The sequence below is a fragment of the Tympanuchus pallidicinctus genome, unplaced genomic scaffold, assembly GCF_026119805.1.
Source record: "Tympanuchus pallidicinctus isolate F22 unplaced genomic scaffold, pur_lepc_1.0 scaffold1, whole genome shotgun sequence".
NCBI lineage: Eukaryota > Metazoa > Chordata > Aves > Galliformes > Phasianidae > Tympanuchus > Tympanuchus pallidicinctus.
The window spans coordinates 107967259-108111437 of NW_026294618.1; the positions used below are offsets into that span (position 1 = coordinate 107967259).

General features: G+C 43.4%; 1 long non-coding RNA gene across 1 annotated transcript; it reads right to left on the minus strand.

The window, feature by feature from the left end:
• Positions 1-37981: 37981 nt before the first annotated feature.
• LOC128083703 (uncharacterized) lies at positions 37982-113393 on the minus strand. The gene is made up of 6 exons (XR_008208161.1): positions 113312-113393; positions 80186-80396; positions 51313-51385; positions 49158-49379; positions 46002-46156; positions 37982-41767 (listed from the first exon to the last, which is right to left on the minus strand). It is a non-coding gene; the product is annotated as an uncharacterized LOC128083703 (long non-coding RNA).
• Between the last annotated feature and the right edge of the window lie 30786 nt (positions 113394-144179).

Genomic DNA, 144179 nt, shown 5'->3' on the forward strand with positions numbered 1-144179 from the left:
AATAAAAGCCTCAAAGAAAGGAAACTTCCTGCCTAGAGATGAGGCATCAGGAGCCCAAGTTGGAGCCCCAGAGAATTGCTGAGTACTCAGTGACAGTTGACTTCAGCTCCAGTATAGCATGTTCATTCTCGACTGTAAATCTCCTCTGTAATGCTCTGCAGGGGTGCTGCTTTTCTGTAAGCAGTTACTGGGAGGGAACGTGGGCTGTCTCGAGAAATTCCAGTACTTCAGTGGCAAATACTGCAATGTTTCAAGTGGCCAACTTAAGCAAACTAGATGGGCAGAACTTGGTCCTGTCTACATTCATCTAGGGCTTTGAGTTTATCAAAATAAAACTTGATTTCATAAAATAATAATAATAATAATAATAATTTTCCCATTGGCTTCAGAGCACCAGTTCCATCAAAGCACCAACTATTGAAAGTTCAACTGCTAATGGCAAGCTATTTTGAGAAGGGAAAAGTCTGGAGGCAAATTACGAGGGAAAGAATAGATATTAATCATTTTTAAAGTCATTCTGTCTCAGGTATTATTTTCCTTTTCTTTCATTATTCATGATGAGTTTTTTGCTCCAAGGCCAAGTGAATTCGTAGGCCCTGACCAATCCAAACACAACCATGACTGTCTGAACAATGCAGCCTGGCTGAGTCTATAGATAAATAAGAGTTGAAATGAGGGGGAAAAAAAAAAGATGATTTTAAACCATGAATCTAAACACATTCATGAAAGTATAATTCTCATTCTAATCAATTAATTTCACAGTAGGTGGTCCACTTGTGTTCCCTGGTGTATTTGTAGGACAGGAGTCCCAAAAAGCCTCTCCCCTTCATCTTGCCTTTTCTCTGCTTCTGCCTCTCCTGCCTCTAAAGCCAGCTTAGCCATGTTAAGCCTTTGGACCCCAAGAAATCGCAGTAGTATCTATTTCCTTTTCTTTTTTTAGTTTAATTCTGGAGATAATGGACCTTCAGTAGTTTCATTCATTACTTGGGTTATCTGCATCACATTTTGCTGCAGGGCACAACTGGAAACAATGAAGAAACGTGCCTAGAGATGTTAGCAGCTCTATGCCATGAAATTAAAGGTTTTGGAAGACAATTCTCTCCCACGAGAGGAGTATGATTGTTTTCTTCTCCGCAAAACAGCCTTTTAAAGGTCTTTTCCATTTTGGATATGGAGAGCACCAGGATTGCTCCTGCTTTAGGACATGCATAGGCACTGTTTGCAGCAACTTCTTGCCCCAGAGCGAGGGAAACTGGGAAGAAACTCTGGAGCAGAAGCAGTGACAATTTGTGGACCTGTTTTCTGCTTCTCCTCTGGTAATTTTCAGCTCCTCTGAGCAGCCCCTCTTTGTACTTTGCTAAAGGAAAATTGGAGCTCAGAGATCCGTTCGCTGCAGGGAAAACAAACCAAAAGAAAAGCATTTCCTGGGTATATTTGTAGATGTAACTGTGTTTCCTGGAAGACAGGAGTTTGCAAGAGAGTATCTTAGGCAGCCTTGAAGATAACTGCTGTGGTTTGGGCACTCTGAATAAACTCAGCAACATGTACCCTCGCTCAGACTCTGCAGATGCAAGCATCTGCAGAACGTGCTGTTGATAATTAATGTAATTGTATAAACCCCTAGGTATGTGAATACATGGATCCTCACATTTTGCCAGTTTCTCCGTATCAAATACCCAAACTGAAACAAATTCAACAAGATACAAATCTGTAGCTGTATCAAAATTTTAACTATATTCACCAATAAAGCGTTTCTATTTCCAGTAATGCTGGCAGCATGTACTGTAGCTAGGCAGCAGCTTTTATTTTCAATTATCATTTTTTGCCTTTTTATACGGCATAATGAAATGCCTGCTAAATTATACATTTTTGTAAAACACAAACTTCTCCCTTTATTTGTGGCTCAAGTCTCGCAGTATCATTTTGTCTGCATTAGTTCTAGCTCTTTATGAGAGGCCAATTACTTTTCTTAGCTGTGATATGCAGGATGTGATATCCTACTTGCCAGTTCTCACTGGGAGGCAGTCATATGCAAAGTGACCCCAACTAAGGCTCTGATCTTCGGAGAAAGGCCAGAGATCCCGTCACTCCATTGTCTATGAGAGCATCCACACTTATTTGTCTCCATGTTTGATACCTAAGATTTGCAACCCATTCCTTGCCAAACAAGAATAGATTTTCGGAAAGAGAATAAAAATGTTTATAGCTGCTCCTCCTAGCCCCCCTGTAGAAAGATGCTCTCTCAAAGAACTCAATATGCTGTCTCCCAGAACCTAAGAAGCTCTGGAAATGTAAAGTTCACTTACACCAATGGGCCGTATAGATATATGCCAGTACTTCTCAATTCCCTGTCTCTTTAACTGGCACTTTGAACTAGAGAACACCTCCTTAATCTTGCCCCATTATCACCCTAATAGTACCTCCTGATATTCATAAATGTCTAGCAAGACTTTCAGCTATTTTGTATGAAGAAGAAATATCCAGCTAAATTGAGAAGATTACCACATCACCACATAAATCAGTGACAGGCTGCATGTTATTACAGTTGATTTTTGTTGACAGTTGGCTGTAGGCAGTTGTGTTTCAAATGCCTTTTTTCACTGGGAAATTAAACAAAATTCCATGCAAAATGCAGCCCTCCAGTTCAAAAACTGTAAATCCAAAATTAGCATTTCATACTTTAAAAGGTAGCACAGCACAATTTTCCATTGAAAGGGCTATGCAGTTGTCACAAATGGGTGCTTCACACATGACACTAATGCTACTGATGCCTTTTAAGAAAGCCACCTTTCTCTGATATTATTTTCTTCCCCTAATAATCTGCATACACTTTTCCCTATGGAAAAGAAAGAGAGCTCACTTACTTATCTCTCATATGGGAGCATTATGCTTTCAGCAATTCAGACAGATAGGCTGGATTGGAGGGGGCTGGGTTGCCAAATCCTCCTCAGTAAGAGGCTAGGCATTGTGGCCAGTGAAAGGTTAATCTTCCCTCTTCCAGTTCCTCCTTCCATCTCGGTGTAACCTGGATAGTGAAGAAATTGCAAGACTTATGAAGTGAAAAGACACATTGGCACTAAACTCCATTCATACTGGATCGTGTAGCACTTCATATACAATGGCCGCACTTGACCTAATTAATGAAAACCCATTACAAAAAGTCAAAAAAGCAGCTCAGGCAATACAAGAGAGGACTAAAACTTGAAAAGGATTTTCTGCTTCCAGCCACTGCTGATCTACTGTTTTTCACTTCAGGTATCGTTCACTACTAAAACTACTAAAAAATTTATAAGGACTCAAGTGAAAGAAAGCAGCCCAAGCAGCAGGTGTTGATATGGAGCACCTTCCTCATCTTTAAATGGATTCCAGCTTGGATGCCAGCTTGGAAAACACCACAACCTCCTCAAGAAGATTATGATTTTACCTGTATATGACACAGATACTATGGCAAAGAATTGTGATATTTACTGCTGGTCACAAGGACAGATGTATAATGGGGTTTGTCAAACGGAAGATGTTAAACTAGTCTTTACACAAATACTTTGAAAGCAGCTAACTGGCTTCTGGAAACGGGGATTTAAATAACTTCTGGTCATTGCTAGTAGGTCTGAAAAGTGCATTGCCAGCCACTTGCACCACGTTTGCTCTTTCCCAGAGTAGGAGCAGTAAGGCCAGAGGAAAGACAACCTGCATGCTGGATCATTCTCTCTTCTCCTCTGCCCTCGGTGGAGAGCGAAAGATGGAGAATTTAACTGGCAGTGTCTGAGCCATGTAACTCCACCGCTGACCAGTGAAAAGGAAACATATACACAGCAATCAGCACCAGTAAAATTTGGCATTTCAATCAATATTGAGATGCCTTCATCTGACTTTATAATTGGGCCAGGGTTTAGTTTTACAGCACGTGCCTAATCTTCCCCTGGTGTCACCCTACTGGCAGAACCAGGCAAGCCATCCATGAGATTCTGGCCCCACCAACCCATGACATCCCAAGCAGCATCACACTTTGTGCTGTTGATTAATTAATTGTGCAACTGACTGCCTTTTGCTGTTGCTGGCATTTTGCATGAAAATAGTCCCACTTCTTGGTCATAAGTAACAGGAGATGGGAGAGGCAGAAAATTTCAAGTTGGAAAAAAAATTACAAAGCTGTTAGTTTTCACTTCCTCAGAGTTAAACAGCAACAGAAGATACCCATTATAAAAAGCTCAACTTAACACTGTACTAATTATTAGATTTGCAAATACTAAATGAATTGAGACAAACCATCAAAGCGAGGTATTGATTGCTAACCAGTGCTGGGGAAAGAGGGCTCAGCCAAGAAGGGTGGAAAATTTCAGCAAAAGACAAAATGGTGACTACAAATGAGTGATTCTGAGCCGTCTGTTGAGGAGAGGAAGGGAACAGGCCAAATCTTTGCCCTTGAGTGACCTGCAGCCTTGAATGACTTCAAGTAGCAACGTCCAGCAACAGAATGATTTATATTCGAGCTCTGCGAGAAATATTACACTATCCATAAAAAGCATTATGTCATTAATATGTTCTCTTGCAACTCTGTCGGCACATATTATCTTAACATCTGATTTCCTGTGAATACTGTAATTTTCCAAAGCACATGAAAGGCATTCTACTATTTCTGCTCGGCACATGCTGTGAGATCCAAGATGACAGCAGGCATGGTTAGCAAGGTCATTGATGCTATGACACCAGGCACTTTTCTTGCTTCTCTCCTTGGGGTCCTGATGTAGTGGTGAAAAGCCCAGTGTGAGGCTTACCAGGAGGCTCCTTGAGAAGGCAAGGCAGCAAGACGCAGATCAAACTGGCAGTGTGAGGGAGCAATATCTGGAAGGAAAACACAGTTTGAGGAGGAGCGTGGAGATGAATCTCAGAACCGGCACAGCAAAGCTGATGTTGTGCTAAGGCAACGTCAAATGGTCCTGTAAAACAGGTCAGCAACTTGCACAAAGAACATCACAGAAGCTGAAGTGACTTCATAGAGAGGAAACAGGGCAGTCTGGGGCAGGGGAAGCACGTGGGACAAGGGGATGAAGATTCATTGGTTTTGTTGTTTCAGCAGATGTAAGGGTAAATGCCATCCATCTGGTGGCATTTTCTGCAGGGCTCAGGTGGATTACCTCCCAGCAGTCATGTTCATGCCGAACCCAGCAAGATGTGATGGAATCACAGCACTCATTTCACAGAGATATCTGGTCTTGACTGAAAGATCTCAGTCAGCTTTGGATCGTAAGCCCAGGGTTGTCATAAGAATAAGTCAATTATTCTGCAAATGAAGGGAAATGCTCTACAGTTTTTAGTTGCACTAAGTAAAGAAGAGAATAAATCCTAAATCATCAGGCAGTGTGTCTGTTTATAATTATTATCATGCAAGAAATATGATGTTAGTTGAGAAACATAATTCTTTTTGTGTTTTGGGATTTCCTAGTTTGCATCTTTTTTGCCTTCAGATTTAGATCTCCAGGGCAGATAAATTTGTTTTCCTGGTGCCGCATATAAATGCTTCTCGACAGGAAATTTCTCCTTTCAAAGTATTGTTCACACGGCTGTATTTAGATGACTCAGTCAAATACTGCTCCTCACTTTTTTCTTATGAGTTGCAAGTAATGCCCAGCCTGGTTCATAAAGTGAGCTGCACTCACGACAGCATTCCTGAAATAACATCAGCCAGCCATTGCTCACGTGGCTCAAGCCTTGCAGTCCCTCCTGACCCCATGCTCATCAGTATTAGCAGTTGGAGCTGGATCTAATTGCTGGCCAAGTAACAAAGACATGTTGGCATCGTGCACTGTCTGGAGTTGGTGTGCCCAGGAAAAAATAAATTTGTAAAACATCCTAAAGGATATGAGAATCAGAGCTCAAGTGTAGTATTTTCAAACAATTCTCACCCTTACTCCGTGGACTGCAGTTGATCTTTGATCTCCCTCATTTACAAACGCTGTCATCACACCATTCTCTTCCTACTCTGTATCATTAATACAAATCTGGAAACAATGGCTTTCTCACTGCTGAAATATTGCAACATTCAACTATTTGTTCCCTCGTCTAAAATGGATCATTCGTTATAGTCAATATCCCCAAAAGAATTTTATCATTTGAAACCTGTTTGCAGAGAATCTAAAGTAGCTGGAATGACATCTCAGAAATTCCAGTGTGCGCTGGAGCCGACTTCTCCGGGAAGCCCAATAAGGTGTCGAGTCTCTCTGTAGGCAATATCCTTTTTTTTTTTTTTTCCTTCTGATATATTTGTGATCCATTTTTTGCTGCTGAAATTCACCGCTGGGCTACGTTAGCTCTTGCATCCACTTCATCACAGAGAGCTGTGATAATTGCCTCCTGGCTCCACTGCTCCCACCACCTCCGTGCTTATCACAGAGGTCAGTTTGGTTTCCTCTCTTCTACAGCACACTCCTGGATTGCTGGTGTCCCTTGCAGCGGATGGGATGCAGCTCCCTGGCTTTGGCTCTAGTCCAGTTTTTGTGGTGTTTGTGGCACTCGAATATCTGAATGAATATTTCCACCAAAGGAGACATCTTAACCTTTCACCACTTGAACACAGTATTTTTCTTTAATTTCTATGGTCCCCATCGGGAGAAGATTTGAGGTCCAAGTCAGACTGTGACCAAAATACCTCAGTGTGAGCAGTGTGAGCAGGGCTTTATCCTGCTGTGAATAACAGTGCAGCCCGGCCAGGTGAGATGGAGTAACACGAGCTGCAAAGCCTCACTTGCCAAAATCAAACTTGTGGTGCAACTCACAAATTGTCGCCAAAGTGCTGTGAGAGGAGTGAGGACAGGGCAGCTTTTTCAGAGATAGCAATGCAATCTTACATCCAGAGGCTCTCAGCAGACACTGTGCACCCTCTTCTCTATTTGAAAATCTGTCTCTCTTTGTATAAAAAAGAGGCCATGTTTTTACATGCTGCTTTCACTTACATAAGATATGAGCAGCTTAGGTGAACTGGCCCTTGAGCAGGAAGGTGCTGTCTGGAAATAAAGTCCTTGTCTGGAAACACAGGTGTCTGCAACCTTTCAATCTATGTCAGTGTAATGCAGTTACACTTCCTAATCAACTGCAACCAATTATAATATCGATGACAACACCGGCCACATGCACACAAAGAGGCCATACTTTGCTGTTACTCAGTGCCAGGCTGCTTCCTCATGCCCTGTGTCTGTCACTAGTCAACTCCAGAGTCACACAACTTGCCTTCCTTCTTACTCCCATCTATTTGGATCTGAATGTCTGTGAGGCAGCAAATGTTCTTTTGCACAGAATGTGCAATAGGTCCTGTGGTGACAGGGCTTTTGTCTCAACAAGCCTTGAGCACATGGTGAGAAATAAAGCAAAAAGAGCTGGCAGGGGAGCAGCAGCACCTCTAGGCCCCAGGCAAGGTCTCCTGATGTCAGAGGTGGCGTGTTTAATCCAGGAGAACAGAATGCATGTAGGTGCCACCAACACCTGAGCACCTCTTCTGAGATCCATGAGTGAGCAGGCAGCTCACGCTGCACGGCACGCAGCTCGGGCATCCCAGGTGACCTTACGCTTTATCCCAGAGAGCAAGCTGGGTCCAACTCTTGAAGGAAGGTCTGTGAGCTGCCTCTCACTTCTCCTTTTGATAGTACTGCTAGTAACCAAGTCGCCATGTCCGCACCGGGCAGACACTGCAGAGACTGGGGAGCCAGCGGGCCGTGCAGCTGTCCTGTACCCACAGGTGTACCTGCGGTGGGGCTGGTGGAAATCCCCGGCCTCTGCTGTCCCCAACACGGGGACATCCAGCTCATGGGAACAAGGCCATTGGAGCATGACGGCTGCATGCAGGGCAGCACGTGGTGAATGTGAGACAAGGGCATGAGGAGGCCTCATCACCCGTGTGGTTATCTGTGTCTGCATCTGCCCCCAAACTACAGCAGAATGTTGGTGAGAGTGGCCCGGTAGATGTGAGCAGGGGATGTTTGCAGCTTCTCATCTGAAATATTTGCATGAGCGGTGGCTTCCTCTCTCCCCTGCAGGGCAGCAGGTCTGGTCGTTCTCACTTCCCCATTTCATGAGCTACAGAAGTGAGTTTATAAACGCAGTGACAAGGACCAACGTGCTGATGCTCTGAATCATCCCAATAACCAATTACTGATGCCAGCAGAGCTACAGCCACTCACCACCACAGCATCTTCCATTTCTGTCCCTCCACCATACTCAGCAATATCATATAGTGAGTGTGCATTCCTTGGCCATCAACTTTACATCTTGCAAGCACAAAAAAGCACATGCACACACACATAACCAAGTTACCAACTTCTGGAACAAAAAATATACATGCAACACGTAGGTTCAACTTAGAAGGCCTTCAACCACTCAGACTTTTAAGAAAGCCTGAATTGATAGGTATTATAGCAATAGCTTCTACTCGATTAACATAAAAACTTTTGTTCCAAAGAAGTTTTTCTTTCTTGTTTTGTGCCAGTGACCTGGTCTGCATTCCACATTTGTTATCACAACAACTGTGTTATGTGCAGTAACTTAGAGATTCGCATGCAGCGATCTGTCCCTATGCATTGCACTCCAGACTCCAGGTCTGAGCACATCTAGGGAGATGGCCAAGCACAACACTGTGAGTGCTGCTGTCTATTCTTACCCTAAAACTTTGTTGGATATGCCAGTTTTACACCTATCACAGTACAAACGAGCAAACACTCCCCTCCAGGGCTGTGGAAGATGCAGGAGCAACAGAGGAGACTCTTCAGACCAACTCACCACTCTCTTTCATGCAGCTGCTGAACAAAAGTGTTAAGGTCTCAACACTGTGTTTTTCCATTTGTTTGGTTTTGTTATCATGGGTGCCACAACTCAGAAGGCTTTGTCTGAATATCATCAGCCTCAGTGATGCTGGTAATACAGATTTCCAGGCAGGATACTCAGCATGAGCCTTCTGCGTGATGCTGTTCTATCACGCCAAGAGCACAGACAATTGTAATCTAGCAATTGACTTAGTTCCCTCCTTTGAGTTTTCATTTTCCCCAAGTGGCAGGGGAAAAAAAAAAAAAAAAAGAAAAAAAGAAAAAAAAAGGAAAAAAAAAAAAGGAAACAATTTTTATTGCATGGAAAATGCCTGAGGGGAATGAACTAAATTCAGCACTAACTTGCAAAGGCAGATTTTAAAGTTGCAAAATCAGAGTACAATTTGGTCCAATATTTTGTTTCAGTGTTTGGCTCAGTAAAAGGAAAAAAAAAAAAAAAGAAAGAAAAAAAAAAAAAAAGGACATGTTTTTTCCTGCTTATGAATTGCTGTTAAAATGAAGTACAAGTTCTCACAGACAGAAAAATACTGTTGCTGTGAGCAAGTACGAACAATGCTAAGCCTCAGCCACATGTGCCCGGAGCGGCTCAGAAGCTGGGGAGCCTGCATCACCCCACACCAGCTCCGCTTAGCAGCGCCACAGGTGGAAATTGTTCTCCTTGAAACAACTTCTGTCCAATTTGTAGCGGTTAATAACTAATGACACATAATTTCTAAATCTCAGCAACACTTTGCTCGCTCCTGCTTTTAATTAAGCCTGACGGTAGCAGCGGCGAGCCGCAGCCTGTGCTGCACAGGGCGGCAGTGCGCTGGCACAGGCCATGTCCTCTCTTCCCTGCTCCTCAATGTGTTCCGGCCTTTTGTGCCACAGCACAGTCATGGAATGGCTCCTGGGCACCCCTGAGGCACTGTGGCAGAGTTGTGAGGGCTGGAGGAGATTCCTGCACCTTGCTGCCATTCAGCAGCCCCCAGAGCGGCTCTGGCTGCTGCCCCACAGCCTCCACATCTCTCGCAGGAGGAGGCTGACGTCGAGACGCAGAGTCTTGAGGCAATTTCCTATCTGCTCCTGGATTTGTTTTGCCACTGCAGTATGTCTCTCTCCACGTGCCATTAAGAGTTCAAATCTTTATTCTCCCCCTCCACCCCCCTGCCGCCCATTCCCTGCCTTTTTAAAGCATCATGTTTATGCAAGTGGACAGGAGGCTCTCATATCTGGGTCACACGTTTGCTGGAGGTCATTGAAAGGCTACAAAATGGAGCATGCCTAATTCCGCTATTTCAGAAGTTTTCTCACATGTACTCAAGACAATTATGCCTATTAAATGAGTTCATTAAATTGCAGAAATCCTTTGAAAATTCTGGCATGCCAAAAATTACGCTGAACTTCTTTTAGTTCTTTAATGCCTCCCAAAAATGCTCAAATTCTCAGAGGTGTTGAGAGTGGGGCTCGGCTGCCTGCAACGCAGCAGAGACATTGCTTGTGCCCTGTCTCCATTACAAGCAGAGCTCACCGCAGCTGAGCAAAGTGAACAAAACAGCACCAAGGTCCTCCAGGTGACACTTAGCAGTGCTGCTGTCATTGGCCCAAGTGCCGCTCTGCTGAGAGCTGTTCAGGCTGAGGAGAGAAAAGTCATCGATACTGCTTGGGACAGGACAGGACTCGTGGGGCATTTCCACAGCTGCAAGCTTGTGCTGGGCTGCTCCACAGTTCTCTTGTAAGGACAGTGGTAGAATGTTAACCTGGAGGTCAGCACCGGCTTACACTGCTCTTCCAGCCCTCAGACATGGCCATGTAGGTTCAAGAAAGCCACATAAAAGAAAGATGCATTGCTGTTTCTTCGAAAGTCACTGCAGGGAGAAGGATCCCCCCAGTCCTGATTTTAGGCAGTATGACACAGGGCGATGACCTTTCTTCTGCAAGCACCTTTCTCTGTCCACAGAACCAGAGGCCAAATGTCACTGACGCTTACATCCTGCTACCTTCCAGCCCATTGAGGGTCTGTCTTAAGGAGAGTGGAAAAGCTTTTGGAATGGGAGAAACTGGAGCAATCACTTCTTTGCGTTCTGCAGGGCTGTACTTTCCAGCACACCAGATACCCCAAGGTCCAGTACTATTGTGGATCACAGGATTAACCACTCTGGTAGGAAGCAGCTATCCCTACAAAGAAATGTCCCACTTTTCAGAACGTGCTGTGCATCGATAGCTACCTCTGAAACAAAGAGTGCTCAACCATTATGATTACAATCCACTGATCCTGAGGTGCCTCACACTAATCAGATATGAATACTTTCTTGTAAGTTGTACTATAATATATACAAACAAAAGTTAATAATTTATTGGTGCAATGCTAATTGTTATGCAGATCTCATGTAATGGAAGTGGTTTGGCATCAAAAAGTTCTGGGAACCTGCAAAGTAAATACTCTAAAATATTGCACAGGGCAGCATGCCTCTGAGCAGTGCTGTCACTTCAGGGGAACTATGCATATCCACTGCAGCAATTTGGAAATTAAAATGTACACAAGATGATGGCTCATTAAGAAGCGTTTCTTTTTCATGGGTAGAGGAACATTTATCACAGCTGGCCCACACCAACAATCAGCTTTGGACAGAAGCCACCTTTACTAATGAATGGGAGGAAACAGTTTTTAATTTCTCTGAGATCTCTTATCAATTGATTTCAGATGATGTATGGTAGGTTTTATTCTCCAAGAATTAAAATACTCTTCAAGTGCCAACAGAGACCTGATATTTTTATTGTATGACTTTGTCTTCTGACACTATGTCATTTTGCCCTGACACCGCAGCTGCCTCCCCACAGACTCATTGCTGCTACCTCCCATTATCCTTGTCTTCCTGCTTTCCCTGTGATCACACTAACTCAGGTTTAGACAAGCAGGAGGAGGGGGAAAAAAAAGCCAACAAGGCAAACACCACATCAGCTGAAACCTTTCACTAATTTTACACACAAATATCAAAGAAGATGGTTTGCTACTCCGCACTCACTGATATGGTGAGAATTAATTGACCTCAGTTGTTTATGTTTACCTTATGAGTCACGTAAAGCCCTCGAGTGCTACCTGCAGAGTCAGAAGGCATTATGTTGGCATTGAAGAGAGCCTTTGATCAGGTCCTCGGGAAATACTTCCTATGTACTCCTGAAGTGTAACTTCAGACCAGGCTCTACCAAGGCCACTTCACTCTTTTGTGCATCCCCTTGAGTTCACTAGTGAATGAGCTGAAATCCGCTGTTTTCTTTACTAGATGGCATATGTCAAGGATCCCTGTGATCACTTTTATTACCTGCTTTATCTAAAGAGCTCCTTGCTGGAGCCTAGGGTGTCAGCAGTCATGAAAAGAGCATAGCTGAGATATGATTGTATTTTATAACCCTCTAGGACAGACGATTAGCTAAGGCCCATTAGCATCTCCATCTCAAATCTTAGGCCAAGATCCCAAGCAATGGCAAAGATGGGCAATTCTCACTAAGGAAAGGGGAAAGCCCCATTTCTTCATGGCATTGGCTGGCACACCAGAGAAGGACAGAAAGAAGAACTTGAATATAGCAAGGTGTTTCACTGTTTGTCACTCTTCTGAGTCTTGCATTCAGTGGAAAGCTGCTGAAGTCTGGTAACTCCACTGGGGCATGTGTCTGAAAGGACAGCAGTGGTCCTACTTAGGGGACGGCTGGGAGCTCTTCTGTACCCCCACAGAGCTTGCATTGCTCCAAGGACTCACCCTATCTCCTCCAGACGTCAAAGAAGAACATTGAGGCTGGTGTCACTGAGCACATCCTTAGGCCTGAGCCTGCCCTATCAGCTCTAACAGGATCTCATCCTGGTCCTACTCAACTACTAAGGATTTGGTCCCAAGTGAAAGTGAGGAACAAGTGGAAAGCAGAAAAGCAGCACAAGAAGAGAAATGGAATGCTGTGCTTTGGTCAGTTGCTACAGATTTCACTATCCAAACCTGGTGTAGGAAAAGGGAGCATAGTGACCCTCCACAAGAGCAACCTCCTCAAAGCCTCGTCAGCACACACATGCAGCAAAGTGCCTGCTCCAGTGCGTGAATTCTTATTATAATGGTCTCTAGGAGAATGATGTCATAAGAGATGTCAAAAACAAGAAGCGACCTGTTAGAAGAGTGCCAGTTGGAAATAAAGCCCTGCTTTTACTGGATAGCTGATCTGCTAAAAGCAGTTATTTGAAATATCTGCAGATCTCTGGGATCCATGAATAATTGCTATCTGCACATCTCAAAATCTTTACAGTTCTGCTGTTAGACATAGCTGTGCATGCCTATAAATAGTAGAGCAATGTTGCTCACTGCATAATACAGTCTCTGTGCTTTTACAACTCATCATGAACTTCTATGTAATTTATTTTTTATTGAAGAATTCCAATTAATGGCTTCCTGGTGATTTTAAAGCCTCAAATTATCAGTCTCTGAAAACAAAGCAGAGAACATAATTATCATAAACGAAGAATTTTTCATTTTGAAGCTTATCTGTTTGTGCTAAGTATCTTGTCTGTAAGTAATTAGTGTCTTTATTTTTTTTTTCAGTAAAAATAATGACCATTCTGTGCTGCACATCCAAATTTTGTTAACTGCTGGATGTACTGTATACATTACATTTGAAAACGCACCACCTTGGACCAGCTTTAAAGTATTTCATCAAATGATGATGGAAACAACAAAATACATCTGTTTGTCAGAATAAATTACGTGACATTTTTTTTAAAAAAAAAAGCTATTACATCTTTTTCTCTTCCTTCAAAGATGTAAAAGCCTTTCAAAAATACGTACTTCTTACTTATTACTATGGTGACAAAGCACGAGGAGACCAGTTGGCTGCTTTGTGGCTATTTGTACCTCCGAGCAGCTGATCACAACTGATCAGCTAATTGTACGTACAGACATGGCACCCTTTCTGCAGGTATCTCAAAACTCTTTGTCCAAGATAAGGCTAAACAAAGTTACACAGAGTAACATAGCGCCCATAGGCATGCCTAGGCTAAGTTCTTCACTGACTTCTGGCCTACTTTGCAATTTTTTCCTTTAAATTCTGTGGGGTCATACCCTTGTATCTCATTGAAACCCTGCAAACCCAGTGCAGCTGTACTGCAGAGCTATCAGAGAAGAGCATTATCTAACATTTTGTGCGCTATCCTGCAAACAGCCAGGAACCTCAGCCATGAGCATAAAAGGAAAGGTCTGATCCTACAGACAGTGTTCCTTGCCTGGATTTCATAATGACGGAGGCAAGAGGACCCCTGCTGTGACAGTACCTGTTGAACAGTTCCATCTGGTCTAGCGCCTGGAATCTGTTAGCAGAAAATGCAAGATTTCTGGGAAGATGAAGAGAATCCTTCCCAAAGAACCAGTACAATTCTGCCCACCATTGGGCCCATTCTGGCTGTCCACCAAGGCGGTCACACAATAAAACATGAGGATTATTGAGTCTTCTAACAGAACCATTTCCAGACATCAGTACATCACCAAATTATCATGTTTCAAACATTTCACCCAGCACAAGAGATGGATATTCAGTTTAGATTATATAGTTAATAATGAAAAAAAAAAAAGAAAAAAAAAAGGACCAGAGTTTGAGAGGGCATTTAGAAATGCATAGGAAGGGCAGAGCTTTTTAAAAACGGCCTCAAAATAATACAGCCATACCTTACATAGCCTTCCGTGTTAGCAAAACCATTCTTCAGCTGATTGACTTTGTTGAAGGCCAGGCAAGGTCTCTCAATATGGAATTAACGGACCTGTTAGGTAAAATGCTGTGAATCAATCCAGCTGCAGAGTCCTAAGTAAAGCTGCAAGCACCTGAAGCAATACTAGAGAGCCCTACGAAGGACGGGTCACAGTGATAACAGAGATAGTAGAAGGCCACTTACAGGATCCCAGAGAGGCAGCTACAATTTGGTAGGAGAAAATCTTGCAGCCCTGAGACGTCTTTGCCTTGTTCTTAGCACACATGGAAGTTCAGAGCAGGGAGTATGCTGAACCAAGAATGGAAGCAGCCAAGGTAGTTGTCATGGTTTGATGTTGTTTGTTTTTTTTTTTTGTGCAGTATTCCACATCCTACCATCATGTGGTGCACTGGGAGTTAAAGAGTTAATGCTCCTGTTTCATGGATTGTTTATACTTCCAGGTACCTGTTTCTCAGAAGAGAAGAACTACATCATCCCAGAAGATGGATTCTTCTGGGACCTCTTCACTGCTCCGTTTCTGTTTTCTGTTTAAAGGGAAAGGTAAAACTGCTTGGGAGTTGTGAGATTGCCCCTTTATTCTCACTGCTCATCTCTGCAGTGTGTGCTCTCTAGCTGTCTCACCTTCTGCATTAGAGTAAGACCTTTCATTTGGACACTGGCTCTCTTATTGTACATGATTTATTAGCTTCAATTCCATTTATGTTGTATTATATTGTGTTATCTTGCATTCTGCTATCATATTTAGTAAATTAGTTTTCTCCCTGAGCCCATTGCCACTGTTTTGTTTTTAGGCCCATCTCCCACCTTTTACCTTTTCCTCCTTCCTCTTCTTCCAGGGCGTGGGTCCTTGGGTCCACCCCTGCCCCATTCAGTCACAGAACCAGGCTGAACCAGGAATTTTGGACATTAGGAAACGGGAGAAACCTGCAGTATCTTCTCAAAAGCGCTCATTGGAATGTGAACCTGACGCATGATATGGTGAAATCCTGCTCCTGACTGGCAGCTGGGGAGCTGCAGTGGAAGGAAACACATCTATTTACAGTCACCCTAGTGCTGTGAGCAGGAGACGTGTCACTGATGTTTCAGTTGTGCACAGACCTTTGCAGGCACTTCCTGCACAGTCTCCTTTGAGTGTAGGTGGGATGACTTTTCCAGGCAAATCAGCTCAAACTGAAGCCCAGGAGCCTGTCACATCTTTTAGGTTGTAGTGATGAGTTACACCCTCGCCCCCACCAACCCTGGGTGACTTCTGTATCACAGAGCCCCATAGCAAAGAGCCATGAAGACAGAGGGAGAACCTGGCAGATGTATCTGGTTCTGCATTTGCTCAACACAACAAGAGCATCATCCAAGCCACAGAGGAAGGTGGAGATCAGGTCCAAAATAGGAATGAGTATGCCATGTATCAGCCACTCTCTATATTACCATCAGTAACAGAGCTATGCTTTATTTCCCTGTCTTGTATAACATTATTGTTTACACTGTGGATTCCATCAATAAAAGAAATCACAGAGTCAGTAATTCCATAGCTACGTACATTGGATAATGAAGGAAGGAATTAATTAGGAAGGCAATGACAATGCTGCTCTACAACAATAAGCTCCTGGTGATCTACAGATGTGAAGCAATTCCCTGCTTCTGTAAGAGATCTTGGAGAATGTGGTGGAAACGTCCTAAGGAAATATGCTGACACCATAACTTTATCTAATAAATAAACATGCATTAAAGCCCTTAAGTCAAATTAGAGTAACGTCTCCTATCAGTTCCTCTGCTCCTTGCCAGCCCACTCCCTGTTCTGCAACCCCTGCACATCACCTCCACTTCTTGCATCATCTGGGGCACAAACATCCCTTTGAAATATGAATGGGACCTGACCACAGCACACATTGGAGCTAGTGATTGTTCAGCCTTAGTTTCTGTCTTCTGAATCCTTGAACCAAATCTGCAGCTTCACTTCAGAATCCCCTCCCCCTTTCACAGACACCCAAGCCAGCTACTAAAATAAATCTTTCTTTTCCCTGTGAACTCGGATGTTCTCCTACAGGTGAAAGGTAGCAGTGGTGATGGCATTCCTTGGCTTTTCTCCTGAATGCATGGCCCCATCACCTCACCTCATGCACACCCCCTGACTGCACACACAGGCTATGGGATGGCAGAGAGAAGCTCTGCCATTTGCCACCCGCCATGGAGTCTCTTTACTTCCAGGCTCTAAGTAAATGTCAGCTTTTTTACTGTGCTACATACATTGTGAATTTTAAAAAGAAATCCAATACCATTGTTTTTCATGCAAGCTGAGGTGATCCTGAAATTTAATAAAAACAGTGGAATTTTCCATTTATGGCAACCATAGTTTAAGTTAGAGTTTGCTACTAATTTTCTCTAGCGGCAAGACAGGAGGACAGATAAAAAGAGGTCAACCTCATCTTGTTACACTGCAACAGTCTTCAGTCGCAGCCTCAAAAGCAAAGAATTCAAAATACTGCTATAACTTTACTGAATTGATGTAAAAAACTTGCACCAGTGTTGTATTAGGAGCGCCTACAAATATTTGTCAGGTAGAGATCATACAAGAATCTAAAAACTTAAGGACTAATAATTGCCTTTATAAGGCAAAAATACAAGCACAAGGAAATTATGTGAACCACTGTTCCTTGATCTGGTCCTTCTGTTGCTCCATATCTACAGAGAGGGATAAATCACAGGTTATCAAGATAGGAACATGATCAAAGCGTCCTGCATCCTGATTCAGTGGTGGGACATCCTTGTGTGGACCCAGCTGTCAAGAGGAGGCGTCTTGCTCACTGGAATATGGCTTCTCTGAAAGACTGGCATTGTAGCTCAGGTAGTTACTGCACCATAACCTTTAATATCTGCATAGCCATAGAGCAGATACTGCTACAGATTTTTGCCTCCATCGTTACGAAATCTAGGCAAGGAACTCTGTAGGGTCAGACCTTTTCTTTTATGCTCATGGCTGAGGTTCCTTGCTGATTGCAGGTTGCCTCACAAAAATGTTAGATAATGCTCTTCTCTGATAGCTCCTCGGACTTTGCCCATCTCTGAAACCTGCCACCACCACTGCATTAAGGAAGAAAATTAAGAGGAAGAATGTGAAAAAAATATTTTGCTTCCAAAGTACATTTCCCCGGTTGTCATGGGAAAAATAATAAATAAATAAAATAAAAAATTCTATGTGAAAACCAAGTTGTGTGGTATTTGTTCTTTTGACTTTGTTTTTGCAGAAGGGCTCCCCAGGATTCACCCATAGCTGAGGCCAAAGTAAGGTCCTTCTTCTCCTCAGACTCTTGCAAAATGAGCAGTTTCTCATCACTTCTCCAAACACCACCATTGAGTGGTCACCTCACAGCACAGTCATGGTCAGCAGAACAAGGGGAAAGCCAGCCTGCAGCCATGCAGGCAGCATGCTGCACCTGGAGGAGTACCAGCACAGTGCTGAATGCACTCAGCCAGGTCACCCAGCAGACAGCCACATGCCTGTTTCCAGCTAACCAAACACATGCAAACAGAACGAAACACCCAGTTATTCTACGGCAGTTCACTCCACGAACTCCAGTCCCTTCTACATGTTTACATGCTCCTGAGGTTGTACTGGGGTTTAGTGTATAAAGCAGAGGGCAGGCATGGCTACAATGTGGGCTCTCCCTAGAAGCCTGCCCAGCTCCAATGTCACACACGCTTATTTTGGAAACCACATCTCCACCTCAACAAGGTCTTAGCTCAACAAGGAAAACAGGCTTGCTTTCCACCCCTCTGCTTCCTTGTTCAGTCTCTTGACACTCAAAAGCCTGAGATAGAATCACAGAAACAAGGGATTGTTTGAGTTACAAGGGACCCCTAAAGGCCATCTAGTCCAACTCCCCTGTAGTGAACAAGGACACCCAAAGCTCCAGCAGTGCTCAGAGCCCTGTCCAGCCTGACCTTGAATATCTCCAGAGACAAAGCCATCCACCACCTTTCTGGGCAACCTGTTCCAGTGCTTCACCACCCTTTGTGTAATGAATTTTTTTCTTATATCCAACTTGAGTCTCCTCTGGCACCCATTCTCCTCCCAGCATTCACTTTTTCTGAGCATGAACACCAACTGGGGCTCAGCCTCAGGCTCTACCTCTGCCAGCACCTTCTCTGACATCAGAGATTACAAAATCCCAATGGCGCTTCTGCGGGAAGGCTGAAAAATACGAATAGCTTTTAGCAGAGCAGCCCTTTCTTTCTGCAGACTTCTTATTAAATTTGTCTTGTCACTGTATTTTTCTCCATCACTGCAAGTGTGAAACTTACTGCAGCAAGAAATTCGCTGGGTTTTCCCAAATATTCCCCAAACAGCCATTGCTTCTTCCGCTGAGCATCGGAACTATGGTCCAGGCAGAGCTCCCAGCCCAGCTTTGTGTTGGATCACTTCAATTGCTGCAGCAGAAATCACTGGAAGCTCTAGAGTCGGAGATGGCAATTCACAGTAATATGTGATAATGAGGAAGGTTGTTCTCGTCTCCACTGCAGAGCACTGACCTTTTAACAAAGCAAATGTCAGGGAGAGATACACAAATGTGTTTAGAGCGGTACTGGGTGCTGCCTTGATGGGTGCCTTGTGGACATCAGTACTGCCCACAGCCCACTGCTGTACAGGCAGAGCAGGTGCAATGCTGTGGGTCATTCTGAGAGAAGGCAGCTCTGGAAATCATGCATTTAGGTGCAGGGCCAGATCCCTGCAGCAGAACAGTACTGTACATACCCATAAGGTGTTTACACAGGGTGAAACTCTTGGTGCTCAGGCCAGTGAGAAAAAGCCAGAGGACAATGAGTCAGTATCTCACAAGCAATACACTGCAAGCTGTGCAAAACTCCATCCTTGCCTCTCTGGATGGTTGTGAAATCCTATTAGCAGCACTGCATCTGAACTATATGCCATTATGTCTACACCACAGGACAGTCTGAACACCAGGCTACCTTATCCAACACCAGACTCCTGCTCTGCAGAGGTGAGAGGGAAGATAGAATGTGCCAGTGAGCTAGAGGTGAACAGGAAAAGTGTTGGAGCATGGCCAGAGGCCAAAAAGGAGCTGGGTTGGGACGTACATCTGCTGCATGGGGTGCAGTGCAGCCATGGCCTAGAACCTGCACAACTGGGGCAGCTGGGCAAGGGTCTCTCACATACCTCCTTGGTTCCCTATCAACTACTGAAGAACACTGCATTCTGGAGAAAAAAAACTATGAAGAGATCTGCTTCTTTGTACAGTGGGGAGATGCACCACAATGGGACAAGGAAGAGCAGACCTGTGTGATCTGGGGTATCACATGCACCTTTCTGCCTTGGTCCAAGGAAATCTAACAGGATATCTCTAGAAATCCACACATTGCAATCAAGTGAACCTTTCAGGTCAAAGCATCCATCTCCTGTCCTGACAGGAGTTGCACCTACACAAAGGAGATCAGAACAACCAATCCCTTCACAGAGGCCACTGCCCAGTACGTTAAAATGCACAATCAGTAATTGCCTGCTGCAGGCTGGAGGACACAGGCCCCTTTGCCACCGGTTTGGTTAATTTGTTGGGTACCACCAAAGGGTATGGCACTGTATGTTCTTCAGACACAAGGCAGCCTCACAAAGTGGTGGAGTCTGCATCACCCCACACCAGCTCCGCATAAAGTGGTGGAGTCACCATCCCTGGAGGTGTTCAAGAACCGTGGAGATGCAGCACCGGAGGACATGGTTTAGTGGCATGATGGGGATGGTGTGGGGTTGGACCTGGTGATCTTAGAGGTCTTTTCCAACTTTAATGATTCTATGGTTCTGTGACTACATAAGGAGTGTGCATGTGGAGCCAACATCCTTTATCTCCTTTTGAGTAATGCCAAACACCCAGATCTAGTGACCAGACCTAAGCACTGCAAAAGGAACTGCAGTACCCTGCACCCCACATACTGGCAGCAAAGCTGGCAAGCCTCACGCACATATAGTGGTGATTGGCTCCCTGCTTCGGCCCTGTGGACCTAGTGCCAGCAGCAGTGTGGGTAGTTTACACCCAGGATTCCCACTGGGCTTCGGGGCCATCGACGCCTTGTGGCTGAAGGAGGAGAGTCGGGAAGGCAGCAAGCTGCAATCACAAATTGTTGTGCTACCTGGCTTAGTGATGTTGTTGGGGGGACGGGAGAATGTAATAAGCGGAATTTTCTAGGAAGCACGCTGAAAATAAGGTACTAAGAAAAGTCACTGAAAATGTCAGGCGAGCCAACAGGGAAAGGTCCAAGAGCAAGCAAAAGCGCAGCGTATACTTTTTCATCTATTCAATCTGACCCCGGGCCCGGCGCCACAATCTTTTTAAGGTTAGTGGTGGGAAAGCTGCCTTTTGAATGTTTGCAGAGGCCTATTAACATCCTGTGCCGAGGAACCTTAAACCCCAGGTAGTATTTCAGAGGAAATGGACAGCACAAAACACAGACTGAAAATTAACCGCAGCAGACCCCAGGCCTAAATAAGTTCCACTGGCCCTCTCTGAAATCACTTAAAGGCTTTCCTTCCAGTTGGACTCCTGCCCAACCACTTTAATAGGTGCAGCAGGCGGGGGGAAGAGAGGGAGTGGGGGGGGAGAAACGAGAGTAAAAATAAAAGGGAAACAAAACCAATCAGGCTGCGTAATTTAAACATTCCTCACAGAAAAAAAAAAAAAAAAGAAAGAAAGAAAGAAAAAAAAGAAAAAAAAAAGAAAAAAAAAAGAAGAAATAAAAGCAGTTTAACAAAAATTGCAACAGTGGTAGGATGGAAGGGTAACTCAGCAAACACTCTGTGGATGGCTGCAAACCTCTAATGGAAAGTTGTGTAAGTGGTGAAGCCAAAGTAGGCATTAATTACAATGAAAAATCAGTTTAGTGCAGGCCACAACTAAATTGGAAGCTGGTCCTCTAGGTAAAACAAAGAAAGTGCACAGAAGCTTTAGATTTGATTACATGGGAATACAAGAAAAATGTGCTGTATGTTGTCTATTATTAAAGCTGCTTTTGGGCCTTCTGTGTGTGCCTAAGGGATTTTAATAAAAAATTAGTAATAGCCCTGCTGCCCTGGCTCACTGTGGCTTTTGGAGCGTTTGTACAAGGTTGGCTCTGCTCTACAAATTAAGTCACTTCAGACAAGCAACCTTGAAAGCATTAGGCGATAGCAAAGTTCAAGCAGCACACTCCTGCTTTAAGAGGACGCGGTCCCTTGCTGGAGGCCAGCAAGGGGTTTAGAAGCAATATCATTTCATCAGGGAAAAAAGTGCTGCAACTGTTCTATTTGTCTTTGATTATTCTTGGCAACGCTAGAAATACTTATCCAGGTTCATAAACACTATGTAAGTGTTTAAAATACTGCAAAAGCCCCAGTTAATGGCAAAAAAAGTCACCATTAACAGTTTTTTTGCTTTGTTTCTTTTTTTTTACAAACACTAACTCGGTAACATTCTTTAATCTGGTGTAACAATATTAATAATATTGTCCTTATTGCTAATATCAGCACGGAGCCTTTGGCGTGACTCGATGCAACTAAGCCAGGAAAGTTCACTGGGATTAATTTAAAAACACCAAGAAGACTAAGCTCCCCATCTCCCCATTTAAAAAGCTAAGTTCTCTAACTCTGTATATAGAGGTATTTTTTTTTAGGTGAAATTAATTACATTCTTTAAGCCCCACTGTATCTATACAACAGTGGGTCCAGTTCTGTCACTAAGTCTCTGGCTACAGTTTTGTGGAAACTAAGGTTTAAAGGGCCAAGCAGAATTTGGTAAAATCAAGGGAAATGTGGTCAAAAGAAACTGCAGGGCTAAAGGCATAAGGAAACCCCCAGGAGCAGACCACAAGCAGCTTCGGCTCCCTGGGCAGCAGGTCTCTATCACTTCGGTGTCCCCCTCTGGGAAACAGCTCCCAGTTGAGTGGATATTTGCTGGTATGGGTCATTCCTTAGGAGTGTTGCCTAACCCCAAAGCCACGTCTGCACAGGTTCACCTGTAGTTTCATGTTGCCAACATTTGCTATTTCAGTATGAGCTGCAACAGGTTTTTATGATTTGCACTGAAGGGTCTCCTCCTGAATTACCCTTCTTATCTGAAGTCCATTTTGTTGCTCTCCTTATCTGCAAAGCAGAATATGAACAAAGCACTCAGTTCTTTTCTAAAGGTATCAAGTGAGGAATAAAAACACACAAACAGAAAAACGAAAGGACTACCAGAAGTTTAACTCCACCAATTTAAACCCATCTCATGGTTTTCCAAGGCCAACTGATGATCAAGTGCACAAGAGATGACAGATTTGCAGCTCTTATCTGAAGGCAGCAGCTCAGTGAGCCGCTCCTGAAGAGTGTGATGCTAGCAGCTACGCGCAGACCTGGGCTCCTGATCCCCGTCAGTGTGATGTGTACAGAGAAGCCCCTGTGTGCCACACTGTGTGTCCTCTCTGCAGTGTGACCTGGATGTGACCCAGAAGAGTGCTGGAGAAGAAACAACTGTGTTTTCAGTTCCTTGAAAATACGAGTTAGTCTTAAAAGTCCTTTAATCTCATTCTGGTTGTTTGCACAGATTCCTGTCACCACGTGCTATGCATTCCCTGCTTATACCAACACCTTCCTTCTTTTTGTTGTGCACCATGTTTTGCAGTGTTGGGAAGGGATGTCACAAGAAAGAACAGGCCCTATTTATGCTTGAAGGACCAATAGAAGTACTTCAGAGTACGTAGTCAGACCCAGATTACTTTTGAATGAAAGTTACCATATGAACATTAATGCATGCTGAGCTCAGAGTGTTTCTAAAAACTTTAAAAATAAAAACCATAGGAATTCCCCAAAAAAGCTCTGTAAATTCCTCCAGAGCAGAAGAAGAGCAGGAATGGGTGGCTTCTCTCCATCATCTCAAGGTACTTGGGCTTCTCACAGCCCCAAGCTTTTCTCTGCTCTTTGCCCACCTCTCTTCCTCCTTCCTCTCTGACCACGGAAGCATCCTACCAGAAACACTGCTGCTGCTTCCTCCTGCAGCCAACCTTCCAGGATCCAAGCACTGCCTGAAGAGTTCCAGAGGGGCTGAGGGCGGTGGGGCAGAAGGGATGTCATTGGCACCCCTTGACCTGCTGGCACTCAAAACACACAGGACTGGGATCGTACATAAAAATGGAGCAAGTAAAGGAGAGCTAGGGAAACAAATATTTGTGCCAGGCATTGTCCAGTAGAAGTCATGTAACCAGCAGCAGCACTCCATTGCTGGATGGCATCCCATAGAGACGCTCATGGGGAGCAGGATCACCTCTGTCAGCTTGTTGTTGGCAGCAGAGAGCCCCATGGAGCTGGAGGATAGAACAGAAAAAGATAAAAAGTCTCCTTATATAACCTATCAACACGTACATATCTATATGTACACCTGTGTTTTGTCATGTGCATTTGAAATTTGCTATAGCACACTTATGCTTGCAGGCTTCCCTTGAAGATCTTTACTTGCTCCTTCCCTTTCTTTACAAGCCTGTTTACTTTTCCCAATGAAAGCCCACAGCCTCCGAGGCCGCCTGGCTCCACATCTGCTCAGTGAGTGCAGAAGTGGTCTCTAGAATCATGCTTCTTATTCTGTTATCTCTTATGCTAAGATCTGTGAAAAAACAACGTGCAAAGAAAAAAAAAAAAAGAAAGAAAAGGAAAGAAAAAAAACTTTTGTCTGCAGATTCAAAAGAGCCCTCTTTATGCCAGATTCATCTACATTGAATTGGTCATGACCTTCCAGGTGTCTTTAAGGTTGAAGTGTTTGCTGGACCATTTAAAGCTCCTCTCGCAGGCTCTGGCGACCCTCCTGACATGGGGAGCCGGGCTTTTAAGAGTGTAGCCACCTTGTCAATGCTCAGAGGTCACTAATAGCCTGCCTTGGGCCTTCCAGCGGGTCGTGTTCGGCTAGGAAGCCCGACACAAAGGAAAAGGAGAGGAAGGATGGGGAGGGGGGATAATTATCATTCTTCCCCCTCCTCTCCCTCTCTCTCTCTCGAGGCTGAGAGTTATGCTCCATGTCACTGTGTTAATGCGCTTGCATCCAGGGAGACACATAATGCTCCTCTCAGCCCTGTTTATTAGTGAGATCCATTTGCGAAAAGCCCTTCTTTTGTACCACAATATGAATGTGCTTTGATGGCAAATAATTACGCTAGTCCTTTTGACATGAGGATCCACAGGCTGCCCTAGTTAAGCCAGTAATTAGCCTGTCCTCCTTTTTTTTTTTTTTTTTTTTTTTTTTTTATTATTATTATTGAGAAACTACAAATTATCCTCATATGAGCACTGGCCATTCCTTTTTCTCTTTCTATTCTGCCTCCCTTTCTCCTTCTCTCTCTCTCCCTTGTATCTCTCAGCACTTTGGATAAGGGGAATGCAGCTGCACTAGAGCAAGATAAAGCTCCGCCATCAAGATGATGAACAATTTGGATGAAGAGGCTTCGAGATGAACACAAAAGCTGAAGAAGTGCGGCTGATGCAGCCCCGGACAGCTGAAGAATGCTGTAGTCTGCAGATGAATAGCCCTCATTTGTGAATATACAGATTTTCCATGATGAATAAAAACTGAGTGTAGGTCACAATAAATAAACTTTTTTTTCCCTCTTCTTCTTAAATAATAATTCAGGTTCCCGGCACCAAACAGCTGTAAATTGAAGGTTGTGCTTAGTTTTCTCAACTCTCAAAGGGGATAATTAAGCTAAGCTCACATTGTTTGATATATTAGTGTAATGATGAGCTACTATATTCTAGCTTGTTTCGAGTTATTTTAGGTTTTTTTGTTTTTTTTTTTTGTTGTTGTTGTTTTTTTTCCCCATTATCTTTTTTCTTAAATTACATTTCAAATACATTTTAAATGTAGAAACAGCATTTCTGAAACACAGTTGCCCTGTGTTTGGGTCTATCTGAAATGTATTCATATAACATTTAATTAAAAATGCAACATCCCCTTTTTTTGGAAAAAGCACGGAGGTAAATAAAAAAAAATCAACATTATTCAGCTCATCCTGACAGTCTCACTCAACAACTGAGCCTTTATCCTCACTGGTGCAACACAATTAGATGGGGTTGTATTCTTTGTCAGTACAAAGAGTCATCAGATTTCTGAAACTTCAGGACTGTTAATTCTTGTCAACCATAAAACCTACCTTGTCCCCATGTTTTTTTCATAAATCGTTTCAAAGATCAACTGGAGGCAAACAATTTCTGATCTTACCCTGATAAGAAGTCTCACACAAGACAGAACACCTTTGCCGAAGAACTTTTCTCCCCTTTTCTTCCATCTCTGTTTCTATCCCCTAGATAACTCTCAATGTCATCTTTAAAACAGCAGGTAGCAGGGCTATCTTGCTACAAGTCACACAGACCCTAAGGTTTACCCTCAGACTGCTGGATAACATTTTTCTAGGATAATGGACCATGTTCTGGGGAGATGCAAGCTTCTCCAAGGAGTTTAAAACACCTTTAAGTCTAATAGCCATCTTGGAAAGGAGAGTGAAAGTGCAGGAAACCAATGAAGACGAGTGCAGGTAGAGAGCAGTGGTCTCAAACAGAATCAAAGATGTAGGGTATGCTATGTCTGCTAAAGTGAATGAAATAGCCTTGTCTAGTTTCTATCTGCCTTTAACTCTGATCAGCTAATCTGTGTATGAGGTTAGCTCTTATATACAATATGCTGGAGAAGGAGCTGGAAGCCTCCTCCCCACATGGGCACTGCTGCTTTCACCCCCCCACTGCACTCTGTTGACTGACCAGCTGGTATCGTCCCCTATGCATGAAGAGGAAAAGAAGCCATTGTAGGCAGCACAAGATGTTTACACTTCTGGGGAGAAAAAGGCTACGAAAAGGATGGTTTTAATTTTCCACTGACTAGGTTTCAACCAGAAACTCACCCACGACAGGGCTATGTATCAAGAGTATTTTTTAGCTCGTTTTTTCCAAGCCAGAACCACACTCAGCCTTTTCTGCTCCTAATTCAAAGCCAATAAAAAGTTTAAATATCCTCACCTTCAAATATGCTAACTTTAAACACTGCCCTATGGAGTGTATTACAGAAGACAGAAATAAGGGAGCAATGTACAGTGATTTGACTTTGAGTTTTAATATTGACTATAAAATTCTGCCAACCTAAGGCAAATACTCATCCTTTTACCCACATTTTGAGAATTTAATTTAAAAAGTGTGCTGTGGGATTATTTTCTATGGTTATGGCAGAGGTTCACGACATGGTCAGAAGAGAGTTCTAATGTCTCAGAAGAATGTTTCAGAAAAGGCTAAGAATACCCCGTGTCAAGGCCTGTTTCTGGAACCATTGTCAAGGCACATCATTTTTTTATGGTTCAAAAATGCATGTTTTCCTTTCATCTCTAGATTGGGATCAAAAGGAGAACAGCCCCTATGATATTTGCAGTATGACTAGAAGGAGACTCCAGAATCCCTTCACTGAAACATACTCCTGCAGTGGCCACCAGTTGCTTTGTGCAGCTGGTACACTATAAGGGCTGGGCAAGCATGTGGGCACTCTGCATCTAGCTCTTCCAGCCTCAGTATCAGCCTGTTTTCCCAAGGAGGAGTTCAAGCCATGCAGCCAGCTTGGCATGTTCTGAGACTGCAAAGAAGCAGTCCAAAGGCAGAGGATTTCAGTAGATTCACATCACGTTCACCACCTTTTCTACAAGCTTGGCAAGCTCTGCTCTAAAAGTTTGCCTGTAACTCACCACCTCGTCCTTATCCCATCTAACAGCAATGAGATGTCACCACGGATGTGGTGGCCTCAGCTTTCTTCTTCCAGCTACATCCATCTTCACAATACACTACTCACAACTGCATTAGGAAGACAGCTAATTAGAAATCACAAGCAAAAGTAAGAAAACTGTTTCTTTTTTCCCAGCTGGGAGAATTTCCTACAGTGGTTCCTTCCGAGACAGTATTGCAGCAATTGTGATCCAAAGGCCTCTAGAGATTGCAAGCCTTTCCATGGGCTTCCAGGGAGTTTCAACCAGGTCGTTATTATAATCAGTAAAAGATACAGAGCCCCACAGAGCCTCAAAGTATCAGAGAAAAGCATAGACTGTGCACTGTCCCCAAGGACTGCAGCTTCCCTTGCCCTGCCAGTTTGTTCATGGTGGCACTGATGGTGGTCAGACAGGCTTGGGTTGTTGTCTGGAGTCCAACCAGCACTTAAACTGATGATGAATTCCCATTCACACTTGCAGCAACAGCTGAACATTTTTTTTTTCACAAATTATCTCCTTCCTTAAAAGGATGCTCATGGCAAAACTAGGATCAATAGTTAGGAAAAGAGATTCTTCATTGGACAGTTGTGTAAAAACCATACTCTAATTTCTGTACAGTCCTGGACAAAGCAAGTGTTAGCAAATAAAGATTTTTTTTTAGAATTATTTTATATTTTAATTATTATTCATGCTGTTGATAGGACCCAGAATTCCTCAGCAGAGCTGTGCTGTGCTGGGATCTGCACATGCCTGTCATTAGATGGGAGCAGACAACTCCTGCTCTGAGGAGGCTGCTATTTCAGCACGCAGAGACAAAGGAGAAAAGACAAACTCCCTTAGCAAGAGGGGCTGAGGACGAAATAAAGGTGAAATAAGAAGCCTGTTCTGAGTTCAACCTCAGTTTATACTACTGCAGGATTTTCAATATTTTTCAGATTGTGCAACCTGGTTTAATAATCACTCATAATCACTCATTCAATATAAGTGTTGTTTCTCTCCTCTCTCAGGTCAGCTGATGGAGGTAGAGGCACTCACACCCGAGCGAGAAGCCCCGCTCTCACATTCAAAAGTTAAGGCTCACCCAAGGGATCATCAATCAGTAACTCACTTTAAAATTCTCTTTAAAAATGTTTTATTATCTCACTTTACTTGGCATTTTTATCACTATTTATATCTCTAAAGCAGTGATATAATTAGTAAAGCTATTAATGTTTCTTATGTTTAGCCTTACAAAAGCCACAAATATCTATAAATCTGGTTTATAGCAAAATAAATAATGACAATAATTCTGTCAAGCATCAATATAATTTGCTGGACAGCACTGTGTAAACCAAGCAAATATCTGAAACATTAATGAGCTTAATCTGTACCATTTAGCTGCCCCTTCAGTAAATTGTTCTGCAGGCCAGAAAGGAGTTCAGGTTAGTTACTTTACCATCTTCCCTCTTCCTATGAAATTGACTTCCCTCACTTTACCATGTTCTAAGAGCTACTGCTGGACACCCTCCTGCCACTTCAGCAAAACTCTTCTCGAGTCCAAATTCTTTATCAAACGTCTGGGTAGAGGTTTTATCCCATCTGTGTGAAACTCTAAGATTTCCACGTTCTGTATGGATCCAGGTTGTTTCAGGAGAAAACAAAAACAGATAACAAACAGCCCACCTTCCCTCTCCTATCTCTCCATCCACTGTTTTCAGTGGTGAGAGCCTGCACTTGCAACACAATAAAGTTAGATATCAGTCTTTGCTCTGCACGTTTCAGACCACAACATGAATGTGAACCCCAGCATCCCTGTTTCTTTGCCTTAGCTTTAGATTCTCTCATTGTAAGACAGCATTCATTCTGCAGGCAGAAGGAACCTCACCTGCAAAATATCAAACTAGCATGCTGAGAAGTCCTGCTTCTTATCATACTGCCTGTTCCCCACAAGGGACTTATGTAGGAAAACACCTGGATAGCTGAAGTATTCAAAACTTTGAACCTCTGCATGGGGCACCCTTTATTCTGACAATACTCGGTTTTCTTTAAATTTACTGGTTTTCTATGTATCCACACTAAAAAAATGCATAAGCAAGAAAGAACAGCAAAAAGCTTCGGCCACATCTTGGCATTTGCAAAGTAAAATAATGCAGATTCCCTTTCTCCTCTTATCCCATGCAGAGACTGCACCGTCACCAATAAGATACTCAGACGTGACCCAAATTTCCACTTGTACATCTTCATCTACCATAATGCAGGCAAAATTGGTATGAAGTGCTAGCATATATTATGCTTTTGTTCTTTTGAGTGGGAAGTCCAAGATCAGGGCACTGGCTTCTCCTCTGAGCAAAAAAAAACCACCAGTGATCAGGCACCCTATGGATTTAGGGCTGTTTCCAGAGTTTGGGTGGATGCAGGGAAGGAGAAGGAAAAGTCTGGAGGCAGCTCCTTGCCACAGAGGCTGGAGGATGAGTTGGGCTGACTTTAAGCAGCCCAGGAAAAAGACAAATGCTGATCTAAATACAAAAACCGTATCTGCAGCATTAGCATTTTCAATAACAAATGTCTATACCCACAAACGCTGAGTAATAAGACTTATAAGTAAAGGCATTAGAAGAATGTGTCAGCTATAAGATATAACACCAGCAACTACTGCCACAGGATGAGCATTTCATTCTAAAATAACTGGATATGAGTGTACAATATGTATTTTCAATCCCTGGAGGTTTTCAAGGCCAAGTTGGATGGGGCCTGGGCAGCCTGGTCTACGATTAGATATAGAGGTTGGCAGCCTTGCCTCTGGCAGGCGGGTTGGAGCTTGATGATCCTTCCAACCCAAGCCATTTTATGGTTCTGTGATAAGTGCTTTTTGACATAGTCATACATCGTTTCTAACTAAAAAGCTAAACAAAGCACAATCCTTTCTGAAACATAGATAACAATGAATTTTTGTTCTCTTTTGTTCCATATTTCTTCAACCCAAACTTTTATTTTTTTGATAGCACTAGAAGGCTTCAGTATATCTTCCTTAATATCAGAGACCATTTCAAAAAGTATCAGCTAAAATTCAAGAATCTTTACACAATTTTTGGATACGTGATCATTTATTGGAGTAGTCATAGTCCCACATGATGGGATTAATGGAGGTTAGAAGGAGTAGGTAAGTTGTGCTGATTGCTTTGGCACTTGAAAACCCCTCTGAACTCAGAGCAGGAGTTTTGTGGCTATTAAAATATTGGGGATCTCAGAGGAAAGGGAGTGGATAAGCAGAAGGGAATGAAATCCAGCAATGTTTGTACTGTCACAAATCCAAGAAGGCTTGGGACGTGATTTAATGCTATGGAACAAACCTACCCAATACTCCTAAGCAAGAGATAGGGAGATAAATAAATAAACACAGTAAAACAGAAGTGTATCTGCAAAGTAAAATCCCTCTCCTTTCCTTGGGCAACTTTTTTCTTTCAGTTCTAAGACTCACCATGAATTTGTCTGTGTGCTGAGAAAGAATCACAGCAAATTGCTACCTAGTCCCTTTTATAGCCTCAGTGAAACATGACATCCAAGGAATCGCCTGTGCTTTCTGTTTCTTTGCTTATTTGCTTTCCTGTGTACTACACGAGAAGATTGTGTCAGTATCTATAAAGAACAAAAATATTTTAAGTAATGACTACTGCAAAAATATGAAACACCTTTTTTAGTACTCAATTCAAACAGAAAGATAGAGGAAAGGAAAATGAGGCATACCCAGCCATTTCCCTTTACCTTCAGAGATGTAGATGTCTTTTTACCACATCATTCCCTCTCAAAATTTCTTACAGTGTCTAACACAGCTCCTCCCAAATCCTGTTGTCCCAGGGGCAACAGGTTTGACTTGTTTACGTTGACATGACAGTCTTTATCAAAAATAAAAAGTAGACCTACCATTTATTTTTCGGGAAAAGAACAATGTTGTGCAGTTGCACAAATTATGTCACATCTATGTTTCCAGAAAACCTGAATGAAGCATCTCAGATCATCAAACATACCGTAGCTCCACCTTCACGTGAAGTCAGTGGAGCGATTGCTGAGTTATACCAACTGACAGGAATCATCTTATCCCTCTGCTCACTGAGTCTGCCCACCCCATGCAAAGCCACCCAAGAAGAGCTCTGAGCTGAGCTCTTTGGACAACTGTCTCCACCCCCACACTGCAGCACTTACTTCTCCATGTTACAAAAAGCCATGTCTCAAGATGCGGATCAGAAATATCCCTTCATTCACTGTCCTCCCCTGCTCACTTCTAATTGTTGCCTACTTCATAACAAAGCAGATAACAATTAGTTTTTCCTAGGTCAAACTATTCTGTGTGCGCCAGGTGAGACAATTCTTTACAGCACAACCTGCTAACAGTGACTTGGCAGTGGACAGTTCCAAATCAGGGATCAAGACAACAGGCTGGCCAAAAGGAACAGTTTACATGACCTAAGTATGATGGTAAAGATCGGTTTCAGGAAATTAGTATTTTTAGAAGATGAAACTGAATTCCAAGCAGCATAGAAGGGACAAGAAGGCAACTGCTTCTTTCTATCTGTTGCACTCGGAGACCTACCACCAGCTTCAGCCTCCTTGATGGCAACATGGATCTGTGCAGGGATTATGTTCAGCTGAGATCTACCATGTCACAGATTTGCACTTCAGAGATGAAGATATAAACAGAAGAAAATTTATAACAAGAGGCAGCTGAGCTCCACCACTACAGCCAGAAACTGTCTCCGCTGCTTAATAAGGTTAAAAATAGCTTGATGGGAATCACTGGAGCAGAGGACTGTGACATATCTGCAACAGAGGCTCAGGGCTTGCTTTTATAGCAGTTTAATGGCAATAAAAAATAATAATAATAAAAAATACCAGGCCTCTAGTTGTTCTTGTTTTGAGTTCTCACACTACTTTATCTCTATACCTCCTGAAGGTTTTGGCTGTGGTGCATAACCAGAACAATAGCTCAGAAGAAGCCAGCAGTTCTGGTTACAATTAACTGGGACTATTTTAACTACCTGTTGGGTTGTTACAGGTTTAAGAAGGAATGATAGGTTAGAAGATGGTTCTGGCAAAACCGCCTCTGTCACGTTAAGGAGACTTGGATTTATTTTATTCTGAACTTCAACACCATGTTTTTGAAAACTGGGATACTTATTCCCTCTACATTTCTGCATGCCCGTTTATTATTCCTAAGTCTCCAAGGCAGTCCATATTCCTTCTTTACACACAGTGGCCAGCACAACATCACTCCGCTCCTGCTGGCCTTGGAGCTCAGTCAGAACAAAACAATCCAAAAGACAAGTGAATCACAGACAACCACATGAGCTTCTCCTAAATTCTAGATGAAAACCCTTGTGAAATCCACAGGGGGAAATCTGAATGCATTAACGAAATCATTATTGGAAAGAAAAAGAAAACAAAAAAAAAAGTGATAAAAGTTCAATTTCAAATAAAAAGCAACAGAGACTGAACCTTGAGAGTCCAGGTTTTCAATAAGCTTTCATTATTCCCTGACCTGAGTCTCTATGGTATGCAGAAAGCAAAATACTAAACTGATGCATTAGGAGCTGAGATTTGCAGGTGAGAGCTGCAAACAGGCTCATCCTGCAGAGGTGCAGGTAGTGCTTTTTGACCATGGGTTGAGGATGTGGCAGCTCTGAACTTCGCAGAACAAGGGGACAGCTACTCCGCTAACTGAGGGAGATAAAAGGCTGGTTCTTATGAGACAGTCTCTGTCATTATCAGAAATGAAGGGTAGAAACTTGAGGAGTTGTATCTCATTTTATCACTGGGAAGTCTCAGAAGGAAAAAAAATAAAAGAACGATCCAAGTTTTTGATAGTTCCATTTAATTGAAAGAGAACTATGTTAATGTAACCTTAAACTCCAAAATTAAGACAGTTCAGAGTTCAGGCCTTCTTCTTGTTCCCTAAGCTATATGCAGACCCTGGACTGTGCAGGCCAAAGATGTTGCCTGCCTGGGGATATGATCTCATGAGGACACTCAGGAGAGGGCTGGATGGACTTTCACAACTGCATAATTTTGCATCTATGTTCTGAAGTTACATGTCTGTTGTCTCTTTTGTCCAGCCATTTTGGGTGGTTCTATTTTCTTTTGTGTATAAGATCTTCCTCAAAGCAGGAACATGGATTCCTAAGGGTAGACCGTACTGTTGGCCCAAGAGCACTCAGCACAGCCTTGCCTCTATACGAAAGCATACCAAAAGGTAGTTTACTGGGGAAAAAAAAAAAAAAAAAAAAAAAAAAAATCAAATTAAAAATAAATTAAAAAAAACTTGAAGGATATTTTTTTGTAACATATATTTCAATATTTCACATTTTCCCAGCTTGCCCTGAAACACCAGAATTTTACTGAAGAGACCCAATGTCAGCCTCATCCCAAGGAGACTGCAGGCTAAGTTGCAGACACAGTGCACTGCACTGGGAAGGTAAGCCCAACTTCCACTGTAACCCAACATGGGGATGTGCAAATCTCAGCAGCAAAATTGGATTTATTACTAAAATGGCTATTTTAGATTCTTATCGGGTGACGGAGATGAAAGAGAAGATTCTGAAAAGAACATATGAAGGAGAAGGCAATGGTTAACAAGGCAAGAAGAAATATAATCACTGGTGCCCTAACAGGATGCAAACGAGTTTACAGAGCAAGATGCATGCCCTTGAGCTGTTCACCAGGACAGAAACAGACCTTAGAGCTGAAAACATACAGTCTTAAATTTTCTGGGATTTTTTTTTCCTGGTTTTTAATTCATGAAAATATAAAAGCAATAAATAATTTTTCCATCAACAAATCCAACATAGAACTCCCCTTCCCGAAGCTCAGCCACAGCCAAGTTACAGAAACACTGCCAAGGCATTCCAGACCAAATCGTTCTGAACTTCTGGATTCCCTAAATTTAAACAGAAGCCAGATTGATTTCTTGAAACTAAAAAATGTGCCTACAAGAACTATTTCTGTTCATGAAACTTGACAGGCTATACCAGAGCCTGAGCAGGCAGCAAGAAACACACGCTTTAATGGCCAAGTTTAAAAAGTCCTGCAACTCTGGGTTTCTAATGAAAGTATGGACAGAGCCTTAACTACACAGCAGCACTGGCAGGCGCCACCATAATAACCATTTAAGCTCTCTTTTCTCAGAAAGGCTCAGCCCAGCCAATGAGGGAGGAGTAAACAGGGCTGGTAAATTAATGACCTTTGAGCATTAGCAGATGGCCTTTTTACGAGCACAGATTAGCAGAACATGGGAGTTTTCAATGGCCGCTAACAGGTGTCAGTGATGCTTTTCTCTCTGTCCCTGCCCACAGCCTGCAAAGTACAGATGACTGAGTTCAAACTGCATCTTCACTCCCACCCTGTCCCTTATTTCTATGCTTACAACACAGTTTCTTGGATGACAGGGTGATTCCCATCCCAGGCTAACCTGTAAGTGTTGTGCACTACCAGAACCAAACATGACCACCCTGTGTCTGGAAGTTACTACCCACAGCATCATCATCACCATGACAATTCGTAGCCTGAGTGATGGCTGAAATGGTGGCCTTGTTCGTTCTGGTACCAGGAAAGCTGAAAGAAAACCCAGCCATAGGTCTCAAAGGCATTTGAGAAGAGGGAGTCAGAGCAGCTCCCATAGCCAGGCCCAGTTGTCAGCTCTCTGTTTTGCCTGAGATGTGGGATTGCTGAAGGAAAGGTTAGGCTCTGGGACTGATTTTCCATCTCCTGCAACACCTCTCACTTCCTCGGCTTCTGCTGTTTGGGCATCTTAATCACTGGGCCTCCTGCTCTGTAGACTCCCTCTCTTTAGAACCTTCACTCTCTGGCTCCCCACTCTCTAAGCCTCCCACTCTCTGGACCTTTAGTCCCTGGACCTCCCACTCTCTCAGCCTAAACACTCCTGGCATCACACTATCTCAGCCTCTGCTCTCTGGGCTTCTTACTCTGGACCTCCCATTCAGCTCCTAACTCAGCCTACATTCACTGATCCTCTCAGTTTCTGTTCCTACTGCTTTCATGGCATCCCTTCTCTCAGCTTCGTGCTTGCTAGATCTCTGATTTCCACAGCCTCCATCTCTTTTCTCCTGCCACTCTCAGTGTCCAGTCTCATGACCTCTCGGTGCTGGTGTCTTATTCTCTCAGCCACCACTCTCTAGGCTTCCCCTTTCTAGGCCTTTCACTTGCTAGACCATTATTGTGTCATTGATGCTGCTGTAAGACTTGGATAAGACATTGCTGCATAATTTCTTTGAAACAAGAAAAAGGTGAAGCCCTTTAGAAATACATACAACAACTGAAAGCATCTGTTGACACTTGTAGTGAATAAAATGAATCAGCGGCTGCCCTCTTAATAAAGGCTGATTTTGGAACCAGCACCTTTTTGTAGCTTTTCTTTAACTGGAACAGAGGAACAAAGTACAAAACTGATAAAACAATGCAAGAACTGTGGCCCTCCCGGAGAGATTAAATACATCAATAGAAAAAAAAGCAAAAAAGCATGATATAAATTCTGGATTAAACTCTAAAAGAGTCTGTGAGTAATGGAAGGTTGAAGTATTAATCTTACAATTATGTCCTCTCATTAGAAAGAATATATTATGGCTGGGATTTGGGGCAAAACACCAGGGAATGGGGTTGGAAAACTAAGGGAAAAAAAAACCTTGATAAAACAATTAAAATGTACCACACAAAGGAATTAAACCTGTCCACAACGGAGTTCCTGAAAAGCAGCACTGTGAGATGATTTATACAAACTACTGCAAGAAAAAGTCCTAGGCCAGGAAGCCATAAAGAACCAAATGCTGGAAACCACAGAAAGTGGTACATGACACTGTCCACAGCATGGCAATTGAGAGACGTGAGGAAACATGCAGTGGTAGCCAGAGTCAGTGGAGGTAGAAAGGGAAAAGTAAAATGCATCAGCAGCAGCATTAGCTCTGGAGAACCTGCTGGCACCAATCACCACTGTCGTGTGATAGTGTGTGGATGTGTCTAGGGAGAAAAAAAGAGTGTCAGTGAGTCCAGCAGCGATGCATAAGTCAGTGTGAGGCCAATTCCAGCAGTATTAGAGAGAGAGAAAAAAAAAGAAGAAGAAAAAGAAAAACAAAAACAAAAAAAAACTACAAGCAATATGAAAATCAAATGTTAAATCTCAAAAGATACAGCAGTAATGGACTTCTAACAAGTACATGCAGGACATTCTTCCACAGGGCAGGAGCGACAACTCCAAGAAGAATGCAGAAAACTCTAAGATGTGGGGAAGTATATCTGAAGAAGATGGCATGGGCCTCTTATCCTTATGAACGGGTGTTTCTGTAGATGTGTGAAAAAAGGACATTTCCTATTGCCTACAGAGATACTGCTAGAAACTGGGCTAATACAGAGCATGTTGTGTTGGACATGTCCTGAATGTTCCTGTAAATCATGCTCAGGACCCCCTTGGGAACTCTTTCCTGCAGTGCTGTTTGAATTGTGTTTAGCTCCTGCAGCATTTCATGGAAGCATGCAATTGGCAGTGCAGAGGTCAGGCTCTGCACAGGTGCTGGTCGCATCTGTGCCTGATGGCCCAGTGGCACTAAGCTGCAGAAGAAACAGGAGTTTAAACAGATTATAGATGTGACATGTAACACTGAAGTCTACAGATCCCAGCAAAGAACAGAGAAACTCATTCTTTTCAAACTATAATGCCAAAATCAAGACCTGGCCTTCATTCAACAGGAATACCAAGAAAAACACAGAGTTTGTTGAGACAGAAAAGACTCTTCTGGACTCATCATCCACTGAGACACAAATATTGTTGCTTTGGTCACCAGTGCTAACACGGGGAAAGAGCTGTGCATTGCCAAGTGAATACCAGCAACCTCAGGGACCTGCACCCCCTAACACACAAGAACTCAGCTTGGTCAGGGTGTATAGATTGGCCACTGCTGCACCCAGGAATGGGAGTTGGTGTAGCAGCTTTCTGAGCTCCATGGAAGCAGTGCCTTGGAAATGCTTTGAATGAGAGGATTTCAATGGCTTCCAGCAGGAAGAGAGAACGTGTCAGAAGTCGGTGTTCTTCCTCATTAAAGCCGGGCCAGAGGAGTGTGGTGAGGCAGCCGAGTGTGGACAAGATGCAACCAGAACTCATTAACTCACCACTATGGTGCTGCCAGTGCCTCCAGGGAGACCACACAGCGGCGCAGAGCACCTCAGAGACTAATTGAACACAGTTAATTATTACGTGGTTTAAGATACATTTGCATTTCTTTACTGTGCTTGTGTTTGTTGTAGTTGCTCTTGGCTGGGAGAAGGTAACTTACAGAAACTTTGAAAAGAGCAATTCTGAAGGCACTTTTGTGTCAGCAGGGATTGAGATGACCCATGACTTTGCCACCTCAGAGACCTCCAACCTCTTCATTGCCTGCTGGCATGGGAGGAGAGCCCTGAGGGCTTTTGAGGATGGCAACCTGCCCCTGGTACATGACCCTGCAAAAGCACGACCAAAAGGGATGAGACCCATGCCTCCACAGACAGGAAAGAAATTCTGCTGGAATCAACAAAATAAATAAACTGACAGCAGAATCACAACCCTCCCAAAAAAGAAGCAGCCTCTAAGTATGGCCATGGAGCTCTAGGTTTTAGCTAGCCTAAAGACTGTGTTAGCTGGAAATCTGCTTAGAAACATCACCTTTGTCAGTATGAGTTGATTCATGCCTTTGCACCAAGATCTACATACTGCTGTGGTTTACACAGAGGAGCAGAAGCACAAGGCACAGTGGAGGATGCATTCGTGTGACTGCCATTTGCCTGAGATTGTATGAACAGTAAAATTTAGTGAAAGGGAATGGAAATTAAACTGAAGTGATGAGGAATGCTTGTGTGCGTGCTTGTGAAGCCAACGCACAGAGGAGTTGTGTTCCAAACTATCTGGAGTTTTTAAGTCATTCCTCCAGAGTATTTAACTCACATTTTCACTAGCCTGGTCTCTGAATGTGGAGACCAAGAGATCTGCTCCACGGGGAGTTAATTCCTGGCACTCTGATCCATGCACGGTACAACTCTCCAGACATTAGCGGTGTTATCCCTGGGGATAAATTTGGCCAACTGCATCTACATCCAGCCTGGATGAGCAGGAACGGCTTTTTTGACTCATAGAGATGATTTGTGCCAGCTCCAAATTTGGCATTGAGCCTTTCTCTTTGTTCTGTGTATAGTTAAATAGACAAGATGAAAAAGCCATGACTAATTAGACTGTTAAATTAAACTGCTTTAAATTTATTTTATGTGATGCATAAAGTTCATAAAACGAGGTACTCAGAGTAGTATCAATGACCTTTCTCCAGAAGCTGCAGTCCACCCGGATACTTTTTTGAACCAATTGGCTGAAAACTTGTGGATTTCTTAACACCTTTTATTCCCTCACTGCCACTTGTAAACCTGAAGGATTTATTTTTATCAGTCCCTCACCCACATAATGACTTTAAAATTCCTTAGGTTCATACCTTAAAATATAGCTGGGAATTAGAAGTAATGCCAATTAACAAGTCAAGGCTCAAAGGCACTGATGGAGTTAGCTTGCACTTCTCCCTGGAAAACTGTCATAAGTATATACAGGAATCTGCACACCTCTGGGTTTTGGTGTGGAGCTCTGTCTGTTGGAAAGAGCCCTGTCAGTGCAGCCCTGAGCCAGGCAGCCCTGAGCCAGAGGGGAAAAGGCAGTTTTGGGGAAATGCCCCAAAAGTTCCATCCCCAGCAGCCTCCCACACCTCTGTCTGGGTGGGCTAGGCAGGCGTGTCTGCACTGGGGCTACCTTCATAATGCTGGAAGGGAAGGTTGCATACTCTGTGTATCAGCTGATTCCTGGATCTGAAAACCCTGAACATGAGACAGACAAAAACCCCTTATCTGATATGCATGAGTTACTCTCATTCCTGTTTATTGGGCACGCACATAAAAGGTGATTTGGTGAGACCTCAGGAGTGTCTGCTTCAGGATTTGGCACATTAAGGAGTCCTGAATTTAGTTCCCAGGTCTGTCAGTGTCTTTGGGCAAGTTATTTCACTTTCCTCAATTCCATTTCCTTGTCGGTGGCAAAGTGGTGCTTGCAATATAAAGTAGTGCTCTCTCCCTCCAGCCATGGAGCTTTGTTTGCTGTTCTGGAAAAGCTGCCTTTACTTTTCAGGGGTGGGACAGGGGAGCTGGAGAAGTAAACAGTAAACCGAGTCATTTGGGGAGAGGGAATTTTGGCAGCGAGCAAGTTTTCTTTTATCTTACCACGAGCTCCTTGTGTGATCCTATTATTACCAACACCTAGGCTGTCAAAGGCCTGTTCCTGTTTCACACTTCCTTACAAGTGATGCTGATTATTTACACCCCAGCTCCAGGTCTGGGCTCCCTCTGCATGCCATCGTCCTCAGTCATGGTGCCCCCAGCCCAGCCCACACAAGGTTCTGCCTGCACGTGCCTTCTGTGGGAGCTGCTCACAATGCAGCAACACGACTGCTGACTGGGAGAGCCCTGCCACATGGGACAAGGCACGTGCTGCACACAGCTTGGCACCTGTGGAAGAAGTGTGAGTGGTGAGATGTTTTCTTGCAAGCCTCCAGTTGCGTATTGTGGCTGCAGCATCCCATGCTCCACGCTGCACTTCTCTTCTTTGCACTCCTTTATTTGGGAATATTTTCATCAGAGGTGTGAATGCCTCTCCCTCTGCAGATAATCCTGCCCACCAGAGGCCCACAGACGCTGTATTGCTAAGCAACACTTGGCAAAATGCATGCCAGGTTGTGTGGGTCTCTCGTGATGTTTCACAGAAGCATTGTCGTTTCCAGCTCTGGCATTGTTTCCAGCATTTTGGGTGTCAGTGTTCCTGAAAACTATCACAGAAAGGATGTTTATTGAACTGTCAGAGGGTGAATGATTGACACGAGGCACAAGTACTTTTCATGTTCAGGTTTTGGCATGCCACAATTGGATTATTTCCTGATAAATGCCATCCAATTCTACCAGATGGACCACTGAGAAATATGCCAACCTGTGTGAGAAATGGAGTAGATGCTCAGTGCCACTTATTGGTGATGTGTGCTTCTCCAGCCTATCCCTTTTTGTAGCTGCAGGGTGTTTTACTGAAGCAGTGGCTTTTGTGATGCACATAATTAGAATGGCAAGGCAATTGTCATCATGGGAAAGGGAAGATTTCAATGCACGAATTTGATTTCCGTCATCCAAGCACAGAAGTGCATTACCTGTTCCTCTTCTCTTGGATTAGTGCATGCTCTGCAACTCGTGCACTGGAGATCCACTTTGAAAGTCAGGAATTTCTCGCATATAAATAATTTCAATAAACAAATTTTCTGCTTTCCCACTCATCTTGTCCTAATGGCTCATTCTCAGATCTAAATGCAATAGCAGGACTGTAAGAGCAGACGTGCTGTAACAGCACCCCGAGTTTATCAAACAGCAGAATCTGTGGCAGTGAAGCTCAGCGGGGAGCAGGTGGGATCTGCACTCCCAAAATGGTGGAGCAGAAAGGGGCAGTGAGAGGGCACAGTGCACCCAGGGAGATGGCAGCGGGGTGTTGCCTTGAGGCTGCCAAATGACTCTGGAGCTATTTGAGGTGTGTGCTGAAAGGGACTTAGAGGCGGGGGAAGCATATCCCATGAAGCAGTGCCTGTGCTGAGCACAGGGGAAGGCAGGCTGCCTTCACACCCCTTGTGCAGACACGGGTCAGAACCTGTTATAAAGCACAGAAGCTTTGCTTGAGCTCGGCTTGGCAAGGCATCAGGGAGTGAGCGGCCTTTTGCAGTTCGCTTGGGGTGACATATGATGACATCCCTAATTCTGTAGGATGGAAAACTGCAGGACCATGAAAGTGCGTTTTTTTTTCTGTCTAAGCCAAACCAAATAGTGAGACAAAAGGAACATTAAGTTATCTATTCCTGTACTCCTCGGCACTTTAATATATACATAAAAAGCAGAGCCTTTGTACTATAGCTAATGAGCAGAAGTGAATAATGTGGTATAATTAGCTCGCTTTCTCAGCCTGCTCTCTCAGATACCTCAGCACCCTTCTGACAACGGCGTGGCACAAGTGGTGACTGGTGCCTACATCTCAGATTTACCATCACTTCATTGCTCTGCACTAACACATTTTTCATCTTGGCCATTATGAGGCCTTTCCCCATTGCACTCATTTCTGCAGTTCAGCCACCGCGTCTGTCACAGCTGGCTCACAGGAGACACAGCTTGGAAGGCAGCTCCAGAGGAGAGGCTGTTACTGCACCATCGCCTCCCCAGAGACCTGCGGTCAGACCCTTGCTGCGTGCATGCATGCACACCGCCTAAAAGCACATCTGGTCACAGCGCAGGCTGCCATCACCAAAAATAATGCACAGAGCAGCAAGCAACACTTCTCAGATGTTAATGAAGGCCTTCAGCTTGCAGTGATTTCTACATCAGCCGAACTCCTTTCCTCACTAGGGTGCAGCGATCCTGGAGCTACCAATACCTAAAGTTCACAAAACAAGAAGGAGAAAGAACTGAAATAACAAAGCTGTTTGCAATCTGGTATTCCAGAGCAACACTCCAAATTATGGTCTTTTTTGTTCTGTTCTTCCTACGAAAGGGGGTTGAGAAACAAACTGATGATGCACGGCCTTCAAACAGACAGCTCCAGCTCCCTGAGATTGTCCTGTGCAGCAGCGGCACCAGGACAGTAACTAACACTGTTACTGTGGCTTCTTGGTAAGCTTGCAAACCAATTCAAAACCAGGAAAAAGTCCATTGGCATGCATGCCTTAGCATGAAGCACACGAATGTAATGCTGCTGGTTGGGAGAACTTCAGAATTTCCTCAAAGTATGAACTTTAATTCAGTTCTTTCTGGCATAAACTTTTTCATCCCATTATGTCAAAAACTGTATTACCCATCCATTTGTCTGTCAGAACTATTCCCCCTGGGCCCATATAGCAGCGGCTCTTCTATTCTAAAGCTTCCCATTACATCTTGCTATCAAGAGTCACAATTCTCAGTGAAAGTCTCTGGTGATTTTTGACAATGTTTTACAGTGAACTAGGCCAGGAGCCTCAGAGTTAAAGGAAATCTTCCATCCTGGCAATGAATATGTAATAGGCATTACACGGTGCAGTATACCAAAAATGTAAGGTTCATTAAGCCTTTCCGAGGCGAGAACCTCCGTGTAGCTCTGAATGAACCTGTCTTCATGGTGGCATTAGCAAATGATATTTTGGGCAAGGAAATATTAATACTCTGCATTAAGGAACAAATTTGTTTAAATATTCTGTGGCTCTGCGTGGATGCAGATGATCCAGGAATAAATAAAAAGTGAATAGTTGTCCAACTTTATATGTAAATTGTCTTTGTCTTATGTGCATAAGAAAGCTCTTCACTACTAAATTCCTCATATTAACAAGCGGGAGTGTAACTAATATATAAAATAAAGTCATTCTCTTTAATGAGAATGCTAAATATTTTAAAGAAATGCACAGCTATGAAATATTGTCAAGGGCATTTTTATACTTAAGTTTAAGAACACTTATGACTTAACCGTTGAATAATTTAACACATTCAGCCTTGAAGTACTATTTATGTATGTTTTTTAATGTTCATACTTACGTCTGCTTTTCTTTGCTAAGGATTTAGGACCTTTGATTTCTGTTTATAAAATTTACATCTTTAATCTCCCAGCTCTGTGCATTTTCCCACTCAACTCTTGCAACAATGTAAGCAGAAAGAGGAGCTAAAAGCCTCCTGCAGCTCAGAGCAGGGATTTCACTGAGTATGAGGACAGACTTGAAGGAAATGAGCTCCAAGTGGAAAACCTATATAAACAAGAGCCTCCCGTACAATGGGGATGGGGGATTTGCTTGCAAGTTCATGAGCTCTGAGAGGCAAGGAAAGCCCTCAGCGCCCACCACAGCTGCACCACATCATGAGGAAAATCTGTGGGTGGGGGATGCGGGTGGGCTGGGGGTGCTTCTGCACCGAGCTCTGCCCACCATCACCTGTGTTGGGCCAGGGGTAGCTCTGAGCGCTTGAAGATGCCCAAATGTTGAGGGGTTTGGCTGGCCACCCCAGGCAAAGGTACCGTGCTGTGGGTCTGCATGGAATTTGCCCCCAGGATAAACAAAAATATTGGCCAAACAGCTTGCAGTATATCTTGTCACCTTTCATTATGGTATTTTGCAACACACTGATGCTTTGTGGCACAGCAGATGTCGCTCGACATGTCGTACACTGAGCAGTGGCTTTCAGGAATGTCTGAGATGGGCTTCTTTCAGACAGCAGCATCCTGACCCGGCATGGGGCCGCTAGCAGGTAGCGCTGAGTGCAGTAGCACCAAGGCCAGAAGGGCTGGCTGCAGTGCACAGTTCTGACTCCATGTCAGCGTTATGTGCTGCACGCCACAGCCATGGAGACAGGCAGGTCATGTAGTGCAGTGCGATGGATGAGCTGCTGCTGAGCTCTGCAACTGCGCAGCGATGGGCCCCTCAGCACCCATTCTGCCTCCAATAGTCATTGCTTGCCAGTGTCCCAATGCATTATATATATATGGCATGTTTATGGTATAAAGAAAGATGAATCTGAATATCACAGACCTTGGGCTCAGAGGATGATGAGTTTGGGAGGAAAGCAAGTTGTTCAAGGGCAAAAAAAAATAAAGTTAGTAGAGTTTTGTCAAAGGGAATGATACCAGGCTGCACTACTGCACATTGAGAGATCACTTAGGTAGGAAGACAGAAGGAGAATGCTGGGATTACAAGCAGGAAGCACCACCTATTTTGGTGCAGGGATGTCTTCCAAACTGGAAGCTGCATGCAGTGGCCCCTGACATGGCTAGGCGACTAATGCCAGCAGTGTGGATGCTGCTTTAAACAGGCAGATGGGCAGGAGCTGACACAAGGAAACTTCCCTGGCAGCATGGGGCCAGATGGGGTCTGGTGCTGAGTCTCCCTGCCCCAGCTCAGCACCACTGTCACATAAGCATGGATCAGGGTGCTCGACACAGCACTGGTGCCAGGAGGAGGTGTCTGATCTGCTGACAGTAACCACTGCACTCAGCCTCTACCTGTCAGCAGGTCCATGCTAGGAAGTTCCACAAAAGCAGCATTAAAGAAAACATTTTGAACAAACTGAGAGAGAATCGGAGAATTAAAACACCTGTTACCTTCCTTAAATTAAGTAACTCTGCACATGTCCTTGGGATGTCAGCAAAGGGATCCGGCAATCTCAGCAGAAAGGCACCGTTGACAAGAGGAATTCAGGAGGAGAAGCATGCTACAGCTTTATAGCTAATATACAGCTGTAATGCACAGCTCACCATCTTCCTGGGCCTCGCTCCTTTATAGAACACCTAAAACTCTGGGTCCTGTAGCTCCAAGGACCTCCTTTCCATGTGTGCCTCCTGTGAAGCTTTATTTCCCTTTGAAGACCAGTTTCTGTTGTTTGGGTTGTTGTGTTTTTTGGGGGCTTTTTTGTTGTTGTTGTTAAGAATATATTTAGGCAGGCCCTGGCCGTTACCCTGCAGAGAGCTGTGGCCATCAGTCACTCAATAACTGCTTGTGAGGTTCACCAGACAAAGGGTTAGTGCAGCTAGTACCACAATAATGTAGAAACAGAAATATTACAAAGTAAAGGCTTATAAAATAATAAAAATTCTACTTAGTTCAGATACCTCCCTGTGCCTTTGGCAAAATACCTTAAGCATTCCACATAAGGCGGGCATTGTCTTTATAAGATGGCACCTCATAAAATGATATTAAATATCACCAACGGGGCTTCATATTTCATCCAGCAGGGTTTAGGCCAGACATGTTCTATATCACACATTATTAGAATGACATCTGCTTTGCAAGTTGTGTACCCAGGAGCATACCTTGATAACTCATTTCAGCACTCATTCTCGAGGCTTCTGTGGCTTCGCAATACCTAATATGTTTAACTCATTTTGAACAGAAGTCTAAAGCCTGTCGTGGCCCTCTGGCCAAAACTGTAGCTGTCAGGCAACGGAGTCGGCTATCAAACGTTGCTCATTTATCATTAGTGGTGATGCAGCTGTACAGAGAAATGTACCCACTGAAGTGAAGGGCTGTCAGTTGTTCCCTGTGTAATACTTCTCAACAGGGCATTTCTCCATGGGTGTACAGCTAGTGTACTTCACTACTTCCCCATAGCACAGAATTTATAGTAGCAGGGAGATGGGGAACACATTTTCATTTGAATTTGTCTGCCACAGGACAAATCAGGCAATCATCGATAGAATCCCTAATCAGAGGGATATGAGGAGCTGTTACAAACATAGGCATACACACGTACAAGTGTGTGCGCACACGTGTGGCTTTCTTAGCATGCTCCCTATATGCCTATGTGTGTAGTTCAGAATTGGCACATGTTCCACATCCCAGCCGCTTCCTCTTGACTCCTCATCTCTGCGAGAAGGCCAGCATGTGCCATTTAGGCTTCAAATTTCCCCATCAATTCTCCAACACGTGCTACCCTGAACTCTGCTGTCCCCAACTCTGCTCCCCAGGGAGGCAAACAGCCCAATGAGATCTATAGGAGAGATCTCCTGGCTGCAGACACTGCCGCCTTTATTCACAGAGGCAAACCGTGGCCATAGGCTGGGAAAGCACCACAGTTAAGATCATATCTTTAGGCTCTTTGAACCGCTGCGGCATGCGAACATTTGTACACAAGAACTATGAAAGAAGCGTGACACAAACCTCTGCTTTTTCGCTTATCTGTGTCTGGGTGAGATACCGAGCAGGAGACCGACGCCGGCGGCAGAGCAGGGCTCCTCCGCTGGGTTCCTCCTCTGCAGCCCATGAACCAGAGGAACCTGACCATTGCTTTCAAGGCATTCACACAGCTGCAGAGACTTCAAAAGTGAGCATTTATAATCAGGAATCCAAACCCACTTCCGGCAGACAAATAAATTGTTAGCAGTTGCTCGTATATTACATTCTGACCTCAGGCCACTTATGCCCAAGTTGCTGGAAAGCAGAGATGGTCCCAGCACTGTGCACTGAGGACATGGCTTTGGTTCTCTGAGCAAGAAGTAGCTGCAAATACCAGTCCTCTGAACTGTTTGACCGTGAGCAGATACTATGAGAAACCCTAATTTTCTCCCCAAACTGCTGGCCGTACCAGACTTGGTCCCAGTTCTCAGCACCCCCATGAATTCTGCCACTGATAATGTTACCTGGTTAACAAAGCAGCAACTGAACCACTTTGCACATATGATGATACATTTCTAGAACGGGCTGCCCAGAGAGATTGTAGATGCTTCGTCCCTGGAGGTTTTCAAGGCCAGATTGGATGGGGCCCTGGTCTAGTATTAAATGGGGAGGTTGGTGGCCCTGCATGTGGCAGGGGGGTTGGAGATTCATGATCCTTGAGATCCCTTTCAACCCTGGCCATTCTGTGATTCTGTGATTCCGTGAGGTATAGAAACACGGTGACCCAAACACAGCTGTACTTCCACAGCATGACAGCCAGTGCACGGTTCTCATCTATGATAGGATGAGTAATACAAAAAAAGGAGGAAGAACACAGACCTGAACTGCAGAACAGACAGCATGGGACTGCTGTGGGAAAGGCTGCTCTGCCTGAGCCAGGAGCCAGCTGTAAACACTCGGGGGGGGGTTCTCCTGGGAAGGGGCTACAAGTCCCACCACCCATCTCTTTTATCTCAGGGCCGCTTTTTTCTCCTTCTCCCCAGTTCTGAGCATGACACACTCTTCAGGGCTGGGACTGTCCTGGCCTGGTCCTCCTACCCTGCCTCCTGAGCTTTGTATTACTTCGGAAATACCAGTATATTTCATGAGCATCAGAAAATGAACACAGCAGAAATGAAGATGATGAATGGCAAGCTTTTCCTGGCAGACGTGAGCTATAAAAAAAGATCCTGATGTGGTAGAACAGGTTTGACCAACGAGGTTGGCCAGAAACGCGGTGAAACAGGCTTCAGTGTGAAAATGACACCACCAGATTCATAAAAGGCAGAAACAGCAAACAAATAAAAAAAATGAAGCCAACTGAACAAGCAGCTACTTGGGACACAAGTGGATGCTATGGAAAGTGGGAACATGCACTTTTTTCCATGTGATGTCCTTCCTGTACAGGGTCAGGCTGGGCTCACTTTGTGCCACAGGACAGGGCTACAGCTGCAGAGCCCTTCTGGCTGACCTCATGCCTTATGCATCCCCTTCTGCTTTTGGAGCCCCATGCACTCACAGTACCATGAGTCTGTGCCCACTGCTGTGGCCCACAGTACAATCAAAAATATATACATTCATACGTTGGCTTCTTTATTTCATCAGGGCAAGTGCGGAAGAGCATGGCAAGGCTGTACTGAAAGTGATTTCAGCATTTTATTGCTAAACCAGCAAAACTCACCACTTGAACATGGCTTCTGCTCTTTCATTTGCAACCAAACCAAAGATGGACAGAATCCATCTTTCCAAGTCGTAAGAGACTTACATAAAATCCCTGGGGCCTCTCCTCAAAGTAGTTATGGGAATTAATTGCACTGTGCTCATCCCAAAGCTAAGCCTCTCCCTCTGCCACACTCCTAACTGCATCAGGCTTAAAGGGCAGGAACATCTCAGCACAGACTTTTGAAAAGTCCTTTTTGCAATATTACATGCTAGCCAAAGGTACAGCTTCAGTTCTGACTCCCAGGTGCAGCAGGGACTGGAGATGCAAGCTATTGGCCTACATAGGAATTGGCCACTGCTGAGCTCTGTGTGCTGAATGGTATGCCAGGCTGCAGAGGTCAGAAATGCTCCTAGAGAGGAATGTCTCTCTCAGGGGTATGTCCCTTCCCAGCTCCTGGACAATAATTTCTCCATCATGTCCTGGAAGATAGCTGTGACTGATCAAGGAGCCTTCACCACAAGGCACACCGCCAGAGGTGTGAGATGGGCTGCAGGAGGAGTTCTACACTTGGCAAGGGGGACAACCTGTGTTGAATCTTCCCCCAAAGGGGGGGAAAGGATGCTCAGTGTCCATCCACAGGTCTCCTGTGAGCTTTGAGCTCTTCCCTCCTACTCCCCAGCCAAAGGCCACCTCTGCTGCTCCCACATGGGTGTCTGCACTGGGCTGCAGTGAGTGACCTCTGCTCACTGCTTCCACTCAGACCAGGTGCAGTGCTGTACCCTGCAGCACATGGCCTGGCACTGTCCTTTGCGAGCTTTTCACACCACTCTGTAGGCGCCTGTAAGCAGTCAGGATGCACAGCTCTGCTCAGCACCTGTGCACTGGCTCATGTGAGATTACAACGTCTGAGCAAGGAGAGCTGAATTCAGGTTGCCTTGAGTGACTAATTTCAGACTAATCTGTTCTTGTAAAGGTACCATGTCTTCTTAGCATTGCTTTGCTTCCATCTGGAGACCCATCCTTCTTCTCCTTGCTCTCGTTGTAACCCCACTGCACTCCAAGTGCCTCTCTTTCCTACTCAGATGCCTTCCACTCTGCAGGCAGCTCACTACCACCTACCCCTTCCAAGTTGGGACAGAGTCTTTGTTCCCACCTGGTAGTTGCAGCCCCATGGTTGACTGGGAGCAATGAGCAGAGAGGCAGCAGAGGCAGCAGTCAAAGGCTGGTGGCAAGCTGTGCTTCTGCCTCCCCAGCTCCACTAAACCCATCTCCAATGGTAGGTGGCTGTGATCCCTCCGCCAGGGTCAGTGTTCATTTAGCATACGCTTCAGAGCACTGCTCTTTCCCACAGCTCTTCAAAGTCTGCATTCTGATGCAGCTGGTGAGTCAGAAACAGATTAGTCACAGGGGAGGTTCATTCTTGCCCACAGAAAGTCCAGCATGAGTAAGGACAACACAGGAGCAGCACAAGCCTATTTTGGTTCAGGCCAATGACTTACATCTCATGCATCCCAGCGTGCTGCTCTGAGCATCAGGGCAGGATGGGCACACAGCTAGCTCCATGCTGTTCTGCTGATACCAAGGACTTTACCACCATCAAAGCAGAATGGGACTGGCTCATCTCAGATGCCCTTCTACAGACCAGGTGCTGAAGAGATCTCCATCAATCACACACAACTGATGCGTGGAATGCTGCATGTCCTGTTGAAGCTTCCAAGTCTCTAGCCAAAGCAAAATGAGAAGTTAGGTGACATCTGGGCTCTACTGAGGCTGCAGCAAAATGTTCCTGCAAGGCTACAGTTCTACTCTATAGTGATGAGATGATAAGGGTGTCTAATTTCCCTAGATACCTACCAGTCACAGAGCAAGTGCTCTCTAAATTACCAACAGAAATGTTTAAATGCAAAAGCTTCATTTTCGATTTCATACGGACAATATAATGTCCAGAAGTGACAATACACTTCTCACTGGGAAACTGGCTGGTGTTAGGTTGCTATGATGCTAAATTTCAGCTAATTTTTTTAATGAGTTTACATTGTGGATGTAAAATCACTGCAGTAGTAGTCACAGGTTTGTAGGATGCTTACTCAAAACCTGAGCTTCTGAAATGAGATATTTTCATTCATATTTTAAAATTCCATTCATTAACAGGTGTATATAGTTTGACTTCTTCAAAGTATGCTGCAGACACAGCCTAATAAATCTCCAAGACACCTCACTGCATCTCCATTTTATAGATGTGGTGATTCGAATATATCCAAGTGAAATGACTTGCCCAAGGCTAATGAAGGAATCAATGTCAGAGACAGGATTAAAAGTAGAAAAATTCCTGGCCCCCAGTCTCATAACCTAACTGTGGTTCTGCATTTCACTCATATCAAAACAGGAAAGGGAAACACATATATTTTGAATATTGTGAAAAGCAGTCCATAGCAGATGGGCAGTCTGATGTTTTAAAATTGCTTTACCTATTGTCATAAAATAGCAATAATACACAGGATGTGGTTCTTGTCCAAGACTGTACCGAGGTGCAAACAGCATGAAGTGTGTCACTGGTAGCTCTCAGAGCAGCAGAAGTTGCACTAGAAGTATAAAATGAGCAGTTTCTGAGATGTCTTTCCTGCCCTGTTTCTTAAAACGAATTTCTTTCTGTGTATTTCAGTTGCCAAAACCTTCTTTGAAGCTGGTTAGTACCTGTTTAGTACTGAATACGCTGCAAGATACCTACTGCTGCATCTCAGAGGTGGGAAGAGGTCTGTAAAAGCCACTTCTCAAATATGCAGGTGTTGCCCACCAACATTTTTTCACGGGTCTGCCCACCTGTTTGTTAGATGCTAACACAGGGCTAGGTGGTGCTGCCCAAATGTAACAGGAAGAACGAGCACCTGTCTAGTTGTGGGCAAGAATAAATTTAAAATAAAAAAAAAAGGAGGAAGAAAAAAAGAAGGTACACTTGTGTCATTAAATATGGATGAGCAAGACTGAGTTGGAGACAGTAGGATATGGCTTGAAATAAAACCCCATGAGGGCCACACCCCCTAGTATGCCCAGGGCCATCCCTTTAAAGGTAGGACAATTATAATTAATTGAGCAATCTGACAGAAAGCGTACATCCATACAGCAGAGCAGAAAGTGACACTGTGCACAGAGCCATCCAGGACACTTGAAGGGTTAATTCTGGTTCACTAGACCAAGGACAGTAAATTCTGCCTGTGGCTACCACCAGTCTATTGTATTATTATTGCAGGCTTTAGAAACAGCTTTTAATTTTAACCCATTCCAGCCCTCTCTACTGTCTTCTGTTCGTATGATTGGCACTGAATAAAATTGTATACAATCTTCCTGGTTCAGTAATTTCTTTTCACTTTCAACGTTTACTACATTGTTCAGAAAAAAAACAATCCAAGGAACCTGGGCCTTCTTTGCTTATCATTATTAATGCTTAAAGACCAAAATTATTGCCAGAAAACTGGGCCCCTTTCATTTTGTTGTTATCAGCCCTCACTATCTGCTGCAAGGATCACTGAAGAATCCCATCTGTTATGTTTTGGAAATCCTGTCATGACTGCCCAGAGTTCTGACAAACACGTAGACTAAATATAGATAACTGTGTAACTCTTTCCATCTTCCCAATACCTGCATTTATTCACCTACCTGCATTTTGTAAGTTGGTGTACTGGGAACTGTTTGTGCCTGTAAGAGCTGACAAATCAAACCCATTGGTTACCTGTAATGCAAAAATCTCACGATCAACAACATTGTCAGCAATATGCTGAGCACATCATCAACCCATAGGCTGGCTGGAGGGAACCAACTGATGGAGAAGGGATGATATGAGGTAGTGCGGGTGATAGCAGAGGACTGATTCAGTGACCCAGGCAGTCCTTTCAATCCTGTATTTCTACGTTCATGTGTTCATACTGAAGTTGATGGGAGACATTTCCACTGACTTCAAAGGGCTTTTCTGTCCCATTCCATTTCTTTTCAATATATAGATGCAAGAGTAATGTCACGCATGATTTTCATGAGACGTGTTAATATACAACCAGTTCTGGGAGCAGCAGAATGAGTCCAGGTGGATAAACTGCTCATCCCAAAGTGCTAAACATACCAACACCTGAAAAACCTCACCTCCTTTTATCTAAATTGCAGATAAATCCAGAAGTATCACATGTTAATGTCCCATCATCATTAGCCTTAACCAATTATGCCAAATAAATAATCCCATTACCTATTGGTGCTTTTGGCAAGCTACATGGATAGAGTGAACAAATGGCTTGGAGCTGGGGACTGGCTCACCTTCCAGCAGTAGGAAGGATTGCGCTAACACCAATGTCCCTGTTCTCGTGGTGCTTAGAATGAAAGTTCATTTAGTGCATACGGAACAGCACTCATTTGTCAGAGTAGTAAGCCACAAAATGCTTTGAAAGGTGTAGAAGCCTAATATTGATGGCCACAGAAAAGAGGAGTGAGAAGAACTGGGAGGCTGTGTATTTATACGGTGTATTCTTCTCTCTCTTCTTTTTTTTTTTTTTCTTTTTTTTTTCACAAACAGGCATTCAGCCTGTTCAGTAGAGTCACTCCAATATGTTATCTAATGGCTCCATCTTTACTTGTGAGATTTCCCATCTGTGGCCAGACTGTGCCACTGCCTCATTCAGCTCAGCAAGTGAACAGCATTTATTCCCTCATTCACATCTTAGGAGACGGGTCTTGCTCTAGAGCAACAAAAAAATGAGTTGCTCCATAGTCAGGTCTGAACCTTTGCACTTAAGCCAGCCTTTGATGAAACTTCACTTTGGATTTCAACGCTTTTTATAACTGGGCTATCTACTATCTCTCTCTGTGTCCCTTTCTTTGTTCTTTCTGCTGGTATCATTCTGATCTATGTGGTGGTTTCTCATTTTTCTCTTGAGGTTTCTCTATCTGGCTTGTTTTCAAAGCCAAATAACACAAGTAATTATTTATAATCTGTAATTGCCTCAGAAGGATAAATGCTCAGACATGATCAGTCCATTTTGTTATTTTTTCACCTATTATACAGTAGTATCTTCTGCTGTTTGGAAGCTTCTTTACTCTTTTTCTGTCTTTCACCTCATAGCATACTGTAAAGCTATAAGTGATTCATAAAACATGGAAGACTATGTCATGTCCAGCTTGGATCTCCTAAAGCAGTCACTTCCACTGGGTTCATGCTGCCTCAAACCAGGATACTCCATGGATGGATCTGCCATGGGGGCACTGGTGCAGCCACTGCTACTGCTCCTCAGGGTCTTTCTCATTACCAGAACAGAAAAATGGCATTACATCATGAGAAAAGATGGTCCAGATGCCAAAGACATTTGATAGGCATTGAGAGATCTGAGCGCTTCATGGCTGCATCTAGATCTCTGCACATACCCACACAGTATCGACTTGAGGAAAGCTGTTGCTTGTTGTACCTGGGAATGTCATTTCAAAAACCACAGCATGGGGAAGGGAGAGATATTGAAGTGCATCTGAGTTTCTGCTCATTTAGTTCAAGGGGTAAATATGGGAATATCAGCCTCAGAAATGGGGAATCAGCACTGCTTCAGCTCCTCGTTGTCACCCAGTTGAAATTTGGTTGCCTTCTACTCCATCCGAAGGCTGGCTTCAAGTCATGGGTGTTAAAGGCCCATGGTTAGAAACAGTCCTTGAGGTCTTGCCATGGCCTTGCTGACAATGTGAACAAACAGAAGAAATTACATGTGACAGGATGGAAGCAAAACATCTAGTTTTGAAAATAAGGGCTTACTGTTCACTCCACTGTCATGCTCTGCAGACAGCTAGCAGCAATCCCAAGTGACTCTTTTGTGCCTCTGAATGAGTGATGCAAGGACACTGGCAAATGTAGCAGACATTCAATATCCAAAAGCAGAAGGGCCTTGCATGAGAAGCAACAGTGTGTCTTCATTTCTGAAACCAACACATTCCCAAGACAGCCTGGATCCACAGGTGGCACCAGTCCAATGGAGTCACACCAATGTATAGACAGATCCCAGCCAGCTTGTATTTGGGTGCAGTTCATGCAGACCTGCAGAACTGCTCCAACTGACTTCATGATTATCTCATCAGTGGCCACATGTCACTGTGGGAACTCAGTCACAGTTTGCCATAATTTTCCTACAAGGGGAAGGAGGAGGATAAGAGCAGCAAAGCTGAGCTGATCTGTGCTGGCTCCAGGACTACAGTGTGACAAGAGATACCTATGACTGTCACATACAAATTTAGTAGCTAGCATACTTTCATTTTGTTTGATTTTTAGCACAATTCTCTCCACAATATATATGAGTAGAATGCATAAACAAAGCACTTGGCACTTGGAGTTTATCTCAGTGAGGGAAAATTTGATTGATGAATAGTAAGTTCAGAAGGTGGCAAATGTTCAACATTGGTCTAAATAACCCTTTGCTGCTTTTTTTTTTTTTTTTTTTTCTTCTTCAGTTTGTCTTAGCCTTCACTATTCTTGCCTTTAAGTTTCTTTGCTCTAGTCCTTCATTAGTTGCTGGGAAAACAACTGTTCTATTTGTTCCTTACGCTGATTCCTTTCATTGATTGGGTTCCTTTCTTTGGGTTCCTTTCTTTGATTGGGTTCCTTTCACTGATTGGGTTCCTTTCACTGATTGGGTTACTTACTGCCTGGAAAAGAGGCAGAGAACTTTTGCGTGGTCACATTGCTTCTTGCTTTCTCTTTAACTTCACTGTGGGACAAAGCCTGTGAGGCAGACCTTCCTCACAGGATGCAAAATGGTCATTTTAATCCCAATTATTACTATTGTTGCACCACCAAAAGATAGGAGGGGTGCAAAGAGGCAAGCAGAGTGCTTGGGACAAGGCCTGGGACAAATTCCAGTCAAATTAGGCTAAATGAAAGGAAAAAAAAACTATTTTACAGAGAGAGAAACTGAGGCACAGAACCTTACAGTGCTTTGTGTCCTTGAGAAATACATGAAGAGAGGGGCAGAAGGGCAAATGTTAGACAGTCCTTGAGGCTGTGCCTTAGCAATGAGATCACACAGCCTCTACGTGCAAGCTCAGAGAGAAGGGGCAGCTTCCTAAGAGGGAAATCCTTGCTGGGTTGAGCACTTTGCTTGCCTTTCTCTTCTCACTCCTCTCATCCTTCAAAGAATGGAGGATGGTAGGGGGCAAGGTGCTCTTCATCTCACCCCACATCCAGTGGGTACAGGGACTGCTGAGCAGGCCCCCATCACCCACACCCCTCGGCTGGGGAGGAGGGATGCGATTTGTAATTACGATACTTTCATTACCGTCTCTTAGTTCTTTGCACAGTAATGTCAAGAGCTTTGTCTTTGTAGTGTTATTGGCATTTTTCATCATATTCATGAAGTGTGGGTCAATTTTCTTCAAAAGGCTCACTTCGCCAACTTGCCACAAAGACAGACAGTAATAAATTCTACTAGTGCACAGCGAAGGCTTCGTAGCTGCAAGCAACAATAAAAAGCAATGAGCTGGGTATCACTAAGTAACTCCAGTTTACACTGCATTTTCTTCTTTTATTGAAAACTCGGAATATGAATTTATTAATGAATACACAGGCCTACTTTGAAGGGGTGTGGGAGGGGTCCGAGTCAATTTATTTGGTATTCACACAGTGTGCGCCTACATTGTATTGTTTCATCATTTTATGGCCAGGCACAGCTTGTTAGGCTGTGGCCCTCCAGAAAAAAGCAGGCTCATATAGCAACACCTTGACGTAGATGTACAGCTGCTTTCACTGTGGCTGTCTCACCTTTAGCCCTGTCTGTCTACTGCCGGCTTTCATTTTCTGCATTCATACATCAATAAGCTTTGCATGCTGACACCTAATTTTGCAGGCTACTTTGGTTATGGAGGCCGTGTTTTGCATATCACTACCCACCCCCTTCTGACATCTACTGCCTTTAAAGAGGGAGAGAATAGAGAGAGCACGAAAGAGGGATTCTTTTCTTCTCAGCCTAATCAGAGATTTCTTTATATTTGTCAAAAGCTGATCTGCCAAATCAACTTTAATTGATTCTTCCACAGTTCTCATGTATGATTTTTGAAGGACTGGGCTTGTGTTCCAAGACACGGTGTTGTGTTTCAAACAAATATGAGGTTTCTACAGCAAATCAAATTTAGAAGCCAATTAGTTAGCATTTTCCATTCCAATTAAATTTGAGACCTTTCTGATTTTGAAAGGCTTGTGTGTCTGTGCATGTGTACATATGTATTTGTGTGTATCTGTATCTATTCTATATATAGATAAAGATATGTACGTATAAAATGTTTAAAGTGCCCTCAGTGGTCTAATAAGCAGGGAGGGGCTATATCTACCCATTTTAATATACATTTTGGAGGAATTTTTTTGTTGTTGTTTATCTCACACACGCTTACCAGCCCTCACTAACCTCTTATGCAACACCACGAAGGTTTTTACTTCTCAGCCAGGTGGCTAATATCATTATATCACTGACAACTCATAAAATGTTATAATCTAATTGGGCCTTCCCTCCTCACACATGCACACACTGAAAGCTCACTGTAGCAAGGAAAAGATTAGGGGCAAAAGCAAGATTAATGGTTAAAAAAATGGAAGCAGGCAGAGTCCAGATAGAATACAGTAGCTTAAAAACAAATATAATTTGTATATTAAAATGTGTTTTTACCTAAATAGATTTACTCCAAATAAACCAAGTAGACAATGTAGGGCATTTCCTACTGAGTACAGCATGTTTCAGCAAAGTCTGTACATTTATTTTCAATTAATTTTTAAATAAATTCCTCAAAAATCAGGGCTCAGGCAGATTTGAACAGAGGCTAATATTGGATCCAGTACTACAGCAACGGGAAAGAAAGAAAAGCTTGTTTAGATCAGCTAGAACATGCACAGTCACAGTCAACCATAAAACTATCCGAAACAATGGTGTGCCACAGAGCAGGGATCTGCCTGGCATCTAGGATATGCCAGCCACACATGATGTCAATCAGCAATCAGTGAGTTTTACCTTCCAGGGCTGCCTGAAAGACCTCAAGGCAGACGGACAACACAGCTCCAGCTGACCCACTGCTGCTCTCTGCCAAGGACTCACCACCACAGTGAGGAATGCATGCACTCAGCAAACCTCAGGTGGGAACAACCACTCGCCTGCATTCCTTTGGCAGAGAGATTAATTTGTTTGTTCCTGTTATAAAACGTAAAGAAACAAAGACGTGAGAAAAGGTGAGAAAATCCAGACATATTTTGTCAGTAGGGAAACACAATAAAAGCCAGGTTGTACCAGCTTGGAGCTGGTACACCTGTGCTTTGTGCTCCATCCTACCACACGTGACTACCAGCTCAAAAGCAGCAAAATGGGAAATTATGGTGGCAATCAAGCACTACTCACATACTCACAACGTCACACCCGATGTCAGTTAGCACGGCTGTTTACACAATTGTTATACAAAAGGAAAATCTACAGTGCTACACAGCCCTCAGATTCACATTCCTGGTTGGCCGTTGTTTTTTGGACTGTCTGGCATGCACAAAATAAAATCCATGGGAAATCTGTCTAGCACCAGATCTTTGATGAATCAATATTAGGATAATCTTTATATATGGTTTTAGACTGAATTTTTCAAGTGAGCTTCTCTTTACACTTGGGTAAGCCTTTGCTCACGTGCCTATTGGGTGGAAAAATGCTCAGATTTGCCTATGGCTTAAATTTTAATTTGACTGAATGGACAAGTTGAGAAGAGAAATTTCAGAGTACACAAACATTTTGAAACTCTCAAAGCCAAACTGTCTTAAGCTTTTCCTATGAAATCTCTTCTACTGTGAGATCCCTTAATTACTGGTTGGCATTAAACCAAAAGGGTTCAGCATTGAAATAAAACTCTGAAAGCAACTTGAATGTCAAACTGTCCTTCTAAAGTTTTGCTTATCCTTTCTTTTTAGATCAAAAAAGTCTAGAATTTCATTTTTTTACTCAAGTGATGATCAACGTTTCTTCCTTGATTCAGGATTTCTGCAATAACACGTCAACTCCTCTACTTTTCTCTTGTGTGCTCAGTGCTGTAAAAAGGCCTTCAAGGTACAGAATGATAGGGGAAAATCAGAGAATGCTCCTCTCCATGCCACAGTGCCACACAACATCACCACTGCAAGGAGAGGATGTCCTCAGTGCGGCACCTCTGGGAGCAGTGGTTGCTCCAGGACCTCCTCCATCTGGAGACACTCAGCATAGCAGCTGAGGTGGGCTCCTGGTCAGAGCAGAACCTCCACTAAATGCATGGCAGACCACACATGCAGCAAAAACAATGGTGCTTGATGAGTGATTAGGCTTCATTGTCTGCAAAGTGCTCATACCAGAGAGCACTTGTGTACAGTGCACTGCGGTGTTGTGCGTTAAGGTCTTTCTGCATTTGTCACCTCAGGGATATTTAATTGTAAGGTAAGCACAAGAAAAAGAAAATTGCAAGAGGAGCACAGGTTGGTTTGACAACAGTTGCAAGCGGTGCCCCTGCTGCAGGAACAGTCTTGGGAAACCAAGGTGGGCATATATGAACGTGTCTGATCAGAGTTGTCTTTAACTGTGACCAAAACCAGAGCTGAAGATTTCAGCCATTTTTTGATTTATGAGCCCTTACACTTCCAATGGAGACATGCTTGCTTGAAACAGGGAATTAAAGCCTCCTGCAAAAAGGCCTTTCTCGGTTGTCTTTCCATTGCTTTTTAGAAAGGTGGCTCAGAGATGCGCTAGGGCACATGGCCCACAGCTGGAAGCCTGCAGGCAAAGAATGAGCAAAGGGATGGGGACAGAGACAGGTAGCATCTGAGTCTGGGGCTTAACCATCCGTCATTCCATTTCCATCTAACGGTGGTGGAAAGTAATAAAAAGAGGCCTTCGTTTTCCCTCACAATTTTAAGGCTAACAAGGACTATTAGATCATCTGTTCTGACCTTTTACATCTAGAGGCCACAGATTTCCTTCAGCCTATGAGTGCCTCTGTAAAATAACAGCCCATATTAATTTCTATCACCAGTGAGGGAAATAAGCCCTCTCCAATCAGAAATGGATTTGTCTGAGGCTCGGTATTTGCCACCATTGGCACTCTCACTGCTCACATCCTTTCTAAGTACTATTTTCCTGACGTATGTCCACACACATGTTGTTAAAATACTGGGAATATTTACATTATAGTAGGGTCCCATTTTGGCCAGAGTCTGTGTCTGCAGTAAAAAGGATCTCCAATGGGAAGGCTTCGACAGCCTAACAAAACAAGGCCAAAAAAAAAGCCATACGAAAAAAGAAATTGTCATTCTCCCCATCTCACATAAACCCAATGAGATTAAATGATTAGTCAAGAGTCACCCAAAAGTTGGTGGCAGAGATGGAGCTGAAAGCTTCTTTCTTGAGTCAAATTCAGAGTTTTAATCACCCTTACACCCTTCCTTTCCCTTCATTGCTTTCATTTATCATTTCAGGCTAGGCAGACTGCATTGAAATGATGGCTTTGTGAAGCATAGAAACACCGTTTTACGGGCAATAAACAATAAATATGAACCTGAGAGACATCTCCAGGAAACCACCCTTCCAAAAATGAATCCATTTTCCTTTTTTTTTTTTTTTTTTTTTTTTTTTTTTTTTTTTTTTTTTTGCCTGGAAGATGGCAAAAAGCTTCCCTTCTCCTCCTGCCCACCCTCTCCAGGCTCAGCCTATGCTGACTGCACCAGCTCCCCTGTGCAGTGCAGGGATGGGGATGGCACAGCATCCCATGGCATGGCTGCAGGATGGCACTGAGCACTTCTGCTTCTGCCAAGATGCCCTGGCTGCCACAGCCATTACCTCTGCCAGTGCACCAGAGAATCAGTGGTGCAATTTCATTTCGGTGCTGCTAACTAATTATTAACTGGAGGCTCAGCATTCAGGGTGCAGACAATGGGATCAACCAGGCACCGCTCCACTGGCGGGGGGAGGCACTGCTGTAGACATGAGTTCTTTTTAACTATGGTACAGAGGAATCAGTCCTGGAGAAGCAAACTGGAAAGTATTCAAAATTCTGATTAATAACCAGAGCATCTTTTTTTCAGTTTTTCTCCAAATTCCCACCCCCCCAAAACCCCAACTGTCTTTTCATCTGTAGCACCAAAACCCACATGCACTTTACAGAATGGGATAAACTGTTTTGTCTTATGGGACTGCTCCACAACAGTCACTTACACAGAGCAGAGCCCTAAACCAGATTCGGATCCAGACTTCTACATATTTTGCGTGTGGATCCAGATTTAAGCTTTGAGAATGACTCATGGATGGTCTTAGCCTTTGGCAACTGCAGGCAGTACATAAACCTCTCTACAGTCTGGAAAGGATCTGTCAGGGCTGGGGTCCGGGCTTCACTATTTCAGGCCTCCACTTGATATGACAGCTCGCTTTGTGCAAATGCTGAACCCATAGGGTATCTGTGTTATCTCCTCTCCTTAAAAAAGCATTTTATCTCCAAAAAGTGGAAAATGTGCTTTAGAAGCTAAAAGGATCAGTTGAGGACTTGTTGCTTGTATTAACAATCCGTCTTGTTGAGATTATTGTAGCTGCACAACTGTTAAGATCAAATGGGGACAAGCAGAACCTAACCCAACTCACAGTTACATCCATGAGGTTGCAACTGTTTTTCCCTCTGGGTGGCTGTCTGGAGTTGTTACTATTTCTACTAAAGACCACAATGGAAACCACACTTGTCCTGGGGAGGTCGCAGAAATGTTTCTTTTCACAAGATCATTAGCTCATGGTCAGTTTTCACCATGAATCCCAGGACAAAACAAATTTTTGCAAGGAGACATTGACTCCTATGTCCTCTAGCATTCAAACCTTACTGGCTTTGTTACCTTCTGAGCCACTTATCAGGTCAGGTTCACTCAGAAAGTGGCTCCAGGTTCATAAAGAAATTGGATGCAACCTTTCGCATGACTTTGCAAGGTGTTTCTTCATTTGTGGCAGCCCACTGATTAAGATGTTTCCACCTCAAAGAAAAAAACTAAGAGGAATTTTTGTTCAAAACAATTTTGGATATTTTGATAGAAGTGCTTCCTCCTGGAATATCTTTGCTCCACACAGGGGATTTCGTGCTCTACGACCTCTTCTGGCACCTCAGTGCCAGCTGGAGCCTCACTGCTCCCTTACAGTCTCTCTACCAGGAAAACTCATAGCTTGCATAGCCAAGGGATGGCAAAGAGTCAGCAGCCACACCATGGCTGAGCACCCTGGGGGCAGCAGCTCCACCTGGACACACAGTACACAAGAAAGAGCTGCTGCTCCCAGGGGTAGGGGAGAACACATGACATCACAGTGGTCACTTCCAGGGCCAGAGAAAGTAGGCTGGCACATCCACAGAGCAAGTGCACATCAGGGTGTGAAACAGCCCTATGCAGTGGTGCCGTACCTGCAGGGAGACACTTCCTGGAAATGGAGATATAAAAAGGAGACGACATTCCCCAGGGGCTGGAAAAATGTTATATGAATCATACTGGGCTCCACTCAGGAAACGTCTCTTTTAGTGAAATTCTGTACCAAAGACATGTACTTTTAAATTAATACTTTTTTTTTTTTCCTTTCCATTTCCAATACATTGGTAGTGCTTTTTCACTGAGCAGTTATTAAAAAGAAGGAAGATATAGTCTTGTACTTGGGTCATGACTTTCCACCACTATTTCTCAGTCTTCTCATGCTCCTTCCCCTTCTCCCCTCAGCCTCCCAGTTGGAGCCATGGTGCACCTGGTCCCAGCACTGTGGGTTTGGTGCACAGGTGTATCCAATGCACCATCCATACCGGCCATGGCAGTACAGGGGACAATGCTCTCCAAACATGTGCATGGAACTCCAATCTGTCCCCAGGATACATGGAGCCCTTCCAGACTCCATCCATTGCATCCATGATGACAAGGTGTCACGGGATGTTGTGTTTTACTCTCACCAAACCGTGTTGCTAGGACAACTTTTATTATGATACATAACGTGAATAAAGGATGAAACCAGACACAGCGTGCTGATTTGCTGTAACTGTGATCTGCAATGAAAAGCTCTAGTTTATACCACGAATGAATTTTGCAGGGCTGGTATCGATGCTACCAAGTGCTGCAGAAGCATATTTCACAAAGCTGCCTGGGCCTGGCATGAAGATCATGGCACTTTAAATAGTGAATCGGTTATTGTGATGTTTGTGAGAGGCGAACAAGAGGAAAAGTCACTTTCAAGCACAGCTCAGTGCTCTTTTAATGAGGAATGGGGTCTTCTTCGGAGTCATCCAACTACTGAGGAGGAGCTGACACCCTTAGTAGTCAACATCCTCAGAAGGGCTGACAGCCCCAGATAAATCAGTTTGTGTACTTCCTCCCCTGCTCACATCACCTGCAGTGACATGAAGGCACTAATTTCCTTTGAGAGGGAGAGAGATGGATGCACACACACATTCCAGGCTTGTTGATCCCTCAGTGCAAAATTAACAAAAACGGGCTGGGGAGAGCTCTGAGTAGGCACAGCACTTTGTCAAGAGGAAGGTCTCGCTGTGGGGCAGAGCCATGTTCATAATCTGGTAATGTACAGGTATGCATACAGCAGCATCACATTCAGCTCTGGGCAGAAGCGACTCTGACACACGCAGGGCATGCACTGGAGGGGTAGCACCCCAAGGCCACGCTCCCCAACTCCATCCCCTCAAACACTCCCCTGGTGCAAGCAGAGTGATTGCCATGTGCTGATAGGTGGTGACTGCAAGGCATGCTCCCAAAGCTGAGCCATTGGATGCCTGAGGGGGCTCAGACCCACAGCACATTCTAGGGCCATTTGCCCTCTGAAGATATGCACAAGAATCTGAATTTATCTGACCTCTCAATTTGTGCTTTCCTAAGCTGTGGTATTCCTGTGATGCATCAGTTCATGTCAGTTAAGTCACCAATGATTTCATTGCACATGGTTGTATCTATCTATCTGTATATACATACACATACATAAAGAGATGCAATGTGATCAATCACAGCAATGATATGGAAAAAGAAAATGAAAAGGAGGCATTTGCCTGACCACCATTCCAAAGAAATTAGACATTTGCACTGCAGGTAGATACGTGTGGCCATGTTCACACACATAAAGCTGTAAGTGCACCTATACACACGTGCACACATGATTGCGTACCCGTGCTCCTGTGATTTCCCAGCTAAACCTCTGCTCCCTGGGGCCCTCAGCAGAGCAGCTGATCCCACTCCATGGCCTAAGGAGGGAAAGCCAAGCAGTGCTGAGCCCCACAGAGCATTCTGGGGGCAGCAAGCCAGGCCTGCTGCTCCCTGTTTTGGGGCAGGCAGTTGCCACCCTCGGCTGTACTCTGTGCTGGTGATGTAGGGTCACACATGGCCAGGCAAGAATGCCCGTTGTGTTTGCACTTTTTTCATTCAGTGTTGAGCATTGCAGGGGAAATGCTCTTTTGTGTGTAAATAACTATTAGATGCTTTTTTTTTTTTTTTTTTTTTTTTTTTTCTGCAAAAAAAAAATCATAAAATAAAGCAGACAGGATTCATTTATATGAAAAATAGAGGGATTAAACATAGCCAATAAATTACAATAAACTGTCCACAGTGAACAATGCCACCAGATGACCATAATGGAGATCCAGTGCTCTCGTGCTTTTATTAAAAGAACAAAGCACCGCAATTAAATGTAAAATCCAGTAATATGTCATCATACCTTAAGCATCCTTTTCTCATTCATTGAACACTGTCCTCTGATTTAATTGAAGCCTCTGGCCCCTCTGAGACGGCAATAGTTCTCACTCTAGGCCAAGTTTAGCATTTCATTATTTAGTAATCTGAGATGGAGTCATGCTATTGACTCTCAAGCAATCTTCTTTGCTTCTTATAACAAAAAGGATGCCCACAGAAATAATTGATACCACATTCTCCTCTCTTGTAAATCGTCCCTCAGTGGATTGCAAGAAGAGGTTTTTGATTTAGTCTTAAGAATAACAAAAGTTGGGTATATTTTTCACTGATGACCCCCATATGACATGTCCATAACCCCTTTCACAACAGGAATGTTGGCCTAAAGGCATTTCAGCAGCTAAAATGAGTGACTAGAGGCTTTCCAGGTTTTGTTATATATTTTCAGTGGATAAGTGATGCCTTCCTGCCAGAAAGCCATTTCTTTCTATAGAATAACACACACAGACCTGATCTTCTCTGGAGCTGGCGGTGCCAGTGCCTCATCGAGGCAATCAGCCACTGAGACAGATTCACTGAGGTTTTGCAAGGTGGCAATGGGCTGAAGCAGCACGGACTACAGGGCAAGACCAGGACCCAATGTGCCCCAGTGCTGAGAGTGGCATCAGCGACTCCTGGCCCCACAGCAGTCAGTCTGTGGGGAGAGCCTCTGCCAGCTCTGCTGCTGGGGATGAGCTGGGCCCCACCGCTTCTTCTGCAGTGAAAGGTACCAGTCTGTAGGATGGCCTCAGCACCCAGGAAAGCCAGCTCCCCAGATGCCTCTTGCTGAATGTGTAGCGGACAAGGAGACACAGTTTGCGCTGGTGATCTGTAAGATGCTTATGGTACTGATGAAGACAAGATCTCACCGAGAGAGCTAGAAGAGCCATGCCCAGAAGGCAGAAAGGCCTTTGGAAACCTGTGCCATTGCCACCAAGCACTGCAAGCATGACACCTGGCTGGGGGAGAGCCCCCACGACAAACCCTCATCGCTGCCAAGGAAGTCAGTGGGAATCACACGGATGTGGGAACAGAGCTGCACCTTGTGGCCCAGACCTATGCCCTCGCTCAAACTTAGCTGCATGTAACTCTGTACAGTCCATTTGCTGTGTTAAATATTTCAAATTTTAGAATGTCGGGGTTACAGCCAGAACAACGAATGATAGGGGTAAGACTTTAATTCAGATAGTCCTGTGAGAGGCATGGGGAAAGGAGGAGAAACACACCATGACCGTACTTGGGAGAATTATTTGACTGCAGGACCAAAACCTACCAGGGCAGTGTCAGTTGTTTTGTTTGTTTGCTTCTCTCCTCCCAGTACTCAAATTACCTCCAGGTTCTGAGATCCATTAGACTAATTAATATCAAGAACATATGCATATGCAGATTAGGCCATGGGGCCCATATATTTCACTTTACACGACAGCTTGAAGTGTAGTTGCATGAGTCAATCAAATGCCATAAATTTGCTAAGCACAAGAGATCATTAATATTAATTGGGGCCTGGGCACTGTGCAGTAGCCCATGCCACCATTAGAAATGGACCCCTTGTTTTAATTGTTCAGCAAATTTTTGTATTATTATTTTTTTTAATCAGTACCTACGTCGTCTTTAAAATATGTATTTTTTTTTCTGGGTAGCCTTCAGAACAGTATCCGAATTGTATTAAAAAATACAGAGCAGACCTTTTCTAAGACAGATGGCACACAATGAGGTTAAAAAAAAGTATCTCGAGATCCAACCAGCAAGAACAAAAAAAAAATTGCTTGCATTGTTGTTTTCATTATCTTGCTTCTGTCATTTCATGAGCTTTGTATCTTGCAAGGAAAGAAAGAAGGGAGAAAAACTGTGAAATTAATCTTTTGTGCATGGCCTGATAAAGAAGAGACATGCTCAGACAAAAGATAGACTGAGAGAAGGTACCGTGATTGATGACTAAAGTAAAGGTGTCAGAAGAGTATTATGTAAATTACGGGAGGCACAGACCATTGAGGAGAGAGAGGGAGGGAGAGGGGAAGCCAGAGAGAGAGAAAGGACTGCAGAGTCGATGTCACCACGATGCCGGTCCCCCAGCGCCCATTCCTCGCCATCTCTCATCTCCCAGACAGCTTGCTCACCTTCTATGTGGTTTGCACAGCGTAACAAAGGAGGAAAAGCTGTCAGCATTAGCAACATCACAGCCCAAAGTGGCACTTGGTCTCACGGCAACTGACACAAGTGGGCAAGGTGGAAACTTTGAGGAAGGTGACCTCAGCACTTCTGTGTGTCAGTGGTGACTGGGAGCCTGTGCGCCGCTGTGTCAGAGCCGGGATCCTGCAGAACGGGCCCAGGTCTCTGTGTGTTTTGCACCTGGCTCTGTGATCCAATTCGTGCCCAGCCCGTGGCACACTGACAACCCTGGCAGTCCTTACGGAGCAGCGGGCACTGCCTGCTCTGTGCCCACATCCTTCAGCCAAGCCCATGTGCACCCCACATCCAAGCAGACAGAAAGGCGGGGGCCGTATCTTTGTCAGGATTCAATTTGATCACTGGCTTTTATTCAAAAACTTAGTTTTCCAAAGTGAAAAGCAACCGTAAATGGTTCATCTATCACATCTATGGTAAGGAGTGAAAGAAGTGTTGAAGGGGAAAAGAATGCCCAACTGGTGTGGATGCAGTGCCCCATTGTTCCCCACACACACAGCCTGGAGCTCCGGGTGCAGGGCACCTCCTACACATTCACTAAGTACCCCAACACTCATTTTTGGGAAAAAAACGAAAAAACGCACATTTTCTCCCCATTTGACTTTTTTTTTTTTTTTTTTTTTTTTTTTTTTTTTGACTTTTTGCACCACGAGTGCAACAGTTGGAAAAATGTAAGATTAAAAAGTGGCGGCTATTTCTATAACATCAATTTGTCCCCTAAAGAGTGAAATGATAAAATGGGTGGAAAAAAAAAAACAGCCAGATGTCCTGGGCACCAAGCTCTGTGCAAATCAGTTTTTCAAGTATCAGTGAATTCACATTTTAAAGAATACTTTAGTTTGCAAGATTGAAATTCTTTTTAAGAAGAAACTCTCAAAGGAAGTTGTCATTTTAGGCTGCACAAACCCAAACCCTTCCAAAATCAGGTGCTTAGAAAAAAATTGAAGCACTATAATAATTTAAATTGTTCCCCTTTGCACATGCCCAGAACCCAAATCCCTTCTCTAACTGAAGTGCTTATATAAAAATTTGACAGCTCTTATAATTTTAAATTGCTCTACACTGAGTATGCCCAGAACCTTGATCACTTCCAAATTCAAGGGCTTATAAAAATTTGAAGCACTCCAATAATTTTAAATTGCAATGCACAGTGCAGAGTGATTTAAAATTATTGGACTGCTTCAATTTTTTTAAAAGGTCTTCAATTTGGAAGTGAGTCAAGAAGCATTCTAATACAGTAGTTTAAGACATACTGTACTGATCTAAAATTTACCATCTAAAAATAATGAAAATTAAACCAAATGTACTATTTTAAAAGTGCGGATGGTTTTCCCAAACACACCTAGGAAACACAGTAAACCACAACATCAGGCAGCTTAGTTTTTCCTCTCAAAAAGTTAAGTGTGAAGAGTGAAGGAGGAGATGCTTGAAAGGAAAGCACAGCTGCAAGGCCAGTCCTGGCAGAAAGGCTGAGCAGCACAAGACCACATAGGGAAAGCACAGAGACACCCAGGCTGCTGCAGAATGGGAGGCTTGGTGCCAATGGGAGGCTCAGTGCTCATGCTGCAGGAGCCCTACTGGTGGCATGGCTGCAGCCATCCCTGTGAGCACAGAGTGAAGCATGATCACCAAATCACCTCCTCCGGGTTTGGGAGGCACAGAGTAGTTGCCTTGCTGTGGTGCCCCTGGCAGAGACAGTCATATCTAAGACTGGACAGGGCTACTGAAAGCAAAGGGTGGGCTTAGATAGTCGACAGAGCTATTGGTTATAGACCAGCGTGTTTTTGGATGGTGTTCCTGTTTCCTCTTGAGCCATATGCTTTCCAGAGAGGATGCACAGCACGTTGACCTGTGCTTGGTTCAAAGAGCTGACTCCCAACTGCTTGTCCCTGAAGAGTAGAAATACATAACTTCCACTGATGTTAGGCACTATCTCTGAAAGTCTTTTTGGCAACTATTCATTTCCTTTTAAAACTTTGCCCATTTTTGGAGGTGATTTAAATTAATAAGCTGCTTCAGATCACAATTGAGATGCCTGTTTGGTATTTCTGTTGTGTATACATAATTTGAATGATGGGAGGGAAGGAAGCAATGCCATTTAGCTGGCTGGAAGACTTTTTGTGTTCCAGAAATGCAAGTCTCTTCTCAGGAGTGAACCTTAAGCATTACAAGAGTTTCTTCAAAAAAATCAGTTTTGACATCCTGAAATAGGGAAGGAAAAAGCTTGAAGTCACCACATTTTCCATGCATTCATGAACATCTTGCAATGTAAAAGTGTTTCACAACAGGGGCCAGGCACTATTTCATCTTATAACAAGTTGGGAATCCTGCCTATTTGCAGCTTATTTGGTCTGTTTGATAACAGGGACACCTTGTCTTTGGCTGCAAGCTTCATTTTCAAGCCAGGGTCTTGTGGCCTTCTCTGTTGTCTTTTGTTTCTATTAAGTTAAGGCTCACAGGAGACGACAGAAGGATTCCTTATGCCTACCTCCAGGGCAATAAAGGAGACTTGTTATATTTTTATTATTATGTATTCAAAATGAGCATGCTTGGACAAAAAGAGATGGCACCTGGGACAGCACAGTCTCTAATGTGAATTACCAGCAGAGAGAACCTGTGGAAGCCTGAATCAGCCAGAGTGAGTAGAACAAGTAGGGAAAGTTTGGGCAGAGATGGTGAACAGGTATGTTTATGGAATTGAAGGGTCTCTTAGTATCGGAACCAGCTCAAGGAGAAGGAAAATAAATCTGCAGGGGAGCAGAGTCCCTGGACTAGGAGGCCCTAGGACAGCCTGGGAGCTTCCTAAGTAGCTGAAAGAAATTTTCACCTGAGCCATGCTACTCACTCATCTGCATCCAGCAATGTGAGCTCTTCCACAGTCAAAAATGCTCCATTAAAGAAACATTATAACTTTTCCTTTTCAGTTAGAAAAGCATTTTTGTCATTTTTTATTTGCATCTCTCTGGTCAGAATAATTTGTTCTACAGGGCAAGGTCAGAGCAAGAAGTCCCTGTCACAGCAGGATAAAGATAAATTATGTCCACTGATGATCCTACACCATCAAAGTGCACTCTTACACAATAGAGTCGTGATTTATCATATAAGAAGTATCTGCTTTGAAAAAAAAAAAAAATGGTGCAAAGAGGTTTTATTCAATAGGCTGTAATGGCGAGCTGTTATGGTCTATCAGGTGGATAATGTGCATCTTAAAATACTGTGTAAATACATATTTCTATAATAGCCTGTTACATTTCCAAAGAAGCCGTTGCAGACTGCATTTGAAGTGAGAAGGAACTCACAGGAGATGGGCTCTGGCACTTTTTTCCCTCAGCAGGAGGTGGGCAATGACAATTCCTCGTAAATTAGAGAGGAAAAATATTATTTTCTGATTCACGTGAACAATAAAAAACAATGGGAAGCAGCACACAGAGAACTCTGACTAGAAGGAAGGGAGGTAAGCGTTAATGTGAAGAGAGCACTGAGAGAGCTTTGCTCTCTCCTACAGTCAACAGATTTCCTTGCATCCCAACCGAGATGGCAGCATTACATGAATGTTCTCCATATTTTCTTCCCAAGAGCTCATTGAATTATTTGTTGTGAATAAAATTCACAGGAGCTTTCATCCTGAAAATGCCTGTGTATAAGAGCAACCAGACACCTGAGAGCAGGACTTTTCTTATCGCACCCACATATCCCAAAGTATGACAGAGATATTAATTACTGAAAAGTAGTTATTCACGTGAAACTGAATTGGACAGTTTCTCTGGCTTGCAAATATCTATATAGGATTGCCAGCCACTCATAACATGTTACTTGTGATCCACATCAGACAGACAGTGTTGGCTCCTCAACCACCAGGAGTTTCACAGCGGTGAATAAAAATCCCAAACTGAAATAACACACAGGTGGAGTTCCTAGAATGTGCAAAGTTCCTTCCCGCTGACTGAGCAGGGCTACAATGGCCCATAAACAAAAGCAAGGTGAACAGATGTTTCTGCTTAAAAAAGGCAAAGAACTTGCAACTTGATTCATATCCCTCTGCTTCCACCATAGAAGATGACAAGACCTCATGCAGGCTGTCATGAAGAGCTGCAGTCCTGCAGGCACCAGCACAACCTGACATGCAGCATGGCTTCCTGTCCTGCAAAGCTTCAAGTGATGCCTCTGGAGCACTGACACAGGGGCACCTCAGCCAAGCAGAAATGCAGACCAACAGCCAACCAGCACACTGTACTTCTCTGCCTATTTGTCCTTATTTTGATATTTACATTTCATGCCATCCCTCTTGCAAAGCACATATATAATCTTTTATTGTAGTGCTGGAAAAGATTCTCTATTATTTGCAATTATTTCCTAATTTGGCCAATATGAGAGGTTATTGCTGCTGAGAAGAATGAACAAAAGCATATCTAAGGCAAATAAGTGCTAGTAGTAAAGTTTAAAAAGAGCACAGATGAAGATTAATAACCTCAGAACTCAGAGCCCAGAGGACTTGAAACCAGTAACAGGATGTTACAGAGCAAGAGAACAGAGCCAGGGAACTTTTGTTATGGTACCCAAAGCCACACACAACTTCTCAGGCCATGAGCATTCCCTGTGAACCAGCTCTGATGTCAAGGAAACGGGGGTGATTTGTGATTTTTTTTTTTTCTACAGAGTTTCAGGTGAGCATGTTTTCTGATGTAGCTGAAAGAAATGCAGGGAGCACGCACTCATAGGCCCTGGAGGCTTTAAAGGACAAAAACAAGGGTTTTCAAGTAAGGTGGAAGCAAAGCAGTCTGGACCGACAAAGCACCGTGAAGTCAGTGGGAGTTCCTCAGCTGAACCCAGGGCTTGGCTCGTGCCCTGAGCAGGTGAACAGCAGTTGCACCACCATACTGAACGTTGACTGTCCATACAGGAAAGGGGCACATGTGGAGAGGGAAGGCCACGATCCCAACAACCTGGAACTGCATGTGAGCTCTGCAACCATCACATCTTGCCCCACTGCAGTAAAAACGAAGGAGGACACTCTGCAGACAGCTGGCAGATGTGTGAGCTCACACAAACACAAAAAAGAGCACAACCTTCAGAACCACAGACGCTGCTTGTGAAAGGCACCGGCACAAATATTTGCACCCGCACAACGGCTGCCGATATCACGGGATAAAGCAATTAGGGCTCACCACTGAGTTAACAAAGGCAATGGAGAGATGATTAAAAATACTTTGCTAAGGAGAAAACAGTTTTAGTCACATGCATACTGAGATGTCACCATTTAATAAAATGACAAAAACTATCTATCACATATGCATGAACACAGAACAATATAAAGAGGTTAACAGAAATTGATGGCATCCCAGCTTTAATTTTACACTGAATCGGAGTCTTTGGTGATTGAAATAGACAAAGATGTATAGGGTTATCTTGTTGAAGAGGCTTTGCTAATTACTGGCACTTGTCATTTCTCCATAGCTTTATCTAAGTCAGGAAGGCTAACTAGCTCTTTTTCCCCAGCGTGCATTGTTTGTTCAGTAGGCTTTGTGCTGAGAAAGCTTTTTTCATAACTGCACCTCATTATTAACGGGTTCATAAATAAATGAGTCCTAATATTTTCCTCGGTTAGCATTTATGATAGGGACATTTGGACTACAAAAGATTACACTTGTCGTTAATAAAAATAGGCACTTACACATGAAGCCTATTAGGGCCCTTGTTATGCTAAAGAGGAGGAAGAGGAGGCAGAAGAGGGGAGAGGCGGGGTTACAAAAACAGGCTTTATACCACTACCATGTTTTTTGTGTGATTCCAGAAGCTATTTATTATCTTACATTAGCTAATTATGGCCTAACCGGAAATGGATTCCTGGATTGCATACTCTACTCTGCGGTGTGCCATACTGTGCACTCCCAAACCAACACAGCAAACACTACAAACCAGCAAATACTTCTAGACCTGCAGAAATAGCCAGACAATAGTGAAAGCGAGCTGCCTGGGAGCTGACCCTGGGTGGCTGTGCCCCTGCAGGTCTGATATCTTTGGGTCTGGAGTCACTGTTCAGCACGCTGCACAGCTCAAGATTGGGAAAAGCCAGGAACTGGCTGCAAGGTGAGGAGTGGCACTGGAAGGGTCAAGACAGTAGTGAGGCTACACGAAGGTCCCTGGGCATCTCCCGCATTCAAACACTAAAATTTCGCCATTCCCTTGTATTCTTCTCAGCCTTGGTCTCAGCTGGGGTTGATCCCAGTTAAACCTCAACGCTTGTTAACCAGTGCTACAAAAAAAAAAAAAAAAAAAAGCCCTTAAAATAATTACATCAATTCCTTTCAGAAGAGAGGACATCTTCAATGTTGCCAACAAGTTTAGAGCATCTCATGACTCAAACAATGTTCTCTTTTCATTAGTTATGTTAACACTCCTTTTGTTAGCTATTTATAGAGTGCTCTGTACTCTTCCTCACACTTAATCTTTTCAGAAATAACTTCAGAGCAAACAAGCTGTAATGGATGATTCAAGACACTGGAAATGCATCTGGCTGAGACCACAAAACTTTGTCTTTCTCTTAGAAAGTAATCATCCGAAGCAAGCACATCAGGAAGCGTGCAGTGCAGTCTACCAAAGAGCCAGCTTGTCTGGCTTTGTGAGACAGATTTGGAGACCCAAAAGCATGTATAACATTTGGGTTTGTTTTCTTAACTAGCTGTGGCTTTCACTTTTTTCTTCTTTTTTTTTTTTTTTCATCTAATGCTAAAGTCATTTAAATCAAAAAATCATTTAAATATATTGGGCACAGGCTTTTCTCTTAAATCGATGTGAAATACACAAGACCAATTTAATCACAAAAGTACCACTTCCTTCAGGATGTCAGTAATTCTCAAAATTGCTTCAGATATTTGCTGGATATCAGAAATGGGTAATGCAGCATTTTAAGTGGCAGAAATGCATTAGTACTATGTAAGTACATGGTCCTTAATGTACTAATCTCAGCAATATGTGTAATGAGAACTTTCAGTAACACTTTATTTTAAGTGTCCTCTGAGAAATGCTAATTTACAATGAAACACCTATGGAAGTACATGTGACATCTATATGAATACCAAATGAATTCATTTTGATCAATGCTATTACAATGAATATGCTATGAATTCACAATGATAGGGTGTTTAAAGAATTACCACCTTTTCCTTTAATATTACACATGTTTTGAAGATTAGTGTAGATTAAAAACCACATTACGTGTTCAACAGGGGGTATATATGGTATGCACTGTTTAAAACATGTTTGCATCATGTAAAGCACTACAAAAAACACCTGCTGGTAGCGGACTGTATTCTTTCCTCAGTCCTGGTAACAAGATGTGTTGAGTTCAACGAGTTCCTGGGCTTGCATTTGAGGGCAGAACCTAGCACAGTGGGCTGGCCTGGGTGCTCACTGCTCACTCAGCCATGGGATTACTCACCTGCCAAAAAAAAATGGTGGTACAATCTAGTAGGCAGCATTTTCATATGCAAGAACAACGTGAGTTGGGCATTAAAAAAAAATGGCGAGCCTTTCTAAAATCAGGCCATTCATGTCATGAAAGGAATCACTGGAACTTGAGAGCTTTGCAAACATGACCCTTAGCTGAAGTGCCAGAGCAGGGGTCCACTGTTGTCCTCACCGAGAAGTTTTGGAGCAATGCACAAAACAGGGTGCAGAGAACATGATCTGAAAACAGTTAGGTTCGAAGAATGTGGGAAACAAATATGGTCAGAAGATAGCAGCCAAAAAAAGACATTGATCACCTCTGTATGGTTGCCACCTCCCCGTGGGAGCTGGCTGCCATTCCTGTCACAGCTCAACTTAGGACAGGTTCTGGCCACAGGATGCAAATATTCCTTGTGCACCACAGCTCTGCAGGCAGAAGGGGAGAAGGAGAATTTTCCACAAACAAATCTAGAAATTGCTGCAAGTTTTTCTGCAGACTCATAGCTAGTTACAGCTAGACTCTGAGGTACTTGCTGTAGTTTCTCTTCAAAATCCTACAAATTTTATACATATGTAAACATACAGCAGTGGTGTCTTTCTCTAAATACAACTGTGTTTAGTAAAGATCAGTAGCAGTGGCAACTGGTCTCCCTTTAAGCACTGGGCTGTTTCTTATTGTTGCACAACGCCCCTGGCTGTGTTTACGTAGGATCATTTCCTTTTACATCTGGCGGGAGCCCTATTTACTGGTAGATGCCAATAAGCAATTGCACTAATAAAGGTGCAGCACCTGCCAGAGCAAAGGCTGAACCAGCAGTACGTGTTGGCTGAGCGCTGAGAGATCCCACTAATTGCAGTGGCTGGCTTCTGCCTGGTCTGTGGGGCATCCGGAGCTCTTGGCAGTGATTCATATGGCTTGGAGAAGACACAGGAATCTCCCTGAAGCATGAGGATCCCTTCACACCCAGCATCAAGTACCTCCTGTGAGATGCTCCCTGCACTCTCCAAGCTGCCCAGCACTGAGCAGAGCTCAGCACCTTGCTGCTGGAACCACCACACTAGCCACGATTTTCACATGCCATGCAATGACTACCTGGCCCAAAGAGGTCCTCTGAGCTGCTCCAAGCTCCTTGTGTCACAGTAGTAGAGAACCTTAAAGATCATGCAATTCCAACCCTCTACCCTGGCACCAAGACTACTGGGTGGCCCTGTGTCCAAGTAAACCTGCTTACACAAGCACGTGGAGTTGCTGAAAGCAGGCTTGCCATCTTCCCATCTCAGACGGGATTGTTGCTTTGACCAGCAATCAGAAATTTAATGAAATCATGGAAGGGATCCTGAACTGTTGCATCTGTGATGGCACAAGCATGCTGCAGCAAAGCCTGTCATCTGTCAGCAGAGAAAGTGAAAAGGAACTGCTGAGATTGTTTGGTATTTACATTTAACTCATTCTTTTAATTTAGACAAGAAAGCAGGGGCCACATCTCAGAAGAGTAGTAAAAGAAAACAGCACTTCATTTGTCAGTCACTAAGATAAATAACACAAATAAGGAATGAACTTCAGCTAAAAAGTTTAAAATCCGACTTAGAATAATAAATACCATTAATGCCATTTCTCGCACTGTTTGCCCATATGGGCCACATGTCTTCTGGCATGAAGTTGGCACTACGAGATAGACCTAAAATTCACGTTTTGTTTAATCAGTACAAGTCTGGAAATCAGATACCGAAAGAAAAGAAGAGAAAAAAAAATTGTTGTGAAATGGTCAAGTTTTGTGAGAAAATTGCCTCAGAATGAAATTCTGCCCTTTTTTCTTCCACTCCAAGAAGTCATTACCATCTGACAGCTGTTTAGTGGCATATGTGTGTTGGTGGTACCAGTCCAATTCCTAGTGGGCAGGTGTCTGCATCACAAAAGCCACCATCACAATTGGCACTAATTGGCACCCTTGCTGGCAATGTAGACACAGAAAACAAGGATTAGATGGCACAGAGATCAAATTATGCTGTCGCCACAAAGGTGATCCCCTTTGGGCTAGAAGGGCCTGTTGGCAGGACAGTGCAGGAAGTTTGCACTGCCCAGGCTGCTGGCAGCAAGGCACATTTCACAGCCACTCTTTCACTTTGCACTTTCAGCTGAATTTCAAAAGCAAAAAAGAAAACACCAACACCCAAACTCATAATTCAAACAAGTCAGAAAATTCCCTCTTAATTTGGACAGATTCTGGCCAATACAAACTCACTATCTGGTGCAGATAGTCTCCATATTGCTCTGCTGTGGTATCAATATATCAGATGTCTGTCTTTGTGTGTTTTTCTTTTTTTTCTTTTCTTTTTTTTTTTTCGGGAACAGTGTGCAAATTCTGTGATTTTTCTAAGTATAGGGTGCAAAATACCCTGGAAAATAAGAGGGAGGAGGAGTGTCTTATAGCTCAGCAAGCTTTACGAGGATACTCTCTTAGTTATTGAGATGAGTTGAATAATTCTCCACTAATTTATACACCAGTGAAACTAGCCTGTTGGCAAGTCCACAATTAATGCGAATGCCAAGTGGGATTGCAGCTTTGTTTCATCTAGGAAAACACTTAGCTGAACAGCAGCTTTCCCAGCTGAAAATGTGTCTGTCTTTAAACTTGCAACAGAAGCTGGCGTTTCTTCGGTCCCATTCACTCTATCATTATGATGCATTATACAATGTAATGATGTAATATGCTGGAAAGCTGAAACACTATCTCTTTGCCAAAAATAATAATACAAAAAGTGCACAATTATTTTCATCTATGAAAGCCACTCTCACTGCCATCTCCTGCTCTCCACTCAAAGAGAAAGCTTCCCTAATAGCGGATCATCTCTTTCTGTTTGCGAATTGAACGTGAACATGAAGAGGGGGATGCCAGCTCGGCCATGCTGAGTTACAACTTGCAGAGATGTAAACATTTCCACCATGCAGTGCCTCTGTTGCCTTCTCTCTAACAGCTTTCCCCCATTCACCAGCCTCTTCCCTGAGGGATACAGCCCAGGGTCGAGCAAGACAACATTACTGCTGGCAGAGAGGGACCAGCATTTGGACTTTGGATAATGGATCAAAGTGGTAGGAATTTTTCAGGCCTGGTCATACCACTCCTTAATCACCCAAGCCAAGAAAGTATCACACTCACATATGCAGCTGCATATATGATGCAAGTTCAGGCTTCAGACAGGGGATGTGACTTGCCCTGGCGGTGGAAAAAGCAGTGAGGAAGCAGGAGCAAAACATAGAGCACTTTAGAATAAGTAGCTGCTCCACTGTTTTATCTCTCATTGGCTTACATGGGGTTCACAAAGCCCCAGCACCCCAACACCCCCTCTGTGCAGAGCCTCTAACTCAATACCTTCTGTCCTTCAAGGCCCTCCGATGGTACAGCTTAATACCTCACCTCAAAATTTTCTGAGTGACACAGCTGGGCTTGGTGAACAGTAGAGAAACAGAAGTCCATGCAGACACGTGTTTTCCTCTAATAAATGCAAGTAAAGCTTGGCACTACTGCATTTAGCGGAGCATATTCACTCCTGGAGTCTACACACCAACATAAGTCTGTGGCTGCAACACGGAGCTGAAAATCCCATTTGCCACCTTTGGCCCTGGAAGCCCAGAGGCAGCACTGAATGATACGTGGCTTTGGATGGGGCTGTGCCACCCCTTGGGCCCAGCTGACCAAAGGCAGCCCGAGGAGCCGCTGCAGCTGCAGGGGGAGGGCACACCCAGGAACAGCATGAGCCGTCCCACAGCAGCAAAACAAAGTCCAAATCTGCCTCATACCAAAGTCATGTTAGTCACCAGAACCAGCAGCTCCCAGGGCAAGGACTGCTACCACGGCAAAAGCCACCCGTGGTGGTTCAAGGGCAGAGTCAGTCCCAAGCAAAACCCCAGCCCACGCCAGGAGCTAAGGATGGCCCTTCAGGAGCAGAAGTAGAAACTAGAGGGACAGCAGGGCGGCGAGGAGAAGCCACCAGCAGTGGGGTCAGAGGCGAGAGTCACGCATCGCGCATGGCTCGGCTGCAGCTCTGCCATCCAGAGTGCTCTGCTCCTGCAGTGATGCACAATGGCACCGTAAGTGCGTCTTAATCATACAATAAAGTGTTAGCTCTGATTAGAAGAGAAAGATGAATTTTTCTGCTAAACCAGGGTAACCCTAAAAGCGTGTTAACGTGAAATACTAAACAAAATGCTACTCATCTATAATAAATCTTATTACACATTTTGGCAATTTTACTACCAACATACTGAAGGTTTCAAGCAATGTTTGAAAATAGAAATCTTAAATTGAATCATTGTTGCATGAATATATGCAAAATATTCATTTCTAGCACTGTGAGGGTTGAGTGCTTTTAAATTGGAGAAATCACTCATGACTTCACCTTTTCATGCAAGATAAAGTTGTATGTGGTAACATCATTACAATGTCATGAAAGGAGTGGAAATCATACAACAGTTCTGCCTAAAGCTAATATACAAAAAAGTACTTCTATATTTTTCAATATTGTTCAGTATTTAAAGGTGCAGTACAAGGCTTTAAATATATAAAAAAAATCATTAGGCTTCAGATGTCAGCACGGCCTTCACTGAGTGCTGAGACTAATAAAATCATTGATGAGATCTCTTTAATATTTAACAGAATTCATGTCCTAGGTATCAGGCTATTTTCAACTCCGGTCTCTGTGGAGGGAACTAAATATAGAAATTTTTTAAAAAGCAAACGATTTATGCGGTGGTCATTATAGATTTTTTTTTTTAACAAGGGCTCTAAAATTAAACTGTTTACTCAATAATGCTGCCATAACAATAGAAAAAATGCTACGGCATTTAAATAGAGTTTCCTATAAATCCTTTAGCAGAAGATTACTTCAAAAGTACGTATCCCTTTTACACACATTATAACAATCAGTAAATTCAATCAGTGAAAATGAACGAGCGCATTTCACAAGGAGTTGCCGCACCATGAATTGCCAATATATAGTTCAGGAGATTACCAGAATCTTAAAGATGCTTTAAAAGAGTGGGAAAAGAAAAATCTGTGCTTATATACTTTTTTTTTTTTTTTTTTCCTTTTCATCCCAGTGACAAAAAATAAAAAATAAAAAAAAATTAAAAAAAATTACACCTGAAATTCAGCCTTGGAATTGGAAACTACATTAAAAAACGCTCAGGCTGCAGTTAAACTACATTATTTTTTATAGCATATCTGCGGGGGGGAAAGATCCCTGGGTAAAGCAATCTGCCAGCGTTCAGTGCTACCCCCGGCCAACAGCAGTGGTAAGCTGCAGCTCTCCAGGGCTGCCCCTTGTGAGGTACAGCCTTAGGGAGCCAGGCAAAGTGTCCCCACTCTCAAGTCCGACCCACTGTGGAAATCCTCCATTTGGCAAAATAAAGATGCACATTTCTACATCACCACTCCCTTTGGGTGTAAGTCAGCCCCAGCCTGCTCTCTCATTTCCCTTAAAACTATATGGCGAGGATGTGCCAACGAAACAAACTATTGGGTCGTTTTCATCCATTGATTATTGACAAGATGAATGAGATTCCTTCAGCCTAATGCTCCCTGCTACTCAGGGGCTAGCTGAGCTCTCTTTTTGCAGATATGTGGATTTTGAAATGATGGATCATAATAGCAGAGCTGGTGCCTATGAATGGGGATTGCAAACACTTAATATTTCAAGAGAAGTGTGTGCAACATGATCCAATCGCTCTGAAAAATGTACAGAATGGAAATATATAAATAAAGCAGCTGGCATGAAAGAATAAACAAAAAAATATTGATAAAACTCTGTGTGGATTAGGCCAAATTTATTCATGTTGCATTTGAATAGTCTCATCTATATTTATGTGCGCTCACATCTATGCTCAATACGCAGAAGATCTCTCACCTCATCGCAGCACTGCGCTGAAGGATGCTCCCAATGAGCAGCACTGCAGAGCTGGCACGAGTACCCCAGCCCCACAGTGCCTGCAAGCAGCTCAGCACTTGGCCCAGTCTCAGTGTCAGGTAAGGATATCCCGTGTTAAATCCACAAGGGACAAGGCTGTGCTGAGTGACATGGGAAACCAGAGCGCTGTCCCCCACCCTTCCATGCCACCAGCAGCAGCTGGGGTTGCAACATAAGGTTTTTCCACTGCTCATTCACAGCTGTCCACGAAGCTCCCTTCCTCCTCCCACCCCCAGCAGCCTCTCACTGCCAAGGTGCTCACCAAAGCAAGCTCTGCTGGTTTGTCACTGGGCATGTGGTTCTTCCACGTGCCTGCCCTGAACAAGAAGGAGCAGAGCAGTGCTGTAGCACCACATTTCCCAGGCAGCACCATAACTATCTTCTCCTGGCACCCTGTCTGCTAGCTGACAGCCACTTGCAGTGGGTTTCCATGGCAGGAACTCGTCCAGCAGCTTTATGGTTGAACAGGTTGGGGTCAGCGTGCCGGGCAGCAGCATCACCATCACTACACTTCCATCCAGAAGCAGCACAGAGATCCAGTGTGCTGCCATTCACAGCCCAAAGCTCTGGGATGCAGTGAGAGGTTTTCAAAAGAGGTACAAATTTCACTGGAGCTGACAGATCAGGAGAGGATACCTAACGTCCAACCCAGCTACAGAGGTTTTATCTGGGCTTTTCCCACGCCTGTTTTGCTCTTCTCTCACTTTGTCAGCCTGCGTCTGCTCACAGTCTCAAATTCCAAACCACTCTGCGGGCTGAATTTCCCAGATTTGCACGCCACTATGATCAAATTCAGTTGCTTAATAAAGGCTGCAGTAATGAGCCTGGGATATTTTTTTCACTTGCTGGATTCCTACCTCACTTAGTATGAAGCAGCCTGTCGCTTTGCACGCGCACACACAACGGAGAGGTGGTTTGATCAGCAGCAGCAGCTTTGCTCTTGGCACAGGGCAGGGGCACTCTGGTTTCCCGAGCAGGTGGACCACCTGACAAGCAGCAGGTAGCCTCGCTTTTGACTACCACGTTTTAAATCAGGGCTGTTTGGCAATTCATTAGTGTCTGCTAACTGTTAAACACAGGAAAGTTCAGAAGCACGCATATGTTTCCCTCCCTGCCTCCCAGGCGGTCGCTGTTCCAGGCAGCAACCTTTTTGCTCCCTGCATCAGGACTCGCACACTTCCCGTGGCTACGGCAGCAGTTCCTCACCAGGTGCCGGCGCTGGAGCTGTGGTCTCTGAAGAGCAGCAAATTCCATATGCTGATCTCCGCCTTTGTGGATGCCATTCGTTTCTCCTTGAAAGTTTATCGCCGGAATTATTGAAATGTACACAAATGTCTGTGTTTGAAGGTGAAATTTGGTGGAAAAATAAAGATATAATAGGATCCTTTCTTATATAATTTCCTGGTGCGATGTCTGTCTAAAAAATGAAGTGAAATTACATGATGTCAAAAAATCATGTTTCAAAATGATTGACAATACGCGAGTGTTTTGCATTGTGAAACGAGGTGGAAAATTTTAATTGCGTGACGGAACGACATAATATTTATTAGAACCTTGTAACCACACTGGATTTCAGTGAAGAGGACACAACTTTGAATTTTATATTAATACTTCAGGCTAAATCTTAAATGAACACAGAGAAGAAAAATTCCAACTTGGAACTTGTGAATAATATTTAACCTCCAATAGTAAAATGGCATCTATAGAGTAAGCACATCACCGTGGTGACAAAAAGATTCCCTTGTGCTGTTCCTGCTATTCTGATCTAGCAATGCTTAGTGCCCAGCTCCCAGGTCATGAAGAACTGCTTCCTCATGAATGCAGGGCTCTGATAGAGGCCTGCTGACAAACAGGGCAGGCTAGTGTTCTCAGACAACCTAAAGCAGCCGCTTTTAAGCACTCTGTAGTGACTCTCATTTAACCAAGGAACAGCAGTGTAACCCAAATAAAAGGCGTACATCATCCAAAAGTACATACGGAAACTGTGACAGAAATGAAACCAACCTGACAGGTCTGAGTCTGATTCTGTTCAAGACATGGAAGACTGTGCTACAAATGTCTCTGTAGAGCCAAAAATTATATCCATGCCTAAATGAAGCACCAGGAAGGGAGAAGTACAGAAAGCTACACAGGGAAAACAATAAGGCCAGCCCCACTTTCCATCAGTGGCTCTATATAGCAGTAATTCACAGAAATTTGGGCTGGGACATCAATCACTGCACCGGAATCCTAAAAGGTTGCTGAATGGGTCTGCAGCTAGTGAAGCAGAAGAGGTCAGAAATTAAAATGGTTAGCAATGAGTAATAAGAAACCTTAGATCCTTAAAGAATTGTTCGAAATAGATATTTATGCTCCTCTCTGAGGATGGGAGAGATTTTTCTCTTTTCCATCAAATTATCTTTGAGTGAGTACTGGGAACAATATTCTTCTTCTGCATATTCTCCCCAGTTCTCAAACAGGTTTCATTGTAGCTGTGCACATCCACTGAGCACACCAGTACACAGAAACCAGTATGTGTATTCCCAGAGAGAGTGACTTACACATCCGCACAAGAAGGCCCTCCACCTTCCTGAGAGCAGGACAGAAAGTAGTAGGAACACAGAACTGCAAAGCCCAGTGCCTAACCCATGGCAGATGCCCAGAAAGTCCCATCCCACACTACCAGCCCAGGCAGGAGTCACAACCCACCTTGGTGCAGGACTTGTGCTCTGAACCCAGCACACAGCCCCCAGATACTCAGCAGTCTAATCAATGGAATGGAAAAAATAAAATAAAATAAAATAAAATAAAATAAAATAAAATAAAATAAAATAAAATAAAATAAAATTTAAAAAGCCCACTGTAAAATATGCATTAGATATTTCTGAATAGCAAATAAATCTGAGGAAATCACAATCTGCTTAGAGCTACCCCACAAGAAAGAGAAAGAAAGACAGATCTATTATTCATTTCAAGTTACTCAGTCAGACTCCTTTGTAAATAAAAATTGCTACAGGACAAACAGGCCTGAAAAAAATTATCTGTTCCACCCTCAAACAAGGAGTGAACACATGCCCAGAGCCCCACGTCCTAAAAATGCAACCCTGGCCCCTGCCCTGCACCCGCCAAGGACCGAGTTCCCCATGTTCATGCAGTGGCTTCTTCCTCTCTCTCCTCAACACACACACACATTTGACAATCTGAGATTCTCACTACTGTAGTAAAGAGGAAGTGTGAAATCGATTCTGCCATTGGCCAAGGTCCACCAGTAATTCAAATAATTTCTTGGAAGGAACCTGGACAGATTACGGTCTGATTCAGCAGTGAAGACTACACAACCTGAAGATGAATGCTCCCCAAATAGCCCTTTGCTCCAGTCATTTTGAAGTGTTTGTAAAATGTTTACATCTCCTATCTGAATATTAACAAAATCATTTTTAACAACAGCACATAAAACACCTGTGTCCTTGTGCAGAGTGGAGAAGATTATTCTCATAGTGTGAGATAAAAATGTTGGGGTCCCTCAATTCTTAAATCACCAAAGACTGATCTGCCTCCTTCTACCTGTTTGTGTTGTTCAGTTTTACTCTGTTGAGAAAGGAAATAACCATCCCTGAATAAGCAGCACAGGGTACATAAGAGCATCACAAAGTAATTATGAGTTTATGACATCATCTTAATATTACTGGGGAGAGACTGAAAGACCCAGGAGAAATGCCAGATTTCCCTTTTGGGAAAACGTTAATGGATGCTTACAATCTGTTTTCCTTTGTTTGGATGTTACAACCAATAATACACTTTTATGTCTATAAATAAAGGCAAAAGTTGAATAAATCCAACAAGCTCCTGAGCCTGCAGCTCTGAAACTTGATTCACATTCACAGTAAAGATTTATGAGTCACTCACGGAGAATAAGTTGAAACTGCAAGATTTGGAGTGAAATTATTCAAAGGGGTGATTATTTTCGGAATGATTATGCATGCACACCTGATCAGGGTGTCACCTGGGCCCCCCTGTCCTGCATGATGAAATGTGGTAATATTTCTGCATTTCTCTTTGCTTGCACAAAAGAAGAGCGTGTAAGAGCAATCAAGTTGTTTATTTTTACATGCAACACATCATCTTGTGGAAATATTTTCCCTTTCACTTAGATCACAAGACGTGTTTATTACATTCATTCACATGAATTCGTGTGCTAAATTTACTGACAACCGCAAAGAGAAGGGATAAAACTGATTGCTGTTCTTCATGTGTGGGTGTGCCTATATATATTTGTATGCATGTATGCATGCATATGTGAACCAAAATTCCTTAGCATTTGGGTTGCAAAGCCAAGCATTGAAGTTTCAGGTGAGGACGGTATTGCTAGCTGCCCCTGCTGCATACCCACAATGGAGAAGCACACATATCACCATATGAGGCCATCAACTGTGAGGAGAACAAGAGGCATCTCTGTCTGAGGCCTTTTGCTTGAGTCTCTCCTGCAATGCAGATTTTGACACTGAGATAGCAGCGATTTTTTGTTGTTGTTGTTCAAAGTATTTTGCCCAAATGAAACAAGCTATGTAAAGTATAAATGAAACAAGTTGGAAAATATACTCTGGCTTATACTCCTTCTCTGCTTGAAGAATGAAATCATCATACAGTCCTGAAAGACAGGCTTTCAGGGTCCTCCCTGAATTGTTTGTGGCAATATCTCAGAAACCTCATCGTTAGTCACTTCACTCTCTCCATGTTCCTCCTGACAAGACGCTCTTCTCCCGTGTAACATGTTTCTGCCTCTTTAGTTCTAAAACTTCTTGCTTTGTTCAGGCAATTCGAAATGGACATAAACTTTCTCCTTGATCCTATACTGATCTGGCCTGAAACAAATCCTTTGATCTTGGGCAGGTTTGGGTCAAGCTCCAAATTTGGCTTTGGGTGCTTGCTTTGAAACTGGCTCCTCTCCTCTGTGCACTATCATTAATCTAGCATGGTCTTATTCTCAAACCAAAATCTTATCTCAAAATTCCCTTTAATCTAGAGTATGCCTGAGAGGAACACAAGTGAGGGGGAAGGTTTCCAGAAGTAACATCACTGTTACAGTTTGAATGAATCCCAACTCATCTACCTTGGCCAAGTTCTCTCCGCTCAACAAATGCAACAGAGTGCCAAGCCAAAGTCGCTGGAAGGTTCACCTAAATCTGTGATGAACAGACATTTGCAGCTTCATGTGCCTTAAAGTTACTGTGACATTGCTCTTTCATTCACCAAGATTAATTTTCAAGGAACTAAAAATATTTGCTGTTTCAGGTAAAAGATCCTAAGTCATTTTGACTGAAAAAAATACCCTTTAAAACACTCAGAAGATTCAAAATATTTTTACATGTTCAAAACACAATATTTTGATATTTCATTTCAAAATAACCTTTTGTGCTTAGAAATTACTTCCTTCTCCTCCCTTCCCTTCCCTTCCCTTCCCTTCCCTTCCCTTCCCTTCCCTTCCCTTCCCTTCCCTTCCCTTCCCTTCCCTTCCCTTCCCTTCCCTTCCCTTCCCTTCCCTTCCCTTCCCTTCCCTTCCCTTCCCTTCCCTTCCCCTCCCCTCCCCTCCCCTCCCCTCCCCTTCCCTTCCCCTTCCCTTCCCTTCCCTTCCCTTCCCTTCCCTTCCCTTCCCTTCCCTTCCCTTCCCTTCCCTTCCCTTCCCTTCCCTTCCCTTCCCTTCCCTTCCCTTCCCTTCCCTTCCCCTCCCCTCTCCTCTCCTCTCCTCTCCTCTCCTCTCCTCTCCTCTCCTCTCCTCTCCTCTCCTCTCCTTTCCCTTTCCCTTTCCATTTCCCTTTCCACCACTGAAGCAGAAACTTCAGTTATGTGTCCTTTGGAGTGTACAGTGGCACTTCCCTCTTGTATGAAGCCACTTCCACAAAAGGAATGGTGGTCTACTAATCTCTCCCTCACACCATCTCCCCTTCCAGAACCAGCGCTGATTTAGCTTAAACATTTCTTGCAGAACATGAAAGTCAAGTGTGAATCTGTACCCTCACATTGCCTCTGAACCCCTACGCCCCGCTCCTTCCTTGTTGTCCTTCTGCTGTCCTGGTGCTCTCGCAGTGGTTCCTCCTTGCTTCTCTGTGGCATACCTTGAGATGCAGACAAAAGCGGGCTCCTTGTGTCTTGTCTTCTTTATGGCACACTAATGCATGGCCAGTTATAATTTAGCCCTAGGGTGGCATCATGCAGTAAACCACACTACAGTAATTACCAGCTTCTGCAGTTATTTATGGGACTACCCCACTAGGGTTATTTTATAACATTGTTATACAATAATAGATACCACTGCCTTCAGTGCACAGACTTTGCTATGGGTTAAGACCTATGGAGGCCTACACCATTCAAGAGGGCCACACAATAAAAATAAAAGAATCATTTCTAGTAAGTTCTGACTCTGATTAAAAAACAATCTTTATGAAATAGATGCTAATAAAATTGCTTTCCTAATTACCCAGAGCTAGTTCATTTCCCAGCAAATATAATAAAACAGAGTTACTTGGCTCTGATTCACAAAATCTGAACCCAAGCTCATTATTAAGGCATTTAGCAGTGAAAAAGCATGTGTGCATAAGATGCTGTCCCATCAAGCAGAATGCAAGAAATCTTTTGAAGTTAGACCTTTGAAGTCTCAAGTTATTGCTGCGTTAACTCAGGTATTTCAACAAAAGAAAATCTCTCTCTGTTATTTACACAGATGGAACAGGGCACCCTATTACACCATCATATTCAGTGGAGATTTCAGTTAGAAGCAGAGTTTAAAGAAATATTTAGAGCTAGTACATAGCACTTTTTAAACTGTGGAACCATTACAAGGCTGCAAGACTTTTACATAATAGAACAGACCAGCCAGTGTCCCAAGGCTATTATTGCTATGGCTTGTAGCACACTGAAATCTCTTTCATCTGCCTAACCTGGGATTTTGGTTATTGTAAATGCATGCATCTTTCAGTTTAGGGGGTTACGCTTATGTTTTATTTATTTGTGCTTATGTTTCTGCTTTCTTCAAGACTTTCTCCAATTGCTAGATGCACAAGCTCTCTGGTTTTCACTCCACTCAGTGTCCTTCAGCCTGACTCCCATAGCAACTTCAGGCTGTACCTCTGTCTTCTGAATAAGTGCATTGGAACAGTATGGGACAGGAGATCAGTTTCTCAGCTGCAGGAAGCACATGCCCAGACAGCAGATAGGCACGGGCTGTGTTGGGGTGCTACAGACATCCCACGTTGGCAATAGCAAGGTAGGAAAGGCCCAGAGCATCAGATCTTCCACATCATACAGAGCCTGAGAGCATTTCTGGAGCTCTCTGACAAGTCTTACTACCATCAACTTGTACTCCAAAGCAACTGTACCTGTGATTTCAACTTTTTGCATATTTACAAAGATCTGCATGCCATAAAACTACCAAATCAGGATGCACTTTAGTGTAAGGTTGTAACACTATTTCAGTTTTAAGAAACTTTTGGGTAGACTTTTCAGTCCAAATCCTATGGCTAGGCAGTATCATTGCTTCTCCTTTAGAACAACATGTCTCCAGCACCCTCGAAGAGAAAGCAGGGCCTTCAGCAGCTATTCTGGAGGTAAAAGGTTCAGAAAAAAAAGCAGCTCCCTCTCTGGAGCTCTATGGGCTCCCCTGAGGTGCTTGGGGCACCAAGTACTGAGAGCTTCTTCCAGTCAGAGGCGTAGGCTGGCACAGCTCAGGTGCCTCCAGCAGCACCTGCAAGACTTGGACTCCACAATCCATGCCAGGGATGGAGCTCCAAGCTCAACTTCAGGCTGCTTTGGTTTTGTGGTAGAAAGCTAGATCCTTAACATTATCTTAATGCACTTTTTATGGTTTAATTTCCCCTTTTGTGGTGCTGTTTTCCTCAATAAGACTCTTAAATTGAAATCAGATTTCCTCTGAAGGAGCCAGCCTGATTTTCTTCGAAAGCCCAGTACAATGTAGTCATTCCGCTGAGACTTGACAATTTTATTATGGTTGCATTTTGGTTTTATAAATAGGCCTTTTTAATTTAATGTAATTTTTGTACAACAGCAGAAACAGTCAAAAAAACACACAGCGCAGCTACAAAATTTTGTTTTTGTTCTTACATGCCTTCCTTAATTTACTTTGTTGACTGGAGAGGGGAAATCAACTTTTAACCTAAGGCAAAATGCATGTAAAATTTCAGTCTGAAGTAAAACTCAACTCCCCTGACTTCAAGCTATGTATCACTGAAGATCTGGTTTTGTAATTAAAAATAGCAAACAAAAACACTACAAACAAAAAAAACCTACACTGCCACTTTAATGAATGAGACATCTACAAGGAGAAACACAATGAGAACTGTAGAAACTAAACAGGACAATTGCTTTTACAAGTTTTGTACCACTCATGATTTAACTTACTGTCATCACACGCTTTTTTATCATCACATGTTTGCTTTTAAGCATGTGAAAAGTTCCGTTGACCTCAGTGGCTCTGTTATTTCTTTATGCCTTTGAAATTGCCAAAATGCTTAAGCACCTCATGAACTTAGGACCTCCCTTGGGCCCACCAAATTTTTCTGGTACCTGCTTGCCCTGGCAGGCACAGAGCCTGCTCCTGGAGCACCAGGTCCCCATGCAGACCCCACCAGCCACATCACATGGCATGAGCTGCTTCAACAATCTCCTCTCCCTCCAAGGGTGTGAGCCAGTGCAAGGCTGTCTCTTTCTTGGTCCATCACCAGGGTGAAGAGGAAGGGAGGAAAGGAAAAGGTTTGTACAGAGGTCCCACCTCAGAACAGCACTGGGATGCTGAATATGACCTTGGCCTTGTGCTAGAAGAACAGATGGGTTGGAGCAGCCCCCACCACTCAGGTACCACCTCTCGGGATCTGCAGCATAGAATGCACCTCTGCCAGAATTTCTGCTTCCCCTGCTGCTGCATGGCACATCCAAAAAGCCCTCTAACAGAAAACTATGGGCATCTTCCTGACATGCATCAACATTGCTTTTTGTATTTTTGGAGTTGTCAACAACTGGTCTGAATTGCTCTGCAGTGGTTTAAATTCTGGTAACAGGTTTCATATGCTCAATATAACATCCCAGTATATTAATTAGTTTTCAAGACCCCTGAGCAATAAAAATGTAGCCATTCAAGGTCACAGTTTGACTTATTTACAATTGATGGATAACTTGGCAAACTCTGCATTCAGCGACTTGGTACAATAGAAAATATATTGTCATTCAGGTTAACAAAAGACTCTTTTCTTTGCCACCACACTACAATGGCCCTGCAAATGAACATCGCCTGAATAAAATCCTAACCACATTTTCACTCTCATTAACCACAGTAGGGTATCACACAATTTGCCTGGCTCCTACTTAGACCACTGTGCACCATTTTACTAGCAGCAGTTTGATGGGTTTTATGGCAGGTGATATATGGAGTGGGAGTTTCGGGAGTCGTAAACAGAAGCCACAGTGTATCACAATGTGGTTTAGGGATATAATGACTGTGTTGTAAAGCAAAGGATGACAATACTGCACTAGGCTTGAGGTAGTGAACCAATAGACCAAACAGCTCAACATAATTCAAGCTACAAACAGAGAATCCTAGCTATGTTCTGGCCTTCCTATATCTTCCATTGATTATACCCGATGAATTCGAGTAAGAACTACTAAAACTGAAATAAATCGACATCCAAGAGAAAAATTATAGAGTGTATCCTGCATTGTTGTTAATAAGTTCCTCTCCCCCAGCACATGCACACACACCTCGTACTACCAGTTCTTAAACAGCCTTTTGTATCTCATTTGCAGCTGAGGCTATCAACACTTATTAACAAGCCAGAACAAATACTGGTCTAGAGATTTCTCCATACATGCAAAGGATAGGTTCTGTTACCAGCTACGTCTGCAAGAGCTGGGCGGGATGCTACTCCGAACAGAGAGACATCCCTTAGTATTTTGTTCAGATTTATTCATGCACTAAAGGCAGACAGCGCTTTACTTTTTCCTATTTTCCTACTTTAAAAAAAAAAAAAAAAAAAAAAAAAAACTTTGTTTGTGCTACTAGGTTACTTCAGTCCTACCAATGCTCTTAATTTACATCCTGCTTGATTTTTTTGTTGTTTAATAATCTGTACCTGGTTGATACTGCTGCGTAGTATCTGGATTGGGATTTCTGCAGTGGTACTGGAGCAGTCAATCCCTGCAATTCCAGCAGAGAGTATTTTTGGTTATTGGTATTGGCTAATTTTGGCACAGATTAAGAAAATCGTCTGCCTGGATCCCCAGGCTGTGTCATTAGCCACACTGTGATAGATTGGTGTCAGTGACAGAGATCTCTCCCAGTGTTCAAAACTTGTTCAGCTGCATTGAAACTAAATAATAATACTTAGCACATATAGCATTTTGCATATGCAAAGCATTGTACAAACATCAATTAATTAATCCTCATAATATCCCTGTGAGGTAGGTAAGTATTATCTCAGTTTTACAGATGGGGAAACAGACACAGAGAGGTTAAGTAAAATGAAAAATTAAGGTGAAGGTGTGCTGGTTAATTTGGAATTGCACTTTGTGCTGTTTGAAAAATTAGAAGGTACTGTACCAGATCTCCATTATTCTGCTACAGAAAGCAACATTTTCGTGTTCTGACTCCCTTGGTAGGAGCCATGGCCTCAGTCAGGCACCTCAAGGCTGAACCTTGTTCTTTGGCTGGGGAGCACACACAAAAAATCAGTATATCCCTCCACTTATAGTACAGTATAGGATTAAGTATTTTTGTTTCTCAGAATATTCCATAACCAGCAGAGAAGACTTTGAGGTAAATAATTTATTTTGATAAAACTACAGGGAAGGACCCAAGGTACAACCACTTGGAGACATAGAAATTATTATGCCAGTTTTGGTATAAATTAATGCAGGCAAATGTCCCTTACTCCCCATTATTTGTATTTTCCTGCCATAGATTAACTGTTATCCTGTAGCTTAAGTGCTTTAGATATTTTACTATCCAATGCTTTGCTACCTAATCCAAGCTAGCATACTACTACCTGCTTCTGCATACCTGCTACGTTACTGTATCCTTCATATTTTAATAAAGGACTCTTCCACTTGATATTCAACAGTCCCTCAATGTGTGGACTCAAGTAGGAAAAGTGTAAAATTGGCATTAAGTGGATTTGGGGGCACAGGGAGATGAAGCAGGTGTTTGCTCCATCTATCCCACGCATTAACTCACACAAGCAGTGAAGAGAGAACAAGTGGCAGGAAAGCAGCTCAACAGAAAAGAAATCAGAGGACTGGGGGCTGTGGATCGCAGGCTCAATGTACAATGACAATAGTATGCAGCTGAGAAAAAGGTAAATGCCATACTGCGATATTTAAGCAGAAGTAGAGTCTGCAATACTCGTAAAGCAACGAGCATTTCGCTGAGTGCCAGGGAGGCTTCACCTGGGGCATTGTGTTCTCCTGCAGGCATCACACTTTGTGAAAGCCATGGCCCAATTGGAGAGAGTTCAGAGGAAAGGGAGGAGAACAATTAGAGGTCTTAAACCCACAACTTGTGAGGGAAGATGGAACACAGTGGGGCTGCTTGCTCTGAAGAGGAGACGGAGGGGCAACATGATAACAGCCTCCCAGTGTATAAAAGGTGGCAACAAAGACAAAGGGAAAAATGTGCTTTCCATGTCCATGACCAAAAGGACAAGAAAAACCTGCCAGCAAAGACGATTTGAGTCACAGATTATGAAAAATCTTTTCAACAGCACAAACAGTCAAGTTCTGGAACAGACCACCAAAACCACGTGGAGTTTCTCTAGGAAGAGTGAAGTGCACAATGACTTTTCTCAAGGACCTTCCATCTCTGTCCTGTGCCAACTGTCAGGAAGATGAGATGCTCTGAGACAAGTTAAGCTCTGCAGAGGTACTAAGCAGTGAATCCAATCTGCAGTCACGGCTCAACCAGGACCCAACCATCTGATCTATTCTTCAAGCAGCTCCTCACGTTTTTTACTCTTCCCCCTCCCTTCAGCTTCCCTCTGTTCTTTTGACTACATCTTTCCTCTCCATCACTCTGTTGGCTTCTTCTCTTAATCTCTTTTAAACAAAAAGTACAATCAGTGGACTTTGAGTCAAAGTCAGAAACGTAAAATGTTTAACTAGGAATGAAAAGGTGAATGGAATCCACCAAACACTGTCAAGTGCTGGATGTCTTATCTGCTTTATATTTAATATGCTGGTCTGAACATCCCTTCTAGCCTCTTCTGACACAAAACAATGATTTGTCTGAAATTGTTTGGAGGTTACTGATCTTCTGGCGTCTGCAGAGACTGCTCGTTTTCAGAAGTGAATGTCTGATCCTAAGAGCATCCGAACTGCAAAGGAACTTCCCTCTCTGCTGGCTACTCTCTCTACAGTGCTCACAACACTGGAAATCTTCTGAGATCATCACAGTTGAAGAGCTTTCAGTAATAAATATTATTCACCTGAAAATGTTAAGACAGGTTTATCCTACCACAATTAAAATAAAAAATAAAAAAAAAGAAAAAAAGAAAATCAAAACCTGTTGCAAACATTTAACATTTTCTTCCCCAAAAAAGTTGAGTAGTTCCTGAGGTAAACCCTCTTCATGCATTATCTGCAAGAAATATTTGGTAGTTTTCTTCCAGAGTTTTTTCTTTCAGGGCATTATTTTGGATACTTTGCACCTCTCATCCTCTTTGAAGAGTGGCACTGCCTCTTGTGCACGCTGTTAGGTTGTAACCCTCTTTTCAAATGCCTGTAATTTTAGGAGACAGTAATTGTTCCAGATAAAACCTCCCGTGCCCTGTATTGAACAAAGGGCAAGTTGTTGGTGTCTTGCAAGAACAAGGATACTGCTACTGAAAGCCCATCATACAATAGGGGCCTGTGGTGCCCTGCAAAGAACCTTCAAATCCCGGCTTTTAGAGAAATAGGCACTCACATCCAAAGCACATATCTAGAGAGCTGGGAGGGAAGACTTGCTTCAGGTGATTTTAACCATAGGCGTGCTGAGCTAGTCCAGGAGCTGGGAGTCATACGAGGGTGCCTTTCCTTCCCATCTCCTGCAATAACACTGGACAGCTGTCCTCTAATTGAAGTTAATAAAAATTGAATGGGAGTTGATTAATTTGTTACAGTACTGATATGACAAAATGAAAGTAGTATGTGAATGACAAAAAAAAAACTTCACTGTCATTTACAGCCTAACCAAGGAACTGAGCAGCTAATAAAGGCTTATGCAGTAAACTCCGCTGTTTCCCTGATGTTAGATGCAAAATCAGCTCAACAGACAAAGACAATATGCAGTGGCAATATACTCAGCAAAGTAATTTAGGAGTGATAAAAAGGAGCAGCAAAACATGTAGCAAAAGTGAATGCAAGAATCGAGGAAAAAAATCTATGAGAGAAACTATAGATAGATGTCAGGTACAAGTATGACATTGCACAGTGCGAAGAGAAAGACAAGTTCTTTGAAGCTTCTTGTTCAGTGGACCTGAGGAATTCAGGTAAGCAGTGGGAAATTCCAAATAAATGCCAGCTGTTCTGGTTTCTGTACATCTAATATTAATCCAGTTCATCCAGACATTGTTTCACTTTGTGTCATTAATTTTATTTCTAGCGTGCATCCAGTGTTCCTACCCATGACTGGTTCTTAATGCTGTCATCACAAAAATGAGCAGCACTTTTTAATAGTACCAGGAAATGCAGTTATTGCAATTAACTCACACCCATGAAATGAAACAAACTTATTAAGAAGGCATGCCACTATACTGTTGAACTGAATTCATTCAAAGGAAAAACATCCGAAGAGAAATAAAGTCGCAACAGGATTGCCACACCTTCTGTGGCCATGTGCCCAGCACAGCCAAGAGTAACCAAGTTTTCCATGGCTATTGCTTGGTTCACAAATGAGCAGCAAAAACAGATCCAGTATTTATTCCTGTAGAACTTAATCTAACCAGGATACTGTTGGAAGAAGCTGAAACCTTCAGAGACCTTCTGAAGAGACAACAGGATGGGCTGAGCTGACCCTTGGAGGGGTGGCTTCAGCAGAACTGGGCTAAACAAAGGTCTTGGGAGGCATATATCTCCTGCCTGCTCAGATGGATACCCAAGAGAAGAGAATACAGCAGGTGGCTGTCTTTTCGAGCACCAAGCTAAGGAAAAAATCCACAACAAACATGTAAGCCAACAAGCGATTTTACACCCAAATGGAAATACTACACTTCACTGGACACTTAAAAAAAAAAAAAAGTCAGATGTTTTCAAGTCTAGCATGTATGTTTAGGTCAAAACACAAACTCCTACTCATCATCTACATCAAGGAGAATTCTCTTTATCCTGTACCTTCCTGGAACAACCAGACAGGAGCATAGATAAGATGCTAGTTGTGTTCTGTCCCAGCTTTGCAGTTTGGGGATGCTTCAGAGTACTGAGTTCAAGAAGGCCACACAGTACTAGAGAGCAAACGCATCTCATCAGGAACTGGCTTCTCTCTCCCATGCATCCTATTTCTATATACCCCCATCAACATGCTTTTCTTTGTATCACTTTTTCACCTCTCCTATTACGTGCTTCTTATTTTAATTTCTTTCTGTAGACATTTAACAATGATCTGAACCACAGCTTCCTGGCAGAAGACAGCTTGTTCCCTTCGCATTGCCTGGGCTCCCACACTTAACACCAGCAACAACCTTGCCAAGACATGGGGCAACAGCGGGAGCCAGGGCCACGCAGAGTTGAGCCCTGCTCCAAGAGAGGAACTTGGACATGGGCTCCTCAAATCAACCATCTCAGCTCACTGATTCATTCACAGTGAGGTCTGAGAAGGACCATTAAGAAAAAGAAAGCAATACTCTAAACCTCCTGCAAAACCCGGACTGCTGTACCCTGAATCCCATGCAGCTAACTAACTACACAGGGTTCACTGCTCTTAGCACAGTGATATCATCACTCTCTTTGCTCTGGTTCTATCTGGCTTTGTATCAGTGACCTTGTTGTTTAGGGACATTCTCTCCATGATGGGCACCTGACTATTATTACCATTAGCAGTGGTTTTGTGCACACTTCAAATGAGGAGAGCTCCTCTGGGGACAGCGTTGTTTGCTACACCACCTGAAAAAATGAACTTCCCATGTGGTATCCATCGTATCCAGTTCTACAATTCCTGCTTAGCTCTGAAGAAAATGATGATGCCTTTGCCACTTTTTGATAGAAACCTGAACTCGGTATTCTAAACAGGACTATGCAGAATTGAATTACATTTCATCTCCTTCAGCAGTCCACCTTTTCCATTTCTGCTCATTTGCTGTAGCTGCAGAAGTATTGAGTGCTGCAGGATATACTTAGTTTTCCAAACTGTAAGAGTCATTATGAATGGCCTTGTGTCCAGGTAAAGGTTAAGGAGGTCCTTTGTTGTTCTAGTTTAACTTGTCCCTGACACTGCAGCCTAATCATTCCACATAATAACAGTCCTGATACACAGGCCCGAGTCAAAGTCACAAGTCAATAAATCCATTCCTTCCTCCCTTTCAGGCAAAGTGTTGAATAGCACTGAGTGTGCAGTGTCACAAAACCCTGCAGTCTATCACATCAAGGTCGTCTGGTGTACAGTGCGAAAAACTTTCTTTCTTTAAGTGCCTCACACATTCAGAAGGAGACGATAAATTGCGTGAACTAACGAGTATGCCTCAGATCGTTTGGAGGAGATTAAAATAGGGCCCTGACATAAGAATAGTTTTAGTTACACTAGCTTAATCTCCTGGCTGCTGATGCTCTGAATCTGTCAGGTCTGGGCAGGGGAAGCCCCTTGCAGAGTGCACAGCCCGCCTCCACCAAGCCTCCGGATCCATGCAATGACAAGTCTTTGCTAAAGTCTGCTGGGCTTTATTTGCTGAGGTTCACTGTGCATTTGAAGTCACTTCTAATAGTTTAATTCCACTAATGTGAATTGTTTGCCCCTGAGAAAAGAGACGCAGCACTACACATTGAATCATCTCTTCTCCTTTTGTTAAAAAAAAAAAAAGAAAAAAAAAAGTGGGAAAAAAAAAAACGAAAGTTTCAACCCCCCAAAACCCTTAGGTAGTGGGTCTCTGGAAGAACACAAGACTGAGTTACAGCTTATTTACTTTCTTAAGGGACTTACAGCTTACTCAGGTTCATAAATTCTTTTGGTAGACCAGGAGTGAGTGTACATTAACTTGAATAATAGGACTATGTGTACTTCCCAATTGTCTAATGCATCTCTCAGAGAAAAACTAGCCAAGCTCCTGCTCCTCACATGTCATTTTTAGTTATTATTTCTTAATTAGTGGGTGCATTTAGGGTATAGCAAAATTGAGCTTATTAGAAATACCTAGACAAAGGTGTGTATGCCCCTCCATGCCTCTCTGCCTTTTACCTCAGCTCCATTCAGCGATAAATTTCATGTTCCAGCCTTGGGCTTTGCTCTTCCAATTTGTTCAGGGGTATTGCCAAATATCCACTAAGGATTCACAAAGAAATGATTAAGCCCATTTTCACATCTGCTCAAAGGAAGAGCCTGAGCTCTGGACTCCAGCAGTGAAAGGCTAATGGACTAACTCACAGCTCTGTCCCACTCCCCTTTCATATATCTTTTCAACCTGTTTGCACTGTCAGGAAAAACAGAGAATGTCATATTCCGACTGATCTGAGGAAGCAAGAGGCTGCCAGAGAGCAGTCAGATACCAGAACTGAAATCCTGAACGACGTAGTTTCTCTTGGAAGATAAACACTACTATGGCTTGGAGGGAGCAGAGAGAGTGGAGAGGATGCCCTGCAGGAAAGAGCCTACTCTCCTCCCAGAACCACAGCTCAAATACTGTTGTGCAGTTCAGAAAAAGGCTCCTTCCATAAAGTAATCAATATGCCTGGGCCCCAGTTAATTCCTACCTCCCCGAGGAGTGCCAGGCCTGCTAGAAAGTGTTTCTTCCTCGTGTCTCATTTCTCACTGTGCCCATTGACAGGCTGGTATCTATCACAAAGAGCCAGAATCTTGGCACATGTTCCCATCCTTTGGGGCGGGGTGTTCATCTGTACAGCAGGAAGATGCTCTGAGCTCTCACCAAGACTCTTGCTGTGCCTGTGTGGGATTGGCAAAGCGTGCTGCAAAATACACTTGTGCTGCCCTGTAATCCAGAAACAGCCTGTGCATGTAAAACTTTCATAGCAACTGTGAGCAATGAAGAGAAGAAAAAGTGTTAAATTACAATTTACAAAATGGAGCCATCACTTTTCTAAGTGTCCAGACTTTGAACTATGTTGTAACTGTCCTCAACTCGCAAGGAACCTGCAGCCTCCATCTCTGAAAGCAGAATGAAGATCGAGAGTTCATGTCGGTGCTTAGAAGTGGTCATAGTTATCCCAGAGAAAGCAAAGTAAATCCTTTCCAACAAAAGCTAGAGCCAAGCTCTCATATAATTGAATTCTTATGGATCTTGTATACGATACCTGAGAGAAAGCGAGCAGAGCACGCTCGACTGTCTTTGCTCAGTGGGCAAAGTGAGACAGAGGAGGTTCACCAGTGCTACAAAAAGCCGGAGACAGAGTTACAGAGTTACTGTCCTGCCTCAGAAAGGAAACAGTCTAAATGAAGCCTCTGCTGTGCTCAGGAGGCTGTTTGTCATGCTCTTTTAACTGCTACAATATATACTCATTAGGTATTGCTTTCTATCAGATGTGACACCTGGCGCAGTTGTGAAACTCTCCGGATTCAACCCACACTTTTTGATTTACACCAGCCTGTCTTCATTTTTACGGATCTCTCTGACATGGTTGGATGACTGCGTTGGCTACATGCTCTGTAACAGGAAGAACACTTGAAATACATTTCCTTGAGAGCTTTGAAGCCCTCTGCTGCATGCAAGTCACAAATAAGGAATGTCAGGTAACACGCTAGCTTTGTTGGAGGGAAATGGAGTGGTAAGTGTCGTTATGCCCTCCACTCCCGCTGCCCCAGAACGAAGACTCATCAGTGCACATATTTAATTGTTTCATTAATGGCTCTGGGGACGGTAGCATACTTAAGATCAAAAAGTAAATAGTAAGGCCACCTATTTTAATGACTGTAGGGAGAACATCTGGAGAGAGAAGTTTTATGGCTCTGATGGCTCGTGTCCTTTTGAAATGTTTGCAGTACAGAATGATGCACTTCTCTCACATTTCACTTCCATTGAGGCAAGCTGCTCTGTGGCATACTGCGATGCTGGGCCACAAATATACTCGTTCTGCTGTCACCCAAATATCACTTTCCAAAAGTGCTTACAACTGACTTCAGAAAACTTGTGGAGTTAATTTACAGAATGGGAAAAGTTTTGCAAGTCATCTCCTCCTGCTGTTTCTTACTGGCACTACAACATCACCTTTCTCCATTACTGAGATTTTTTTCCATGTCATGATAAGTCTTCCAGTTTAAGTAACCTCGTTCTGCCCCAGACATTTACTTCCACACAGTCTGGAGACAATCTTCACATTTCTACCTCTTCTCTCTCTGCCTTTGTACCCATCGTGGTGAAAGATGGACAAAGTGGTCTGGTTGCTTTGAAAAGCAATTTCAGCATGGGAATCTGGATCACATGAAGAGAAATTCCCATGGACAAACCACCATTATTCCTAGACATGAGGAGTCCATAGCCAGACAACAGTGATAACAAAATGGTAGTTACTCTTCATGGTGCCCATTGCCTTGTAAAATACTTGGATACTGCTCTAGCATCTTCATTAATGACAGCTCCTTGTTGATCTCCCAGCAAGTCCCTGTGTTCTCCTGATTGCTCTATTCATTCACAGAATTAAAACTCAAATACACAGAACTTACAGCTTCTCAGCTGAGAGATCAGCACACAAGAGCACCTCTCTCATTCCTGCCAGACAGTAGCATGCACTGCAGTGGCACTGCCACCACTGCACATGAGGACACCCAGATGTGATGTGACCATCTTGTGCCTCTGCAATGACAGAATGGTCTCCAGCTGCACCCATGCCTCGTTTCAGAGCAGCTGTATCTCTTTTCAGCAAATCCCCTGCTGGCATAAGATAGTTCTGGGGTGCATTAACCAGTCTGCTTGCAGAAGTGGAACTTCTGTTCCACTAATTGCTCTAAATTCTGGTGCTTGGTGGGAACATTCCAAACACCCAACTATTCTGAAGGCAATCCTTCCCACCATGTGTATGCAGTTAGATCAGAGCAGCCCCTTACAGTCCACTAACCCAATCCTTCCTGCGTCTCACTATTTCTCAAAAAAAGAAATAGCCTTTAGGGAACTCCAGGCTGGTGAGTCTCACCTCTGTGCCTGGGAAGATCATGCAACAGATCCTCCTAGAAGACATGTTAAGGCATGGAAGGGACGATCCAAGACAGCCAGCATGGCTGTACCAAGGGAAGGTCGTGCCTGACCAACTTGGTGGCCCACTACAATGAAGTGACATCAGTGGACAAAGGAAAGGTGACCGATGTCATCTACCTGGGCTTGTGCAAGGCCTTTGACATGGTCCCTCACCACATCCTTATCTCTAAATTGGAGAGATATGGATTTGAGGGGTGGACTATTTGGTGGATAAGGAATTGGTTGGAAGGCCATAGACAGAGGACTGTGTTGAATGGCACTATGTCCAGATGGAGGCTTGTGATGAGCAATGCACCCCAGGGATGGTCTTGGGGGTGCTGTTCTTCAACATCTTCATCAATGACATCGATGACAGGCTTGAGTGCAACCTCAGCAAATTTGCCCATGACAGCAAGCTGAGTGGTGTGGCTGACATGTTAGAAGGAAGAGATGCCATCCAGAGGGACCTCAAAAAAAATCAAAGATAGGCCTATGGGCATCTAATGAGGTTCAACGTAGCAAAGCACCAAGTTTTGCATATATGCAGATGGGGAGAAGAACTCCTTGAAAGTAGCCCTGTGAAGAAGGACCTGTGGGTCCTGGTGGATGAAAAACTGAACATGAACCAGCAATGTGTTCTTGCAATTTGGAAAGCAAATGGTATCCTGGGCTCCATCAGAAGAGAGGTGGCCAGCAGGGACAGGAAGGTGATTGTCCCTCTCTACTCTGCGCTCGTGAAGCCCCATGTGCAGTACTGTGTCCAGGTCTGGGATCCACAATACAGGAAAGATGTGGAGCTGCTGGAGAGGGTCCAGAGGAGGGCCACAAAGATGATCAGAGGGCTGGAGCACCTCCACTATGAAGACAGGCTGAGGGAGCTGGGCTTGTTCAGCCTGGAGAAGAGAAGGCTGCGAGAAGACCTCATTGCAGACTTCTAGTATTCAAAAGGCAATTATGAACAAAATGACAATCAACTTTTCACTCGGATAGATAGTGACAGGACAAGGAGGAAACGGTTTTAAGCTCAAGGAGGGAAGGTTTAGATTGGATGTCAGGGGGAAGTTCTTCACAGAAGAGTGTTGAGGTGCTGGAACGGCTGTTCGGAGAGGCTGTGGATGCCCCATTCCTGGAGGCATTCAAGGCCAGGGTGGATGCAGCCTTGGTCAGTCAATTCTAGTGTTAGATCTGGAGGCTCTGCATGCATGCAGAAGGGGGTTGATGATCCTTGTTGACCCTTCCAAGCCAAGCCAGGTTACGATTCTACAATTAGCCCAGGTAGCTTGGCAACACTGGTAAAACTGGTTGAGATATCAATCCCACTGAAGTCAAAAGGAGCCTCCCATGGCCCACAGTGGGAGCAGGCTGTTGGCAATGACTGTGGAATGAGTGCTAGTTCTGATGACCCAAAAGTGTACTCAAGAACCAAGTCCTGTATGTGGCAGCATAAAACACTAAATTCCGGTTCATCGGGGCAACTCCAAGTTTACCTTTAAAAAAACTCCCGGTGTTTCCTTCAGCAGAATACTTAATCACAAATATAAGTTTCTCAAATGCCATCTCTGACCTCTAAAGCTTTTATTGATTACCTGCAAGTCCATTGCGTTGCATTGCACTTGCTCGGGCTACAAGACACTGAAGTCCAGAATAAGCTAAAAAGTCTGATTTCAAAATGAAATAAGAAATAGCCCAATTCCTGACTAAATAAATGATGTTACAATTAGTTTTGCAGTTTAGGGACAGAGAATATTGAATTATACTGTATACAGTGCAATAAAATCTCACCAAAAGAGTCTTTGAAATTCTGAAACTCCATGTGAAACTGGAGGAGACAACAGCCTTTTTCAAATGAATTAATAATGTCTGCAGAGACTAGCAGGTATTGCTGAAACTGCATGTCAACTAATGTTTCCCTCTGTAAAAAATAATAACACTGATTTAGACAATAAGTTTCTGCTAACGAAACGTAACTCCCACTTTCTCCTGGCCAGCTGTAACTCACCAAAGAGAGGGAAAAGCAGGAATTGCAACATGGAAACCCCTTCCTGGATTCCATCAGTGAGAGAGGAGGTTGTGTGTACCCTGGCCTAAACGTGGTTCCATAGGAAGCCCCACACAAACTATGAGAAATTAAAACAAAGTGCAAAAGTCAATCGTCTGGTTGCAAGATGCAGTACAATGTCCTGTTTTCCAAACTGGATGTGGATGGATTGATTTGACTGATTTTCACCAAGTGGTTCCCAGGGATCTCTAGGAAGGAGAGAAATGACTGCAGAGGCTTCCCTTCCTCCCAGCGGCCAAGCCAGGACACATTTGGGTATTTCATTGAATACAAGATGGCAGTGAGACAGGTGGGAAAAATCAGCCTGCAAGATCTTCCTCCCTGCAGGACGTGGAAACACATATGGCATTGCTGTGCATCCTTGCAAATGTGACTTGCATTAAGTGAGAGAACTAAGAAAACCTGAGCTGTGTTTCCATGCTTACTGCAGACAAGTAAGCGTAGGACATTGACAGGTTGCTACAGGAGAAGGGCTGAGCTGAATACTCCTCAAACAGCAGAAGTGCCCAGCTGGAGCAGAGACTCCATTCTATCTGTGTCCCTTAACATGGGAATAATGAGAGCGTGGCAGGGCAGGCACTGTGGCCCAGGCAGCAGCCCAGGAATACCTGAAGGTCAGTGCCAGCATGGGTGAGGACTCTCACTGCTGGGCACAGCGTGGCCAGGGCACAACTGAGCCCAAAGCTCACAGTGGGCACAGCTGCCCCAGCACTGCGTGCACCCTGTGGCTGCTGCTCTCCCCCCAGGCAGCCCCACACACTACACTGTGGAATTTTTAACCTGATACTCTGTTGTAGTAAAAGCCTGGTCTTTTTTTTTTTTCCTCTTTTATTAAAAAAAAAAAAAAAAAAAAAATTAAATACGGCCCTTGTTAAAGGGAATGGAAGTGATACAGCTGCAGCTGTGATTAACGTAGTTCAGGGTTGAACTGAATATTGCTTCTTCTATGCAGTATTTTTAATTACACTCCTGATTTTATATTTGGAGACCGTCATAGACCTGTTCTGGTAAATTGTCAAGCAACCACAAGTCAAATATGTGTTAAATATGAGAATATACTGCCATTTTTATCTGATTTGTGGTTCATTCACACTATGTTATCTACTTTTAATTAAATACCATAAAATACACATGGTCAGCAGTTTGACTTTTCATTTCCTTACAGTGTCAGTAATTCAGCTTGATTGTTGCCACCTACCATAGAATTGCATTTTAAAGATGTTACCCCTGCACGGTGCAGATCCAATATCAGAACAATTTAAACCAGTTGCTAAAAATACCTGCCGCCCACTGGGTGCAGCGCTGCCTTCAGCAGGCACACAGACCTGCAGATCTGCCTGCCTGACGAGGACAGCAGCCTTGGAGCACTGCAGCGGCCTTGGTTTTGGAGGGGGCCGTTGCACGTTTTGTTTTTGCATGAAATGCTTGTGTCATCTCCTGGGCTGATTGATAGCTTACCTTGTTCATTAAAGATACGGCTTGGATTTTGCTAGATTACCCCAGGCATTGGAAATAAGAACCTTCCTACTGGAGGCATGTTATGCATGGGCTTAAAGTTCACCACTTCATTAATAACACTCCTCAGCTGGACATTTTACATGCCAGTCTGATATATGACTGTTTAGGTGCTTTTTTTTTTCTTTTTTTTGTACTTCTTACCACTCTTTTAAAGGGGACTGAGTCTTTTTCAACTCTATTTTATTATTTAACTTGTAGGTTATGCTGTCACAATCTTGAAGTAGCCAGATCTCATTATCCTGAAACTCCTGGACAGTAACTGGACAACTTCCTTTGACAACTGACAACAATCCATTAAAACTAACAAGAGCCACAGTGGCCAAAAACCTGTAAGAAAAAGCGTGAACGTAGCAGCAACAGCATTGCAGCAGACCAAAGGCAGAGCCAATGACTCGTCTCTGGCGGTCACAAACAGCAGACACCAGGGAAAAGAGGGATAGAAAGGAGTTCCTCATGTTTGCTACATATGCCATGAAGCAGCAACTCTTTTGGTTTGTTTTCTGCCCCTACTTGATAGCTTTGTCTGATGTCCCTTTACTCACCTCGAAAGAAACAACAAGCCATTTTACCCTGTTCTTCATCTCAATGCCAGAAGTTTTTCTTTCACACCCGCTATCCTGTGCCATCACCTCTCTTTTCAAGAATTCTAGCATATTTTGTGGTTTGTCATACAAAGTCATGCTCAGCCTCATTTTCCAAACCTTTCCCAGTTCTGCTGTGTCTGAAGGGTTGGAACCGAACCAAGCATTCAAGATGTGAGCAAAGCATGGATGTCCAAAGTGCCAAATACTAGTAGCTCTTAAGAGTAAGACTGCTTTCTTTTAACAAATGCTAATCTCTGAGGTGATGCTTTCAAAGCACAATGCTATAACAGCACCATTTTTTTTCTGTGTGACAATATTCAATTCCGTGCTCATCACCACTCATGTAATGCCAGAGCTCATGCTCTACTGCTCTGGACTTTACCCATGCCGAATTTCATAAATGAATTCTTGTCACTTCATCACTTAGGGATTCAATATGAAAAAGAACTTGGTCACTTTTTGCTGCCAGTCCTTGTCTTTATTATCTCCAATAAGTTGGCATCATCTCCAAATCTGTCATCTTATTATTCATGCCACTTTTTGGTAACGCTTATGAAGATACTAATCACTACGGGCTGTAGCACAGACCTCTGTGGGACTCTGCTGTGGAACTGGCACCCTTGTCCTCTCCATTCTTTCCCATCTTTTAAACAATCATTTACCCATGAGAGAAACTTAGGAGAGTTGTTTACTGCAAGACTTTCCAGTAAGTGCTTGGGTGAAGCACTTTTCAAATGCCTTTGTGAATTCCCACAGGACCATATCACCCAAATCTCTTTGTTCATTTGCCTAGGGATTCCTTCAAAGGGTTCCTTAAGATTTGTGAGCCTTGTCCTCCCTTCTCTTTCTAGAATACAAAACTTCAGCGTTTTGAAGGATGCTTTCTTGCTTGTAATAATCTGTTCTGCACTACAATTTGTCATGTCAGCTCCCCTTAGGTCTTTATGAAGTCATTTGAAGAAAAGCAGGTGATGAGCAGGATAGCACTAAGATATTTGCAAGCTATCAACAGTTAAATTGCAGAAAACACATTTGGGGAGTAGGCTGGGGGAGCTGTATTTTGTGTTCCACCAGTGAAATATTTGATCAGCAGGCTAATTCCCAGGTGTTATAAGATCCTGTACCATCTCACTTGGCCAACAGTATGAAGCACATGGCTAAATTTTCCCACACACAAGCAGTCTTTGGCTTCTGGAATATTTTACCATGACTGATTGCTTCTGGCATAATTTAGAGGAGCCTTAATCCGAAGCAGCAGCTGTGAGCATACCAAGGAGAAAAGCCCAAACCACCTCTGCTTGGCACAAGGTTGGGTAGGCCATGCCCAGGGCTTGTAGCCCTTGTTGTGGCTTTCCCCAGCACTCTGCAGTCAGCACTGCTGGCTACCAGCTGTTCCTCTGCATCCCCTTCAGGATGCTTGCAGTCGGGACGGATGTCCACTGACCAGAACACAGATAAATGTAAACTACATGGGACAATCATTTGACTGATTTGATCAAAGGAGGGCCACAAAGATGATCAGAGGGCTGGAGCACCTCAGCTGAAGACAGGCTGAGGGAGCTGGGTTTGTTCAGCCTGAAGAAGACTGCAGGTGAACTCACTGCAGCCTTTCAGTACATAAAGGGATCCTATAAACAGGAGGGGAGTCAACTCTTTACAAGGGTAGATAATGATAGGACAGGGGAAATGGTTTTAAGTTGAAGGAGGGAAGATTTAGGTTGGATAGCAGGGGGCAGCTGTTCACCAAGAGTGGTGAGGTGCTGGACAAGGCTGCCTAGAGAGGTTGTGGATGCCCCATCCCTGAAGGTGTTCAAGGCCATGTTAGATGGGGCCCTGGGCAGACATTAAATGGAGAGAGTGGCAGCCTTGGGGTCCGTTCCAACCCAAGCCATTCTATGATTCTATGATTCTATGATTCTATGATTTGTTCTCTGTATTCACAGTGGGCAGGACAATAAAGAATGGATTGAAAGGCAATGTCAAGTGAATGTTATGAAATGCTTTCTGAAAGTGCAAATAGTGACTGGAGATCTGAAGAGCAAAAAAAGACAAGCACCTGTCAGAAATGAAATAGGTACAGTAGATCTTGTTTGGAGCTGTTGATCTCCTGATACACCTGTCAGTTCTATTATCTGTGATTTGTAATACAAATCCCATTGATTAACACAGCCTTTGAATCAGGTCCTTAGAAAACAATTACTGTCAGCAGATCCAAAAAAAACTTATTCTTAATTCAGTGTATTTTGCTGCATATACAAATGAATAGTTTCTGCTGGCAGAAGAGAAAGTTAAAGAGTTAGAGCTGTGCTACAGAAAAGGAAGAGTCCTTTCATAATCCATGAAGAAGTATCTTTCATAATTCACTCAACTGTGATCTGGGACTTGTTTCACATAAAGAAGAGGGAAGAGGGTAGAGTGGGAAGAAAAAGAACCTCTCAGATACATAAAAGAGGAAAACCAACTTCCTTTCAATTGTAGATTATCCTGGAATATGTACAAATCCTAGAGATGGAATATCTATGTGAACTGAACACCTCCTTTTTTTCACATAGCTAGAAAAGTGTTTCTTTCTCAGTTTGAGTGAAACAGGAGCTCTTGTTCCACTAGGAAACAAATGAGCAAAGAAAAAAAATGTCACATTAGCTGACTTCTCCATAGGCTCATAAGCCTGGAAGGCCTTATCTGTAGTACCTTGAGGTGACATTTTCCAAGCACTCATTTATGTATCATTAGGAATCATTTTCTCTAAGGGGAAAAAACAGAAGATGAAAAAAAAATAAAAATAATAGTAATCCTAAAAGATTGTGACAAGCCAACCCACTTTGTCTGGTTTGTAATTCTACCCAGCATTTTTTTTATCTAAATAATTGAAACCATATCTCCCTCTAAATAAGAACTTACCACTGAAGAACAGTTAGTAACACCTAAAAAGGCAAAGGGAGGGATTTGCTGCATTTTGTGCTATTGCAACAGATGTAATGTGAGGTAATGCTGAAGAATAAAATGCAGCAGATCTGATGCTGGTGCTGAGAGCCTCAGCACAGCTCAATGCTGCTTCATGAGGGCAGGAGGAGGTATGTTGTGGGCAGATCTGTGTGCCATGCCAACACTGCCTGCCTGCTTTCACAGCTCACATCTCATCTCCACAGGATAAAAAGTCAAGTTTAATGTCAGGGACTGAGAATGCCACTACAACTGTTTCCTTTCCCTGTTCTACACTCACACTTTTAAAGATGTTTCCAAAGAAAATATTTTGTTTTGTTTTGTTTTGTTTTTTACCTGAGCAGAACTAGATGGAAAATAAGCTCTTCATTTGCTAGAAAGAAGTTCTCTCAACAAGTATCTATTTTGACCATTTCAGATTTAATGAGGTGTTTCCTCAGACTCCAGAGAGTTCATATCTTCCTGACAGCTCAGGAGCACAACGGAACAGGGCCCACAATGTTCTCCCTACCTCAGGCTTCAGCAGGACATTAGAAGCAAATGCTTCATAGTATTTAAGGCCAGTGATTATGGAAAGATACACAAGAGACAGACAGTGGGGATGCGCTAGCTGTGAACATGAACATCGGTAAGAATAAATTGTGGGGAATACCTGTGCCAAAGCAGAGGTCTTGGTGACATGGCCAAAGTCTACAAGCGAGCACAGTTTGGTGCTATGCTTAAATCTTCCTACAATTTTGAAAAAAAACTCCTTTCTGACCTCAGCCAGTCTCTAATTCAGGGCTAACAGCCTCTCACTTGCAGAGCAAAGGCTGTGAAGTTTCATTTATCAGTGTGAGCAAAATGCTTGCCTGAGAGATGCTATGGAAGGTCAAGCTAACGTTTGGTCACAGCAACCATGTATTTGAAAAAGGACTTCACTACGAGGGTTCATATTTAGTGAAAACACCACTAACTAGCTTTGTCATGAGCTGAAAAGAAAATACGTTTGTAAAAGGATTACAAAGGAGAACATGAGGTAATCCCAAGATGCTTACAGTGAGTTTGACATTCAGGACCAAACTTAGACCAGGCACAACCAGTGTTCCAAAAATAACAGCAATTACATCAGAATGGATTTTGGCCCCCAGGCCAGAGAAGGGAACCTGGAATTTACATAAAAAGGAGTTCCTGGTAAGGGGGACACTTGCTCTCTAGGACATATTACCAAAGATATAACTGCCATGAAAAAAAATCTCTATTCTGCTGTAGCCAAAGTGCAAAAGAAAGAAGGCTTTTCCTAATTTGGGGCTTCCAAGGATTATTTCATTCTTCAGAACTCACTTAATGCCAGCTCATCTTTTCATAAGAACTGCATTTGCAGGTGTGCTTAGCTAGAACCTACTAGTTTCTTCTGTCTAATAAATGTCAGTGTTGAAGGCTTGCTTCAAAGATGACTGCAGTAACAAGACACTATCTGAAACATCTCTCACAGACAGGTTTGTCTCCTCTTTCAAAACCACCACTTTGTTAAGGTGTAATGGTGGGGGTGTTGTAGGGAGATCCATGAACTTCTGCTTTAAAGATGAGCTGAGACAAAGAAAAAAGTTTCTGTGGTTGCTGCCCAAAAATATTAAGATAATGATTAAACTAAAAAATGCAAATACAAAAGATGTTTTATGCTGCCAGGCAAGATCAGAAATGATATTAAAATGTCTTATGAACATTATAATATGTTCAGAGCAGGGAGGAGAAGACACAGAGGAAAACAGCAGAGAAGCCATATGGTCATAGCCAGTGGCCAGTGAAAAAGAAGTACAGAAAATACAGAAAAGAGAAATGGAAATTTGGAGATAAGGAACAGGTATTAACACACCTCTCTTGAGCACTTGCTTAGGAAGTTCTTGGGCAGGTGCCCTAATGTGTTCAGAAGTGTTATTTCCTCCTGAAACCAAGTCTGAACACTGTCCAAGGTGTTTTCCTTAAGAAGAGTGCAACAGAAAGTATTTTCCTAAGTCAGGGAAGAGTTACCATCTCAAAAATAAGTGACAGTTCTGTGACTCACTGACTCACTTGTACTGGAATTATCACTGAACACATCTGATCTGAACCACCAAGAAGGCACGTTCCCACCTCAATGCACTGAGCTTCCTTTGGAGCCACCTCTACAAGATTTGGGCAGAATTCAGGATAAGTGGGAAAAGGCAACAAATAGCCTTGCAAATCCCAATAAAACAGAATGATCCCTCTTCTGTCATCTCTCAGGACTAAAACCCACCTCCTAACACCTTCATCTTTCTACAGTGACAATCTCTATCCCCGTTCTGCATGGAAAAAAAAAAAAAAAAAAAAAAAAGTAAACTGGGAGAAAAACTAATTTTATGCCAGAGCAAATTAAGATCGTGCAAGTAACTGCAGAGAGGGCAGCAGCTGCTTCCATTCTTGGCTGCTGGTATGTTAAAGAATCCCATCCCCTGTGCACTGGTCTATTAGATAGAGATGACTGAGAGATGGGGACACAGTCTCTTCCTGCACTTGCTCCAAAAGCAAGTCAAGTGATTAAACATCACAAATATGGCTGCTTACCATTCTCACTGCGGGGCTGCGAGTACCCGAGCAGCACATCACATGTGTATGCATGGCTGAAGATGGATATCATGACATTTATTAACCATGCACATAATTAAAATCCTTTAAAAATGTCCTCAGAACAAAAATAACGCATCTTGAATTCCACAGGACAGCCCAGGCTGCCATCCTCAATGAGCTTCGTTACAGAGCTACGCAACTAAATCACTGGTTTGGAAGCAGCACTCCAGGGACTGATCTCGTATCAGCCCATCTGCCTAATCAGCAGTGAAGCAACGCATTCCAGAGCAGCACAACACACACACATTAAGGCAGCACAAGCACACACATGACGAGATGGTGAACACAGTTGGGGAATAGATCCACACTAAAACCGGCGTGATTACTGAGGCTGACCCTGCAGCCAGGGTGAGGACCCTGATGGTAGGGAAACAGCTCTGACAAGAGAACTTCGTACAAGAAAGGACTGTCTGCACAGGGATGATGTGGGAACAAGAGACTCACAAGTGCAGTTCCATTATCACGATGGCTTTTTTTTCCAGGAACAGCTGAGGATTCTGCTTCTGAGGTACACTTTTTCATAATAAAATCACGTCCTCCACTGGGCCCCCATTAAATCTGGAGAAACATATTTGAGCTCCAAACTGACTTTCCCTACCGGTTCATTTTCTTTCCACTGTGCCCTTCTGATCATTTTTTCTGAACCGTTATCTTTGTAAAACTTCTCTAATTGCTCCAGGAAAGCAGCATCACTACTGCCTGTCCACAGTGGACTTGCTTCTCCAGCCAGACTCCAGTGGTGTATTAATAGAATAACTGAAACTGGGTTAGGGCAGCAAGTGATTCCCAGTATGACAGCCCACCGGCCTTATGTGACTAGCAACAACAACCCCACGTATTGCTTCTAGTCTAAAATTAGAGTAGGAAGAAAAAGCCTAAGGAAAAAAAAAAAATAGAAGAAAAAGCCTAACCTTCCACACCACATGCAAACATCCCACCTGTAACTGTGTCGGTATATCAGGTATTCAAAGCTGCCTTCTCCTGAGTCAGTTATCCCTAATGCTGCCTGAGAAAGGAGTCTGTAAAAGAGATACAAACTTATGCATCAGTCAATATCTCCTCACATACCATCAGTTCTCCTGGACGTCTAAAGTCAGAGACAACAATATTTCTGCAACAAGCTGGCATCACAGGCAAAAAGATGGAAGGCAAAGAGGTAACCAAAGTACTGGATGAATTTTTAAGATGGTCTGAATTTTGTGATGGTCTGATTTCCCCCTCCAGTAGCTGAAGTGGATCTGAAATAGCATCAAACTTGTACCTCGTACTGAATGACATCAAAAAAAAAAAACAAAACCATCAATGATTTTCTAAGACTTTCCAAGGAAGAAAAGAAAGCAGTCTGCATTAAAGTCCTTGTAAAGCAATACTACAGAGATGCTGGAGGTTGAGGTGGGAAGGAGAAATCAGATAGACAGGGATTTGGCTTGTGGGAAGGAAAAGCAGGAGGGTGAGGTAGGCGAATGCCTGGATGTTTTTCTGACAGCAGGTGCTTGACTAGTTTGATGGTAATCCAGGTAGGCCATTGTTTAGCCAGAACAAATTTGCCAATATCTGGCAGCAGCCTCCGCCTTGCAGAGGTTTCCCAAAGCCTCAGGGACACCAGCAAGTACCCAGCCTCACTGTTCTGAGTACTACACTGTTCTGAGAACATAGGTATGGCCTGCTTCCCTGTACCCCTCCACTCCCTTAGAATCATAGAATCATCTAATCATATAATGGCTTGGGTTGGAAGGGACCTAAAAGTTCCTCAAAAGACCTTTTCCATCTTACTGCCATGGGCAGGGTTGTCAACCAATAATGTGAGACTATCCTGGAATCCACCAACATTGGCCCTAAATGCTTCCAGGGATGAGGCATTCATGTCTCTGGGCTCCAGTGCCTCACCCCCCCTGAGTGAAGGATTTCTTCTTAATATCTAACCTAAACATCCCCTCTTCCATTTTAAACCCATTCCCCTTGTCCTATCACTATCTACCTGTGTAAAAAGATCAGTTTCCCTCCTGCTTGTAAGCTCTTATCAAGCACTGAAAGATCACAGTGAGGTCTCCCCAGAGCCTTCTCCAAGCTATGCAATCCCGACTCCCTCAGCCTTTTATCATAGGAGAGTTGCACCAGCCCTCTGATCATTTCATGGCCCTCCTCTGGCTCCATTCTAGCAGTTCCAAATCTTTCTTGAGCTGGGAACAATTCCCTCCTTCTCCCTGCTGCCTCCCCTCTGTTAATGCAGCCCAGGATATCTTTGGCCTTCCAGGATGCAAGAGCACGCTGCTCTCTCATGTCCTGCATTTCATCCATCAGGACTCCCGTGTCCTTCTAGTAGGGCTGCTCCCAAGGAGTTCCTCTCCCAGTCTGTACTCATATCTAGGATTGCCCTGACCCAAGTACAACACTTTGCACTTGGCCTTATTGAAACTCATTAGGTTCTCCTGGGCTCATTTTTCAAGCCAGTCCTAGTCCTTTTGGATGGCATCCTTCCTTCTGTTTTATTGACTGCACCACTTAGCTTAGTGTCATCAGAAAACTTGCTGAAGGTACACTCGTACCACAGACTCAGTTGTTGATAAAGACATTGAAGAGCACCGGTCCCAAGGCAGACCTCTGGGGGACACCACTTGTGGATGACCTCCACCTGGATGTGAAGCCACTGACAACAGTTGTCTGGCTGTGATCATTCAGCCAATTCATTATTCACTGAACAGTCCATCCCTCAAATCCATGTCTTTCCAATTTAGAGATAAAGATATGAGGTCGGAATCTAGGTTCTTTTCACAGCCATGACTCAGGTCCTTGTTTGGACATTAAAAAATGCCATCAACCCCTCCTAGTTCAGAGCCACAATCCATACCTTCTTCTCTCTCCCACACCAGACCTTGATATCTATTGGATAGTGGGACTTCTGAGGCAAGGGAGAGGCTTCTCCATTTGCCCTGAGCAGAGACAAGCACAGTCTCCCTCATCCTGCACACATTCACCTCCTGTCAGATGGCAAGCCTGCTTATCTTCGTTTCCTGGCTGGGCCCCAGGACAGTGCTGTCTGTCTGCCTGTGCCACCATATGGGATAAGGCATCGGTCTCTCTTGCTCTGACTGCTGAATACATCTCAGACTGGTGACTTCCTCTTGCAGCCTGGTCAACTGCTCAGAAAGATCACCATGTTGGGCATCCCTGCACCCATGGCACCCCTCCACATAACAGCTAGCCTCCAGATTGCAGAGCTCCTCATAGCCAAGGGTGTGTGCAGCTCTCTCAGTCCTCTGGAGGTCGGTCTGAGTGCACAAATCAGCACAGAAAGGCTGTGAGCCCCCCTGTCAGTGTTTCTGTCTCAGCTTATCTGCCACGCCTGGTGGTCACAATGGAGAGCTCTCCTCTCGCAGTCCCAGATGACAAAAGCAGCATGCCCTGCTTGCTCTTCCTGCTTCCCATGCCAACTGCCAGCAGCACGCTCTCCTGACACACCATGCCCTGTTTGCCTGTTCTGTTCACAGCAGCTGTCCACAAGTGGACAGAGGGAGCCCAGGACGAAGGAAGGGGCTCTGCTCTTCCCAGCAGGAAGAAGCAAGACCATGGTAACTGGGAGGCAGAGAAGACTCAGCCTGGGCACAGGGAAAACCAGCCCAGTCCAAAACTGTGGACATATCCCTCCTTCCCATCATGGCCATGCTGTGAGTTTTAGCATCACAACTCATTACCTTCATACTGATGGCACAGACACCAACTTCCCCAAGCAGGACCTTCCTGCTGTCAACTACAGCACATCTCAAAGAATCTGGTGACTTTCGCCTCATCCAAATTTGTTCCACTGGAAATCTCTCACTCCGTGCACACCCCAGCCAACTCCATTACTTCAGAAGAGCAAAGCTTTTGGCTGTCATGTATCTTTCAGAGTGAGTTAGCAAGGCTGCATGCTTGCAATTCCCAGCTCAGTTTGTGTCTCCTCTCCAGCATCAGTGCACCCACGAGTCCTGTGCTGCAGCACCGCCACCAGCTCCTGCAGATCTGGAGATGCTGCTGCTGGGTGGATATGTTTATACCCGTAAAAATTAGTGTTGCAGCTCCACCTAACTTAAGCAGTTTTGCTTAGGAAATTACAGTACGTCATTCGAGTGGCTGTTCTAAGCACGGAAGAGAAAGTGGGTACTGGCAGAATGTTTTTAATTAAGCAGGAAAAAGCTAGATTAAGCTGTATCAAATGGAAAGTGTCTCTTTAATTCTGTATTGTCAATCTCCTAGGCCAGGGCATAAGGGGCTGGCCTTAAAATTCTTGTAACTATAAAGCCAGTCTCGTGACCGACCATATAGTTGATTAAACACAACTGTGGGCTGCCCCTATCAGGAAGAGCGATTTTCCCAGTGTAGCTTCCAGTCTAAAATACCTCAAGGGTAATTACAGACCGCCATCCAATGCAGAAGGCTTTGAAGTGGGAGACGGAAAGATTAGGGTGGCTGAGACGAGCCACCAGCCGCCGCAGGCCACGGGCAGCCCAGGGGCACAGCAAGGTGATGTGGAGTTGTGGCCCTGATGAAAGTTTCAAGCCACCACAGTCCTCCTTGCCTTGTGTTTGGCACACCTCACTGCTTGCAGCTGGACTGACCACAGAGCAGGGAAGTGCCTTCTCTGAGCAACTGAATTATTTATCCTGGGAGCCAATGCACAACGTGTCGCTGGGCGCTGAATGGGACTCTTTTGGCGACTGAAGGAGCAGGCACAAAACCAGCCCCAAAGCAAAGAGATCCAGCTTTTATTTCCAATTAATAACAGGTTAGAAGTAAAAACTGCTGTTAGTGACAGAACATACATAACAAGCAAAGCAACCTACATTGTTAAGAGGGCTATTTAAAGAAAGGTTAATGAATTGGATTTGAAGTTCTTCTTAGTCAAGCAGGAAACAACTAATGGTTTAAAGAGGAAAAGTGAAGCACTATTAAATGCTGAATATTTATTGTGTCAGTGACCAGTTTGCCAGAGGCTTTGAGGTGAGAAGGGAGATTCAAATCCTTTCTGCTGCATTTACAGCTACAGAGAGGGAAATTCATAGGCTTTCTCGCATGGCATACAAAGGCTCAGTAATTTGTTTGGATTAATAGCATATTGGAGAAGCATAACACTCACACTTTAAAACTAACAAATTCAGCAAGTGCGCAGAATTATCATTTAACCATTACTGTCTTCATAAAAACAAGTGCTCTTAATGCTTTGCAGTACATCTTTAAAGTGCTTTAAAAGCCAACAGCTAATTTATCCCTCCATGCCTACCTCGTGTCAAGCAGAAATTGTTATCTCCCCTTCGCAGTCCAGCGAGCAGCAGTTAGATAAGTGACTCACTCAGGGCCACCAAGTTGGCTTCAGAGCTGGGTGTGCAGTGTGCCAGCTCTGAGGTGTGCTGCTGCTCTTAGGCAACTTTAGGTGACTCATGCATGGTGTGCCACTAATTAAGGAGTCTGGGAGGCCCCTTTGCCTTCAGAATTAGCTCTTCTGTTTCATGTTGACATTTCAGCATGTGGGTGGCTCCCTCCTCAGAGCTACAGGAGAACCAGAGTTCTCCAGACAGCCCTGCTCCTCCATCCTGGCACAGCCACACAACAGTCGTAGGATACACACATGCCTGTGCAGTGCACGCCACCATCTGCTCCTGGTAGCAGTGGTGGTCTGGAGCTACCTCTAAATCTCTACATCTCTACATCCCTACACCTCTCTACATCCCTACACCTCTCTACATCTCTACACCTCTACAGCTCTATGTCACCCCAATGGGTTGGCAGCCATCCTGCCAGGGCTCAGCCACAGCTCCCCTGCACTCTGCACCCCCAGGTGTTCACATCCAGAGGTACTGAAGTCAGTGGCAGGAATTTCACACAGCGCAGAGAAGGATGGCAGAGCCAAAACATGGGCATGATTTTCCCTGAAGAGCAGCCAGGATGGTGTTAGGCTTTGTAGGTAATAGCACCCAACGAAAAGAAAGTAGTTAAATTAAGAACTGAATATGCGTGAAATGTTACCCACTAAAAAATACTCACTAGTTGTCCAGACACAAGTGTTTTAATCACATCACAGCCCTTGTCTGTACTCGACTCTTCGGTAAGGCATTGCATCGATGCTATTTTTTTCAAATATCAGCAAAAAGTCTAATTCTGTAAATCAGAGCTTGCAAAGGTAAAATCTAACCTCCAAAATAACATTTACTGAGTCTTATTTATGTGCACAATATTTTATATTAAATACCTGTGCACATATTCACTATTTGTTTAACATCCACAAACCAGTTATATCCACACTTGGACCTACTACACCTGTAGTTCCACCGAAAAAAAATAGCATATTTAAAACTCTGCAACCATGCACAATTTTCCTTGAAGGCAAGGAATAATCAGCCAGAATTACACAAATATCCTATACTCATATACTCATAGCAACCCAGTTTTTTTGATTCCAGCTAACTCCAGCAATTGCTTAATCGTGTGCATTTCCCAAATAATTTACCAGATAAACTAAGGGTTGGATATCTCTTGTGAATGTAACTAACTGACTCCCATACAAATAATATAATCTTCACGAAAAGGAAAACAAATGGTTTTACTTGCTAGCAGACATGCGCAATCATCTGAAATTCTGTCTAATTAAAGCATTAACTTTCTATAGAGACTCTGATGTTTGCTCAGAAGAGGGGTAAAGCAGTGATGTTTGCAGATATCATTTCAGTTGCATTGCTTCCAGGGAGTATTTTATTTGTACAAACCTAGAATCCTTCTCTACTCCATGTAAAAAATAGATTAGTCCCTTGATAGCCTTGAAAGTCAAATCACTCACAAGAAAATTAATAATGCGTTACAAAGTATATAAATTTTAAAAATTAGAGGCAGTAGGCTGTAATGGTCTGAAGACCACTGTCCATCCCCTCTCACATCTAGCTTCCGAGGAGAGTTTAACACCTTCTGCCCCAGCAGAGCAGAAGAGTAGTAGCAGCAGAAGTGCAGTTATTTCCTGGCAGCATCGCAGCAAGCTCCGTTATCCCCAGCCACCCCCAGGTGCTGCAGAGCTTTGGTCTGGGGCAAAGGTTCTGGCCATCCCAAGGGAAGTGAAGGCAGCACCGATGTTCCTTGGTTCCCTGCTCCCAGTGAGACCCTCATTCAGAAGATGCTCCCAAAAGACTCACACATCTCAGGGGCTCATGGGTGCCCATCCCATGCTGAGCAGACTGTGCCCCTGCAAGGTGCTCTTAGTGATAGGGTGTGTGTAGGCAATGCAATCTGATGCTTTGCTGTGCCAGAATAACGGGATGCGCCGAGTCTGAATAAAATCTGATATTCAGTAGTTCTTTGGCAATTGATTCAGCTCGTCAGTGGTTAACTGGTGTTTTAAAACTAAACAAAACAGAACAAAACAAAACAAATGGAAGAAAACGTGCAATTGCAGGATAAATACATCATGCACTGAGCAAAGCGAGGAACATGAGACATTGTGTGCAGGCCAGCCTTGTAGCAGAGCTTGCTGTAAGGCTAATGACCAAGAAAGAATTGCTTAACTTAAGAAGCAATATAACTGCAGTTTGATCTGTGTAACTAAAGTGTGCCACCCATCTTTCTGCATGTTTCCATTAGAAGTCCACTCAGGAGCTAGTCATGGTAGTTGGAAAGGAAATGGAAAGGAAGGAGGGAGCCCAGATCTCTGCCACCCAATGATGTTGCCAGATTTTGTCACAGTGCAGTGTACCACTGCAGTCCTGGGAACACCAACAGACTCCCATCCTTATTTCAGAAACGCAAGGCAGCACGAACATCTTCTTTGCAGCTGATACAAATACTCAGATAAAATAAGCGACTGGCTTTTATATGACTGTCACCCTACCAAAAAAAGAAAAAAGAAAAAAAATACAACAGAAGAAGCCCACTACATTGCATTCTCTCACAGTGAGAAAATGAGTCACTGAGCCTCCCAAATACATGGGATAATGAGTGCACAGAATATTTACCAGGGGAGTTCCAATCTGAGTTTACCCGTGGAACACTATTCAAGAATTTCAAAATTCACTATAAAATGCTCGCTGGATTTCTGTGACACCCAGAATAAGCATAACAACGTCTTTGTAATCTCTCACCCTGAAAAGGAAAGCAGTGCAGATCAGAAATAAAGGTGTGCACGTTGCCAGTGCAACTGTTATCGCTGTGCCCTTTGTGCTGAATGTTGGACTTGGCACAGCCTTGGCAAGCACACAAAGCTAAGAGAGAATGTGTGGTGACATGCTGAGGGCACCCAGCAGTTCTGCCAGTGAGTCCTAGGACTGTGCAAGAGCAGGAGGAGGGAATGGCCCCAAAGGAATCCATGTGGTCTCCTCAAATTCTGGTGCGTGCTTTGCACAAGCTGAGAGACTTTCAGGTGCTGGGAGAGCAACGTGCCAGAGAAGGAAGGAGGTGATGGCTGCTTTATGCTCAGGGCTTGTACAAGTAGGCAGGAATTGCTGCTCCTGCTGTAGCCTGCATTCAGGTGTGCAAAGCACTTCTGGCCTCAGCCCTCTGTGTAGACACAAAGCTGTATCGATGGTTCAGAGAGAAGGGCTTCAAAGCCAAACCGTGCACATAAAAAAACAAGTTGCAGTAAATTGATCTATTGATTACAAACGACTAATTATTCTGCTAATAATAGCAGAATAACTATGATTGGAATATATGTCATAAGTGTAAATATTCACATTTCTTTGCTCTTGAACAAGGTCTGTTTTTGCATGCATTCTAACTCGGCTTCTCTTCGTTGGTGCTGTACTGTATTGCAGGCAGAGTTGTCAAGCATCCTGGAGCCACAAGTATTCTTCAGACTTCTCATTAACAAACAGGCTTCCAATCTCAACATGCATTATCAAAATGAGATCTTTTCTCAACAGCTTACAATTACATATTATACATTTACATGCTTACAATTGGTGACACTATATTGTTAGATTTCAGCACTGACTTTTAACAGTGTGCAGCCTAATTATGTTTTGCATTATATTCTGAGCATATAGGAGTATTTTATTCATGACCCCACTTTATTCTGTAATTTGTTTCTCAATAAATGCAAAATAATAAAATCCCAAACCCTGGTGTGCTGAGTATTTTTATTGACCCAAGCTTTCTACTAGTAAACACAACTTTGATGGTTTCATAAGTGAAAGTTTATTAGGCTCTGTTAGTTTTAAAATACAATTGCCATGGGACTGATGTTGAAATCATTTCTTACAAGACAAACTTGGTTTTGGATGCCTTCCCAGCACAAGCACCACAACAAAAGCAAAATGGCTATCCTGAGTCATGACATTTTGCATTCCTTCTTGCAGTGGCAAATTGCAGTTTCAAGATGTAATGTTGCCTGCTACTTCTGTGGAAGGAAAACAAAAAGAAAGCACTAAAAGCCCTACTTCTGGTTAGTATTTTCAGGTAAGCCTCTCAAGCAATGAACCAAATACCATCCTTGGAGAGCCCTTACCTGGTAGGTGCCAAGTCTGTCTGTCTGTCATGACAGCATATAGATGGTGACTAATATTGCCTTTAGTTGCTTCATCTATTTAAATTATTTTTTCCCTTTTTTTTTTTTTGGGGGGGGGGGGGGAATTATCTCTGTGTCTGAGAGTGAAATACCTCCAAGAAGTCCCTCGCATCCTCTGATGAGTGTCCTAGTCCAGAGACAGAAGCTTGCAGATCCAGCACTTCAGCTAAGGGGATATTTTCCAGCACCACAAAAAGCTGTGTGTCTGGCATCAGACAAGCAGCATTTCAGTGTGGGCCACTTCCCAGGAGCCTTCTGGAAGGAAACTTGAAATGGGGACTCGAGACCACAGCGAGTGCACAACAGCATCTATATGCAGGACCTCTGAGCTGCCCAGCAATTTTGCCACTTAATCTGACCCCCCACACATTCAGAAATGGCATCCATGCCTCAGTAGACTTTCATTTTAAGCAGCCAGAATCACAGAATCATGGAATGGCTGGGATTGGAAGGGACCTCAATGTCTATCCTGCCCCACTCCTTGCCATGGGATGGTTGCTCCCCATCAGATCAGGCTGTCCAGGTCTCCATCTAGCCTGGCCTTGGGCACGTCCTGGGATGGGGCATCCACAGCTTCTCTGAGCAGACCGTTCAGAAAACTTCACATCTGCCCCCCATAGCACCGGGGTTTTCCTACATCCAAGGCTTTGATCACCTCTCTACAAAGCAGCAGGACCATACAGCCCCGGGGATGGATGTTGCTGCATGCCCTTGCGGGTCCTCACAGGCAACACATGCCCATTGGCTCCTCACTGAGCCAGCACCCCTTCCATGGAACTTCCTGTGTTCCCTCTTACCTAGGAGTGAGCCACAGCTGCTGCAATACCTGTGCTAACGAGTCCACAAGGACCCTCACACTGAAGTTCAAGGGACTGCTAGGAGAACATTTGCTAGCAGCACGCAGAGTAGGGGGGAAGATCATCCCCAAGGGAAGCAGGAGATGTGCCGTTCCCCTGCCCACTCACCATATTGTCTTCCTCCATCAAAACTACTCTGAAGGCTTTCTGTGATGCCAAACAACATGAGTGAGGAGGGAGAAAATAAAATATCCTGGTGAAAACGACCTGTCTGTTCATTTCCACAAGCACCAGCAAGACGTTCTTTAAAATCATACGCATGTAAAAAGATCTAGAAGTTGCTGGTTAGTTTGTCATATATTTTTATAGGTATTTCTGAATGGTTTTAGATTTGACATAGTAACTGACTGTTACTAGAAATAAACTGTAAGTCAATTCCATGCTTCCATAATTCACTGCCCAGGGTTGTTCAAAAAGATTTAGTGATACTTGTGATAGACAGCAAGTCTCTTGATGTTTTCATTTTCACTTAGTGCCTGTAATTCCTCAAACTTGCTGACCTCTACAGAACAGGATGGAAAAGGGCTCCAAAACTTCTTTGAAGGCACTCACTCACCAAAACATTGAAAACGATCTCATTTCACTCTTTTTCTTTCCAGGGCACAAACACCGATATGGGATTAAAGCCACCGTTGTTGTTTTTAAAAAGGCTACTGCTATTATTATCTCCATGACCGATCATGTGTTTTTAATCATTTATAATAGAACAAGTTAAACAAAAAGAAAAGTATTTTTGCTGCTCAGAACGTAAGGACTGTTGACAGATACATATCGATATTTCTCTGACCGAACGCCTTCATTTTGAACTTTAGCCTCGCTATAGACATTTCCTTCTTCTCTCCAAAAGCCAAGAGATTTATTTTAAAGGCTCCAGGTTTGCATGTAAAAATACACAAACAAGCCTGTGCTCTGGGAGTGTGCAGCTGACAAATATTTGAATGACCACATGCTCAGCTGCACCAGCATTCCCAGCCATTCTGCCCCGTGGAAGTGTCAGCACAGCATTCTGCTCTGGGAAGCTGATGCCCATGAACCCCGTCAACTGTAACAGTAGGAAGACATAACAAGCAAAACTGCTGTTGCTATTCCTCTTAATGCAGGGCTCCCAGAACAAAAGCACCTTGATAGCATCACCAGGGATCTGTCATTACAATTTAATTACCAACAACAGGCCACTGACATTTGAAACTGTTTATCAGATCCTGATCCTGCAGGTGGACCGCAGGCCACTTCTCCTGCCCACGAGGGTAAGTTCCACCTCAGTGGAGGCGGGGTGTGCACAGTGCTGGGCTGGCCTTCTGCTGGAAGCCCACAGAAACCAGAGCATGATGTGTGGCTGCCTGGCTCCAGGACTAAATGCAGCCACAGTGCATGCTAAGGACTTAGTACCGTATCCTTCAGCAAGTGGCTGGTAGACCAGCATGATTTGAACCAAACTGGACTGACCAGCAGCAAAGCCAACATCTGCAGTGGAGATGACTCCAGCTACAGGTGTTTCAGAAGCTACAGGTGTTTCACGACAGATGAAGCACGAGTCAGCTTCATACCACACAGTCACCCACACAAATCATAGTAAAAAAATCTTCACTACAAAAAAATACAGAACAGTAAAAGACAAATAAAGTATTTGTAGGGAAGGAAAAGACAGAAAGAAATTATATGAATATATTTAAACACATGTAGACATCAAGCTATTAACCAAGAATTTGATTTGGAAGGATGGAAGGAAATAAATGGAAGTAAGCTTAGGCAGTTCTTGCACCCTAACTTTAGATGAACCTTTCATTCATATTTCTTTTCTTCCTGCAGTAACCATTTAACATTATTTTATTTCTCCTCTTTTTCTAAAAGAAATTGCAGGCTTTGCACACTTAGGAGAGCAGGCAAAAATCTGTCTAGCAAGCCAATGGTTTGCTAAAAATTAATCAGAGAACAGAAGCCAGCACAACTGACATGATTCCATTAACTTTTATTTGAACATTTTCACATCTTGTCCAAACTTCGCCTTACATCTGTGAGGTTTACACCACATGTGCCCATGTGAGAGGAACTCAGTTGTGACTCAGAAAAATGATGGGAGGAGCAACTTGAAAAAAAAAACAAAAAAAAAAAAAGCACTAGAAAGCTGATGTACCTCTTGCACATTTAGCTGGAGTGGAGGAAAAGCCCTTGCACATAGACACATAAGCAGAACATACATTTTTTATGAATCGGGCTTTTCGTCTTAATTGCTTCTCATAGCATGGGCCAATTAAGAATGAATTGGCAGGATGAGGATCTTTCCCAGCTCATTTGAAGCTAAGAGAGATGGAGTTTGCTTTGCCGCAGGCTCCCATTCACACATTTGGTCAAAAAAAAAAAAAGTGAATGTCATTAAACACCTCCAGCTCATTTTATATGGGTTGAAAAGCAAAAGCTGAAGACCAGAAAGTTCCCCTTTGGCCCCATCTGTTGCTTTCAAATAAAATCAATTACAGCATCTCTACTTGTCTGAGCTTTGGAAAGATAAATACCAATAAATACAGATCTAGAACTGTACCTAGAGAAACTCTTAGGTACACAAGTCCTCCGAGAGTCCTTCCTTTTATCTATAATTGATCCTCTTCACCTTCGAAGTGTATCAAGGTCAGAGCTTAGTTAAGAATTCCTTTTAAAACATATTATAGACAGTTTTCAGCATCTGCTGTACATTTTGTAACGCGTGGGTGATTACAGACTCACAAATGCAAGGCACATTAATCCTAGAAGTAATCAGCCAAAGTGGTGAATATGTATAGCTTATAGATGCTGTAGAAGTAAAGGAGAGTCTTCCAGACAATGCTATCATTGTCTGGAATGCTATCAGATTTTGGTTGTGAGTTGGGTTTTTCATGTTTTTTTGCCTTCATACAGCCACACAAAGAATATTCTAACCAGCATGTTTTGCAGTGAGGACTGAAATGGTTTGGCCAGAACTTTGAGTTGGGGCTGGACAGTGGCTTTACACATTTCTGGTAGCTGGGCACTGGGAAAAGCTGCACTCACCAGAATAGCAAAGGATTTTACTGCAGTCCCATCTCTACTTCTCCACTTGATAAATACTGCAAGTGGCACCACTGCTGTTTCTCTTAGCAAAAAATATCCAACATACTGCACAAGAAGGACGGTTATATTACATGTTCAAGTCAAATTAGAGTGATCGTTCAGGAGTATGTTGGAAGGAATAAGAGAATCTTAGTGCTGAGTGAAGGAGTTTTCGTCTCAATTTTTCAGAAATTGAGAAAAAAGATCTTTACCTTCTGGTCTCAAAATCTATGCATCTAAGAGCTTAAAAGAGCATAAGGCCTGATTTTCCAAATCATCTCCAGCTCCTCAGGAGATTGAAGTAAATAGCATGGGTGGCACCTTCACACAGGTTGGGGTATGCCATGCTCTGACCCAGCCCACCACTCTGATGTTGCATTCACTTAGCAGTGGAAAAGAAAACGAAAGCTTGATAAAGAAAGAAGAAACCTGGCAAAAGGGGGAGGGGGGGGGAGGGGAAGGGGGGGAGGTGGAATTCTAAAATTAAAAAAGAAAGAAAACAGACAAATCAGAAAAATATCTTCCAGCACATGATAAACATTACAATGAAGCCTATAATTTTTCTAATGAAAGAATTAGCTATTGAGATAAAAGTAAAATGACATATTAGATTTTCAGACAGCACAGAAATAAAATAGTGCAACAGCCTAGGCAGTAACTATTCCATCTCAACTTGCAGTCACTAACTCTTTGCCAGGTGTAAAGGCATCTTAACAACTTCACTTAATTCCATAAGCCTATCTATAACCCATTACTGAACAATAAGCACTACTGGCTCCTTAAACAAGAGCTGAAATCTTTTCTTCACAACGTGCCTGAAAGACAAGAGGAGGGAACCACAGAGAACCCAACTGCAAGGGCTAACTAGCAAACTCTTAAACAAACAGCAAAGGTCCACAAACTTTCCAGGCTAGCCGAGGCTAGCTGCTGCTCCTGGTCTGCCTCACCACTCTATCCCCTCACTTGTCCTGCCCCAGCAGGAGGCAGCCTGCTGTTCCCACAGGGATTGCACAGCTCACGATCAGCTTCCCTCTGCTTACAGCACAGAACGTACTGCTGGGTGCCGGACAAATCTCGTGCTGCCTGCCTTGCCCTCTCACTACTGGCTCTTCTCACCATCTGCAGCAAGGATCATTTAATCTGTGAAGAATAAAAATTTCAGTGTTGGTGTATCATCAGTTATTACCTTTTATTTCTAAGCTGTGTACTCGGAAGAAGGAAGGCTTAATGCCTTTATTTGCCACGGAGCAAATGTTCAGGGGTAAAGCAGGAAGCAGCATATCCTGGTACCACTTTAAATGCTTAAACTCTGCTGCACAGGCACAGCCATGCCACAACCCCACAGCACTCACCTTCATCCACATCAACAGTGATGGAAGCACTTGGAAAGGCAGAGGCCAGGCAAGCCCTCACCCAGCCCTTCATGCCACAGAAACTCCAGCAGCACCACATCCATGTGTTCTGATGCCACCAAGCAGTAGGACCACTACGAAGTACAAGTGGCTACAAAGAGAACAAATAAAAAAAAATTGAAATAATCCTTGTGGAGTAACTTCTAAAGCTAGCTATACGTATATGCGTATATTCATAGGGGAAATGGTTTTAAGTTGAAGGAGGGAAGATTTAGGTTGGACACTGGGGGAAATTCTTTACCAAGAGAATGGAGAGGTGCTGGAACAGCTGCCCAGAGAGGCTGTGGATGTGCCAGCCTGGAGGTTTTCAAGGCCAGGTTGGATGGGGCCCTGGGCAGCCTGGTCTAGTATTAAATGCGAAGGTTGGCAGCCCTGCCAGAGGGCTTGGAGCCTGATGATCCTTGGGGTCCCTTCCAACCCAAGCCATTCTGTGATTCTATGATTCTATGATATGTTAAACAAGCATTCTTGACTGGCATAAGAAATCCGGGAAATGAATGTAAGAAGAGGAACTGGAATATCAAGACTATGTGAAAATAACAATGTTTATTTTCCTTGCCCACCTGGAAGTCCTGTTCTTGCCTATGTAACCCTGCAGTTGTCTGAGCACAGATGGAACAGGGCTCAGTCTGCTTGAATCAGGGCTCAAATTCAGCCTGCAAGTTTCAGAGCCCTGAGTTATTATGGGTATCAATCAAGGGAGGAGTAGGAATTCAGCCTATTTAAGTTCATCCTTTAGTGACTTTAAGTAACATCCAGTATCATTATTTCACATCAAGCTTCTGAAAATTATTTAATTTTTTCCTCTGTTTCATGCCAAGGTCTTAATCTTTACTGCACTGGCAGTGAGAACATTTTAAAGAATCGTTTCCCGAGACACATTTAATGCACTTCCAGTAAATTGTACATAAACCTGTCCAGCTGGCTGGGTCATTTAATCAGTGACACACCCACTGAGTGTGGGATGCCACCTGAGATTTACCTCAGTGCTTTCAAAAACAAAACAATGATGGGATAAAGCCCTGCTAATGTGCAAGCGGGATGGGGAATACAATGATAACTGCCCACTAGGGAGTACAGAGATCTTTTTCAGTTTTGTTATGGGAAAGATTACATATGAGATTAGACAAAAGGGTTTTGAAGATCAGCACAGAAATTGCACCGGCTTTAGGAAAGGCGGCGTTCAAATGCTCGTTGATTATTTAAAACCACTTAAAAAACAGACTGTGAAGTTTATAAAATATTTTTAAGCTGTATCTGTGCTGCTTCCAGACTGATGCACGTGTCTGTGAATGCAAATAGAAGTTCACCACGGGAGCAGGGGACCTGGGCAGAAGGAAAATATGGAGACACTCACTCAGTCTGCTCTGCTGGAGTTACACTGCTGCCCAAAAGACAGTTCAGTTTGTTAGCTGGTGTGCAGTGAGCCAGTCCCACACACTGAAACAAGACACTGGTTTACTGCAAAGTTGCAGAGATTTGGGTGCTAGGTGGTAGGTGGTGGTATCCCATGAAGCTAGGTAGGGGTTTTCCACCAAGCTTAAGGGACATGTTCTTATTGCTTGACCACTACCCCGCTACAGCTCTGTGGCTGGTTAGCTAATCTGCATGTTATCACACAAGATGTTACACAATATTTTTGGCAGTGGGAAGGGTCTCCATAGAGGCCAGGTGTGATTTTTACTGTTTTAACGAGGACAGCTCGGTTAAGAATGACGCTAGTCTCCCTTTTTCCTGACTAATCCAGTCATACTGACTAAGTACGTGTTTAGTTTACGTATTCCTAGGATGTTCTCTTGTTCGAGGACAAGCTTAGTAGCTGAAGTGCAGCTACAAGTTCCTTGGCTTACGCAGATTCAACAGTTTCAGGGACAGTCGTCCAGTTTCAGACAAAAGTATTTGCTGGATCTAGGGGTACCCATACAAAAGTTTGTACAGAGATTAATTCCTACTTGGCTTACAACAATAACAATAGGGAATGCTTAACATAGGCTTTTAGTATTGGCTCCTTTTATGAATATATTTGCAGAATCCAAGTCTGGAAAAAAAATAATAGAAATCCATGCCTTCTTCCTTTATCATGAGCAATCTCTAAGAACATGTTTAGGGCATGCCTGAACAAGGACAGCCTTCAGAAGGCAAAGAATGCACCAGAGCAGGCTACTTCGCCTTCAAATAAATTTTAAAAGTGATTTGTTTATGGCACAAACAAAATCCTTTCCTGCAGGCAGTCATGAAGCTTCACCAGCAACACCACCACTGGAGCAGTAAGGGTGGCCCTGCTGCCTCTCCAAGGGGAGCCTGCATGTCCCAGTAGCAGCCAGACTGCGAGCAGCACAAGGGTCCCACCATGCAGAGCGTTACCTTATGTGTGAGTGGAGTCCTCAAGAAGCTGAGTGACAGCCATGGCCCTGCCTCTCCCTGGGTACCACCACCTCGGGCAGCTCGCAGAGTCTGAGACTCTCGCGCATTCTTGGCGCTGCTGTCATCCAAAATCACCACTCATCACCGACCGCCGTTCGAACAAATTCAATAAAATTATTTTTCTAAACTGTTTTAGATGCCGTATCTGTAATCCATAACATTTATTATATCTTCATGTAGAATTATACTGGAGTTGAACATATAAATCAATTTATAAGGTCTAATGACATACAAACGCTTAAAAACTAAAGGCGATGTAGTAAATTCAAATTACCATTACAAATGTAAGCTTTGTAGTCAGTGTGTGACCCGCTAAGGATTATATTTAACTCCCCTGAGAGTGGTTTATCATAAAACTTTATACTTTTATTACAGTGAATTATTAACTCCTCCATGATGTGAGTCATTCCATGCTCTGACTATAGCTTTTTTAATGACACTGTAATAGACATCTTGCTAATAGCAGTAGGATTGCTACCTCTGAGGTTAAAAGAAAAAAAAAAGAAAAGGAAAGAAAAGAAGTGAAAAGAAAAGAAATGAAGGGCAAATATATGAAAGTGTGTTTCCCAACAGGATGAAAAGTAAGGACCTGTAGGAGGAACCATTTGCAGCAGTACTATGTAGGGGTCATTACAGCCTCCTGACCACATGGAGAAACAATTACACCTCACATACCTGAAGGCAACCAAAATCCTGTACTCTTAGAGATAAAAACCTGCATTATTTGATCAGAGGGGTTCGGCTTTTATCCTTTTCTTCATAGAGAAAAATATTATTTTCCTCCTGATGCCACAGCACAGTCAAATTAGTTTAAGGCATCTTCATAAAAATTAATTGAAAATCATTCCTCTTTCCCAGCCAACATTTGCTCTGTGCCGTCAACCTGCAGTTTAGCACTCACACACACAGGCCAAAATTCTGGGTGATAGCTCTAAGTTGGGTGAAACCCCAGGACCACGGAAAGTCTAGGATTGAGCTTTCGTATCAGAAAAGCAAATGTGAGAGTGGGTTTCCCTTCACCTCCTTTTCATGATTTATTGCATATTTCAAAACAGGTCCATCTGACCAGTAAATGTCACTAAATTACACGGGTTTTTCTCTCCCAAAACCAAGCTCTGTTCCAGTTACATTTCCAACCAAAAAAATAGTAGGGTTTAAGATAAAGGCAGCACATTTCTTAGCAGATCTCCACGTTTTGCAAGCACGGAGGATATTTCCATATGTTTGAACATGATTTTAGAGTGGCATGTATACACTTTTCCATAAAAGAATTCGACCAAAAAGTGACTAACTTCAGAGTAAAGCATGCCAAGTCATGAGAGATTACACACACACACACAAAAAAGAACCTGTACTGTAGATATTTTTAAGTGACCCCCATAGAAAATAAAAGAAAAATCCCAGTTCTTCTACATTCAAGATTTCTAAATACTTCTTATTAATAAAACAGTCAAATTAATCGAGGAGAGCATCTTCCTATTTCCTCATCATATTCAAATCAATTTGGTGTTAGTGTGGACCACAGAGCTATTGAAAAACAGAAGGAAAACTAAAACTGTACAGCTAAAAACAATGATAACAGAATGGGATGTGTTTAAAAAATGGTAACGTGTGACAAGTTCTCTAGAAATTCAGGAGATTCAGGAACTGCTCAGACCTCTCTGCATGATCATTTGTCTGCTAAATAATGGCATTTGCTTTTCTTTTGGACAAAAGCAATAGCTACCACTGCAACTACTGGTCATTAAAAGGACTGTGCACACATTTATCATTACTGCAATGCTACATGGGGAGAATAACCTGCAGAAAATTAAACCCTGCCTCCCACCAATATTTATATGTTCTTCCTGGAAAACAACGTTCATTTTCAGCCTCCCCAGCCCTGCACAGGAAGCTTTCCAGGCCAAGAGGAAGCCTATAGGTAGAAGCTTAGGCACAAGCAAAAGGATTGTATCACTGCATGCAGTCAGAAAAGATTCACCAAAATTCCAGCATGCTTTGAACAACAGCTTTCTCTCTAGCAATTACTGCTCAGCCCCAAGGTTTACAAGAGGACAGGCTGTATTGTACACAGTGGTGGCACAGTACCTCTTCCTGCATGGATTTTACCATCTCTAAAAGAGAAATTTACGCAGGTTTGATGATCCAAAAAAAAAAGTTTTCCCAGCATCATTCCACCAGCAGTTCTGAGCCAAAACTGAAATAAAGAAAAGTGATTACAAGTATGAACTCGGCCCATGGAAAGGCAAAAACAGTGCTGTTGCAACACTGGATAGCACTCTCTCTTTAAACAGGTTTTATGGAGCAGTTTAGTGCTGTGCTTCTGGTTTGTGTTTCTTTTTGTGTGAGTGTGTGTGTCTCCAATCCTTCTTAGTCAGCTGTTATTTATTTAGCTGTAAAGTCTCCATCAAAGCTAAGGTTTCTTTACAAGTGGTTCCCATCTCTGAAAACAATTAAATATTAGATTTAGAAAAGCTGCGTAGAGCTACAAGGGTAAACCACAGTAACACCCAAGCAAACCTGCGTGATCGCTGTAGGTGTCACTGCTGTGTGCACTCGTCCTTTCAGTGGCATGGCCAGGATACAGCATGGAAAACTGCACAATTTCCTGCAGACAGCCCTGCTGTGGGCAGGCCTTGTTTGTTCATCATAAAACAGGTAATTAACCTCATCTATACCCTTAAGTACACTGACCTTAAGTCCAGACCTGAGCACATCACCAGACAAAGCCCTGATTGCCTTTAAAGGCAAAGGGGAAAAAAAAGAATCACAGCCATGTTGTTTGCTTTTTCTTTCCTTTGGTGCTGGACAAAGCCAAGCCCAAATAAAACTCCTTAAAACTAATGTGGCATTAAGAAGCAGACCTTCTTTAATATGGCATCGCACCGGGGGCATGAGGGGATCCTTCCACCTGATTGTGCACATCAACAGAACAAAGGCACATCGCTTATGTGCATTTGGACACTCTGTATCTACATGCTTGGAGGGAGGTCTACAGTTGTCATGAGACCTCCACTTCACCTCTCCCATTCACACATATGGTTGGTCAGTGATGGGACTAAGCTCCTTTTAGCAGGCTAGATAGACCACCAATCTTCAAGATGCTCCTGAAATACAAGATTAAGCCAACCTTTGGTTTCTCCTGGGACTAAGTGATGACTCACTTGCACTACACTGCATTTGGTTTAAAGTTATTAAGAAACTCCTCCAGGGAAACTGCCCAAGTCTGCAATAGCTGGAAGCTCAGGGGTGGGTATCAGCTCCCCTCTACCATCTACAAAAGATTTACTTTGAACTGTAAACATGGTCAGGTATCAGCATTCTCACTCACTTCACAGGTAATCAAAGGAAGAAGAGGAGCAGACTATTAAGCTGTCCCATTTTCCTGTGGTGGTGAGGAAGAGGGATGTCTGTGAAGTTCATAGTGGCAAACAACAGAAACCACAGCAAAGAGATTGCTGTAAGTGGTGGGAGCGGGAAGAAAGCATGGGCTCACCCCACGTCTCTCGGCCTTTCCACAGAGAAGTGAGTGGAACAAGCAAGGAGCAGCTGACTTTGAGGATCTTTGGAGAAAAATATGATTTCTTCCAGCAAAGCACAGGTAACACTGAGGTCAGGCAACCAGTTCCAGTGCTCCATCACCCTTACCATGAAAAAGTTCTTACACACATATGTGTGGAACTTCCTATGCTTCAGTTTGTGGCCATTTCCCCTACTCTGTCACACACTGCTGAAAAGAGTGTGGCCTTGTCCCTTTGCCTCCCATAACTTAGATATTTATAGACATTGATCAGATCCCCTCTCAGTCTTCTTTTCCCCCCATTCACTCAGCCTGTGATGGCATCATAGAAGGCTAGAGGGTTTGTCAAGCATGACCTCCCCCTGGCGAACCCGTGCTGACTACTCCTGATTCTTCTTCTCTTCCAGTTGCCTGGAGATGGTATCCAGAACAAACATTCCATCACCTTTCCAGGGATGAAGGTGAGTCTGATTGGCCTGTAGTTTCCCAGATCCTACTTCTTGCCCTTTTTGAAGACTGGAGTGACACTAGCGATCTTCCAGTCTTCAGACACCTCTCCCATTCAGCAAGACTTTTCGAAGATGATAGAAAGCAGTTCAGCAATCACCTCTGCCAACTCCCTTACTCTGATTTGATTCCTTCTCATTCGCTATGCACAGCTATCATACTGTCCTGGCATAGCCTGGGCCAAAAACTGAAAAGAAACTGAAGTCCCTGCCCTGCCATGTCACGCCAATTGATGGAGCTCAGTGAGAGCGATCCTTCTGACAAGCATGTCTTGCCAGCACTCTCTGTCACAACAGTGGCACTGAGCATTACTGAAAATATTGCTGTATTACAATAAACTATCCTATTAGCTCTAAAGAGTTAGGTTGAATAAGAGAGCAGCTATATATAAAGTAAAATTATTATTAAAAATCTTTTTACTGGGGTTTAACAACTCTACTACTTGCCGCTTTATTACACCAGAATAAAACGCATGTATGAGAACATGTATTTAAACTATTGCATAAAGCACGCCAAAAACAACACTTACAAATGATCTATTAAATTTTGGAAGGAACTCAGCCTTTGAAAGGTGCAGTTCACACCTCCAGGTTAACGAGAACGAGTCAGCAGAGTCACTTACCCAAGCACTAATTGCACCCGCACCCACTGACAGCAGTCGCAGAGCTGCCCTGCTGCCCAAAGCAGTGCCCAGCATCCCTGAACACAAAGGCACGATGGCCCACAACAGCTGCAGCTTCTCTCACACATCTCTGTTCACCGCTGTTTCTGAGGGACGTGCAATTTTTACTACTTAAAAAACACATTCTTTACATGTACAGGCCAATTGGTGTACAACAGACATTTGAAAAGCTCCCTGGGAGGGATGGACAAAGAAAGGGGACAAAAAGGATGCTTGTAGAGGTAGGTAGAAATGTTAGGAGCTTATCTGAAACCACTGGAAAGCCAATACCTTAAGTGGCAGAAATTATACGCTGCTACTGTATAAGAAACCCTGAGATCATTTCAGGATGCTTTTTTTTCTTCTTTAAGTTTGTAAATTCAAGTTTAATCAAAGTGGCTGGGGAAAGAGATTAACCTTAAACTCTTTCTGGCCAACAAAAGACAGAGGAAATGTTGCAGCAGACAAGCAAAAATGCATTGTTGACGAATGACTCCGTTTATAGTCCAGATTTCGGACACCTTGTCCTTAGTCACCACTGACATCTAATTTGTCCCTAAAAGAACTAGCCCTTACATCTTTGTTACTTTAGGCTTTAGGTTAAGACGTGTAGATGTCCCTCATAAATCTAATCTCCTACAGGGCCTGTCTCCTTCCAGTAGCTTCCCAGTTGAAGAAGAAGAAGAAAAAAACCCACAAGAATCAAACCCACCACTACCCTTTCTTTTCCTTCTAGTTTCAATGACTTCATCAGAAATAATGAAATTGTCCTAAATTTAGACATGCTAATCCCAGAGCGTACGTGTGAAATAGGTTAGCCACACTGAGAACAAAAGAGGGGGGTGCTGTCGCAGAAAGCTATAAAAAGGAAATGAAGGAGAGAAAAAAATATATATCTACTGTACTTCACTGGCCAGACTCACTGTGAGTATATACCATACAGGGACATCCGTCAGCACTAATCAATACATGTGGTGTTAGTCATGGATGATAAATTTGAAAGGGATTATAACTGTAAACAGTGATCAATAGAGACTTGCTGGAGGAGACAGAGAGGAAAAAACAACCTTAAAATGTTACACAGTTAATAAAGTAAGGGGTCAGTCTTAAACAGTACTCCAGTGAGACCCACTTATTTCAGAGCTATTTCTAGAAGGAGAGGGAAGGAAGGAGAAAAAAGTCTTACCAATTTTCAAAAAGCAATCAGTATTATAAGGGCACAGTACTAATTTACAGCATATTTGCTGATCCCTCCGTTTGGAAGTCACGTCCTCCACTAATGTTTGGTTGAAGATGTTTTGCTGGCTATAAGCTGGCATCTGTGAGACCCCCAGAGAGAAGTTTTCTTTTCTCCCCACCCTTCCCCCCCGCTCCCTCAGCTGCCCCCTCTTGCTTACAGCCTGTTTCACTATGGGCACGTGAACCATCAGAGCGTTCACAGCAGTGACATTCCCCTCCGCAAACAAATTCATCCAGGGCATCGAGTAAAAAATGCAGAGAGCCTCTGCTGCTCACCCACAGATGAATGGAACTATCCGTCTTGTCACTGGGGGTCGTAGCAAGAGGTTACTGCGAGTATATACCTTGGCTTCTGTGCTGACGTTTGCAAGCAGCTCCCTTGCAAAAAATAAAATAAAATAAAATAAAAAATCCTGCCATATCAAGCACTTATCCATTCCCTCTAGAACCGTTCTCAGATCATGTCTTTCCACACCTTTGGAGTTGCAGCTTCAGGCTTGACATATATATTTTTTTTCTGCTGACCTTTTAGCGTCCTTTCTGCCACAGTGTGTAAACCATAAGCTGATATATGAAGGCAATTTTTAGTGGTGCCACTTGTATCTGAGTGATTGCACACGCTTTACGTTTCTGGCCTGCCACCCTTCCACCTTTTGAAGATCTCTCTATTTCTTTTAAAGCAACTGCAACAGAGGTGAAAGGAAGTTTAACTGCTTCAAGACTTTGATGGCCCAAGAGCACCTGTTTTGGGTTTTCAGGAAGATACGCTGCAGACTGTCTGACCAGTGCTTATGCTCAAACATTAAATCTTTCTTTCTTTTCTTGTACATAGACCTGCAGGGGTTGAAGGAGGGGAAGGGGACGGCTGTGTAAAGCATTTCCGAAATGTAAGCAGGCAGAGATCAGTGATCACAGCAGGGCAGCTTTGCACATACGTCACCAGTAAGCCCTAAGGACCAGGAGCTGCAGCAGTGGGGACTGCAATTTGAGGGGTGTGGGCCTCCCTGGGACCCTCTAGCTGGAGGATGGGGGCTTTCCCTGCACATGGCTTCACAGGGCTGTTTTTGTGTTGCTGCTGAGAACGTAATAACAATGGAATAGAAACTGACCCCACAAAGCCAAAGTGATGCCCTGAAGGACCACAGCTGCCTCCCCTACCAAGCGGATGCACTGTCCTCTGAAGGTGGAACCTCAGCTGACAGCATCCCATGCCAGGGTAGCCATCTCTAGCAAAAGGACATGAGCTTCAGAGCCTGCAGGAGCTCTGCTGTTCCTGAACTCACAAGATCCCAAATCAAGAGCTAAATTAGGAAATACTGTTTTTTATCCTTGCACCTCCTGCTCAAGAAATGGATGCCTATTGGCAGAAAGAACAAGGGGGTGATCTACTGACAAATGTGACTGTAGAGAAAGTGGTTGGGGTATTTCAGTGTAATGTAGAGAAACATGGGAAACGCTGGGGAGAAGTGAAGAGGATGATGTCACCAAAGGGACACTGAGGCTCAGGGAGGGGAACACAAAGAAAATGGGGTAGAGAAACAAGAAAGCAAGTAAGAGATGGAGGAGAATACAGGGTTAACAAAACAAAACAAAACAAACAAAAAAAAAAGTATTAAAAAATGTCATGAGGGAGAACTATCAACAGAGCAAACCTGAAGCCTTCATCCAGCCACCCAGACACGCAGCATCTATAGTGCAGGAAGGGTTGATGCAGGCTAATAGTACAGAGTTAATGCCAAAACTGTATTACTTTTAAACACCAGAAGCAGAGGATACGGCTGCCTCCAAGTTGGGGATGGAGTTTTCCGACCAAGCAAGTCACTGTGTAGTTGCCATGGGCACAATTTGCGCTCAAGCTGTGCCCAGGGGCTGGGATTTGGCTTGGAGCCCCTGGGTTAAACATTACCTTTACAACACACTGTGTGGGTGCCTTTCCAGGACAGAGGGGTGACAGGACAAAATTTCGTGGGGTCATGTGGTGACTTACCATGAGAGATTCCCTTGGGTGTACTGTGTGGCGCACGACAAGCAGCAAGAAGGAGAAGGGAAACCACCAGGCAAAGAACAGACAACAAGCTCTGACTGTCCTCCTTGGGCCTGATCCAAAGTATGCTTTCATTACACAGTCATTGATTTAAGAGTCGAACTAAGCCCTTTCTTCCAATGGGAGCTGTATTCCCAGCCGCCCTTTTTTCAAATCCTGGCCTTGGCAAAAGCAGTATAAATAATTTTCATTTCAAAGAGTGCTGCAATTGCCCTGTATCTCAGTGTCGGGGCTCCAGGAGAAGTCTCCCTGCGCTCCGCTTGGTGACAGCTCCCCACACTCCTCCAGAGGCTGTCTGCCCCTAGGCATCCCCTACCACAGACTTGGGTAACATAGGGTCCAGGTCCCGGGGACGGGCAGGCAAAAAGCTGCTGCTGCTGCACAAGGCTGTAGACTTGCAGTTGTGGTCTCGTGATCCTGATCATATTGATGACAATTAGTAGACAGAGATTAAAATGGAAATGAGAGAAGGATTCGTCTGTCACTTTATCCATCAGATGTAGCTTGCCCCAGGCAACAGACACACACTGGGCTTTTTGTTTTGTTGTTATTCCCTTGTTCAGCTCAGTCAGTTTCAGTGGCTCACTTAGTTGTTTCTAAATCTTTCTTAAAATTGCTATTAAAAGTGTCTTTGTCAAATTTCCACTGCTGACAACCTACAGCAGTGAACGTGCAGACCAGACCATTCCTGGATGTGTCTGCTCTTGCTGCCTCACTGCAGCTAGCAGTGTTGAAGGACTCTGCTTTCTTCCTCCTGTAGGGTAGCTTCTGTTTCTTTTGTTATTTTATCACTTACCAAAGCAGCTGGATTGCTGGAGCCAGATCCTCAAGCCCTCTGTTTAGCTATGCACAAGCTACAGCAGGACAGTGGCAGCATAAGACCAACATGTCCCTCAGTGACTCCTGTTCTTCTGCCCTTCTTCTCACTCCTGCTCTTCTGGCCAGACAGGAAATTGCCATTTGTTTGTGACTTCCTGAATTTTTCCTCGAATTCATTTTTATATCTGAGAAAACTCACCGCCTGTGGGCCACAGAAGCATTTTGATTAATCCTAAAACGTCACGATCTGGAGGAGAGTGAATTCTTGGGAAGCTGTTAGAAAATTTTGGTTCATAATCACCGAACCAAATTCAGTATTCCATCCAAAAGGGAAGGAAAAATGTTTTCTGTTTGGATTTGATGCCGCACTGAAGTGTGCTCCTAGAGCTGTGACGTGCCTTTGTGTCTCCGTCTGAGTTTAAAAACACCTGGCTTGGGCCCCAGTTCCATAGTGAGAAGAATGCTCATTATTCAGACAGTTCTGTTGTGGATTTAAAAAAACACTTGGTTGGAAATCTGGGATTTCCCAATGGGAATGCAATTGCTGTTATGGATTGAAAGCCTACTGGGAAGAGGGACTGGTCTATGGTAACATGCAACTCAGCAGGTTTCCTGATACATGGTGAAAGGAGGAGGAACAATTTCTACTTCCATCCCCACATTTCCCAGTTGGGACTAAACCTGAACAACCTGATTTATTACACCTGCTTTTCACATGGTTAGCTGCAAATGTTTCTCAGGTTTCTACTGGTGTTGATGGACTACTGACTAATCAGAAAGTCAGGAGTGCAAATTTGCAGTGCTGGCTGCCAGCCAGTTTGCCCATAAAAGGTTTCCAAATGGTCACTGAGCCCTTAACCCTCATGAAAACAGCAACAAAGACACTGCCCCAAGCTCCTGCTCCTGCCACACTCTTCCTTTTGCTTTGTTGCAGGCAAATACTGTTGTTTTGTTTTTTTTTCCAAAAAGCACACATCCAGAATATGCAATGGTGAGGCCTTTCTACTCATTAAAAGCTACACATGTAAAATAGTTCACGTCCTCCTCAGAAATTATCAGACCACCCCAGAAAATGATTAGTTTTCACATACGGTGCCAGATCCTCTGGTCCATTTAGGCTGCTTTATGCCACTGTGATGGCTCAGCTCAGCCCTAAATAAAACAGGCTTAATTATCCTTAGGATTTCTCCTGCCTTGGGAAATCTCCAGGTAATGTGGAAATGCCACCGGGACTGCCGCACCATCACAGCCATTAGTGAGACCACACGGTGGCAGGGATATCCCCACACCCCACTGATTGCCTGCTGCTGTGGCTGCGGGCAGCTGGCACAGATGAGGGTCAGCCCAGGGCTAATGCTATTTATGCCAGGAGAAGGCTGTCGTTGAGATGACACCGGTTTTACTGCTGAAAAAATAACCTTGTAAGTGCAAGTCTAAATCAAACATGAGATATGTACAGTTTGGTTGAGGTGTGCAAATCCAGAAGTCCCTGGCTAATGAGAAGGGGCTTATGCATGTGGAAAACTTCTCCTCTGGTTTTCCAAAGCCCTCACTCTTAAAGGGTGCAGAGACGTACACAGCTTCTCCAGTTCCATCTCCTCCAAGAGCAGCCCTGCTGTGACAGCATACCCATACCAGGGTGCTACCCTCAGGTGGAAGCTGAGCAGGAGGATTCCTCACGCCCAGGGAGTGAGGTGAGCTGATGGGACCCATCAGACACAGCAGAGAAAAGTGGAGGCTTTCAGGGTGCACTGAAGCTCTTCTGAAAGCAGGTGCCTAAAGGAGACACAGGAAAATACCAAGATGAAGTGGGTGAGTAGCTCACAGGTTCACACTGCAGACACTCATCTTTCCTCGTATGCTACTTCCTTGTGGGTGCTTGGAATAAGACTTGCAGATTTGCATATCTGTCATCTGTGTGTATAGCAGAAATGGAGGACAGCCTTACACAGGGCAATGAACACAGTGTGCAGGACAAGGACACATCCTCTGCAGCAGAAATCCACAGCCTCTTCGCAGCACAGAGCCCAGGTAGTTCACTTCCTTCACGAAGCCACAGGGGGGTTATCTGGGAGCCCACATTTCAGTTGCCTTTCTGTGCCTTTCTTCCTGAATCTGAGAACACTATTGCCTTAGTACAGATCTGTGTCACATCCAGAAAGCCTGAATTACTTCAACATGCTTATAGGAACACTGAGATTCTGACAAAACTGAGGGGCAAGCTCCCTTTACACTAGAGAAAGTTTCTAATGCACCACAGGCGAGTGGGCAAGGGAATTTGTTGAGACCTGTCGTAGCACCAACAAGAACTAAAAAATCCTGCAGCAGCTACTGCCATCTGAGCCTGTCAAATTCCACTGCAAACAATATGTCACTCTGCTGGAGAAGCGGCGAACAATCCAAGGGTGAGAAAAAGGGATGTCTGAAATATCCAAAGAACTCACTCCAAAGGCTTTAAAACAGAAGAAACCCATCCAGGCACGCACACATGCACACGATGACTCTGTCCAGCCCGTGTTATCTTGGAAACCAAAGCTTCAGCTTTTCATCAGTTAGATTTTAAGGCACTATCAAGCTTCCTTGTTTGTATTAGAGTAGGATAGTGTTGATATTGGCAACTATTTCTTAAATTCATGACCAGAGAGTACTACATGCTAACAGAAAAGTCAGGCTGCACAGTTCCTCCCTTTCTGCCAAAGCCTGGGATAGCAGGCTTCAGAAAGACCAACCCTGTATCAGTCCTCTTCTGACCAAATACTGGTTAACTGGATTGTACACAGGCAGAGATAACATTACTTCCTTTGCTCTGATGAATGGCTCTCCAAGGGATCTAGAGCATCTCAGAGCAAGACAAGGAGGAAAGGGAATATCAGTAGTATTTTCACCTTCTTTCAAACCCTTGTACTCCCAGAGCCATGCATGTTGTCTTCCATGCTGCCTTTGATGCCTCATCATACGCAGTATACTTGACAGTGTAAAGCCCATCAGCAACAAACCTGCTCCTGTGGAGATGTCCGGAATAAGCAGTTGAGCAGAAGAGCAGGGAACCCCCCTAGCACTGGCCTCTCACTAAGGGATTGTTAGCCAACATGTTTTCCAAAGGTTCTCTCACTCTTTCCAAAATGAGTGTTAATGGTGGTTTTCCATTACCTGGGTTCTAATAACCCGGTGCTTTTCACTACATCATAGCCTTGCAGGAACTATCATAGTGAAGGACTTATTCTGGAACATATTTCCAACCAACACCAAGCTGACAGCTCCCATCTGCATTAGGAGTTGGCCCTTCCAGCAAAGGAAAATACACAGGCAATCAGAAATGCCTTTTGACTTTTCAAGTGTAGCACTCTATATAAAATCAGAGGGGGGAGAGACAGGCTATACCCACCCAGGATACCTGTTAACCTTATCTCTGGGAAGGAAGAGGCAAGCAACACAATCAAATGACAATAGTGCCAAAGTGAGTGAGAAATATCCTGGAAAATATACATCCTGGAAAATATACCTGAAAGCCTAAGAAGAAAACAGAAAATTAGAAACCTGCGTACGTTGAAAAACAGAAGAACTAAAATAGATCAACAACTCACAGAGCAAAACAGCATACAAATTGGCACAATCAATATGAATAACAAGGAAACCAAAGCTACGGATCAAAACCTAAAGCACACTTGCTAAGTCTAAAATAACCACATTTCTCTCCGAATGCGGAGCCAAAGCTGCTTCTTAAGGACAAGTCATTGATGCTAATTGCCTGTACGCCCTCAGAGAGCAAAAGCAGAACCTTGAGCTCTTTTTAGAAAAAGTTCTCTTTTCCCTGGGGTTCTACAGGGAGGTTTCCCCACAGTCTGCCCAGCAATAGTTTCATAACCCCAGATAGAGCAAAATTCCCCAGCAAAATAGCTGAGTTGCAGCAGTGACTTCTCAGAATAAACTCATGTAAAAATTATACATCTGAAAATGATAAGAAACCTCATAAAAACGCTCAGGTAATGCAAACAAACATTTGCTATGAACACTGCATGCCTGAGCAGACAAGGCCTTTCCTGCCCATAACAAGACTCCCAGTTTCTTGGACTGGTGCAAGACTTACTTCGCCACCTGTGGTTCAGCTGATGGAGTTTTTCTGCACCCCTGTCAGGTACCATCTCACCTCCTTGTGGAGTCTTGTTAACTCTGTGCCTTTTGTGCTCCTCGCTCTCCAAGGTTTCTAAAACTCCACACAAGAATGTATTGAAGGTAGGCTTGTCAAGGCTAATCAGTCCAAAGTTGGATCTATCAGCAGTGATTTGCTTTAGGAATAAACACAAGAAATAGCCTCTTTCCCCTTTTCTCCAACTGTCGGCAAAGGAAAGGGAATATCTGAAAACTATCTGAACCCTGTTTTCCCAGGAACGACTTCATCAAACTTTCAATGTAATACTTCCAAAATGATTATATTTTTCCTTGTTTCATATGAATCTCATTTGTCCATGTATTTCAAGTTTTCATAATTTGATTTAGGCTACACCTGGTTTAGTGTACAGTTGATTTAGGCTATCCTCTGACATTTCAAAGGATTAGATACTTTTATACTGAAATATACTCCTTAGCAGCAGCACAGGCACAAATGCACACATCACTTCAAAAGAAAAAGGAACTTATGTGTGAGGAGAGGAGCACTGTTCATGCTCATCCAGCTTCACTACATCCACGAGCATCACCCCAAGAATAAAACACAGTGGCCCCAGGATGTCCTCACCAGTGGTGCTCATGTCCCCAGCTGCCGCAGGAAATCCCTTAGCAAAGAGATTATTGGTCACACCTCCTTCTGGTGAACCCAACCCCAGAGGCTTTGCCTGCAGGCATCACTGAGGCAGACAAAGATGAAAAAAATGCATAAGTAGGGACCAAAAAAAAAAAAAAAAGGATGAAAAAGAAAGAAAAATAAAAGCGAGAATCAAATATATAGAAAAAAAAAAGTGTAGAGAACATGGAGACTGCCATGCCTCCCCAGGGTCAGCTGTGCTCTGGACGCTTGTGCCTGACCATCCAGCCCTCAATATTCATGTTTCCTTGCCAAGAGCTTCCCTAGAACTTGTCCAATCCGTGTGCCTTTTCAAAGCCTACAATAAGTCTGTTCGAAAAGGCAGAGCTCAGTGTGAGAAAGATGCAAGCCTGAGCTTATCACTGGTGTATGGAAGCCACTACAGTCCTTCCATAACACCAGGGTCGTTTTGACCATTGGTAGGCACATAAACAGCCACTTACTGGAGTTAGCTGTTTTAATGATCTCAATGAACAAAGCACAATTAGAGCTGACTTGGCCCTTCGGAATGTACTTGTCATCAGTTTCATCCCTCTTCAGGCTGTGTTGTAGCTGGTGACAGCTCCATTTACCACTTGAAGAGAGCACTTGGGAAGTCATTTTGCTGGTCTAATTGTAGGAGAACAGTACATCAGAGGGACAAACCAAAAAATCTTCTTGTTCTCAATATTCACGTAGTGAAAACTCTGTAAGGACCACTTCAGTCTGATGTTGCTAACTCCATGTCTCCTCCTGCCAAAGAAGTGGTAAACAGGGCTATTTCAGGGGTTCCAGCACTACCGGGTAAAAAACCTCGGTGAGTCACAATCCAGATCCTGCTGATTATTTTGTCTCTGGTTTGGCCACCGTGCAAGGTTTGGAGACCCTCAGATGTGCCTGCTAAGAGATGCTTTGTTGGTTTCTTCTGTGATGGCCTCGTGACTCAAATCCTTGGATCTTTGTAATCAGTCTGATTCAATTTACTCGTTACTGTTACAGGATGGCAATAAGCAGCTCCCCTTAACGTATCAGTCAGTTGCCAGGCTAACTCCAGAGCAGCAGAGCCACTTCAGAATTTCAGAGCAGGTTTGAAGAACAGGTCTGGGAAACATTCATTTTCAGAGGACATTGAGACAGTGCTGGCTCTGAGCTGCAATGGTGGATGGATGGGCTCAATTTTCTCAGCTTCTGAAAAGTTTCCTTCCATATATGCTGTAATAAAACTAAAACAAACAAACAAACAAAAACACACAGATAAAACAAAGAATAAAGCAAGGTGGCTTTGAACATTTTCCTCAGGATGCATAGTTACTCCCTTTAGGAAAGAATGAAAATTGTCAGACAGGGACTATGCAGAAGAAAATTGGGAAAATACTTAATCACTGATCTGGAAGTGTTTATGTAAAGGAGCAGGAGAAGAATGTAAGAATAGATGCACAGAAAGTGCATCCCCATCAGGGAAACTGCAGAAAATAACAACTCCAAGAGGTACTCAGTAAAACTGATCAGGGATGGGTGTGTACATTTGAACTTATGAAGCTCCTCCTATTGCACAAACAGAAAAACTCGTAACATTCTGTGTATGTAACCACTGCCAAGGTAGATAGTGAGAGCGTTTTGGTTGTAGTTCAGAATCATGCTGCTGAGAACAAAATTGCAAAAGCACCCACGTACACAAAGGGATGAACTGATTTAATTGCCTATACACTTCTACTAGAAGTCGAATAATAAACCAGAGGAATTAGAATTGCTGATTTATGAGCATAAATTTGACTTAGTTGATATTACTGGGAAAAAATCACACTATCAGAATGTAAAAATGTATGGTTACAATCCAAATCAGAGGGCTCAAGTGGACAAAAAAGAAAGGGCATGGTGCACTGCCTGAAAGTCTCATCAACTTTCCAAGTCTGTGCAAACCAGAAAGATTTTGATTGCCAGTATGATCTTATAAATAAATTAACTGTGGTGAGCTATTAGGTGCCTGCTTCAAAGCACCAAATCACATTAAAAAGAAAAAAAAAAAAAAAAAAAAAAAAAAAACAGGAGTGTTAACATATGGGACTTCAATCTGAATGGCATATGCTGGTGTTTTCAAGCTAGCAATACTGAAAATTTCCCAGAATTTCAAAAATTACAGGCAGCCAGTTTCCTAATTCGACCCAGCTTGGGGTTGACTTCCTAATGACAGATACAGAGGAACTGATCCCAGCTGTAACAGCTAATAGTTTCTTGAATGCCAGTGGTGATGATGATTTGATCATATCCATTGTCAAAGTATAGAATCCAGTCTGAAGTAACGTGTGTGTTTATGTGAGTTCCCATGTGCACACTCACAAATATAACTATTGTTAAAAAAACTGATTTTCGTGGTAATCAGAAAAGCCTTAGGAATAAATTCCTTGATTTCAAAGGCCACATTTCCACAACCAAGAAACGGACAGTATTTTAAAATTACTTTTGGAGTAAAAGTAGACAAGGAAGGAAAACACATTTATTTCAAGAAAAAGAACGCATTAAGTGAAGGAAAGTTGATAATAACATTTACAATCTGAAAGCTGGTAACTGTAAAAAATTGACAAAGAAATCCAAAAAAGGGGGGAGAAAAAAAAAAAGAGAGAAATCAATGGAGGAAAGAATAACTGGAACTTTTAAAAGTGTGTTGAGCATATTGAGAACAAAAATATTGTCACAGTTACTGGATCTAAAGAGTAGAAATGTAATAACCATGAGGAAAACATACAAGCAATCGATGAATAACCATCTCCCATATTTGGGAAATAGCTCTTATGTACATATTGTCTAAAACTCATGAAACATACTCAGCAATGAGCCAAAGGAGTTTAAAACAACAGCTAATAAAATATTTTTGAAATAAGCCAATGGGAAAAGGCACACAAAGACTTTTTAAAGGACAGGCAGGGAAGCCCTCCACCCATTATGAGACTTACACTGCTGAGGGAGCTATGGGGGACTAAAGCCAAAGAGCATTTCTCCAAAACGTAAAACAAGCAGACTGGGGGCTCCAGGTACTGGAGAGGGTTGTCAGTCTGATCTTGGATGAGATAATAGGACGGTCAGCCCAAGAATTATGTATTACAATAATTTTTGTTCTGCTTTTTACTGACATCACAGATCCAGCTGATAAGGGCGATAGTGTTGATCTGCTACATTTAGACATTTGTAACTTCAGTGATCAACTTCTACACCCCACCTTGACTTGGTAGGTCAAATAATGCAAACTAAACAAGGCACAGATTTACGTGGATTAAAGATCGTAGATTTAAAAATGTAACTGCTAATAAACATCTGGAAATTGAGTAGGAATCATATTAATGAGCCAGTGGTATCAGTCCTCAATCCCATGCAATTTAACATTTTAAAACAGTATTAGAAAAAAAAACACAAAAGGAAATAATCACTATTAATAAAATCTGCATCTGATGGGGACACTGCAGGAGAGGTACAGCACACAAATGCTGACCTGTTTGGTAAAATGTAAAAGAAACAACACGCACTTCCACAACATGCAGACACCAAGCCAGGAACAAAGGGCATCCCTAACCAAGGCAGTGCCAAACTGATGGTTATTATCAACTGAAATCTCCAGGCTGCCTGGTAGCTGGCCCTGCACAACCAGAGGGGAATTTCAAGGATGAGAGAGGTTATTCTACCCGGGCCTTTGGCAGAGGTGAATATGGGTACATGCAGACAGCCCTGGAGGCAAAAGTTCAAGCAGGAAATTGGTTAATTGCAAAGGATTCAGAATGAGAATGGTAAAGGCATTAGAAAACATGCCTTATCGGCAACACACCTCCATCCCACAGCTTATCAAAGCAAAGGTGAAGGAGCATCTCTGTCATAGTTTATGGTGATGCAGATCACAGCAATAAATATTATGAGGCACTTCCATCAGGGAGACAGAGTTGTCAGGACATCCAGGGCTAGAGCTGAAGCCAGAGAAAGTACGGAGCTCATTTATCATTGCAGCTATTTACCAATGGGACTGCAGTGCATTTTTGAGCACAGGAAATTCCCAAAAACCTCAAACTGGATTGAGTTTCCAAAAAGCACAAGGTACTTGAAATGGCATAAAAGCACTCAAATGCTTGATAGCCCTTGGGGTGGGAGAGTGGTTGGCAATCAGAAAAGACTTCTGAAATGTCCCTATATCTTTCCACAGACAATTATTGATATCTCTCCACGTTTCGCCTGTTACATTTGCCAGAATATTTAGCTCCTCCTTGTTTATTTTACTTAAAAGCTTCTACTTACCTAAAAGCTACAAAGATATTTATTTGGTTGCTGACATGTAGATTACCATGTATTTCACATGCCTGCAATACTAATTTTCAGACATGGATTTCTCTTATTTCTGCTCTTTGGAATAAATGGTGAGAAATGGCTAATTTGCTTCATCACAACATTTGAGGAGACAAAAAAAAAAAAAAAAAAAAAAAAAAAAAAAAACTCACCAGCTGTCTGGAAAGTTAGGATACAAATCCAGTCCTCTAATTGCTAAGGGATATGCTTAAACACATGAGGGGGAAAAACCTCAGTGCTTAAATTTAAGTATATGCATGAATTTTATCAAGGCCCGGAATTTCAGATTTATGGTTTACCACTCCTAATTACAAATTCTTAATTTCTCAAATAAAAATTTCTTAAGCAAATATCTATTTTGCATATATTTCATTAAACAGCCTTTTGCGGCAATCTTCCAGAAAACAAAATAACTCATTTCCCCCTTTTCCCCTCGTTGCATTGATATCTTGTGCCAGACTCAAACTGCCAGAATGTGTCAGCTACCAACTGTAGATGCTACCAATTTCCAAATTAGGAATTACATGGGCCAACCAGTGGTAAGAGGCTGAGAAGTCAATAAGGTATTTTGGGGAAGTGATTTAATATGCTGACTGCTGGCATCAGGCAGATACCTCGCCTTCCCTGGGCAATGAAATAGTCTGACAGGGAATTCTGTGTAACACTGAAGTTGGGATGGTCAAGAATAGTTTGTCCTTGCTGGGGAAAGAGAACCCGCAGTGCAGGCATGTTGCTATCAGCCTAATGAAGTTTCCAGCAGCAGGATGTGTCAGGACACTGTCCTGCAGAGGATGACAGACACAAATTAGTGCACTGCCGAGTGAACCTCCAGCCGTGCTTACTTTATAGAGATAGGGTGTTCCAGTGACAACAGTCATCTAATGCTCCCTCAGCTTAATAGCTGCACAATGAAAACAAACCCAAGGAAGCACTAAGGATGCCTTTTTTCCCCGCGT